This window comes from Tauraco erythrolophus, chromosome 6 (genome assembly GCF_009769465.1).
Source record: "Tauraco erythrolophus isolate bTauEry1 chromosome 6, bTauEry1.pri, whole genome shotgun sequence".
Lineage (NCBI taxonomy): Eukaryota > Metazoa > Chordata > Aves > Musophagiformes > Musophagidae > Tauraco > Tauraco erythrolophus.
In genome coordinates this window covers 29,052,272-29,187,714 of record NC_141470.1, presented here as the reverse complement: position 1 = coordinate 29,187,714, position 135,443 = coordinate 29,052,272, and the positions used below count along the sequence as shown (strand labels likewise).

The window sequence follows — 135,443 nt, the reverse complement described above, 5'->3', positions numbered from 1 at the left end:
ACCACTAGGATGGGTGGATGCCTTTTCGGTTAGGTGCCTGCCATCCCTCGCACAGGGCCCTGCTCTCTTTCCCCTGGGCAAGTGCTTGCTGGCCAGAAAAGAGCTCAAGCTGAGACCTGAGAGGAGCTTGCAGTGCAGAAAGCACCAACACCCTCCTTAGAGCTGCTGCTTGGGCAGAGCTACTCCGGCCCTTTGGCTCGTGATGCTCACAGCTTGTCTGAAGAGCAGAGCTGAACAAATAATTAATTGCTTGATTTAGTGCCCAAAATGAAAAGCTGGAGGAAAAAAAAAAACAACACAGCTGAGTTTGAGAAACCCTTTATCTTTTCTTTTAAATATAACGCAGCTCAATTTCAAACAAAACAATGCAAAATGAGACTTTTTGCTTGGAAAACAAAGCATTTTGTTCTTGTCCAAAACTTGTCATGAAGTAGCAAATAGCTCTGAGCTGTCTGGAAACTGCAGTTTTCAATCAATAACTATTCAGGCAAAACCACTTACCCAGCTCTGCCGGTGACAATGTACGGCAGGCAACCTGGGGGCCTGGCTCAGAGCCATGCCCCTGGCACCTTCCCAGAGGCAGCGGGGAGGATGATGTCTGTGCCTCTTGTGGACTTTTCCAGGCAGAGTGCCGGTCTGAGGTTGTCCGAGCCCTTTTGCCTCCTTTTTTGCTGTAATTAACCTAATTAATTTTGCATGAAATGGTACAGACTCCACAAACATGTGAAGGGGTTAGGTCTGGTCGGATGTGCTGGGATATGGTCTACTTTGTCCCACCAGGGAGCAGCTCCTGGTGCAGGTGGTTCAAGAGCATTTCAGGGGAGCAGCGAAATTTGGGGGGGTGGGTCAGAGGGCAGGAAATCTCCTGTCTGTCCTTACCCATGGACATTACTAGCTGGAAACTCTGGCAACTTAACACATCACTAGTTCACAGGGTGAAGTTCTCACCGCTTTGCTCTATGGGGCATGACGCCTGCAGGGTGCTCCAGCTGTGCCAATGGAAGAGCTGGAGCTGGCAGAGGGCTTGCTGCAGACTTGCTTGGATTGAAGCAGGAGCTCCTGGCTACTGACCCTGCTGTTGCCTCTCAGCTCTGACGCCAGGAACTGCCGTCTGCCACAAGCCTGCGGCAGCGGAAGCATCAGGAAATGGCACGAGTGAACAGGTATTGACCCCTGGAGCATATCCGGAGACTGGGACATGGTGAACCTAATGGATTCAGAGCTGGCCCTTAGCTGCAGCACAGACATCAGCAAAAAATGCAGATATTAGAAACCTAATCCCAGCAGAGGGAAGGGAGCTGGAGATCAGCCCAAATGCTGCTCCTCTTCTGTTTCAAGAAGCAGGCAAGGTCTTCCTCCCCCGTGTACTGCTCCTGCACAGTGCCCAGGCTTGGTCCCTCCTGTGCCTAGCTGTGCTGGCCAGGGGGGCACGTGAAAGAGATTTGATCCAGGACTCTGTAGCCTCTGTGTTAGTGTCAGAGGAGTTGTCCTGAGTCAGGCTTATGCTCCATCAGGCCCAGAAACAGTCTAGTCAGTGGCAATACTTTACCTGCCAGGGATCCTCCCGGCATCAAACAACTTGTAGTCCAGGGAGGTAAAGCTGGAAGCAGTGTATTGAACAGGTATCTCCTTCATGAGCTTGTTGGGAGTCTCAGCAGCATGTGGCAGGGTTTCATGGGGGGCAGGAAGCACTGGGGACACCTCCAGGTGCCAGGTTGGAGCGAGGCTGGTGTACTCCAGCAGGCTGTGTGGAAGCAGGGGCTTGGTGGGAAAACTGTGACCATTATGAACATGAGCGGTGCTCCCTTGCTCTGAGCCTGGCACTGTGGGCAGAGGGCTGGCTGAGTGTGGAGGAAAGGTGGTCTGCACCAGAGCTATGCCGAGGCGGTTGGACAGCCTTGGGTGAGGGGCTTCCTGCTGGCAGGGAGTGACTTGGTCCCTGAGAGGTGATGCTTACTTCTAGCACGGAGTAAGTCTCACCCAGTGGTGGTGGCATGTCTGGGTGCGTGTCCTGGGCAGTGTGTTTGCTGTGCTGCAGCTCTGCTCATACACAAGCTTTCAGGATCTCTCCTGCTGGTCCTCTGCTGCAGTGAGGGACAAATGCAGCACATGCAGAGGAGTGCAAGCCAGCACCCTGCTTTCTGCTGCCCTGGTGTCCCCACAGACGTGGTTGAAGACTATTGCCAGCTGGATCCTTCCAGCTTCTTCTTGGGCCTAACAGGAGTGATAGCACTTGGGGACTGCGCTGCTGGCTGGGTGGCCCCTCTTGCCTTGCCTGAGAGCTGTGGCAAAATGCAGCTGCCCAACTTGTAAACGTTGCAGGATGTCTGGTAGACTTCAGCCTCCTACGCAACGCTTCCATGCTCTGCTGTGGCATCGGACTCCCCACGCGTGCCCTGCACAGCCCTCTGTCCAGCTGGGGCTCTGCCGGGCAGCTGAATCCAGTGCCTGGCTGGGAACAGGGAGGCTGGCTGCAGTGCCGCTCTGTGGAAGCGGACTGTGTCTAGCAGCGCCTTGTGATCAGAGTCCCTGCCAAGAGGAGTTTCTCCCTGATGCATTCCTGGGGTTTCAGACATGGAGAGGTAAGCAGTGAGGTGTGTTCCTGTGTTGGACCCAGCCTGAACTTGCCTGTTTCCTCAGGAAACAAGGAAACAGCCTGGTGACGAAAGTCCCTGCTTCAGGCAAGCTCAGAGCTTCGACTAACACCCTTCAGAGACTGCTAGCTCGTCTCCTCCAAGTGCTATGCTTCTGTCAGAGAAGAGAAGATGGCTTTTTAGTGTGACCTTGGCAGAATAAAAAGCCGAACTCTTAGAGCAGCGGAATTGTGTGTGGTGATAATCTTAATGGGCCTGAGGAGAGCTTGATCCACGAGAATGAGCCATAACTGAGGCACAGGTGACTGCTGTCCCAGGAAGATCTTCACCTTTCTGGGATTTTCTCTGCAGCTTGGTGGTGTTGGGGCCAGTGGGAAGGTAGGAACACTTTCTTCTTTACATCTCACATGCTGGTATCCGACTCAGTGGCTGCTGCTCAATCCCATTTCTAGAATATAGTGGCTGTTTTGCTACAGGTTGCTCTTTCCAGGGCAATATGAAGGTGAAATTCTCACTTAAATTTCACTTATCATGAGACTGGAGAGGGAGGGATGGCGCAGTAATCCGGAGCATGGGGTTTTAATCCTGCTCTCCTGGCCAAATTCCATTCCGCCTCTGTAAATTCCTGCAGCTGCCCCGCTCTGCGCCGCCTGTGTGGTATTGCTGGCTGGTGCAGCCCCCCTCAAGTGACTGTTTCAGCCATGGGGAGGGGCGCAGGGAGGTGACCCCGAATTGTAAGGCGCTTTGTCAGATGGGTGCTGCGGTACGTGCTTTAAAGGTGACCTGCTGAACGAGGTACCAGCCTATCCCCTCCCGTCTCTATGTAAGAGCAAAAGAGATTGTCCCCACTTGCCTCGGTTCAAAGTGTGGTGCCTTTTCTCAGTTGCCAGTCTGGCTGCATAGCTTGCACCGTGGCTGCCGGGCCCTTTCTCACCTCCTGCGAGCCTGGGGAGCTGCCGTGTTGTGCTCCTGCTGAGGCAGTCTTAGCAGGTCAGCTAAACTGCTGCTGTTCTCCCAGCTCCAAAAATGCGACCTAGGAGAAGGGCTTGCAGTTTCCATCCCCCATAGCTAGGTAAGACAACAGGCAGTGTGGCTCCACAAAATCACTCCTCTCCTGGCTGGGGACAGCCAGGCCACCTCTTCCAGTGTAATGCCTGGAGGGATGCAGTAGGGGATGAGCAAACCTGGGGCTGACCCAGTGCTGCTCACTGCTGCTGTCCTGTGACCTGCAGATGGTCTCGCTGTGCCCCAGCATCCCCTCTGCAGGTGCACATTAGCTTTAGGAGAGACAACAGGCTAAGATGCTCACTTTGAGGTTGGCCTTGCTGCTACATGCAGTGCTGTGGGAAAACAGGGCTGCTCCCTGCTGTGCTTGTGGGGCTGGGGGAAGCACGCTGCTGTGATGGGAAAGCTCCCTCTGCCAGCTCTCCCTAAACATTAACTGCTCACCTGATAGTCACTGAGCCAGGAGAGCGAAGGCCAGTTGGGCTGAGCCATGCACCTACAAAAAGAGGGGATTTGGGAGGAGCGGGTTGCCAGAACATGAGCAGCTCTTGAGGGAAACCTGGAGCACGCAAGGTGGGTGCACTGTCCTGGGAACGAAGGCTGCTTATGCATGGAGAGGTGGCTGGTGGGAGGGCAGGCAGCCTTGGGCTCCTGCCCACGCCTAAGAGTTTGATGTGAGTGTGCACCCAGTGTTTGTGCAGCTGCCCAGCTCTGCTGGCTTGGCACTCCTCATCCCCTGGCTTTTGCCCTGCCATCGCTGGAGACAGGGGTGTCCAAGCATGAGGCGAGACTGGGGTCCTGCCTGCCCCTTCCCAGTGTCTGCCATCAGCCTCTCCCAGCAAGAGAGAAACCCAGGTGCCTCTTTCTGTCTTGTTTGCCATGTCCTGATAGTTGCCGAAGCAGGAGCCGCCCTGCTTCTAGGGAGAGGATATCCTGCTGTGAACAGCATTTCTGCCCCACACCCTTGCGCTGGGGTCGGAAACCAGCAGTATTGGGAAACCTCTCATCTTACTGCTGGCTGTGCTTGTCTGATGCGAGCAAGGAGACTGCGGAGGGAGGGCGGAGAGGCCGAGTGCCATGGCTGCAGGGACGGGTAGTGCCACTACGGCTGCCGGTACCTGCTGTGCCCCTTGCCTGGGAGCTGCTTCCAGCCTTGCCCTCCGCTTGCTGTGCCTTTGACGTTTCATGGGGGAGAAGAGGCTGTGTAGCTGCCTTCCTGCTTGCCATCTCCTTCCCACCACCATAAACATCCTAAAACGCCTCTGCCTCACCTGTGCTCCCCCAGCAGCCTACCTGCTCCTGCCCCGGCTGGTGAGTGCCTGGCTGGGTCTCACTGTGCTGGGCCCTCATTTGCAGGAACGAGCAAGATAGGGAGGCTGGGAAAGGAGTGCAGAGAGGCGGTGGTGGTCTGCTGGAGCAGGAGATGGTTTTCTCCCACGGAGCAGTGCTGTTCGCAGGAGGCTGTGGGAGGTCTGGGCTTCTCCCAGGAGTGTGGGTAAGCCCTGTGCGGCTGCTGTCTCCGATGTCTCAGCTTGTTACATGGTGGATACCATGGAACAGGAACAGGACAGTCCTGGAGGCTGATCTCCATGTATCCCTGGGCCAGGGGAGGGAGCAAAAGGAGGGCTCCTGCTCTGGGGAGCTGCTGGTTTAGAGGAGCAGGGGAGCGGGCCGGGGGTTTCCCTTTCCCTGCCAGGGCAGGGCTGGGTGGAAAGGTGCTATTGAGGAGCAACTGCCTGTTGTAACCAGGGCTGTGCAAGGGCAAGCAAGAGCAGGAGTTAAATGTGTCTCCCGGGGCAGTGATTTCTGCGCTGCCTGGGTGGAGACCCAGCCTGCCCCGGGGCTCGGGGGCTGCCTTTGCAGGCGCTTCTCAGTCTTTGCAAGGCAGGCTGGGGCTTGCTGCTGCAGCTTGCCCTTGAGTTACGGGGTGGGGGGGGCCATCTGCGTTTCATCTAAATTGCTGCGCAGACAGTTCGCATCCTAATCCCTCCGCCTGCTGCCGGTGGCGGGCTGCCTCCTCCCACCACACCCTGCCTTCTCCGGGCATCCTCCAGCAGGCTCCTTCCAAGGCTAAGGGGGGCAGGCAGGAGGGTAGGGAGGCTCCTCTTCCTGCTCTGGCCCCGGGCAGGAGCCTGCTGCCTTTCCCCAGCCCTGGGGCCAGGCACGGGAGAGCTGCAGGTAGAGCCCGGCTCTGCATAGTTGACATTCCCAGCCCCAGCCTCCCGATCCTCCTGTTCCATCCAGCTCCCTCCTGGTGTGCTGGGCAGGTCTGGGGGACGCTGCACTCTTTGGGAGCCCTGCTCTTTGGTAGCAAGCCTGGGCAATCGGGGGACAGCTCTTTTTTCCCTTTTCAAACCTACAGTGGCGTTTGCATCCTGTCCAGGTGAGGGTCTAGTGCTCAGGTGGCAGATGATACCTCTTCTTTCTGGGTAGCAAGGACTGCACCCCACCTTTGCCACGTGAGCATCCCAGGCTTGCCATGCAGCCCCTCTCTGCTAGCCAAGGGGAGATGGGGTGGGCTCTGTCACCTTCCAAAGCCCTCCCCGAGTATCTCCCAGGACAAAGCCTCCTGCACCTGCCCTGGGAATGGAGGCGGCAGGTGCTGGGTAGGGGGTAAATAATCCTGATGCTTCCTTTATCTCAGAGAAGGAGGGATATTTGAGGCCTGGGAGCAGGAAGGGGGCTGGAGGGAGGGTGGATTCCTCCCGACTTACTTTGGGCAACTCCGTGCCCCTGGCGCTGGGGGCTCTTGAGTAGAAAGCAAATTTAATCTCTTGTTTTGTTTGTTCTTTCTTCCTCCAAGAGGGGGGCCAGCGCGGGGCGTGCGGGGGGGAGCCGGGGTTGAGAGCGGGGAGGAGGGGGGGGAAGTGTCAGATCTGAAAGGGAGGAGTAAAGAGAGGACGGGGAACGGCAGATCCGGGAGGGAGCAGCAGCAGCGGGCTGCCAGCCGGCTGGGGAGGTGTCCAGGGAGGAGGAGAAGGGGAAAGGCAGGTAAGGAAACCACTTCCTGGGGGGCAGGCGAGTGGTCAGGTGAGGAGGGAGAGAAGGTATGGCGGCGGAGGGGGGGATAGATGGAGTCCTTGGGTGCCTCCGGGAGGGTCTTTGGCAACTGGCCTGCTGCTGGTCCTGTCCTCCAAAATTGCTGTCCCAGTAGCATGCTCACATGCAGGCTGGGGACAGGGTGCTGTTTCCTGTGGTGAGACTGCCCCAGAGGGGCTATGGGGGCAAACGGGAGGGGGGCTGCTCTGTACCACCACCTTCTCTCTCCTTCGTTCGTGCTAAAGTCCTTTTCCTGTTCCTTGGCTTCCCAGACAGCTCGGTGCCGGCTGACCTCCCTCATCTCGCTTTGCCCCTCTTTCTTGTGCCACGAGTTCAACACACAATTTGGGGGATGCCCAGGCCAGGCAGGAGGGGTGGAGATCGGCTTGTGGGACTGGAGACAGGCTGGCAGCAGCAGCAGAGACCTTGCCAAGTCCAGCACGGCTCATAGCTGTGGCAGGGAGAAGGGGTGCCTGGGCCTCGTGTGCTCCATCCATCAGCTCCTTCTTCCCCACCATGCCTGTGCTTGGCCTGGGGAAGAAGGAGCTTGGCCTTGGCTCCTTGCAGGGAGCTGTAGTGCTGGCGGCACCCTTTCTCTGCCAAAAAAAGGGGTGCAGCCCTCAGGTGCTATACGTGCTGCCACGGGGGCTCGGCTGCATCCCCCAGTGGAATGGGGTGGCCATGCTCACTCCCGCTGGCCTTGCCCCAGCCCTTGCAGAGCCTGTTGCTGCGTATCCCTTACTTCTGCCGAGCTCGCCATACGCCTTCAGCAGGCGATTCCTACCGCGGACAGGCGTTCGCGCCCCAGCCTAGGGGGCTGCTCACGGTGGTGTCCTCCCGGGCTGCCTCTGTCAGCCCCCGAGCGCTGTTGGCCCCATGGGCATCTGCACATCAATGGGCTCCAGCGGCGTGTGTGCAGGGGGGAGCAGACCCTAATCCGGCCCATTCATCCCCACGGCAGCTTTTGTTGAGCCTCCAGATGTTGTGCCGAGGGCAGGGGCTCAGTCTGAAGCCGCGGCAGGCAGGCAGGGGCGCGGAGCGAGGCCGGCCGCGCGGGGGGAGGTCAGTGTTCCCTTTTTTTTTGGGGGGGTCTTTGTCTGCCCTGGGCGCCTGCCTTTTTGGGATCTCGGGGCAGGGCTCTCTGGAGACGGGCTTTCTGTGCCCGTGGCGGGCCTGGGCGCAGGGGCGAGGCAGGGAGCGTGTTGCTCTGCCCGGTGGGGGTGTGGTGTGGGGGGGTCTCGCCGCCGCCGAGGACCGAAAGCGGCGCAGCAGGCGTGGGCAGAGCTGCCGCGGGGGGTCCCCGCCGAGCCCCCGTGAGCCAGCGGTGTCGGGAAGTGAGTTTCACCGGAGCGTTTGGAATTTTTCCACCAAACTTCGTAGCTGTGAGCGGAGAGGGAGGCGGCTGGCCCGCGGCAGGGCTGGGTACTGGAGTTCCCCCCGAGCCCACCGGCGGGGAGGGCCGGGAAAGCGCCGGGGCCCGCCGCGTCCTTGAGGCCGCCTCTCGAGAGCGGTCCCGGCCCCTTCGGCCTGCGGAGGCGGTGGGGGAGGGACCTGCGCTCCCTCTCAAGGGCAGGCTCCATTAACCACCCCATGACCGGCCACCCGGCTCGGGGAGGACCGCTCCAGCATGGCCTCTCCCCTCCACGGGAGCCCTTCGTTTTTTCCCCTTGGCGTGTGGAATGGCAAGGAGCAAGGAACAGAGCTGGAGTGAAATGGCTTGAAGGGCTCCTTCTCTCCCTTCCCTCATGTTTGAGGGCCCCCTCAAGCGTGGCCATGGCAGGGTGGTGGGCGAGGCCATGCAAGGGTCCAGATGCCCCAGCATGGGCAGGAGGGTGCCGACTGGGAGAGGCTGTCGCTGGAGAAGTGAAGGGCATCTGTCTTGCCACCGCACTCGCCCAGGCAGCGTCCTGGAGGGAGCAGGAGACAGGGAACGTCCTGGTGTGGGCTCCAGGGCTGCTGGTGACACCGCCCTCTCCACTCCCCTGTCTCTCGCAGGCTCTAGGATGCTGGGGCCAGCTGGGCTGGGGCTGCCCACCTGATCCTCGCTGCCCCCGTCCTGCCGGCACACTATGTTGCGCTCCTGGCGCGTGAAGCTGAAGCTGCTGCTTGCCACGGTGACCCTGGCCGTCCTCCTCTCCTGGCTCTATCTCTTCGTGGGCAGCCTAGAATGTGAGTGGGTCCTCCTCCTTGGATCAGGAGACGGTGCACAACAGAGGGTGGACAGGGGAGGCCAAGGCCTTGTGGTTGCTCTGTGGCCATGCAAGTCGCCACAGGTGTATCTGAGCTCTGCATTTCCAGGCGCATCCCTGGGGCTCAGGGAAGCAGAGCTGTGACATTGGCCAGGCACACGTGGGGTGTGCCGGACCTCTCAGTTGGGGCTCTGCCCCACCATCCACACTCAGTCCCTCCCGGCTGAGCTCTGCCTTGCTGTGCCCATCACATACCCCATGTCTCCTCTGCAGATGGCCGCTTCCTCCTGCTGCCGCCCTGCCTGGGTGAGCAGCCGAGCCGGGACGTGGAGCGGGAGGCGCTGGCCTCGCGGGTGCGCAGGGTGGAGGAGGAGAACCAGCAGCTCCGCATGCAGCTCGGCCAGGTGCAGGCAGAGGGCAGCGACGGCAGCCCGCCATGGGGGACCTCCACCGAGGATGGGGACACCCCCAGGAGCAAGAGGAGCAATCGCACGGCCTGCCCCAAGCAGCGGACGGTGCACAAGTGTGAGGTGGGTGATGGCACTGGCACGGTGGCTGGATAGGGGATGTCAGATGGGAGGCTGGGACCTTGACTGAGCATGGATGTATGTGCACCCCGCCTGGCACTGCTCACCCCATGCTCTGGCCATGCTGGGGCCTCATCCTGGCTCTCCATGGTGCTCAGTGGGCCAAAGCCAGTGGGTGAGGGTGATTTGCTTCTCCAGAGAGGGAGGCCACGCAGGAGGAGTAGCAGCCAGACTCCTCATCCCTGCTTCTGAGCCGGGGGACTCCCACCTGCCCCGGGCCTCCTTCCCCAGGGGAAGGACTGGATCATAGAGTCTGTCCCCATAGCACGGCTGGGGAGGAGCTGACAGGGCTCTGAGCAGGGTCCAGTCTTAAAAAGGTGCCGTTTGTCTCTGGGCAGCTCCTGCACGTTGCGATTGTGTGTGCCGGGCACAACGCAAGCCGGGATGTGGTCACCCTGGTGAAATCTATCCTCTTCCACAGGTAATGGGGAGGTCCTGTGCCAGTGGTCTGCTGGTTTGGGTTTCCCAGATGAGCTGCTGTGGGGGGGCAGTGCTGTTGGGCAGGGGCTCTAGGGCCTCTCTCTACCTGCTGTGCCACTGCTGAGACTCAGAGGGCGAGAGGGGCATTTGTTTCCCCAAGGTGACTGGTTTGTCTCCATCTGCCCCTTTGGCTGGCATCTGTTCCCTGGCAGGGGTGGGAGGGATGGGGACCATGTTCTCTTCCTCCTACTATAGTGCTGAGTGCTGCTGCACTTGCCCTTGACAGGAAAAACCCTCTCCACTTTCACTTCATCACGGACTCGGTGGCCCACCAGATCCTCCAGACTCTCTTCCAGTCCTGGATGGTGCCCTCCGTCCACGTCAGCTTCTACAATGCTGATGACTTGAAGGCAAGCACTTGCCCCCTCCCTTTACCCTGTCCTAATCCGGTGCTTGGAGGGCCAAGGGGAGCAGCAGAAAGGGGCGAAAGTTAACTCTTCCTGCTGGTCCCTCGCTCACCTGCTCCCCTTTCTGTTGCTGGTCTAGATGAGAAAGGGGGCACAGGGCTGGTGCTGGAGAGGTGGGGAAGCCCCTTAGGGTAGCATTGCCTCTGTGGCGGAGCTGGGTCCCCCACTGAGCGCTGAAACACTGGGGTTCAAGTAGGGGTTCTTGTGGCTGGAGAAAGAGCCAGGCCAGGGTGAGAGGGAAGGAGAAGGGAATGCAGCCAGCAAGTGCCAGAAGGGCCTGGGGAGGGAGGTGTGTGGCTGCAGGTGGTGCAGCTGGAGGAGATGCTCCAGGCTCGACTGGCTCCACAGCTTTGTTGTGCCTCTCTGCACGGGGTGGCCGTCCTGCCCGGGCAGGGGAAGGGTATGGCTGTGCCCAGCCCCTGAGGCCGTGTCGCCTTGCAGCTGGAGGTGTCGTGGATCCCCAACAAGCACTACTCTGGCATCTATGGGCTGATGAAGCTGACGCTTACCAAGGCACTGCCCTCCAACCTCTCCAAGGTCATCGTCTTGGACACTGACATCACCTTCGCCACTGACATCGCTGAGCTCTGGGCTGTCTTCGGGAAGTTTTCTGGTGAGGACAAGGTGCCTCTGGGGCCCGCCAGAGCCCTGGCAGGGTGCTGGGTGCTGTGAGCCCACTGTCCTGGCAGGATGGCAGTCCCCGTCTGCCGCAACACCAGCACAGTGGGTTTGCTTGGGCCCTCTGAACCTGCAGCAAGACGGGCTGAATCCACATCCCTCTCTTTCCTCAGACAAGCAGGTGATTGGACTGGTGGAGAACCAAAGTGACTGGTATTTGGGCAACCTCTGGAAAAACCACAAACCGTGGCCTGCCCTGGGACGTGGCTTCAACACGGGTGAGTGTGGGCTGCTGGGGTGGTCGATGCAGCCTGATGGTGTGTCCAGCTGAGGCGACACTTGGCACAGGGAGGTTGGGGAAGGCTGAAGTGAGGCGGGAGAGTGTGGTGGGCATGAGGGGGCTGCTACAGGGTCTCAGAGTCGTGCGGGTGGACGCAGAGAAGCAGCATGTCACCAGGGCCAGAGGTGTGCAGGCTGCCATGCTCCAGCTCTGTCCTGGCTGGGTGGTCCCTCAGTGACCCACTGCCCTCCTCCCTGGACCCAGGAGTGATCCTGCTCCTGCTGGACCGCCTGCGTCGCCTGGGCTGGGAGCAGATGTGGCGGCTGACGGCGGAACGAGAGCTTATGAGCATGCTCTCCACCTCGCTGGCTGATCAGGTAACGGTCCCTCCTCTGAGGCGGTCAACCCCGCTGCATTCCCATAGCACTGCTGGCGTAGGGCGGCCATGCTGTCTTCCTCATCCACCTGTGCACTGCACTTACCTTTCTCTATCCTAGGACATCTTTAATGCGGTGATCAAGCAGAACCCAGCCCTGGTGTACCGGCTCCCCTGCTTCTGGAATGTGCAGCTCTCCGATCACACCCGCTCGGAGCAGTGCTACACCGAGGTCTCGGATCTCAAGGTCGGTGGGTTTGCTGCCTTTCGAGACTGGAGAGGGCCTGAAGGACAGTGCATGCACTGGAGGTCCAGGGGAGTTGGCATGGGATGTGGGGGCTCGGGGAGTGCTGGATGCTGCTGACCTCTGCGGGGTGACACACCACTGCCCTCAGGTGATCCACTGGAACTCACCCAAGAAGCTGCGGGTGAAGAACAAGCACGTGGAGTTCTTCCGCAACCTCTACCTGACCTTCCTGGAGTACGACGGGAACCTGCTGCGCAGGGAGCTTTTTGGCTGTGCCAGCCTCCCTAGCCCCCCCAGCAACCAGGTGAGGGAGACTGCGACTCTGCCTCCGACCCCCGAGCGTGGGGTGGGCAGAGACGCCACGCAGCCGCCCCGGCTCACCCTGGGGCTCCTGCTCACCCTCACGTTTACGGCCCTGCAGCTGCAGCAGGCACTGGAGGAGTTGGACGAGGACGATCCCTGCTACGATTTCCGCCGGCAGCACCTCACGCAGCACCGCGTCCACCTGTTCTTCCTGCAGTACGAGTTCCTGGCCCTTCCCAACCCTACCGACGTCACCCTTGTGGCCCAGCTCTCCATGGACAGGTACTTGCCAGTGGGGCTGGTGGGCGGTCAGGTGTCTCCCTCTGCTGCCTTTGGGGTGGCTCCAGAGCTCTGGAGCTACCAGGGATCTCTAACATGGGTTCCTCATCCTCATGCTAGCAATTTGTGTTGAGGAGCAATGCCCTGAGCTGGGAGCAGCAGTTCTTCCTACTCCCCCGTGAACTGGGCTCGGCTGGCATGAGGCTTATTGCCAGGCACCCATGTCTGAGTTTGGCCACGCCGCCGCGGGGCAGGACTGTGGCCCACGCGGTGCCATCTGCTCCGCAGGTTACAGATGTTGGAGGCCATCTGCAAGCACTGGACCGGCCCCATCAGCCTGGCGCTGTACATGTCGGACGCGGAGGCCCAGCAGTTCCTGCGCTACGCCCAGGCCTCGGAAGTGCTGAGCGCCCGCCGCAATGTCGCCTACCACATCGTCTACAAGGAGGGGCAGTTCTACCCCATCAACCTCCTGCGCAACGTGGCCTTGGCCAACACGCAGACGCCATACGTCTTTCTGACGGACATTGACTTCCTGCCTATGTATGGCCTCTATGATTACCTCAGGTAAGGCTTTCTCCAGCTGGCTCTTGCTCAGCCTACTCGCTCCTCACGCACCAGGATTTGCAGGAATCGCCCTGGGCAGCAGTTATTGACATGCAGAAACTCTTTGCCTTGGGATCCTGTCCTTGCTTTTGTTAGACGCCGGTGGATGAGGAAGTAGCCATGGCTGTGAGAGGTGCCCCATTCCTCCTGCCCCTGCGTGGCACCACTACAAGTGTCCAGACTCATTAATACCCTTCTGAAGTGGTGGGCAGGCTGGAGGGGCTGAGGAAGGGGACTGTGGCCATGGCTCACAGCCAGGGAGACCTCACACTCTTCCTACCACCATAGGAACTCCATCCAGCAGCTGGAGCTGCCGCAGAGGAAGGCAGCTCTCATCGTGCCGGCATTTGAGACCCTGCACTACCGCTTGACCTTCCCCAAATCCAAAGCAGAGCTGCTGTCCATGCTGGACATGGGCTCCCTCTACACCTTCAGGTAGGGACTGGAGCTGCTCTACTGTCCAATGGGGCTGTCACGCCCAGCAGAGCCAGTTTTGTACCCATGTGCCTTGAGGCCGTGGGGCAGCCGCTCAGGGGATACTCTGTCTGCCTGTCTCGGGAAGCTGCCAGTTTTCCCCGGTCTCTCATTTCCATCTCTCCCTGCAGGTACCATGTGTGGCCAAAAGGCCATGCCCCAACTGACTATGCCAAGTGGCGGACGGCCACCGTGCCATACCGCGTTGCATGGCAGCCAGACTTCGAGCCTTACGTTGTAGTGAGGCAAGACTGCCCCAAGTATGACCAGAGGTTCGTGGGCTTCGGCTGGAACAAGGTGTCCCACATCATGGAGCTGGATGCGCAGGTGGGTGAGGGGTTGCTCCTGGCACCATGGAGGTGCAGGGTGTTGGGGGGTGTTGGCCGGGTAGTGACGTGTTGGTACCACCAAACTGATGCTGACAGCAAGGGCTGCTGCTCTGTCCCCAGGAATATGAGCTGCTGGTTCTGCCCAACGCCTTCATGATCCACATGCCCCATGCCCCCAGCTTCGACATCTCCAAGTTTCGCCTGAGTGCGGGGTACCGGGGCTGCCTCCAGACGCTGCGGGAGGAGTTCCACCAGGACCTGTCACGGCGGTACGGGGCTGCCGCACTCAAATACCTCACCGCCGAGAGGAGCCTGTGATGCCTGGGGACAGTGGGTGCGGGGTGCTAGCAGCACACCGGAGAAGGGAGAGCACAGGGCTGCCCTCCTGCCCTGGCCCACTGCTGCAGCCTGGCTGGAGGGAACCGAGCCGGCAGCACAGCCTCTCCGCCCAGCGATGGGATGCCCATAGTTAACATGGAAGGTGACAGCTATGAGAACAGGCAGTGCCTGCAGGTCAAGCTGCTGCAGCACAGCCAAGGGTTTTTCAGAGCAGCAGCCTCCCTGTGTTACAGGGGAACCTCCTCATGCAGGGGCCAGGGGGATGGGTCTCCTCCCTCCTCTGTTTTAGCAGATTTGGGTTCTCAACTTTCGTTAGCTCACCTCACTGAGAGGCCTGGGGGCTGCTACCTTACCCTGCTCCACCTCTGCTCTGTCATCCCAGGTCCCAATCCTCTGCACCCCTCCGGGGCTTTGGTGAGAGGGAGACAAGGATGTGGAGCATCCTTTTGCATCCTCTGTGGAGCCAGGCTCCGAGAAAGCCTCCCAACACCCTGGGAGGTGAGGCCAGGGAGTACCAGGAGTGATGGAGACCTGGTTCAAGCCCAGGCAGAGGCTGGCTGGTTAGCAGGGTGAAATGTTGTTACTCCCATCCATATGGATGCAAAGTCTCCAGTGGGATTGGCCCACTACTAGTGTTGTGGGAGTCACCCAGAGGGGGACGAGGCTGGATGCTGTCCGGAGCAGTTGGATGCTGTTCGGGCCTGCCCCTTCTGGCTGGAAGCAGCCGTGCCATGTTGGTGACAGGCCCCATCCTAGGGCTGGCGGTGCCCCACAGGGCAGTGCTGCAAACCATGCCTGGCAGCCATCGCCATGGGCAGAGCAGCAGCTTCGTGGGCCAGCACATGCTTGGAGAAGTTCCTGGCAGGGGACCACCACCCTTTGCCTCCCCAGCTCGGGCAGCGAAGATGTTGCCATCAACAGTCAGGGATGTGGTTGACACTGGACGAGATCATAGCTGAGCGCTGTGGCGGGATCCCAGTGCTGGGAGCAGCTTGGCCGGGCACTGTTCCACTGCTATCACACACTGGAGCACAGAGGATGCATTGCTTTCCTCAACGCTATTTAAATTATTTAATACTTTTCTCATCAGAATTAAATGATTAGGGTGTCTTGGGTTTTTTGTTTTGTTCTGATTTTTGGTTGGTTTTTTTTTTTTTAATCCTTTCTTCGTCTGCAAAGATTTTGCTGGTGGCCCTGGAGGTTCTCCAGGCCAGTTGCTGCTGCAGTCTCTGCTGTCCTCTCCTTAGCGTTACTCTGGGCTGCAAGAGCCAGCTCTGTGCAGGTGTCGGGATTTCCGTCCATAGTGGGAGCAGCCAGGAGGAGCCATACAAAGCACGGGGTATGGAAAGGGCACAAGCGCCTCTTGCTTATTCTCTCTTTTTAATTTAATTTTTAAATTAAAGCTTTTTTATTCTTTTTCACATCCTTGTTAGAACTGCCTGGTTATTAATTTTTTTCCTGCCATGAGCCTGCACGTGCTCCCTGGAGGGAAATCAGCAGGAAGGGAGCAACGCAGAGGGAGCCTGAGCCTCTGCTGGGTAAACGCATCGCTGGGCTTCCTCTGCCTGGCATGTTGGAAGCCTTTTCACTTTCTGGCCAGCACAGTGGGAGGGTTGGGGAGCAGGGAGCAACGGCAGGTGAAAGAAACGCCCGTGTCACCAAGTGGCAGGCATGCCGGTGCCCTGCCAGCTGACTGCAGTGGGATCAAGTCCACCAGTTCCCTGCACCACAGCGGGGCTGGCAGCCTGGGTGGCACAGCCAGCGCCCTTTAAACGGAGTCTGGGGCTTCACGGCTTAGGCACGTAGTCAGTTTAATCACACCCAAGAGATGTGTGTTCCTCTGGCAGTGCTGCGGCTCGTCCCTGAGCATGTCAAGCTGGCTGCTGTGCTGGGACCCGCAGGACCTTCCCCTTGCCTGCCAAGGACAAGTGCCCAGCTCAGGCCACGACACAGGCAGCGGGACAGACTGGGGCTGCCCTCCTGAATGGCCTTGGCTTTACAAAACTGTTGGAAACAAAAACTGGCTCTTAAGCCATACGAGCCGCCAGCCTCCCATCTGCAGGGGGGGAGGACAGGGTTGGTACACCAGGAGCAAGTTGTTGAGGCTTTATTTGGGAAAGGGCTGGAAAGACAGTGCTGATCACTGGGCGCAGCTCCACCCCACCAGTCTCTAGCAGACAGCTTTTGTTTAACACACCCAAAGCTCACTGGTATCGCTCTGCTTCTGCATTAAGTGACAACACAGGTTTAGATCAGATCTAGACAGTAGTTTAGCCTGTTCTCTGCCAGAGACTTGATGGTGGAGCAGTGCCAGAACGCAGCAGGTGTCTTCTGGGCATTTCTTTGATGGTTCGATGGCTACAGAAATGCTGGCTCTGCAGTTTTTTCAGCAGGTGTACTGCTACGCCTATAGCAGGAGGACTGCGTGCCATCATTTTCAGACAATCCTTCCCAGCCTGGCCCAGTCCTTAGCCCAAAACTTGCCTACAAGGGTTTAGGTACCTGGAGTAGTAAGCCCAGCTCAGGTTTGGTCTCCATGTGCCCTCTGCCAGGAGGCTGCAGCTGGAGGCAACCAGAGTCAGAGCCCACAGAGATTTTCTTAGCCGAGCACAAGCCCTTTTGAGCTAAAATTCATTTCCACTAATGCAGCACCCTTCTCCCTTGCCAAGAAAGCAAGCCTCAAGCCAGAGCGCGCCGCAGGCACTGTGCAGAGCCACGCTCAGAAACCCCTCCCGCAGCTGGGGACTTTCCACGGGCGCTGTGGCATCCCCTATGCCTGTGGGACCCGCTGACCCCATCTGGTACATACAGCTAAGGAGACGAGAGATTTTATTGTGTTTTATTTAGTAAAATGTTAAAATAAATAAATACAAATTGATCAGATGCTCTGTACCCCCTCCCCCCCACCCCAACTTTTAATTTGCTAAAATCTAAACACATTTGTACCAAAACTGAAACCACAAGGGACTTGAAGGCAGCAAAGAGACTGCAGATACTATGAGCATCAGGCTAAAAAAATAGAGATATTTAAAAAACCCAAACCAGCTCACGAGTCGGTGTTCTCATGATGTGATTCTGTGACAACAGAGCGGTACTGGTCAGAAAGGGCATTTTACACCAGGGCCTGCAAGGACGGGAGGTTGGTGGGGAGAGGGGCAGCACAGGTGGCCCTGGCTTACAGAGGGCAGAGCCGTGGCTTCAACGTGCAGAAACCCAGCCGGGAGAGAAGCTGCCACTGGCCCCTTGCAGCTCCGGGCCCATGGCCCTGGAGGGCTGCTCCGCCAGAACCGGGGGCTGTTTCACCAAAAGCACCTGATGACAGTCGGGCAGGCTGGGGGGGACCGGGGCTTGGACACGGCGCCCTTCAGCCTCAGCTCCTGGTCCAAGCCCAAGCCAGGACTCCCGTTTTACATCTTGGTCTCGGGTGAAACGCTGTGGGGGTGAGGGGATGGGACAAAGCATGGCGCATAGGCGGGGTGGTGGTATCAACAAGTCTACTGAGATGGTGCCAGCATGATGGTGGGAACGTGAAGCTGTGATCGAGGCCTGAGTATTTTCTCTATACAAGCAGAGCTGCCTTCACAACCCGCCCGCCCTTGGCTGTGGATGACGCGGTGGGTGTTTGCAGATTAGAGCCAGTCAGCCCCCAAAAGATGAAGTACTGCATGAGAAGCCACCCAGCACTGCACCAGGCAAGCTGCAGCTCACCACCCTTCTCTGCACCACGGGCTCCTCTGCTGGTAACACTGCAAAGTTCTTTCCTTCCTCTGCAGGAGCCTGGACAGGTTGGCACTAGCTGTCTTCCTCCCAGTTACCTTGCTTCATCTTTGCTTAGCGTAGTCTGCACCAGCACCCCTGTGCTTTGCCTCTGTGGGACTATGAGAGGTGGCCAAGGCACCTCTGCCAGTCTCAGGGGATGCTGGGGGGGACCTGCAGCTGTAACTGGAGCGAAGCAGCCCGTGGAGCACAACCACCCGTTGGCTCTGGTCGCGTGGGGCTGCCGAGAAGCTGCCCAAGCCCCAGGGGCTTATGCGGTAGCAAAAACTCTCCATAAGGAGGGTCTTGGCCGCCTGTCACATACGGCATCAGGAATGACTTGTGGACAACGTACCTTCTGGAAGGGAGAGCTGACAGGTATGACGCTATTTCTGGCTCTAGAGTCAATCACTGTTTTGATGCCAGTGATAATTAAAGAAACACATGAGACTATGATTAGGAATTACACATTAGCCCAGAACAAGCAGAAACACGCAGCCTCCTGCCGCACCCAGCACGAAGCGCGACTGTACCTCTTCTTTCAACAGCGCCTGCTCCCAGTGCCCGCAGCCCAAGGAAAACAGCTCTGGTGGTGTCGCAACCGCCGGTACCTGCTTTATGGAGGGGAATGCCAGGCAAGGAGGGATTCTTCCTTTCTTTTTTGAATCACTGTCCTCCCCACCTCAATTTTGGCATGCCTCACCTGAGAGGCCAAGATCTGGATGAGGAGTGAGGGGAGCCCCTGCCCTTGCTTGCACAGGCACAGTGTCTTCCCAGGTATCAACTCTCAGCGCTGGGGATCCAAAATCAAGGGTGGCCACTGAGCAGAGCCCCGGGAGCTGGCCTCTGCCAGTGCTGGACCTGTGTAAGCCGCTGCCTCCCTTCCCTGCCTGAGCTACACTCCCAAGGCCATTCTGGTTGCCACTAAGAAAAGTGCTTTCTTGAAGCTCAAAGGCAACAACACTTCATTTCTTTTCCAACACCACAGATAAAAGGCGGCAGGCAACAAAAGAGCAGGAATTGGTCAAGGACTACATTTTCCAGTGTAAATTTAGGAAGAAGAAAAAGACACAGTGGTGAAAAGTCTGCTGAGTGCCAGCAGACCGATATTGCTCGCTGCTCACTGCTCCTGCCTTTCTGTGCCACCTCTCCACTGAGGACAGACGGAGCCAAACTTACAAGGCTTTCAAGTTCCCTAGGTGCTCCCGATAGTAAACATGCCCTTAAGCACTTCTTCCTTCCTAGATGTGGACTGGGCTGAGTTTCTCTGTCTGAAGCATTTGACACCTGCTTGGATACTACAGAGTGAAGAACAGAGAGAGCGAGCTTACTACCCTCCTAACACACTAGAGCAGGGACAGCCGTTCCCCCAGGAGGGTGCCCCAGGGGCTGCTGCTCAACACAGCCTTGACGCAGGCCCTCAGCACAGCTCTCCAGGCTCAGCTCCCGAAGGGTTACGTTAAACTTACCACATGCCCCTGTCTAGCTGCTCTGGTGAACTACATTTTTACACGGTGTCCCTAAACAAAACAGATCCTAAGAAGAAAACAGGGAGGTGTGGCTGCACAGAGAGGTTTTGGCACAGAACCGCCAGACGTGATGGCCCAAAGAACAGGAACCTTGCACAGATACTCCAAGAGACAGCTGAGAAGCACCTGACTCACAGGTCCTGCCCAGCATCTTCCCTTCTGCTCACTCAGGACCTGGGACTCTGGAAGCTGACGCTGGTTTCAACTAGGCTGATCTTGACACTCAAACTAGGAAAGCTCAGCCACAAGGGTGAGCTGAACTTGTGGCTAGTTCTGGGAATATTTCTAGCCAGGGACATTTTTAATTGATTCAGTCCAGATTGGAGCAGGCTGTGGCTATCCCAAGGTCTGCTTGATCTGCCTTGTCCCACGTTGCACAGAAGTCAAACAAGGCTCTGGTCAGGAGGGGATCACTTGGCAGCAGAAGCAGAGCTAGGGGTGACTTAGTGCCCACTTCCTTCCCTATCTGCAGCCGAGCAGCTCTTTCTCTCGCCACACTTGGTCCTTTTGGAATAACAGATCAACCCAAGTCAGAAATCGAGGTAGGATAAAGAGCCTTTTTGTTCTATTCTTTCCATTGTAATTTCAAACCCTGTAACTGCAGGGATACCTGTATCCTCACAACAGAGCTCTATTTCACTCCTGGATTTTTCCTACCCTCATGGTCCCTCCTTCTCATCTCTTTCCATTTCTTCCCTCTGCTCCGCTTTACCCCACGTAATCTCCCTTTCTTTTGCTCCTCCTGCTTCCCTTCTTCCTTTCCCCCATCTCCAGCCCTGTACCCCTTCTCACTGCCCTTGCTTCTCAAAAGAGGCTTCTGTCCTTTTCTTTGTCCCTGCAGCACCCACCTCTGGCCAGAGCAGATGAGAAGCCCGACTGCTCTCATGTGGCAGGCTCCAGTGCAGCACAGCAATTTTCACAGCACCAACGCTCCTGGTGAGCCTGTTTTCCATTCACTACTCAGGTAGTTTAGTAATACTGACAGGGGATACAGGCAGACCCTCACACAGGTAAGGCCTTGCTTTTCTGAAACAAGCCCACACCTAAAACTAACCTCTAGGAGAGGTGTTTGTCTTTTCATGGGTCTATAATCACCAAGCTTACCAGGGCAGGGTATAAATAATTTTCTTTATTGGCAAGGTTCAACTATGTGCTCAGCCTATAGAAGACACAAAGATGCAGAAAGTTCTTGTCCCAGACAAAAGACAAACATGGGGGAAACGGGAGCTAAAGGTAAAGGACAGAGAGAGTCGTATTTTTCAAGTATTACTTTCCATTCTGTAGGTGTTACAAACAGGACTGAGGCTTAGAGAAGGCTCTGAGAAAGATGGCAATGACCTGGAGACAAGATGTTCACAGCTCTTGTGTGCTCCTGATCCCACCTGATTTTTAGGGCATTTCCTGGTCCAGGTCTGACCACTGAAAACAAGAATCCAGCAGCGTGTTGCTGCGAGGCTTACTCGCATGTCCTCAGAGACCAATACCTAGCTGGCTGTTGAATGGGTTCTTTGAAGACCTTTTCCTTCTGAACGCCAGAAACTACAGAATCCACATAGTTCTTGGGAATGGCCTTTGCTGAGGTAGTTTGTTGGCCAGGCAAGCCCAAGTGCCAAATGAATGAGCTGCACAATAAAACATTTTCCTCTTTCTCCAGGTTCCTGACTCTTCTGAAGAGTTTCTACACGCTCGTCAGAGAACTCTCTGCAGTAACCCAGCAAGGCTGAACATGCCCTGGATCTTCAGAATCCCAAAGGAGGACAAATGGAAGTGAAGAAGGGTCAAAACGGTTCTGAAAAGACACAACGAATTCTGCCCAAAGGAACATGGTCCACAAGGCAGTGTAGTATCGATATTTCAGTGGTTATCTGAGCAGCCCACTGAGAGGGGCCCTCAGGAAAAGACCATATTTTGGTTTGATATCTGAACATGATATTTTAAAAACATGTTTCATTAAAAAACATGTATTCATCAGTAGTGCTTAAGAAGCAAAGAGGGCAGGGTGCAACCCAGCTGGGGAAAAAAAGGAAGAGAAACATGTGCACTGCAAATTCACAAATATTTTCCACTATATCCACATGGGAAGGAAATTTCAGAGTTTACTCCCTGTACTGTGGGTTGCCACAGCTTGGTGGGGCTAAGAGGGAGATTTCACTCTGGGTCCTCCTGAATGCTGATCATGCTGCTTTTCAGGGCTGTCTCTGCAACAGTAGAGGGAAGAAGATGATTTGAAGTCAAGGAGGTCAGAATTAGGGTTCAGATTTCTAGACAGTTGGAATATAAATGTGCTTCCTTAAGCCTGATCAGCTAGGAAGGATAAAATACAATTTTTTTTTTTTTTTTACCAAAAAGCAAAACCGATAGATGTGCCCATAAAATAAATCATCACCGCTTTAATTTCTACGTTAGTGGCTTTTAACTCATATTGCCACCGACAGAAACTTGCTTGCAACAAAGTTCTTGTTTTGTTCATGCAAACAATTAGTTCATCCTACCAACATGGTAACTCTTGGCTAATTATGTTCTCAAAGAACCACCCATGCCACTCACCCTGCCTGCCAATCATTCCTAGAAGTATTGCCTTTACGTTTTGTACAACACTAAAACCACTGCTGGCTCTGAATTAAGATAACAAGAATACTAATGATAATACTAATTCTTCTAGCCAGGTCAGATGCTCGCTTTCCCACTCTGACCACAACACACCCTTCCAGCTGTTTGAAGAACAGATTGCAAGGAGAAGGGAAAAAACTATTTCTGCAGTGCTTACTCTGTTTCTGAGCAGAACAGCAGGGTGACTTTTTAAAGCCCTCAGCACTGGGCTGAGCGCCAGAACCATCTCCGATATGAGCTTCCTCTGTGGTCTCATCTCCTCCTTTATAGCAGATTTAAAAGCCACTTATTTCCCACCAATGACAAGCAATGACACAAGAATTAGTTAGTATCTTGACGGTGGTTTGGAAATACGAAACGCCAGTCATTATGACAGCTTCTCAAACAGCGGAAGTTCTAGTACAAACTCACTCCATCTCAAATATTACATGAGAAAAAACCCACCCTAACCAATCCAAACCCAGAAGACAAGTCTTGAGCTTTAAGCTGTCAAATAGTTTCTCCCTTTAAATTTCTCCCTTGATTGGAACCTCTTAGAGTGGCTAGAAAAAAAAAACAACACATTTTCCTCTGCGTTTAGCTAATGCCAATTCCCCTTCCACCCTATTGTTGCTAATTGGGCAGAGATAACCCCAATTCACTTGTGTCTCTGTAGCACCATCATTGCCAGTGTCAGTGCAGCCCTGGGAATGCTCCTTGCCTATTGATGGATACTGCTGCAGAGCCAGGAAGGAAAGCATCCAAACGGGATGAGCGAGAGAGAGAGAGAAAACTACCTAGCAGCATCGAAAAGTCTTAAGTCGAGATCATTTCTCTGCCAGGTAATGATTATCTAAAAGCGTCCTTTTACAGTCTGGAACACAAATGCTCTAACAAATGGGACATAAAAGTCTGCACTTATCTACTCGGATTCTGGAGACAAGCAGATGCCTCAGAAAAGCAGTAATGGCTGTTTTAACATCTCCTGTCTGGTTAACTGCGCTCAAATTTAAATACGGCTACCAGTGAATTTCACTTCCATCCCCTCCTGAACTGGCCAAGAAAACAGAGGACTCTCAAGTCTTCAGGCATAGCTTGCTACCCCCAAAGAGCGCAGTGCTTCCAAGAGAGCTCAGAAAATAACATCAAAAATTAAGAAGAGGAGAACCGTGAAGACTCAGCACACCTATCCCTAGGGACTGTCTCTTACCAGGAACGTACTCGATGCTTCAGAAAATGATGTTAAGAATTACTCAAGTGGCCAACTAGAGAACATCCTGGCCAAAAAGGCAATTTCTCCTGAGTAGCTGGCTGTTAGCTGCTAGCTCATATTCTTAAGAAAGAGGCTCATGTTCAGTTTGGTTTCTCCCGTCATCCCTTGAAGTACATAGTCCTTTGTTTAAATGCAGTGGCTTCCTGGCCCAGTGCTGCCCTATGGTAACAACCCCCACTGGTAACTGGGTTGATGCAAGGACATTTTTAGTTTGATCAGTTTTGACGTCATCCGCCCAGCTGTTTCCCTGCCTCTTCTACTAACTTATCCTTGCAGCTCTGCTAGTTCCAGAACAGAACTCAAACATCAAAAGACAGAGTCGAGGTTATCACAGGTTCAGCTAAGAAGTGCACGTAAGAGTCACTTTCCCAACTACAGACAAATGTGAGAACTCGGCATATCAGTTCTGAGCTCAGAGCTGAAAATAGTGCACGCTCCTATAGAAGGAACAGAAGTCCTTAAAGGGCAGAAGGGCAACCTAAAGGAGAGGGAAAATAACAGCTCCAAGAATCCCGCAGAAGCATACTTGGCTGTGGCAGCAAAGAGACTCTCTCAGGCTACGTAGCGTCTGGAGTATTCACTTCTTCTTGCTCAGAAATGCATCCTTGAAATCCATAGCTTTCCTCTCTTCCACTACAAACAGCTGAGCAGGTCTGCCTTGCCACCCAACGCATGCTCTCAAGAGCACCACACCAGGGACTCTGCCTCACTTTGTGTGTGTAGTGGCTCAACTCTGCTCCCATTGGAAGTAAAGGGAGTTTTCCCAGTACTTCCAGTGGAAACAGGGTTTGCCCAAATGTGTATACGCAGTAATGAAACGAGGCGGCTCTGGGACACAACCCTAAGTGGCCAGAATCAGCACCCTGAACTGAGACAGACCCCACAGTAACAGGAAGCAAAGGCGAGCTTTGCTATCTCGAGTGAAAAGATTGTACAAAAGAGGTGAACTTCTTAAACAAGAGGATGCAACAGAAGGCAATTTCAGTCCAACCAACTCACTGCCTTTCACTCTCAAACTCTAATCAGTCCATATCACAAAACTATAAAGCCTTAAACAAGCACGCTGCCAACTGCTTTCCTCTGGGTTACAAACACATGAAAGAACCGGGGAGCTACGTAACAGCAGAGACAAGCCTGGCAGATCCTCCAGGTGGGGTGAGATCCAGCACTGTAGGATTTGATTCTCTTTAGAGTTTAGCCAGTAACATGTATGGTATAATCTATGGAAACTGTCCCATTGGATTTTAAAACACAAACACAGCAGAATGTCATCGTAAATAAGCAAAGTCTGTGTTAAAAAATTCTAAGTACACAGCGTTTTCTCCAGTTCTGACACCTTTTTAATAGAAATCACTTGTTTAGGAAACAAATAGCACTTTTGTAATTTTTTTTACAATGTTTCTTACCTTGATCTTATTTTAAGTAACACTAGGAAGACCTCAATATCTTTTATTTTCCTTTTTAATTTAAAAAAGTTGTTTTTTTTTTCCCCCAGATACAAAGATTTTGCCCTTGCATAAAAAAACAGTGCCCAAAACGATGACACAAGGACTCACAAAGACTCACTGTATCTCACTGACACTATTACTTCTAATCTATACCATGCAAGGTCCCATCTACCTCTTTAATTAGACTGTCAGCCTGAAAAACAGCTTTTCTATTCCTTATTTAGTTCTTGTTACCAAAAGAAGAGAAAGGAAGTGAAAGAAAAGGACATTTCTCTGTTCAGTTCACACATCTGGGTCATGTGCTACTTTGTTCAGGATACCTTTGTTGTTTATAAATATAGAAAAGGGCTGGAATCTCATTTTCAAGTAATCGATGCGCATTTTCTCTTGGGACACCTCCGTCCACTGCTCCAAGCTGAACCTGGATTCTGGCCCTCTGCTTTCCCATTCCCAACACAGGCTTTCTGGATGAGTGTGAGGACCCAAACCAATTCTGCAAAGCGTGTCTGTTGTTTAATGTGAAGAAACAGGATTAACCCAAAGCTGTTGGGACAGTAGATCCTCAGCCTGTACATGTGCTGGTTACTCAGTGAAAAGTCCGTCTCCTTTCCTTTTGTACATCTCCTGTCTAAACAATAGTAAATACTGCTTATTTGATAGACTTGTCCCTTCTGGGCACTGGGATTTGATAATTTATATTTCTGTTTTTTTGGTTTAATAGTACTGAGAGTTTAGAAACAGGAAAAGCCCACAGGCTCTTTGGACTTGTTTTTGTTTTCCCCTAGCTAAACAAACTGTTCTGCAAATAAGGATTTGAAACCTGCTCTCCTCCCTCATCCCTGCTCCTCACCCCAAACAAAAATAAAACAAACCTATAGTGGCTGTGGAGGCTGCTGCAGGCACACACTGGTGTAAAATATAGAGAGAGTAAATATATTATTTCACTTGGCATGGTGCTGGCAAAGAACCCCCAGCTGGCACTATTCATGTAACATGATCCAAACTTTGCATGTACACACAGAATAAGAAGGATCAATTGGCAAACTCCGGTGCCGCCTGGCACAAGCATCTTCACGCTCTCTCTGGAACCAAAGAACTAAAGAATTCTGCACTTTCCAGAAGAAATCCGGTTTTGCTTTTCTAGAGTTTCGTTATTTTGCTCTTCCTCCTCGCCGCCACCTCCCTTGGCTCCTTCTTAACTTCACTGTGTTATTTAGTCTCATCTCCCTTGTTACAGTTCACCACGCAGCTCTGGGAAGGGGAGGTGGCTAAGGTGGAGGTGGCAGCATTAGTATTGTTAGTGGAGTCCATGCCATTGGAGATGGCTACTGAATTGACCTCAGAGTTTATGGGTTTTGAAAGGTCGATGCCTTGGATGAGGCGGATCAGCTGTTTTACCTTCTCCAAGGAGCTGTGCATCTCCTTCTGTTTTGCAAGGATGGTATTCTTCATTTCCATGCATTTCTGCAGCAAAACAGAAAAGCAGTAATAAGTTCAAGCTTATGAAAGAAAGAAGGTAAGAGAAAGAGTATGATGTTCACAGATCTAAATGCAAGTACGTAGAAAAGACTGCAGCTACAATTTCACTTTCCCAGCCTAGAAGAAAGAGTCTCAGGGTTGTGTTCACAGGAGAATTCGTATTTGCAGGTTGAGGAATTAAATTGCCAGTACGTAGCTGTCACCTGATATGGTCCCCTTTCATCCCGAGTGTTTTGAAAATCCACACAGACAGCTCCATCCTTTTGTGTTCCATTTGAAGGGAAACTTCCAAGTGTATGTTATTATTTTTCTATTAGTATTGCATTGCTGAAATTTCCTATGCTCAGATCTGCAAACTCAGGCATCCTACTGCAGCTGACTGCTGACAGTGTGCGTGCATGCTGCTAATGGGATACAGCCTTTGCTTTTTCATACATTTTAGCAGGAACATCACTTCCTCCTCTCAATAAATAAAGGGGCACTTGAAAAGAAAAACAAGCCCTTCCTCACTTGAAAATCTTATTTTGCGGCCACTTCTTTCTCTTCAAAGTGTTAGTAACCTAGCTAGCTCATCAGTTAAGAGCTGGGGTAAGATAACTTCAAAAAGAGCCCACAAGTGATGTTTCAGGAGAGAAAAACTGCTTATATCTATATTTGAAACTCTCAAAAAGAAGGAGATGGTAGACATGTCTGCAGCATTCGAGTTCCTACATGAAGATGGCAACTTTCCTACATTTTTTAAACCTTTTATCCACGCTGATTTCCGGACACTGTTGGTTTCAGCTTTACTGTTTTCACACCAGTCTGTGGCATCATAAGCCCACAAAATTTAGACCTAATGTGTCTTTTTTGGACAGTTCCAATGAAAGTATAAACAATGACTTGATCATAGAAAATTAAACATTCTCCTTATCTACTGTCAGTCCCTCATGTTAAGGGCTTGCATCTGCCTGAGTACATCACTGAGGAACAGTGTTAGTGCCCTAGTGCTGGCTCAGGTTATACCCAGCTACTGCTAACCAGAAGATGACAGCCTCCAGAACTGCTAACCAGAACCTCTCACCACCTGTTTGCTCACCATTGTTTTCTTTGTATCATCAGAATTTAGGGGTCTTTACACATGAGCCACTTACGTTTGTTCTAACAGGGAAAGACAGGCAGACTAGAAAGTCCATCTGTATTTGAAAAGAAAAGCCTTCCTTATGTATCCAGCCTTACAGATGCTGCCACATAAGAGATTTGAGTATTTTTCCTTCTGTGATACTGGCTAGGGCTATGCCAAGTCAGGGGCTCAAAATTTACACGGGCAACCCAAGATCCTGATCCTATTAAAGTGAGAAGAGAGAGCAAATTAATATGTGTGCTCTGATTACTGTGATAACCTAAGGTGGAAACCACAGCTTCTGCTTAGAAGTAAGCCATCGTCCAATTAATATTATACAGAGGCATGCGCTGTGTCCAGCTGCTGACTGCCAAGGCAACATGTCAAGAGCCCGAGAGTCAGTCATGAGTAAATAGTCATTTTTGTATTAGGAAGGTCTGGAAAGTGCACCAAGACTGTAACTCTTATTACACACCGAGGTCCAATCATTCTTATTTAAGTGAGCCACTGGAGAATTTGAATTAATCTACTGCCCACGGACTGTCACCTGCTGATATTACAGGTCACTGTATGTCTACAATATATGGTCAGTATGGATCATGTGTAAGTGACTCAATGTAAGTATATGTTGCCTGTATTTCATTCCTGCTCCCTAAAGTCCTAAAAAGCAAAGGAAAGCGTTCACTTAGTTCTCAGCAAATCCAGTGGAACACAGGTCTAGTAACAGACTCGCTCTACAGTTTGCAGTCTGGCACAAGAACACAGGTGCAGAGTGATTTGGGAGGGCAATGCTCACCGTTATGGAATTGCTGAGCTGTTTGACCTTCTGCTCTAGTTGTTCTCTTTCCTGTTTAAATCTGAACTCCATTTAAGTAGTTTCTGTTTTTCCTCTTCTTTTGCTGCAAAACAGAATATTAATCAGAATATTTGAAATGTTACCATTGCAACAGTGGATAGAGGCTCTGAACTGCTTCACGTGAAGAGGGTAATTGAGTTCAAAGTCAATTCAACAGCTTGTGCACTACATCACACCCAAAACTTCACATAAGCATCACAGAAGACTTAATGAATATTTAGACTGCTATTTTCACTTCACTAGTGATTAAGGTTCTTCCCCTTTTAATTTCCTTTTGTAAAGGTAGTACCATTCTATCCCATTCACAAAATAACATCTTCCATTATTAAAAGTGAAACAAAACTGTTGTTCTCCGTTTTCTTACCTGCTTTATATGCAATATACGAATGAACAATTGCTAAAGTTCCTGGCCATGGGATTGCTTCTTCCTTCTTTAGCATCTGAAAGAAAAGTGTTTATAGAGATTTAGCTGGTACACTGTCTACCTCTAAGAAAGCAAAAAGGAGAGAGGGAAAGACTGAGGTGGTTCTTTTATGTCTATCATTAGTCTCAGCCCTGTTAACATGAAGCTTCGCAGCCCTGTTCTGATATTTAACAGAGGAAACTATTCACAACTGTATTGTGGCTCCCAGAAAGGAAGGCCTGTTTCTTACAAATATCAGCATTTTCTCAAATTCCCTCCATAGCCACAAATAAAGCCTACTAATGAAACCGAACAACTTAAAAGAGGAATGAAAAGATAATATATCTGAACTCAAACTTGCCAGCAGACATAAACATTATTTCATGGTTCAGGCAAATTGCTGATCTTAGTTGTTCTGAGAGAAAAGTTTTCATGGCACAGAACAGTCTCCACATGATACATTTAAACACCACACTTCCTGGCTAGTAAAACATGAAAACATCGTATCTCCCCTTCTTATCAGAATCATCTTAGTAGAGTTGTCAAACCCTCTTTATGAGGGTAAGCACCTTTTATATCTTTCAGATCCTTCCTACGTATTCCTTCCTAACAAACTTTATTTTGAGAGGAAAGACATATATTTTTAATAAGTGAATCAGAGAGGTGTCTCAGAAGGTAGAGGACTCAGTCACATTATAGTGAAATAACTCAGATCTCCATCCCTCAATTTTGTGGGAACCTATCACAGAAATACGAAGATGAGGGATAAGGTGAGAGTAGGCAAGAGCAGGAACAGGGAAGAGGTAACACTCCCTCCTCTCTCTTGTAACTACTGACCAAATCATTTGAGTTTTGCATTTTCGTTCTTCTTCTGAACAGCATACCATACGCCAGGCTGTTTTCTTACGTTACCATCTAGCTAACCAAAGGTCACGTGAGCGACCAAGCAATATGCTACATCAGACAGAATGCTAACATCTTCAGGCTGCTGATTAACAGAAGGGGTTAGGAATACAATACTTTACTTATTTGTCCTGTAATCTCAATGCAATTATAAACAAAATATTAAAATATCATCTGTTCATTTCAATTGTGTACTTTCAGAAAGGGATCTGGAAGGAAGAACCACCTAACTGTTCACCTATCCTCATTATACTGATGCTGGATGATATTATTAAAGAGATCACTGAAGACAACCTCTCTGATGTTTGATTTATATGAGCAAACAGAGGCTTATGTTTGCTCTATCTATTGAGGTAGGCTTCTGCAAATGTTTTATTTATTTGTCCAGAAGAACATACTAATAACTTTTGAAGAAACAATGAGCCTAAGACAAACAAAAATTTATATGGGTCATAGAGAACCTTTCCCAAAAGTTTGTGTGCTTTGACCCAGAAAAAGAGTAAAAACACAGGGGTAGCAGGTAAAGACCCTGAATCTGGGAGCAAGACCTAACAGTTTTGTATTTGCATGCATTCCAACAGAGATAATTTGATCAAATTCACGCAAGCCTTATTACAGGTCAAATAGATTTGTTCAGTGTCAGGCTGTCTTGATCCAAGTAAGCCAAGTGATCTGGTTGTGTTCTTTAAAATGGGAAAAACCTCTATAGTGCATTGTATATAACTCTCCCTGTTTGTCAAACAATACCTGGTCTTGACATTTGGGACAGATCCACATGCCCTTGGGAATAGTTTTCAGAGGCGGGTCCAGACAGTCCAGGTGATAAACACGTGAACATGTGTCACACATCAGCAACTGCCCACTTTTTCTGCAAACACTGCAAAAATCCTCATGGATATCGCCCTGTAAAATTGAGGGGAAGGGGTATGGGTGAGAGAAAGAGAGAGAAGGCAAGAAGTGAACTTTGACCTTTGACATCTACATCCTAGTTGAATGCAAAGTTTACAGCACAAACTATTTCTAAGGCTATATTACAAATAGCCAAGCCCTTTTTAGGATGTGAAACAGAAAAACCAGGCGGGATGTCAGAAACACTGACATCTGTCCTCCCAAACACTCCCTCTGTCCTCCCATGGCAAAATATTACAGCAAACACATATTACCACAGCTTCTCTTAACAACTGCTACCCCGTAGCCTGTCTTCTTTAAGATTCCCCTTTACCCTGCTCTTTTTTTACCTAAAGTGATGAGCTACCCACTTTCTTAACCCTTCCCATTTCTGGATGTAAGCACAACTCTACTTCAGGAATGCTGATGAGGCTGTCTCTTGCCTGTAATAGTATGTAAGAAACCCCAACCGAGTGACTTAAAAGAACACTGTCAAATATTTAGGTCACCTTTAAAAATTAAACTGGAAGGAAAAGGTGTTGTGCTTGTAAATGAAAAAGAACAAAATGAATTATGTTCTTTCTACTTCACTTAGGTTACCTCAAATTGCTCGAAAAAGCTGTGACTCAAGATTTTCTCATTCTCTATAGATAGTGGTTTATGTTTCATCACTAACAGAGGCTGAGAGCCAGGATGAAGGAAGGGAGATTTTCTAACTAAGTTTTTTTTAACGAAAGCATGGAGAACGCTACTGGCAGTGTCTCTTACAAAAACTAGGTTTAGTTCCTACTGCATCACCATCAAGGAGAATTTTTTTCTACAGCCATTAACTCCCCAGAAAGGTAGATTTGATTTTTGTCACTTTTTCTTCTCTGTCTCTCTTCTCTTGTTACTCCCACCTCATGCCCTCTCCGCTCACTGCCTGTGGCCTGTCCTGGCAACTCGACATATTCAAGGCCCCACTCGGAGTGTGACATATCCGCTTCTCACTGACTGCGGTCAAAGTTTCACACACACCAGATCTGCAAGACCATGATCTTAAGATGTGTGTGTTGAGTCAAACTGCACATATACACTCCGCGTTGGAAATCTCAACGTGTGCAAGGTTTCATTTTGACCCGTACAGTCTTTCACATGCGTGAATAAGGTCTGTCATCTTGGAGGGACAGGAGGCTTGGCCGTGCACTCACACAGTAAGCTGCCAGGCAAGAAAAATGCCTCTAATCTCTACTATGGATAAAATATTAAACATATTAGAAGAATGACACACAAGCAATCTGCTCAGGTTTCTGCTCCCCATCTCTATTGCTGATGAGGCCCTCCTTCAAAGGGAAGGCTGTTCTTCTCTTAGTTCCCAAGGTTAGCACTGATGTCATGTTTTGTAAAGGATCAACCTTCAGTGAATTTTCAGTGCCATGTTTTAGTTCTGTAACTCCCAGGGATCATTAAGAGCTGGATTATGGTATTATTTCATCCTTTAACACCAAAGAGTTCCTCGGTGTTAAGTGAAGAATTAAATGAGTGACATTTCATGCCTCTTGTGAAGTGATCTGTGTAACCAGGCTGGGAAGAACTTCTTTTCCTCTATCATGCATTCTGCATGTACAAGGAAAAGAAGGCGGGCAGGAGACATCATGAAAGTTAAAACAAAATCCTCTGCAACCTAAGGAAAAATTTAGGAGGAAAATTCTCATATTTTAGAAGAAAATTCTCATTGTAGAGAATTACATGTGTTAAGATGCTTTGTTTGCCACAGACTACATGATGGCACTTGGTAACTGGCTCAGGTGCAAAATTATTGGTGTGTTGAAAACCAGACCTGTTTTGTCTAATATCCTGCAGAAAGAGAACTACACGAGACACATGCAGTTGCTTCTTGAGGGGGAGACATTCAGAAATTTAGACTCAGAACCTTCTAAATTCAACTGAACGCTGCAAAATCTCAAGTGACACAGCAGATCAGTGTGCAGCACAGCTGAACACGCCGAGAGGACAACACACATGCATAAAATCCACGGTCTTATTTTTGGTAATGCCAAACTCAGTGCACTGCCTTAGAATTAGTAACCGGCCTTACCAAAACCCCAGCCACTGTTTGCTTCCAAAGAAAAGCCCCAGGTTTTATGGGCAGTTAATAAATATATGCATACAGGAGGGCTGGATTTGATGTTGTGACATGTACCCCATTAATCTTGGCTTCTGACCAGCTCTGTGAAGGCTACAGGCGGCCAACTTAGGCTAATGCAGAGCTCACTGAGGCTGCTCTAACACATGTTACAGGCCGAAGAGACTGAAGAGTAATTTCAGAACAGGGACCATAAAAGGTGATTTAACATCACTTTTTGCTCTACTTCCTCTGCACCAAGAGACCAGGAAAATAAATGAAAGCTCTTTCGACAGCTAACAGTATTCTTTATTTTTATAAAGTGTCTAGAGCAGCAGGGCCTGGCTTTAGGCAATAGAACTGAATAATACAGTATCAAATCAGAGGTATATGTAGTTTGCGTGTTTGAACATGTAATATATATACTTATATGTACTTTTCCCTGGAATAACATAGGAAAACTAAACATTCTGCAACAGAAATTGCTCATGACCATATAAATAAAGATGATTATAATGTGTGATGTAAGTGAATTAACTTATCAGAAGCAGTAATAATCCTGGCATTTCCTAACTTTTAGGGGCTTGACTTTGCAATCTGAATGTTCTCTAATGCTCCTCTCAATTGAAATGTTGTTTTGATATTAAAAGTTTACTAATAAAAAAGCATTCTGTGACCACAGACTTGAACCATCACTAGAATAGAGATTTTTGCACTATTCTTACGGCTGAGTAATTGTCTGTCAAAGGCAATTGCTATCTTCCAGGTGAATATGACACTACTGTGTGAGGGGGAATCACACATAACCAAGTGTGATTCACACAGCCAATTGCCAAATAGAAAAAAGAAAAGTTTTTCTTTTTCTGCATTACTTCCTTCCTTTTCCCAAGATCTATTCCTACTTTCTACCCCTCCATTCTTATCACCAATCCCCTCTCGAGTTCCTGCTTCATCCTCCCTTCAAAATTTATCCCTGTCATTCAGAGAAGGACAGCTCAGGAGAAAGGCAAAGTGGTCGTTCTGAGTCATGGTGCTTGGTGTCAAGTACTTGGCCTGACTTGTAATTTTCATAGGTTGGCTAAAGACAAAGATTACTCAAGTGCTAAATATCAAATTTCCATTCTAAAGCCTATAGGAATTAGACTTTCTCAGCAAATTAATGCCCAAATATTTTAAAGATGGGCAAAACTGCAGTTTTCTTCTGTATCTATCTGAGGAACTGCTCAATTGTTTTAACTGAGACTTCTGAAATAGCTTTTTACTTAGGCATGCACTTGTCATGTTTTAAGTTAATTAAGTTTAAATTTAAAGTCCCCAAAAGCTGGAGGCTGTAACTACAGAAAACATTTTCTGTCCTATCTAGAATAAAGAGACCTTTCTATACTCACATCATCTGCTAACAATGTAGACACCCTCTCCAACATGACAGGGACTGGCCTCACTGCCAAAAGAAGTGATCCTGCCTTCTCTACACTCATTTCGGTCCCTTGCATGAGGCTGGCACAAGAACGTGTATGTCTATAAAATAACCAGGGCACAATCTTGGCTAAGACTAACAATTTTTAGCAATGCCAGTTCTCTTACGCAGATCACAATGTGGCCTCAGATATATCTGTGCTGAAACAACATAGAAGGCATTTAAGGGATGAGAAAAGACTGCTGGTGACAGGCAGGACAATTCTTTTCAGGTCATAAACTGCGGCATAAGCATTTCAGTGTATACTGTATTCTACATCTAATTAAGCCGCAAGCTCCTTAAATGCAAAAGATCTAATTTTCTTCTTTGTCTTCACCTCCAGCATGACTCGTACTGCTGGTGTTTAAATTATAGTACTTTTTCAGCATTATATAGCACTTTTCCAGCCAAGGATGCTAAAGGTTTTTACAAGTATTGCTAAGTTCTTAAAACTCTGATGGGAAAAGGAAGCATCATGCCAAATGTATAAATGGGGGAAACCGAATCACAAAAAAGGGATGTGACTGCACAAGCTTATACAGCAATTTTATGAGAACATATTAACAGCAGACTACCTTCCAGCTCACGATGGCAATGGGAAACCATTCCTCTCTTTATGATTTAGCAAGTAAGAACGTAACGACAGTAGAATACATCTCATATTTACTTCCTTTCCAGTATTTTGCTGTCTCTGAAGGTTCAAATTTTGTTTAACAGTCTATCTTTAATTGAAAAAATATTTTTATGAGCACTTTGAAATATATTTTCTGTTTTTATATGTATTTTATTTTATATGGAATTCAATACCAAATATTTCTGAAAAGTCTACCAAATTGGCCCGACTGACAGCGAATATGCATTGAATGGGACTTTGGGGTATAATTCCCTCAAAAAATTAAACCCATAAAAATGTTAGCGCTGTTGCATATGTATAAACTAAATGACTTGTCTGGAAACATCTTAAAGGAGATTTATATATGATTCTAAAGGGGAAAGAGTGCTACTGTGCGATATTGCAATATGGTCAGGTGAGAAAGAATGTTAATTACCTGCTGTGCAATTTTTCACTGTCTCCTTTAAAATACTTCTATTTTCATTAATTAATGAATATTAAAGCAATTCAGAACCTAGGCCTAAATACTATCCAAGTTCAGAAAATTCAGGGCGTTCAGAACTAGATTTGAACGCTACAGAAATTCACTATTCTTGATTTAGCTTGCTGTCACCAGGCACTGCAGGAAACAGGGCAACAACTCATTCTACTGTTTTGAGAGCTCTTACACAGTGGGAAAAGACTTGCCAGTATACACACACAAGTCAGAGATGGAGAAGACCCCCACTACACTACCCACTCCTTCTCTTGGGGCCAATGTAAAAAATGTGCTCTCCAGCATGCTGGATGGTTGTTCGCATTGCTTACTTTTAAGAGTCCCCAGAGACGGAGCTGCCCCACCTTCTCCCTGAGAGGCTGTTCCATTCATTTGACTGTCAGGAAAGTGTTTTTACAGTCAAGCACTATTCTGCTTTCAAAAGCGACTATATAAAATGGAACCTTTTAATTTCATATACATATCCCCCTGGATATCAGAATTGCATCTATTTATTTCAGTGACTCAGACACACTTCTTCTATTTCTACTCTTGTTACCTCTGCAGGACAAACACAGTTCGGAGGCAAGAAGTCGGCTTCTATTCTCTACTGTATGTGGCCAGTAGAGTTAGTCTCTCAGTCGATGTACTCAAAGCGGTACAACTGCATGCATGAAAATAAAGCAGCCCAACTCTTCCTTCAAGGTCATTTCAAATGGTTGGGCCTCAATTATATGTGAAGAAATGTGGGGTTTTTTTTTCAAAAAAAAGAACGGGGGAAAGAAAAAAAGAGACTGCTCTGACTCAGATTGCAGGAGATTGCATCACTGGTATGATGAAATAAGCAAGTACCTGTTTATTTTTAAACTGTGCCCAGTAAGTACTAGTCATTAGAACGCAAGCACTTTACTGGAAGTACGCTACAACTCCTCAGAATTTTTGTCCAATGAATTGTTTCACCCGTACTGAACAGTGACAGTACACTTTCAAACAAACCAGAGTGCACAGTCCCTTCAGTATGTCATTTTGGATCTACATAGCGACTCAGTTCATCTCTTCCTACACTATTTACCTTTCAAAGTTCATGCATGACCTTTAATTTTTTTCATCATGTTTTTGCAAGAAATAGAAATAATGAAATAACTGGATAGTTTCCAGCAACTTAAAAAACATTGTGCTTTGAGTAGCAAATCTTATCTTTGAATTAACTCAAAATAAGGACACCTGGTTCTTCATAAATTAGAACAAAATGACCAGATTTCACTCGACAGATTTTGTGATCTGACCACAGAGGCGATGTATTTAGCTACGCCAGTATACCAAAACTGCCGTAACCAGTGCTGTGAACACTGCTCCTGGCCGTCCTGGGTGATCCAAGTGGTTCTCCTCCTTCTCTCATCACAGAAATACCCCAACTTTTTGTTATTATCGTCTGTAAGTAATACTTTTCATTCTCTCCTTCCTCCTTTTTCATGGATGACAGACTCAATTCAGTCAGACAAGATCTCAGACACTGCACAAAGGAAATGAGCTCATCTTGCATGCCTGGTGCCTCCCAATGTTTCAATCCACTGAAGGAGTTATAAATAAAATCTCTACAGGATAAGAACATAGGTGCAGGAGGAAAAAGGAAGAGTGTTAAAAGAACATTGGACCGTTTCACTGCATTGAATCAGGACCAATGATGAGTGAGACTAAAGAAACAAAATTTGCAACGATTTTTCTTGTGGCTATTTCTCTGGATCTTTCTAAAAGTAATTCCCTCCCCAAAAGTTACTTACGTCTGTGGAGCTGGGGCTAGGCAGGGACACAGGCTGAACAGCTGCGGGAAAAGTAAATGTGGTCTCTGTCTTTTCATTTTCGGGGGACTCAGGATAACTGGACAGAGGGGATGTGGGGGTCAAAGCCCCGAATCCCAGCACCGTGTTGTATTTAGGTGGACGACCTACATATTAACAACAGGGAACACAAAAAAAAAAAAAAAAAAAAAGGAAAAATGATCTTACATACCTTTGGCCAGTGGTCCTCATTGGCTAGCATGAAAAAGGAAATGATGTAGCACAGAGAGGAAGTTAATATAAAAGTTACAAGTAAAGGACAGAAGCAAAGATTTAAACATTTTTTAGAAATCTTTAAGTAGAATCTTGCAAGGAAAGAACATTTAAAAGACGTATTTCAGAAGGAAATAGAAATAAGCTCTGTAGAGGGTCAAAGAGTCACTCCCCACAGTGTGGGGACACTCGCCACTGCTAGAAATGACGCCATTCAGTTTTAGGGAAAACATGTTGGCATCAAAGCTAGAGAGACACTACAATAACTACTATTAAATCCTTTCTACCGTTATCCCACACCTCCCTATCTCTCTAGTGCCAGCATAAATCTACACAAAGGTTAAGTCCTTTATCAGAGGCCAACACTCACCAACCCCCTCCTTTTCTTCCCCTTTTTTTAAACCCACTCACCCACAGATCAGCACTTTCTACCCTACTGGTACGTTTTTTAAATTAGGCTATCTCAAGAACAGGTCTTGTTGTCTGACCCATAACACCAGCACTACCAGTTGTAACCTACCACTGGTCTTCCACTGTAACCCTCCCCAAATTCTGTATTCTTTCTTAGACTCTCTCAGTCCAGAACGTTTGATTATGCATAGCTCCTGTATGTTCCTTTAGACTAGCAGAAGTGCAAAACGTGTTCGTAATAATTTTGAGAAAATCACGTATGAAAAGCAAGACAGCAAAAAAAATAGTATGTAGCCATCATTTCTGCCTCCCTTCTCCAGGGTAATTTATGGCTATATAAACATAAAGGAGTTAGGATCTAGGAATAATTCCCTAGATCTTATGTTTACAAATTGTCAGACTATACCTATTAACATGCCAAACCTAGCATTTAAGATCTGGACATGTTCCAGAACTAAGTATGTCCTTGGAAACGAATATCTGATAGTGATGTCCACTGCTGAAATTTCTGACACGCTCAGCATCATCTAGAATTAAACTAAAGCTCTCAAGGGCACATGCTTGCATAAGCTTTTCACCTAATATATTGCTATACTAAATCACAAAACAAATTTATACATCCAAATCTTCTGTCAACTGAAAATGTGTGCTACTCATTTGGTGCTGATGCAAGGTACAGGCTAACAACAGGGTGTGAGAAAAAAAAGTATAACAGCAGCCAGTGCACAAAAACAGGCTAAGAGAGCATCAAGTACAAAAGCATGCAATCGTTTTCATTGGTACAGTAATTGTTCACGATGAGTTATAAAACAGAATTAAGAAATCATTACTAGAAGAAGGAACATTTACCTATCCGCAGAGTAAATGCAAAATTCTCTATAAAATCTACATAATATAATTAAAAAAAAATTTAATGTTATTAGAGGATGGCAGTAGAGACTGATGTCTTTTATTTAGAAACAGCATAGCTGCAGAAGTGTCAGCTTTGCCACATCGCCCGCTGGACTGAAGAGGTATATCAAGGAGAGCACATACCAAATGAATATTTGACCATGCAGCCAAAATCCAAAGATAATGGAACTGGTCAGCGCTAGGTAGGACTGTGTGGTTTTTAATCTGATTGATTAATTTTTTTTTAGACAGCAAACTCAGGAGTAGAGAAGGTATTACGAGTCTTTAAGGACTGCAGAAAATCATCAAAAATCGGGGAAACACGGTCATATATGCGTGGCTGATGACATGCACAAAAAATGGTATCACATTCTCTCCTATGCTGTTCTGACTTCTCTGTTTCACCATAATCTAAGTCTAATCTACATTTCACCTGTTCTACAGAAGGATTTCTGCTGAATAATATTGCATACCTATATGAAAGATCATCTCTCATTTTAGGACAAGTGGCACTCTGGCTGCAGAAAAATGCTCAGTATGAGCACGATAGCCTTTCTTGCTCAAGATAAATTCTTTTGAAGGATCCATCTCTACTCCCAGGGGAGAACAAGGCTTTTCGCACACTAAGTTTCCTCTCCTTTTTCCATAACCACCTTCTTCTTGACAGTAACAATAAAATTTAGATATTAACAAAAGGATCTTGACAGCAGCTTTATACCACTAAACGATGTTCAAACATCTCACCTTTCACTTTGCTCTATCTATCGTATTTTACTACTTTTTTTGGAGAGTGAAACTGAAATGAAACATTGAGCTGCCTCATAAAATCTGCTATGCAAATCCCTAGAAGTCATGATCTTTGTCTAGCATGGAAATTTACGGGACAAATGAAGTCGTGTAGAGTTTTTCTTTGTTTTGCTCTTCCAATCAACAAGGGGACTGCAAATGCAAGATGGAAGAAAAGGCATACAGCAGAGAGACAGGTCTAAGTATACCTCACCTCTTTTACGCGTCCCGGGATGCATTGTGCTGTTCAGGTATGTGACTGCGCTCTTCTTGCGCTGCAGAGAAGAATATAACAATTTTTGTTGGCTAACATTTTTGGCAACAACTATATGCAATAGCTGAAGAGCAGCACAGTAGTACTAAGCAAGGTTCCTGGCTGTTTCTGCTTTCCTGCGCAGCTTCAGTAAGGTTAGCCTTTTCACACTAATTCTGATGTCTGGACTGCTTCAGGCTGATATGTGAGCTGACCTAATAGTAAGACTAACACACGCTGCCATTTAACGTCAGCTTTACACAGGAGAAGGCAGAAAAAGATGGAAGTATTAGAAAAACATCCCAATGTATTTGCTATTTAAAAATCTGAGGGTCATATCATTGCAATGGCCTTTTGAATTATAAATGATAACTTGCCTGTCTAGTTAGAACTGAGATAGCTTAGAAGGCAGCAACATGGCCGAAAGACACACAAGCTCAGAAAGAAAATGTCAGCTTCCCCCAGCAAAATCTTAATACCTCAGGCTCAAAAACAGCTCCACTGTAGACTGGATTTGCTGTTGTTCTTCTTTTCCGCTCTTGTCGCTTACTTTGGATTTCTTGTAAAACAAAGCATTCAGGTTAGAAGACAATTCAGAAATTATTATACAAAGTCCTCAGAATTCAGTTTGCACGTGAGGAGAGCTGTGAAGGTTTCTACAGAACACCAATCATGCTGAATATAGGCAACTTTGCTATACTTCTCGTTTCTGAAGGTTTGAAAACTAAGAGCTGCCAAGATTACATATACAGTGCTGAACTAACTAGTGAAATGACTGCCATCTTCTCACCAAGTACTCCACGAGAAAGATATTTTAAACTCATGGTCAGTGTAATCGGGATCTAAAACGAAAAGCCTCTGGTAGCCTTGTTGACACTTAAGAATAAATACAGTACAGAAATACAGTACAGAAATATGCAAGCCACTGAAACGTTAGGTTGTATTTCACTGTATAGGATTAAGGAGCTTAAATTATAAACCCAATTATAATCCATTAACTCATTCACTACAGATTACAGTCCTACGTAATAATGAAATAAATGAAAAATCCAGATGTGAGTTACAGTAAAATTATCCATGGTTTAACTTAGCAGATACAGGCGTTGTACAGAAAGCAATGGAATTGTCACAAATTTCTTTCCTACATGAGAGCACACACTTTCTTCTCAGCCAATGATCTCAGCTGCATGAGCAACTGCTTTGTTTCAATGTAATAAGAGGAATAAAAAAGTATGCACAACAAACAAAGTTAGATCAAGAGTACAGACGTCTTGAATGTACTTTTGTGCAAGAAAATACTGCATTTAATACAGAAATATTTTGGCCCTATATTTCCAATTCAGAACGGCCATGAAACAGGGAGTCCAAGAACCAGCTTAAGACATTTGTCCTACCTTCCAGATGGTCGTGAGTAACTAGTCCCAGAGACACCATGAAGGCAAGTTTCTGTGAGGGGAAAGGAAAAAAGATCAATACAAGTCGAACCATTAGGATGAGCTATGTCACTTAGGCCCTTTACAGTCAGTTGATAAGTAACTAAGCAACAAAAATGTTGTTAGTAATACTTTGCTTCTATAAATCACTTTTCATTCATATATGTCAATCTGCTTTACAGAGGGATAGGTAGGTCCCATCTTCTACATGGGAACCTAGGCTGAGATACAGGGAAATGCCAATTGCTCATGATCACAAAGTTGGCAAAGCTGCAAACAAGAAAGCAGTTTCTTTACTTCCAGTCCAGCACTGAACCGACTATGTGATTGGCTCTTAGTAAATACCAACACAGTTCAATTGCCAGTGAAATATTGCTAGCTGAAGATCATTCTCCACATATTGCGAACTACAAGGGGCAACTCTGGTTTGCATTTCCTGTTTGAGAAGGGCTATGGCTTTCTTAAAGGATTCTAATTTTAATGCAGAAAGTGCACAGACATGTGAAAATCAGAATTTGTACTGACAACAGTTAATGCTCACACAGTAGTCAGTCTGAATCCACCTACAAAAACAAATGTAGTAGAGCATTTAGCTGCAATCAGTTTCAAAGCTCTGCATGGCAGAGAGGCTTTAAGAAATAGCCATTCTGGTCACTCTTTCTCCCCAAAAGCAACTGGACCTAAACTGGAATAAAACCTGGGCAGAATGTGAACATACATGACTCTTTCCATCCTGCTTACCAGTGCAGAAATATCTTATAAAGCAAAATACATTTCTCGAGCATTAAAAATAACTCCAGAAGACAAAAATCTCAAACAAATGGAAATCAACACTGTAATCTAAGCCTCCTGGTTGAAGGAAGTATCAGAGGGAAATTATGATCTTCTGACTTGCAAAAGACTCGGAAGTCAAACACATTCCAGGACTGAAAAATGCAATGCATTATATTTATTGAGATTTCTTACTCTGTAGCCTTATCAACTACTGCTGTCCAACAGGAATGTATGGAATGTTAAAGTTAAAGAGTCTTGAGGGAGTAGAGGGGGAAAAATGTTTTCTGAAGGACAGAGCGTTTCTTTTTTTTCTTCAAAGAAAGCTCTGGGTGTTCTGATACCTGTGGATTTTCTTCTCGTTTTGGCTTCGGTGCAGCAGGTGGAGTAACTGTACGAGTTTCTATTTGCTTCTCTTCTGCTTCCACATGTGGTTTAATAGTCTGAAAAGAAATGGTGTTTCTCTCATTCAGTGGTAACAATCACTTTTTTTACTTTGACTAATAAAGCAAAACAAATACTTCCGTAGATATAGGAGAAAAACAGTTTAGAGCCGCCAGTGTACTAACAAAGACGTAATTGAGGAACCTGACCTGAGACGAATGTTAAATAAAGCATTTTCCTTTAACAAAGGATGAAGCAGCCTTACCACCATTCCCTTAACCCACGCAGCCATGCAAGCAATAAAAGTAATCTTAAGAGTTAACTCCATTACAGAAATCACTGTACAATATGGGAAAACGAACAGGCACTTTAAGAAAAAGCATCCCAGGGAAGACTTTCAGGTAGAAACCATTCTGCATGGCACCTGCATTTTGTACTTCTCACTCCTCAGTCTTCATATTTCATAGAATTATAAATGGCTCAAAACTGTCTCTCCTAGGATCTCAGATGTTTCTGAAGCTTTTTTTTCTGAAGTCAAAACCTTCTGCAATCATATCACAAACCCTGCATGACAATCCTCAACTCATGACACAGCTCTTGAGGCTACAAACTGAATGAGGTAAGCTATAGAGAGACAAAGTTTTCCCTTTTGTGACATAGAGAAAATAGTCAGGAGAATTCATGTATTATTAAACCACCACCATTCTTCTGTATGTTTTTCAACAGATGAATTGCCAGTAAATATTCAAAGAGCAAACGAATACGGCTGACATCAAAAGGAATAGGCATCAAAAGCACGGTGTTGTAGAAGTACGACTTCAAATCATATGGAAAGGGCACGCATTGCTAAACAACTTGTGGAACAGCCTTGAGGTAACACAAGAACCTACTCATGAGAATTCATAAGCAGAACTAAGCATGAGCATATCTTTCATGCACATGATTTTCACCGTCTCCATAGGTGACTTCAAAAGCAGAAGGTAACTTCAAAACACATTAGTCCATGAAAGAGTTATAAATTAAATATATACTACTATTATTTATATAATTTACAGAAATATTATATGTTATGATAGTGTATTATATAGTATACAATGTTATACTAACATATAACATATGAAAGAGTTAAAAGTGAAACAGAAGATTGCTTTGCTTGAACTGAATGGCAAGGATCCTCAGTTGCAATCCACACTGACTAAAGTCATGTTTTATTTTATAGAAGTCTTTTCTGGCAAGAGACTTCAAAACTAAACACCTAGAATTCTCTGTTTCTGAGGGTCTCCTTTCCACCCAATCAATCCAATTTAGTCACAGGAAACTATCAGTCTTCAGAAGCTGAGCGAGACTATTTTGCTTCTGATCACAAGACTGCAAGATCAAGGAAGAAATGGCTACATTTATAGTATTAAATACCTCTATGATTTTGCATAATTTTTGCCTTTCATGTAGCCACCCTTTGAAAAACAGAAACACAGAAAATATTTTTCCAGTGTTTCTTAAAGGTTTGATATGAACACGAACTTCAGTTTGTACTTCATCTCCAGGATCCCAGTACAGCCTTGCAATGTAGCTAGCTTATAAACTACTGAAGTTAAGACAGTAGGGGGAGCACAGAAACACTGAAGCATGAGGAAAAGATTCCAACAGGCTGTATTAAAGAAAATGGTAACTTCTGCCCCAAGAGCTGCAAGTCATTACATAATTTGTACTGGTTTTGGAACACGAGTATCTCCAGTACCCACTGAAAACTTCTCCACGTTTGTCATCCTCTCCAAACGGGCACAGTAAAGTAATAAAGCCAGTACGTTGCATTAGTAGACACTTTCTTAGCTGTACCTGTTTTTCAATGTTTGGTTTGCTGATCTGTACGGTCTGAGGTCCAGCGAGCCTGGTACCCGGTGCTGCTATCACGATGCTGGTGAGCTGTGCCATAGGGAAAGTTTTGGCTATGGTTGCTGTCTGCCCGTTAACTACGCGAACCGGATGTATGGAGTTCTGAGAGTTGGGTAAAGAGGTGGGTGTGAACTTTGTTGTCAACATCACAGGTCTCTGAATAAGCTGAGGAGCTGCAAGCATTGGAGGAGGTGCTGGGGCAATAGGAATGTTATTTTGGGCGACTGGTTTAGGTCGAACCTACAAAAAAAGAGAAAAAAGGAAAAAAAAGAGAGCGATTTGTCTATCAGTATTTCAGATGAACTTCCTTTACTAAGTCTTTCAATTCAGTCTGTATAATCTGCAGAAGGTTGCTTGATTTTTTATAGAATGTAATTTTTAGCATAGTGTCCTAAGTATGCTACAAGAAGGAAAAGCCACATTTTCAAACCGACTTGCATAAGACCCATCCGTAACATTTGCATATGTAGTCACGGTCCCTGAAACGGCATTTGGATGCACAGACACTTCTATGGCATGCTTATCGCCAAGTGCCTTATCTGTGTCTAAATCAACATATTGGTTTTGCAAGCCAAAAAAATCGTGTAACATTTACTGGCACAGCTGAGGCTCTCACGTTAAAAGTGTGTGTCAGGGCTTTCTGCTGAGCCTCTAAGAAATCATGAACAGTTTGTTGTGCCCTGAAATAAATAACCAAAATTTTCAGCAGATCCCTCTTACCTTTGTTAACCCTATGTATTATTTAAACATCTACACAACCGATCTTCCTAAGCAAAAAAATTGTCAAGATTACACATTAACCCCTCATTGAAAGTGCTAAAGGCAACAGGTAAATGCAGTCACTACTCTTCTTTCACAGGAAAGAAAAGGGCCACAAGAATCTTCCAAACCTCCACCACCAATACTTGCTTATTTCTTGCCCACTGTTAAGTTTGTATTTATCACATCATTACACACTACAGAAGTAGAATACATTACTCTGAAAACAAAGTATTTTTCCTTATTTAATTTCTATTGTCCCATCCACCTTTAATACTCCATAATGCATTTTATCATGGAAAACTAGTTCACATTCCAACAGATCTCACTATCCCTAACTTAATCAGATACCAGCCTATACTTTCCTTTTTTCTTTTACAAAAGATTTGGACTTTTATTCACAGTGCCACGTATTTCTCACAAATGAAATAGTTCCTCCAGATGTTTTTTAAAATGAAGAAGCAATCTGTGTCTTTCCCAAACGATGGAAAAAAAGTAAACCACAAGTTTTACTGCTCAGCTGCAAACAGAGGTCACTCTGTTGCAATACAGAGATTCTTAGGAACAATCTAGAGGCATCTCATTTTTCCTTTTTTGCCCATGAACGGCAAACGATGAGAGCAATTTAAGGCCTCAGGTGATGCTTTGATTTTGCTGACAGCTGTCCTGTGGGTTCATTTCATTTGATGCAAATAGGATCATATATGATCATCTTATGTGAATTTCGTAACCACACACTCATGCAGGTTGGGAGGCAGCTCAGGAGGTCTCTAATCTGACCTCCTGCTCAGAGCAAGGCCAACACTAATTGCAGACCACGCTGCTCAGGGCTTTGTCCAGATAGGTCTTGGAAGCCTCCAAGGAGAGAGCTTCCACAAAGTCTCTGGGAAGCCTTTTCCACTCCTAATTGTCCTCAAAGAAAGGTTTCCTTATACGCAGTCTAAACCTTCCCTGTTCCAATTTATGATCATTGTCTATAATTCTCCTGCCAAGCACCTATGTCTCCATCTTCTTGTTAGTTTCCATGTTGATTTTGGAAATAAAGCTACTGCTAGGGTTCTCCCAAAACCTCTTCTCCAAACTGAACAAGCCCAGATACCTCAGCATCCCCTTCCAGGTTATATATTCCTGCCCCCCAGCTATCTTAGGGCCTTCCTCCCCTGGATTCATTCAAATTTATCACATTGTTTCTGGTACAAGGGGGTCCAAAACTGCATGCTGTATAGCAGATCCAGTTTTATGATAGCTGAGAAAAGGTGGCCTTAACCTACTGGCTGTGGTCCTGTTGGTACAGCCCAATGTGCAGCTAGGCTTCCTTGCTGCCAGGGCACACTGCTAGTGTAGCTACTGTCAGCCAAGACCCTTCAGGCAGTGCTGCTCCTCAGCCATCCAGTCCCCAGCCTGTACCAATGCAGGAGGTTAGTTCATCCCAGGTGCAAGACTTTGCCTTTTTCATTGCTGAAGCTCAAGAGATCCCTGCTGGCCCACTCCTCTATCCAATCTAGGGCCCTCTGAATTGGGCAACAGGTAAATGCAGTCACTACTCTTCTTTCACAGGAAAGAAAAGGGCCACAAGAGTATTGACTGCACAGCCCTCAAGAGTATTGACTGCACCTGCAAATCTGGTGTCATCTGCAAACCTGTTGAGGATGAATTTTCTTCTCCACCAGGTCACTAATAAAGACTGACAAAAACAACGTTCATAGAAAGTATCTCCTATCTATGCTATAATAAAGTTCCTTCTTCTATTGCTTGTTCTCTGTACACTCACCTGTGGAAGAAAATTTGGACGCGGAGTAAGTCTGGGAGGAGGGATGAACTGCGGCACTTTTATGGGCTGAGGTGTAGCCTGAACCTGCTATAAGAACATAAGAGAGCTCAGTAAGACAAAAAAAGCTTTGAAGTTGCTCACCAAAATCAACATCCTGAATGTATTTTCAGACCTGATGTTCCTAGTTTTCTACTCTGTAAATATTTTTTCACAGTAACAGGCTCGCTATTAGAAATTTATTAGACAGAGCTAATCTTACTTTCCAGTTCCTACACACCTTGCTTCATAAATTAGAGGTATTTTTCCTTTTAGTTCACCTGTACTAACTGATGTGCTCTGCAATCTAAAACCATTTCATTTGAAGATGATGAAAACTCCTATTTGTTTCAATAGTTAAAAATTGGCTTTACAACAGAGAGAAAATACTAACAGACTTCGATGTCCAGCTATACAAACCATTGCCCTGTCATACTGAATGGCATACAGAAGAATGAAAGAGCATCTCATGCAAATAGAAAAGATCTGGAAGTTACAACTCTTTTAGCAGTATTAATGACACTACAAGGGGCTCTAAATACATAACTTGAAATTTTCAGAAGTAGGCCATTCATTTGAAACAATTAAGATCTGATTTTAAGGCGTCCTAAGTACTTCCCTGTCTAAACTGAAATCAGTTGGATGGAGCTGCCACATGACTAACCTCTGAATAGCACTACTAGCCACCCTAAGTTGAATACTCAGTGAGATTCTCTGAAATTAACGTCCATGCTAGTTTCCACCCTTCTCTACTTCTATCCACCCACATAAGATTGCAATTTACTCCAAAAAGGTCTTGTATTGATTAATTAATGCTTTGGAAAATATTCTGAGATATTTGATGAAATTTGCTACAGAAACGTAAATCATGGATGATTATTAAAACAGAATCACCACCCAAACTTAAGTTATTCAGCAAAGAAATGAAGCACAGACACAATGGACAAATGAGTGGTGCAAGGGATGACACATGGGAAAAGAGAACAGCAGAAAAAACTCCACTCAAATAGTGTTTCTCTATTCTGATTGCAAATACATGCCTCATTAGGAAGCAAAATTACTTCCATTTGCATTATTAAACTGTATTTTTAAATGAAGATAAATGGGATTTCTGTTTAGTGAAGCCTTAACCTTTACTCCAGAAGTAAAATTTCCCTGTCCTGATGCTACACAATGCGTGGTTTCCAGACCAAGAAGCCTATATAACCCAATTCTAAAATGTTACTTCTGTTTTATCTAAGTGGCTAATCATTCTGGAAAAGACTCTGTGATGTAATCAAAGCACTTTCAAAATATATACTTTAGGAAACAGGATGTGTATATGTGTATGAAAAAGTGTTGAGTGAAGACATGGTAGTGGGCAGAGTTAAGTGATGTATCTAACACCAGAGACTTTATCACGCAAAGGGAACGAGAGAGATTGACTCAAATGAATCTAAGACAGAAACTGATCAAATGAAGAAAGTCTGACATCTCCTTCACCAAAGAAAAGAGAGGAATTCTGCAGAACATAGTCACACAGATTAGGTAGGGGCAAAACAATCGCTCCTTCCCCATGACTATCAATTACTAAGGGGAAACTTTACACAGAGGTGACAATAGCACCGACTTAATTCTATAAAGCAAACCAGTAATAACGACCCATGTAGAGAGTAAATGCTTTTCTCCAAGACTATAATTTTAACAACATCAACTAACGAAGACATGTCCCTACTATTCTCTTTTCTACGCAAAAACCTGACTATTTCTAACGGCCCTCTTATAAACTAAACCCATGCATATCTGCAGGCCAAACACGTGAAACGCTTACCAAAGTTACTGTGTTTTTTGCCACTATTTGGACTGCCTCAGCTCCTGGCCCAGTGACCTTATTTGTTGTCTGGAGGTTGACTGGTGCATTCTGCGCATCAGTGCTGAGGACTGCTTTCTGATTGTTGTTGATAGCAGTAACCATGGCAATGGTAGGTCTCTGACCCACAACAGAGGCAGGCATGGTCGCAGTTGCTGCTTTCAAGACGAGAGGTAGTGTCTTAGTGGTGATCATAGAAGCTGTAGTTACAGTTTTCTAAGGGAAACAGAAAATACACTGTAAGAGACAGAGACACTTCATATCAGACAGGACGTGGGTTGGTTAGTCAGAAACAATAGACAGTAAAAGAAAGAAAAGGCAGCACTGAGTCTGTCTATCTGCTGTTCACACAAGCACTTTATCTTACACCTCTGAAAACTGAATAGCCAGCAAGGATTCTCATTTGGAGCATCTGTCGGGTCTGTTTTAATCATCAGCAGCATTACAGATTGATTCAAAACAAATTCCCGAGAAAATGATAATCAAGTGTTAGTAGCGGCATACACATTTTTTGATCTTTTAGTTTCATATTACTTCCGCACGTGTACTGTCAATACCAAACCTACAAGGTGGAGGTTTATGAACGATACCAGCAAACTAGCTTCTCACAAATTAAAACTCAAATTTTCAAATGGAAACTTTATTTACAGATCTCCTCACAATCAGAGGAAGAGGGAAAAAAACATTTGTAAATTGATTTCTTTTAAGAATAAACAATTTTTTGATTTTTGGTACCTCAAAATTCAGTTTTAGCCATACATACAGTTATTCAGCCCTTAACTTTCTTTCCTAAGAATATCAGTAGGGTTACCCTGAAGTCATAAGAGTTGGCTGTTAGTCTGCACAGCTGCAAGTAATTAAGTTTAACTTCTGTGGAATGGGGTGGTTTTGGAACATATGTGTGATGCCATGATAGTCTTGGCCTGTTTTAAAGAGAGTGGTTTTGAATCACTTAATGCCAGCATTTATCTGAAATGCCTGAACACACTATGCTCACAAATTCCAAAGTTAAAACAATAATAATCTCATAGCTTTGTTTTTAAATGTACTGTCTTCTAAGACGTTAAGGGAAATGGATAATTACGAATCTCATTCAAAAAGCAACAAGGCAAGAGACTCTCCATATAAAACCAGAACACAACGTACACAGAAAACTCATGACAAGTGACACTCAACAGAATGGCAAGTGAGCTTATTTCTTTCCTCTTTTGTGCAAAAAATCCATTGTACCAATGGCATTGCATCTTCAAAACAGTTATTGGCATGATCAAATGCTCTTGGTATGAAATAACCACCATTCCCTCCTGATGTCTAGCACTAGGCTCTACAACAGGAAAAAACGGAGAACCAGGAATCAGGCAGTCTTTTCCATGTTCTGAACAGGCCTCATTTAGACTGCTTGATTTTAATCACACAAGACCTTTCTCTTCTTTCTAATAAAATAGTATACATATATTTCCAGTTGGATTCCTCACTATTTTCACCAATGCTATTTCCTTAAACAAAAACACAGTTTACCTTCACACCTCTGCTTTGAGAATGCTTAAACTATATCACCTAACTCTTAATTACACACAAGTGTGAAAAAAATCACTGTACAACACCAAATCAAAGATAATTCATGCTTCAATTTTATACATTCATACAAAATCCAGACATAATTAATTTTTTGTTCTTACAACATGAGTAATTCCCTTAACTTTTTATCTGAGATTCAAGAGCTTCTTTTTGACTTCTGCTGCATCTTCTCCAAAGCAAGAGGCTCCATTCCCCTAATGCAGTGACATTATTCAAGCTTTCCCAACAAGATGCAAACATGGTATCATTTTCACGGGCATTACATTCATCCATAAACATTTTAAATAAAAGTGTAATCAGTCATGTAATACAAGACTGTGACTCTTTTAAGGGGTTCTAGCAAGTCTGTAAGTACTAAGAGTATAGTTTCAGTCAGCAGATCACAGAGCTTGAATATCCCTGTTACTTCGCTGAGCATTAATTACCTTCATTATTCTAAACAATTTTCAACGCATGAATTCACATCGAAGTGGCATTCATAGTAAGTCTGCATTATTTCACATAACAAGATTGCAATAATATGACCTTTTAGCAGGCTTGCTGCTTTATGAAAATTTAAAAAGCCCTTCTTACTGGACTATATTAAGTATATTAAAATGTCACTATTTAGGCAGCATATATACCTTGATTCCTAAATTGAATTACTCTGAAAATAACCATTGAAAGCATTCTCTTTACTGACATAGCCTTGAAAGATGTATTATTTACAAAAGTAGGACCAAAAAGCTTTCTAGAGAGACAAAATATTCAACTTTTCTTTGCTGAAAGAGATTGAGGGGCAACAGGACAAAGGTACAACCTTAGATGCAAAATGCGTATAGAAGCAAGCGAGGCTACTACAGAATTACATCAATATAAATAAAAATAGAAAAGTGTTAAGGATAAAAGCTGGCTTATTTATTCAAATAAGAGGACAACCTGCCTTTCAGTTTGTAATTATTTTCCAAGTACAACCGTATCAACGACAGTCAAAAGGGTGTAGCAGTTTTTTGACTGTTTCACTAGAGGGCTCTTTAACTTTGAACAAAACCTCAATTTTTGCAACCCAAGAGATGACCTGGAAGTTAATGCAGGAATGCAAAGTGCGGAATACAGAGAAACGCAAGAAACTGCTTTTGCAGTCATGTTTCCTGACTCGAAACCAGAGATCAGTGATACAGCAAAGAGTGATTCATGGTTTGCATGTAAATAGTTCAGGACACAGTAATATTTACTACTTTGTTCTGTTTTAGCTTTGATATTGATGTTGCTGCTCAGAAATATATTTTCCTTACTTAAGTTTGCTTCATTTCTTCAATATTCTTTTCTCAAAAATACAATTACCTAAGCCTCACAAATACATTTTTAAAGTGCACCCAAAACAACTTGCTGAGTCAAGGAAAGAACTAACAGCCCAACCATTTCTCCCTCCACTATTTCCAGGAAAGAGAAGACAAGAACCACAATCAGTCAAAGCTACGGTTGTGATTCACTGCAATGTGCATAAGGTAGATTTCATGGGTGAATTCTGCCATCTGCCTACCCAGGTCAAGGTGAGCTGCTGAGATTGCATCAACAGGAAGAAAGACCTCACATACACTTTTTTTTTTCCCCCACAAAACAACTCCCTGTGCTTTGTTACTGTTTTATTAGCACATTTTGGGGATTCTAAATATTTGAACAGGAGAGACTTTGAATCAACTGGAACTCCACTCTCAGAAAAAGCAGACCACTTTCTCTGGTGAGTTTTGGGATTACGTCTCTAGTCCTATACTGTATTGAAATTCAGTGCACCTTCCCAATAAAGGCACTACTTTCTAAAATTCAGACTTTGCAACTACCATTGTAAACGTTTAGAATAATCCTTGAAGATTCAGGTAAGTATAATTTGATACGAGTTACATCTGTTTAAAAAGAGCCAAGCAGAAAGGAGAGGGAACTGTTTTATGTTTTGTTCACAGATACAGTGAGCACTCTGTTAGTCTTTTAAAAATAAATTATTTTAATCATACACCTCATACGGTGCATGTAAAGTCTTTACTGTTTCTTGAGACCTACTGGGTATGGACAATCATATATGCACTTTAGGGAAAGATAGGTTAATTTGTTAAACTTTTGTTTTTAAGAAAGGTGATACTGCCACCATTCTTTTCTGTGAGGTTACAATCTGACTTTTAAACACTACTTTTTTTTTTTTTTTTTACTCAGATGGGAGGCTACTGCTGAAAGAAAAAACCCTCAAGACCCACATGTGCATATGCATAGAAGGAGAAATTAATATTGGTACACTAACAGGTGTAAATGAAAGTTTGTCATTTTTCTCTCTGCACCTTCCTTTGGGTTGTTTGGTGTTTTGTTTTTTTCAGTGAACTCCATGTTCAGCAAGGAAAAGAATTATTGCAGAGATTTTTACCTGTGATCCAATCACGTTTGGAGAGGGTGCGGTGGACTGCTGCTGCTGTTGATGGTGGTGTTGCTGTAGCTGTTGTAGTGGTTGCGGCTGTGGTGTCTGTAGTTTGTTTTCTGACTGTGCCAATGGCTGTATTTGAAACTTACTGTCTGGCTGTTCCTGCTTCACTATCAAATTCTTTCGAAGCTGTTCCACCACTCTTTTCTACAGGATACACAAAAACATAAACAGGAATTATGACTTTTTTTAGCTGCACATTTTAGAGAAGATAATAACACCTAAAGTTACATTTATTTAATGTAAATGAAGAACCGATCAGAACCTTAGTGGGATTTCTCTTTTTGGAATTTTAAATATTGGTGTTATCTAATGGGCAGAGTGTCAAAATAGGCCACAGAGGAGTGCTGCTGCCCAACAGCATGACCTTGCTGTCCTTGCAGAAACCCATCCCCCCAAAATTCAGCATATTCACAAACCACTTCAAGATCTCATTAACCTATATTCACTTGAGACTTGTTAGCATTCAGATTCCAAAGTTTCTGTCTCCTTCAAACACACACCATTCCTACACAGTGATGAAAAAGGACTTCAGGTTGAAGCCTGAAGGCTGACTTCAAGACAATGGAGATGTCGTTTTGTACCAGGCATCAAAACTGAGTGGAGAGACAGCCAGTTTGAGGGCAAAGCGGGGAATAGGAAGGGCATGGATGTGTGGTCATTCTGTTCAATATTATTGTTAGCTGAAAGCAAATCAGATAGGGCTATCTACATGGGAAGGAAACCACACAGATTTATTTCTTGCAGCTTAAAGGCTTCCTATTTCACTGTAGCTTCCATGAAGGTTTGAAAATACAAGTTTCTTCTCCTGGTAGCTATTGTGTATCTTTTGATGGTAACTCAACAGATCTAGGAGCAAACCAGGTGACCCGCAGGATAAGATACTATGTTGCGACACAGGTAATAAAGGCTCACAATTTATGTTTCTGTTACACTTTAGCTTAACAAGGGTGAAAACATCATGAGTCTTTCACATTTTGTGGGCATGACAGAAAACGGGCATTTTTTCCTACAGTCCAACCACTCAAATTAGGGCAACTTCAAAAATATTTAGATATATACTTAGGACCCCTTGATCTAGAGCATACACATACTCCAAAACAGTTCTATGATAAGGGTGGCTTTGGAGGAGGACAGCAAGGTCAACAGACATGGTGAGGGCTCGACTGAGAAAGCTCCAGTGGAAACAGAAACGGTCAGAAAACCTCTACCAGAGCCAGGTGCTGACAGAGTGGGCTGCCTGAAGCACCTTTCCTTACACAGAAAGGAAAAGAAAAAAAACCCCATTCAATCAAATATTTTGATTTCAGTTTTGAAGCATTAGTATTAAGACACAGTACAAAACAGAGATGGAACACACACACAAAAAAACCAAAATCCAGCTATTTACAAGCAGCTGAAACATTTTTTTCCCCTCAAATTTCTTTCACACAGGATAATGAAATTCTGAGCTAACAAAGTATCTGTTGTCTGCATCATTCCTGATGATATACTTTAGACTTTCGATTCTGAGTATCTTGCTTGTAAGTTAAAACTGTGCTATGCCTCACACATTGGATGTGTACCTGTAGCCCAGAAGATAACAAAAGGCACAGGGTCCTAAATTGGCAGATTCGAGAACTGGAACTTTAAAAAGCCAAATAAACCACATAATCAACAACAACAAAAAAAAACACCACCCCTGTTTCATAAGGTTGAAATGTGTGAGCTCACATTACCAAGCTTTTTGCAAAAGACTGAATTCGGCACGTCAAGAGGTGTACAGAAGGACTGCCTGACTTCTACAAAACCTCCAGCCCTGATGGCAAGAGAAAACACAGGCCCAATCTCACCAAAAATTCAGGGAGTTGGTTACGGATGGCAGCATGAAGGAACTATTTTACGCTGCATCCAGAAAAGTGCTAAAAGCTGTCAAAGCCAAAAAGCTGTAAATTGTTTGTTCCCTTCTACAACAAGGAGAAAATAATAGGAGCGTAGAAGGCGTTTTTCTAATTCAGATATTTTTCACAATTTTGAATGGCCTGTGTCTATCTGCTCAATCGTATATGTAATAACTGAACAATCATTTAAAACTGCTTTCTGAAAAGATCAACCACGTTAACATGCAAACCAAAGTGCCGTGTCAGCAAGCAGATAGAAGAGCTGAAAAAACATTTTCAGAGAGTAACCTGAGGGGGAGGAGAGGAGAATGGAGTAAAGTAGGAGAGGAAATAATGCAACATGCCTATGGAATACCTGCCAAAAAATGGACTGCACGTACACTGCACAGGAGGCTAAAGAATTACTGTACCCGGCATGAACAGGAAGGGAGTTTTTGTCTTCCACAGCTGCCTGTATGAAATTCAGTGATAACGGTGCTCTTCTACCGATTCCCTAACTGGAGGAAACCAGCAGCAATGGCTCGAAAATTCATTTCCATCTTGTTCTTTACAACAGGAGGAACATTAGTGAAAGGATTTTTAAAAAAAAATAAAAAGAGAGAGTGAGGAGAGGGAGAGGCAGGCTGGAGGACTCCTCTGCCATACTGCTACAGCAGGGTGAGAGCCAGCGAGGACGGGAGCAGGAGCGAGGTGAGTCACATCGCATTCATACACCGCCTGTTCCACCCCCGGGCCCGAACCACGGCATGCAGAGCTGGTGAAAAACAGGACTGAAGCACAACTTTTATTAGTGCCTTGTGCAAAAACTGAGGCTCAGCATATTTGGCACAAGATGGATAACGTGAGTGGAAAAAACGCCGTTGCTCTGGAAGTCTACACGAGCCTGTTAGAGGCTGCTGAGAGCTGCCTGGCAGCAGCATATCCTGCCATCCATATCCATTATGCAGATATTAAATTGGAAGAAACATCTAATGCTTTTAAGATTCAGAGAGTAAAACTGAAGTTTGCAGTGCGTGCCAATTGCTTACGCAGTTTACTAAGCTGCTTCAACCAACTGTCAGTAAAAATACCACGCTGAAACGACAGAAATCGTTTTACTATCTGCAAGACGGTTGAGGTTATGTTTGTTAGTAGTTATCAAGAGGGAGACTCTGAACGACATACTCCGAAGTTACTTAGCTCAATTAGCAAAACCAGACGAGACTCTCACGGTTGCACCTACACAGGAACTAAGAGTAGATCTACACCCATTTTCAGCACTACCCTCTGCCACGTCCTCCTCTGCATGGTCTCAACCCACACGGTGGGCCTGACACCGTACGGCTCCTCCACGGCGTCCTGCTGAATCCAGCACGTGTCTGTTGGCAGCAATGTCAGCAGAGCCTCGTTTCGTAGGGGATTAAACACGAGGGCAGTATGAAAGAAACTCTTGTCTACGGTCAGACCCAGTACTTCATTCAAACTATTTTAAAATTGTTCTTGAATTACTTGACTGTTCTTGATCAATTTTGAAGGTGGTTTGTGCTGCAGAAAGTACAATTTGTACGACTGAAATTTGCCAATGCTGGTATAAAATACTAGCTATGTGCCTCAGAGGATGACTGCCAGTGAGACTGAGGTTATCCAAAAGTACCGCAGAACTCTTAAGAAACATTCCTAATTCTTTAAATGTAATCATTGCCATGTTTTCTTCCCACTCTTATTTAAGAATATTTAATTTAATTAAATTCTTACTGACAAATTCAAAATCTTAAATTGAGATTAATTCAGTCAGGAACACATCATCTTAAACACAACCTAATCGTTTTCTGCATGCCAGAAAGCTCGAACCCTCCCCATATTCTTAAAATAGCCTTTTTTCCTGCAACATTACAAATGTATGAAAAGCATTTCTTTCAAGCTTACTGAATTTTCCTCAAAGTCGAATGACAATCCTCTCCTTACATCCAGAACATGAAAGAAATTAATAATCACATCCTTTCTTCCAAACTGTATTCTACCCAGAAAGTAACTTCTAGCCCTCTGCAAGGGTTACCATTAGACTACTTCAAAATCCATCTGTCAAACAGTGCTCCGTAAGCACACTACATCATCTCACAGCTCTTGCTGTCTTGACATCTTTATCACTAATCTCATCAAGAACCATTCACACCACTGAGTTCACAGAGCCCTACACATCTCATATGACCCTTTCTTAAAGGTAATAATTGTAATCAATATTGTGACATTTAGCAATACCACTTTCTCATTCGTGCCGCAGGCCAGATCCTAACACAGCATTAGAAGATTATTTTAGTTTGATTAAGCAGAAAATCTGCCTTTACGTCTTGTTCGCCATATATCTGTGCCAAAAGGTGCTCATATAAAAAACTATCATGAATATGTTACTATAAGATAAGGAAAGTCCTTGGAGCAAAGTTAAAGCTTAGTAAGGTTTAAGTATAACATTATTAGCTAAGCATTATTCCCATGTCAACCAACCAATCAATCAATCAATAAGAAAGTAGTTCTCTGAATACAGCAACTTTTTAAAATACTAGATCCCTTGTTACATATTTGGTGACACATTTTTTCTTCGTCCAGGAAACACATTCAGAAAAGCATACATACGTAAAAAGGAGAGTCTGTTTTCAAACTTCAAAAATCTGTACAAATTAAAATATAAAAATCTTCTACAAATGAGAGAGAAAAGTAAAGTACTAAACAACTTTGCAATGCATACCTATTATATCACAAAACCAAAGCTGATGTGGTTTGAATTGCTCAACTGACTCCAAGTGACCTGCTTTCCTGCTCCACCAGTTCCAGGAAGTCAGCTATTAGGGACCCTCTGTGTCCTCGTTTCGACTGGGATAGAGTTAGTTTTTCTTTTCAGCAGCTACAAGAGCTCTGTGTTTTGGATTTCACATGAGATTTGTTATGAGGAGAATATCGATGGTGCACTGATGTTCATAGTTTGCACTGAGACAGCAAGGACCTTTCAGCTTGCCGTGTTTTTGCCAGTGTCCAGGAACACAACAGGCTGGGGAGGAGCATGGCTGAGACAAAGGACCCACAACTTCTAGCTTATGATTTGAGTTTAGATTTAGGATTGAGGGCCAAATTGGCCAATGGAATATTCCATATCATGCAATGTCATGCCTGGTATATAGATGACTAGGAAGTTGGGAGGGTCTCCTTCTCTTCTGTGGGACTCAGTCTCTTGGTTTAGCCTAGCCGGCAACTAAACACCACGCAGCTGCTCATTCACTCTCCCCCACCCCCGGGGAATGGGGAAGAGAATTAAAGGGGAACAGGGAAGGAGACTCATAGGTTGAGATAAGAACAATTAAATAATATAAAACTAAAATACAAATACTTGAGAAAAGATGGTGGGAAGGTAGGGGAAGGGCTCTTTACATTAGTGTTGGGTGATAGAACAAGAGGAAATGGGTATAAGCTTAGTCAGGGGGGATTCAGGTTGGATGTTAGGAAGTATTTCTTCTCTGAAAGGGTTGTCAGCCACTGGAATAGGCTGCCCAGGGAGGTGGCTGAGTCCCCATCCCTGGATGTGTTTAAGAATAGGGTCGATGAACTGCTTAGGGATATGGTTTAATGGGGATTATGGATGGTTGGACTCGATGATCTCTAAGGTCTTTTCCAACCTAGAAATCTATGAATCTATAAAATTAATAATGATAAAATAATAATATATTGATATATATTTATAATGATACATACAAACAAGTGATGCACAGTGTAATTGTTCACCACGTGGTGACAAATGCCTGTTCCATCCCAGCAAGTCCCGACACATACTGCCCTGGTTTCGACTGGGACAGAATTAGTTTTTCTTTTTAGCAGCTAGAAGAGCTCTGTGTTTTGGATTTAGTATGGGATTTGTTATGGGAAGAATGCTGATAGCGCACTGTTACCTGTTCCCTCCAATGACCAAGAAATGTTCTCTGGGATATAAAAGTTGCCAACTGCTGCAAATGAAACAGTAAGAGAAAAGTACTGATTTCAAGTAAGTTCTAACTTGAGAGTGGGGAGAATGGAAGGAATTTCACTGCTCTGCAATCTTTCTTTCCAGCCTCCCTCCCCTCTCCTTGCCAGCCCCATCCCCTGCCACTACCCAAAGAGACGTGAAATACTGACAAAACAGAAATATACCCAAACTTAGTGGTGGAAAGAAGCGAAAAGATTTTGGAGCCCTGGCACAGCTAGTCTTTAACTTGCAAAGAGGGGGCATTTTGGGAGTGGAATTTGGAGTGGAAAGATTACAAGCAAGGAGAATAATTGTACAGTCATCTACTGCTTTAAGATAGTATCTAAAAATTAAAATAGTGAAATCCAATTATAGAAATTGATGACGCAATCTACATCAGTGAAAGAAAAAACCTGTTGTACAAAACAACTTGAATTTAATTCCATTGAAAGACTGATCAAAGAAATATTTTCACAGAAATCATTCTTATCACAGAAATATTTTCAGCTATTTCTGTGGTTATCCTGTATTTTTATAGAATTTTGCACTTCTGGCTGTGCTTCACTCATATCCAGACCTTTTTATCAACAACAACAAAAAAATAAACCAACTAAACTAGAAAGAATTTTATGCCAAGAAAAAAGCGTGGTACAATTTCCTACTTCTTAAAGGTGATCAAACTGGCACCTATATCTTCCAGTTAGAAAAGACTCTCTTGGGGCAGGGGTGCTTGTGTGCTGAATAGGAATGTAGCAGTGGGACTGGGAGACCACCTCCTCCTCATACTTGAATGCCTTACGGGGCACGATCACTGAAATGTGCACTATTTCTTTTTACAGTTTAAAAACCTAATTATTTTTTTAAGCTTTTGTTAAATACATAGATATCGTAACCATACCCAGTCAATAGTTGCATTGCCAACACTCCAGTAACTGTCCCAAAGAGCACATGCTGCGTTCAGCCTACAGAAAACACGGCTAAAAGCTGCACAAAGATACAAGGTCATCTTCTGCCTGTCTAGAAGCATTTGAGGAACATCTTAGGGGAACTGAATGCTTCTCCTCCCTCCGCCATGATGGTCCTATGGGATAAACTCAGCAATACACTTACGGTACTGATTAGCACTAGTGATAGACCAAGAGTACAATTAATTTTGGTAAGTCCTAAATTCATAAGCTTGCTTTGTGGTCTTAGTATCTTTAATATAATTACTGACTATGGCATAGGGTACCTTGTGTAAAATGGGATTTAAATAAACCTTCATTCTGTAAAAATCTACTTTAACATTTTGTCGGATAAATGCTGTTATATAGCATTGGCATGATGTGAAAAGTACTTTTGTCATTAAAAAAAGTTATTACACTCCATCATATTTTTAACTATTTAAAAAAAATTCTACAGGTGTGATTCTAAAACAAATACACAGTTCACACATGAACACACCTACTTTGAAAAAGAATGTGGGATTTTTCCTTTATGACAGAGAACCACTACTTGAAGTTGCTAAAAATCATTCAGAAGTGAATGATGCAAGTTCTGAAAATAATGTTCATTCCTTCATTCTTAATGGTGGAGAATGCTTATCATTTTTATTTTATTTAAAAATATAGCTAGAATTATAAATTAAAATGACCAAAAATAGCTGCTGTGCCATTCTGCTTTATGTGACTTCTTGATTGCTTTATTTTCATTACCGTGTCTTTTGCCATTTGCAGCACCACAAGACCAATTAATTTTTGGAAGGGAATGTTGTACCGTGAAATGCCTTATGCATCACTGTCTTCTCATTTTAGAATTTTTACTCTTGCACAAGTAGAGAACAGAGACTGAACTAGGAGGAGCAGCACACATACAACGTTTTCCTGCAGCTTATTCATTAAATAAATGTAGTATCTACCTTCTTACCCAGTACTTACGTTAACAGAAAGAAACTTGCAAGAACAGCTACAATAATTAAACAATGAAGCAATTAATGAATGGAGAATTAAGTGTATGACAACCGGCAAAACAGAGCAGGAAAAACAGTTAAGTGCAGTACTTCGAATGTAATTAAGAAGGAATGGACTGACAGGAATTAATTTTTTTTTTTTTTAAATTTGACAAGGTTTGTTTTGGTTTATTTTTTTCTGCTTCCCAGAAATACTTCTGAGCGCAAATACAAACTGGTAAAAGGATGTGGGGATCACCTCAACATGAAAAGGCTGAAGAAATGAAAAAATTAAACTGCTGACTACCACGGAAAAGGTGTTCATTTTTATTTTATCTTGCCCATCTCCAAATTGTACTAGCTCCATTTGTCTGTTTCAGAAAAAAAAAAAAAATCTCCTTAGGGAAAAAAAAGCCACCTGGATTGTGCAGAAATGAAACAAGGGATCTTTTGTACTTCAACATAAAGTATGCTTCTATGATCTCTGACTGAACCCAGTTTTCCAGAAGCGTATAATGTGGTCTTGTAAAATCTGTCATGGACCGAAGCTTGGGATATAAAATCTCAGCACAAAACCCACTGTGAATTATTATTCCTACGCAGGAGAACACACCGGAACAACCACCCCCATGGGAAAGCCATTTGCATCCATACACGGTAGCCAGTTGTCTAAGCTAAACACCTCTGCCAGGGAAGTCCTGCTGCTTCTCTTCTCTTACCTCTGATTTACCTCATAATGTGACATCCTTTAAACTGAATTTCTCTGAATTAAGCAAGCACAGTAGAGCAATTAAAATCTGTAAACTTACTTCATGTTTTATAAATGATCAACCTAAATAAAAGTCTACTTTCTAATCTGGTAACTCCTCATATTTTTGAACAACTCAAGTGGAAAGGACAGTCATCAAGTAATTTTACAGCGTACTACTGCACAGTAACGCAGTCCCTTGAATAAAAATGAATCAGCTTCAGCAGGATTCTTGTGCATCCTACAGCTATTCCGACGACTGAGTCACACCTCCTCTCCTCCTCATGAAAGGAAACACACACCGTTAATGCTCATGCGCTTTCACATGATCGGAAGTATCAAGCAAGATGACTAGTTTTATTTCACCACAGAATGCAAACTTGTTCTTTTGTGAACAGAAAGATCTGGATGCTCAAACTATATCGCACAACCACCTGTCGACTACTCTGATGTTGTTAACAGCGTCTAATATTTAATTTCCACAGTTGCTTTACAAACATCACAAACTAACAGCAGTAGACAGGCTTTTTCCCTATGTTGTCAACCAAATACTGTTTAATGCCAATTAAATTAAAATCCATCACTAACAACATCACATTGTGATTCACTGTTGATTTCTACTCACAGGCAGAATGAGTTATCAGAGCAAAAAGTCATAGTTCCACCTAACTCAAATGAGAGATTTTCTCTTCTTTCTACTCACTTAAACAGTATATCAAATACAGATATCCTGTCCAGCTAAATATACCTGCTGTACTATTCTCTTCAGTTAACCAAAACAAAGAAAAATGCCTGTTTCACAGAGAAGACATCAAATTAAATGACTGCAGAAGACCCAAATTGCTGGTCTTCAACTGTATCAAGGTTTGTGGATCAGTCAACAGTGACTCTCTGAAAAACAAAGCAATGAGTCTTTCTTAGCCTCCCGATCTAAACGGCAAGGGGAGGGGGACTTTGTCCCTCTCCTTATTTATCTCAGCGCAAAAATAATTTCAGTAAGTAAGGCTAAAATTACTCAACAATCAAAGATTTGGTGAACTTCCATCTCTCTTAAAAACAGCCAAGAACAGGAATTTTGCCAAAAGAATGGAAAGCTACCTTTTTCACAAGGGATGCGGAGCTACTGGAGACAGTTCAAAGGAAAACCACAAACGTAATCAAGGACCCAACAAACAACGCTGTGTAACGTGAGGCTTACCGGGGCTCAGAAAATCCAGTTTATTGAGAGGTGACTTCTCACTGAGCATAGATATTTATACATGGAAAAGAAATCTGATGATGAGAGGGTTTTTAGTTTCTCTGAGAAATGTAAAATGATGATTCTGTAGCTGCAAGTTGCAGGTAGACAAGTTCAACCTTGAAATACGATGCAGAGAGGGTAAAGTGCTGGAATAGTCAAATACCAGAGGTAATGGCCTACCATGGTTTGAAATCTTTAGGACAAGGTTATACAGCTTTCTAAAGGCAATGCTTAATCTAAGTTTTGGAGGAGATTGTATAGCACACGTGACGCAGAGGACCATGGCTCATTGCCATCCCTTACCAGGGATCATGCAAATGCCAGCACTGTTCCCAGCACGCTTCTCCAGCACTGAAACTCCACATAAAGACAGCCTTAGTCTTCAGAGTATGAACATGTCCAGAGGCACAAAACCCAGACATACTCAAGGTTGTTTCTTCACCTTCCTCTGAAACACAAGATATTGGCCGCACCTAGAGCAAGGAAGCTAAGCAAAGCAAGCTTATCTTTTTCCTTTGATGCCTTCTATTGCATGCCTTCCTTACATATTTAAATTCTTATTGATTTTAGACTTGGAATGGGAGAAAATTTCCCCAGGTCTGATTTGCTGGAATGTTGTTTTTTTCCTTCCACTGCAATGCAGGATGTGTACTGCCTGCTAGGATTAGCTGGGCAAATTTCCCCTAATCAACCTGCTGACATTGCAAGGGTCTCCAGAATAAGTGGCAGCCCAATCCACCACCCGTTTCTAGAACACAAAAATTAAGTCTCTTGATGACCAAACTGTCCTAGCCTCCATGAAAGAGGGAGCTATAACAGGCTGCCCAGAGAGGTTGTGGAGTCTCCTTCTCTGGAGGTGTTCAAAACCCGCCTGGACGCGTTCTTGTGTGATCTGATCTAGGTGGTCCTGCTCAGGCAGGGGGATTGGACTAGATGATCCTTTGAGGTCCCTTCCAATCCCTAACATTCTGCGATCCTGTGAAGACGTCACATAGCAGTATCAGAGTAGAATATAATGGCCTCTAACATGCAGGAGGTTAAGTTGGTTAACCTCCTTGTCCTTTTTGGATTTGATGTGTGGCATCTTCCTTCTACTTCCTAGATGCAGTTTCACAACTAAAGTTTATTGGTTTTCTTTTAAAAGAAAAAAAAAATCTGCACGCTAGATGAAAGATTAAAAAACATTTTATGAACATGATAGTTTTCAACAGATGTACATAGCACCTAACTTAATTAACAGGATCAGGCATTAGTATCTAATTCAAATTATGTATGCAATCTCAAATTTCAGTTAGTTCCCGGAATGTAAATCCCAGTAGTTGTTCTTGCTCCTGCCAGAACTCTTCCCTATGAAAGTTTAATCCCTTGCAATCAAAATGCCTTAGGAAGGTGCCATCACTTCATCCAGCGAGGTAACAGTAACACGATGCACAGACACGAAGAAGCCATGCATGGAACATAAAGATCTTTCTGGCTTTGATGGACACCTCACAGGAGAATGCATTTGAGACCTGTTGTATCAATATGGACAACATCCAGCACGAAAAAAAAGTACTAACAGAGACCACATAAAGGAATGTAAACATTCCTATCCATAAGTTCATACTACTTCTTCACAGTGTGCTTGCTTGTTTGACAGTTATACTGTCATAATTTTAGACTGTTAAACCTCTGCTCTAGGGTTTATAAAAGATCAGAGCACTTGTCACTCTCGGTGCAGGTAGAGTGAGATAGAGTGGTTGAGCAGTTCATTTTTCTTTCTAATTACACTCCATTAACCTTCCACATGAGAGCTCCCCTGTGCTTTCATACCAGCAGCACCAACTGGCTGTGTCTGATAAGGCTCAGCAGAGTCTGCAAGACCAGCACGTGTAACTAAAGGAACACTTGGGCACTGCAGACTTAGCAGAAGCTGGGCTGAAGCTCTGTTACTAAGCCACAGTCATATTCAGCTAAATTATACACAGATGGACACCAGCCTCACCCTACCCACTTCCCTCACAACTCTACTCTTCAAACTTCATAGATACATGATCTAGCATTTGAAAGCCGCATGCAGAACTAGGGAATTATTCGCTACAGGGAACTGAATAGTTACTATGCTTTTACCTCACTGTAGAGACCTGCCAAGAGAAACGCATTTAGAGCATTAAAGCATGCAGGGCAACAGAAAAGAAGTTGTTGTTACATTATAATTAGATCATGTGAGTGTATGCAACCAGAGTACAGAGAAGGAAAACTACTTTTGAAATTTAAATCTTTTTTTTTTTAACACACTTTCAGTATCTGGGGTTGTTTGTTGTATGTTCTGAAGACCACGCTGTTAAAAAACAGCATTATATTTATCTATAACCTTCTCAACAGTGACCACATAAATGACAGGCTTTTCTAAAAAGAGAGACTTCTTCGATTAATAATGTATTCTATGGGAGTTTTAAACTCAGTGCCAGGAAAGCTATTTTCCATGTGCACAAAGGTAGATTAGCATTTGTGTATACTGAGCAGCAATGTCGGCACATGCTTACACAGATAAAAGGAAACAAATTTTGAAGGAGGGATTGTGAACAATCTGGAACAGAATCGAAATTACTTAAAAAATAAACACTACGAAATCTGCACTTTCAAATGACAAAATTTTATACTATCCCTTGGAATTTTTAACTGTTTCAGATGTCTTCACAACATAAAAGCTGTATATGAAAGGGGCCTATACGAGCAAGTGATGGTGATATTCTTTTTGCTATTACCTCCACTATCCTTTTCCATCTCTATCCTGTTTAACATATACTCGCATCTGTATGCATCGCCATAAATAAATATAACTTACTTCTCTTCTATGGTAAATTTCCCAATCTTCAGATAATATTTTGAAATTATCTGCTATTTTCTAAGTCTTGGTAACTTTGAAGTATCTGAAACAAAATCTGATTGTGCTGCAAGCCAAGCTATGAATCCAGCACTGTCCCTGTTCAGAATGGTACAGGAATCTTTTTTCCAGTGTTCTGGTAAATGTTGTCAAAGATTCCTTCCAGTAAAAAGAAAACAGAGGTGGCCTGTGTCATATAACAGAAAGGTAAACATTGCTACTGAACCCACCTAAAACACCCTGAAAAGACTTGGTTTTCAGAGTGATCATTAAAGGCTGTTAACATCAGACCCATTTTCTATGTCTAAGTAATTTTCTAATAGATTTTGGACCTCCTTTCCCAAATTTTCTTAAATTTAATCTAAAGATGCCAATTCAGTCTTTAACGCAATTTAACTTGCGGCATCTAAGCCTGTAATACATGACATAAATTCAGAACTTGTGGATGTGACCAAACACAGTGATTCCGAAACTGTCAAGCTGCTGAGGTTGCCTCAGGAAAGCTGAGCAGTCGGAGGACAGTTAGTTCTTTCCTCTAAGACAGGCTCGCTCAAAGTACAAACACAAGTACCTTTGTAACAATAATTTCTTGGATAAACAATGAACGCTGTTGTTGGGATGCATTTGATGCCAACTAAGATGCAACATGAATTTTCTCAGAAGTAATTTCTCTACTTAAGATGATGTTTGCTCTCAAACCTAACAGACTTGAAACAAACATGATTAGGACATTGAATAAAATTATCTAAAGCATCCATATCTCTTGTTTTGTAAAAATGTAGTGCTTCAACGCTGTAATGCAATGAAATCTTGTTTGAACTGGGATAAAAATTTGTCAGGACAGTCAAGATAGTACTGTGAAGGAAAGCAGAACCACATTTTTTGGTCACGCTTAGCTCTTACTCCCGTAAAAAGAATTTTGAATTTATGATACGAATTGTATTTAATGCCTCTATAACTTGCTCTCTCGTCTTTTTTGGACTATGTACTAGAATCATGACTGAAAGCTCCAAAATTCCTGGCTGTAAGCACCAAGTGTTGAAACTGCTTTCAGAATAAAGTATTGCAGAGGTGCTTCTGCTTCCTTGAGCAGCGAGTCATCGCTACAAACACCATTTGGAATACTGTTTTCTGACAAGTGGGTCAAGCTCACCTCTGAAGAATGCAATATTGCAGCTGATGGGACCTTTTTTAACTCATCACCTGAGAAATGTGCCTTTTCAGAACTTTTTGCTAATGTCTGTTCTTTTCCCAACACATCTTAGAAAATATTTCAGAAGGAAATATTTTGCTCAACAGTGGCACATTATTCTCTTTTTACAGAAGACCTTTCAAAAATACTGCAAGTACTTTCCTTTTTTATTACGTCAATGAAGAAGATCTCTTGAGGGTTTTGGGGGGCCATGAGGTGGGTGAGCAGATCTTTTAACTAACACATACAGAAATATGCAGTCTGGTGAAGGACCCCTCAAGCAGAATTGCTGAGGCTTTTTATACTGTTGTTGTAATAATCCTTGAAGACTGAGGACTGTTGATATCAATAATACAAACGCGAGAACCCCATTTTAAATGGTGGGAAAAGAGTCCTAGTGCAACTGGCTAAAACTCTCTGTATTTTGTAGTTTTTTTTGGGGGGAGTATTTTTGTTAATAGCATTTTGTTCAAATTTTAAAGACAGATTGTCAATGCTACAGATATAAAATGTACTCTGAAGAAGCCTGTGATGAATTTCTATAATTCTCCAAGGAGTTCTCTGTCAATGAGCAGCAAGAAATAGAAAATAAAACTCTCTTGTAATTCCTCTTTATGCAATACTAAATATATATAATGTGTGGTTTTAGGGAGAGACCAAGATTTCTTCTTTGCCTCTGCAGGCCCAAATTAGATTAAAATGGTAAACAAACTTTTTCTGTAAAAAAGAATTAATGGATACTACTGTATATTTTCATCATATAATGAAGTGTAAATTCTTTTTTGAGATCATATGCTTCACTTGCTACTTATTGCAGAGAACATGCAATATATTGCCAGATGAACCTGTTTCATGTGACAAACTGGTCTGACCAGCTAAACCTGCACTCAGAGGTATCAGACAGCCTTAGTGAAACTCAGAAGTATTATTTCATTGGCCCTCACTCAGAGTTTCTTACGTGACAATTCAGCTGTGAATATGTTTAGAAGCATTAGCTCAGAATGCACGGACTTCTAAAAACAGCATCAGCGGGTCGCTTTCAGGTATCTCTAAAGACACCTATCACACTGGTCTCTAAGAGCTGTAAATCACAAAACAGGAGTTTTCCTCCCCATGGTTTTGCACTGATGGATTTTTTTTTTTTTTTTTTTTTAAGGAAACACATGTTGCGCTGTTGAGAAAGGCTGAAAGATTACAGAAACCTAGCAACTGAAACACAGGCTGTTAGAGCAAGCCATCTTGCTTTGTGTCCTCAGGTCTGGTAACTTTACTCATAGTAGGATCTCAAGCTCTGTTATGAACCTAGAGAACTACCTTAAAGCTGTGCTGTCTTTGCAACCAGAGCCTAATTAAAATTTCATACACATCATGCCTTTTTAAATTCCAGCCCATAAAAATAAATGCTCACATAACCCTCTTTCTCAGATAACCTCCACAAAATGAGAAGCAGAAGGAGAGCTTCAACCTTAGGGAGCAGGTTTTGTGGGCTCTGAGGTAGGGCAGCCATTAGAGGGAAGAAGCAGCTGAGATAACATTTTCCCTCATATTATCTCTGAGTAAACCAAACTGATGCTAAAATGCAGGGGTGGTTTGGGGAAAAAAGCTTCAGGGTTTCTTTCTGTTTTCTACCAAATAAAACAGGGCACATATTCAAGAAAATACAGCACATTTATTTGATTATTTTGATAAAACTATCCTCTATTGTATGTAATCTCGAGTTGGGCAGGATGTAAGCAAAGGAAAGAGGCTTCTAAAAGATCTATACTATACAACCACACACTTCTATCAGTAAATACATGCAAGGGCATGTAAGTAACTAGTGATATAACTTTAAAAAAAGAAGTGATATAACTTTTAAAAAAACTGCGATCGAAGGCTGAGAAAATATTAAGCAACTGTAACAAAAATGTCAAGGTGTCGGAGAAGTAAAAAACCCCAGAATGTAAAGATTTTAATGTGCAAACAGAAATACTTGACTTTGCACCCCATAGGCAATGTTCATTATGACCAGAGTAGGATTTTCATGGTAGTTGTTTGGAGGATCATATAAATATGCTCGCGTCAAAACCACACTTAATCCAAAACATGTTTGTCAGTCTGCATAGGAAGACGGTCAAGCTGTCATTGATGGCGAGGAAACTCAGAAAAATAGAAAAACCAAGTTCCAAAAAAAAATAAAAATCAGGTAACACAGAAAGGAGTAAGAAGAAACAGGTTTGCACAAGCAAAGGGCACTCACAAACAATATAAAGCTGAACCAAAAAGTAGTGAAGTCTGACCAGCAAAAATTAGTTCTCTCTCACCAGCCAGCAAGGCTTGCAGGAGAAAGCACTACATTTTACCAGACTGACTTGGGAAAAAGGGCACATTTCTGGTCACACAAGCCCCTTCTAAAGTCCCTTCTCGATGACACATCAGGCCTCTGCCCAGAGGGATGTCCGAGGTGACACAAGCAGTGCAGGGCATATTTTGAGATTTTTTTCCAGGTATTAGAAATAACTATCTCACTGAAGAAAGTAACTCCATACTTCATACAGACATATGCAAAAACTGACCAGTAAACCATGCTAGATTTAACCCCACAGACCCACATTCTTAATTGTTTTTCCCTCTTCCCCGCTGGTAGGTTGCACAATTAGCTTGTATGCTCTACAGGCCAAAAACCTGAATCTTCTGAAATATTTAACACATACTAGTACTATGCAAATAGCAATAATAATTCAGTGGCCTTTTCCTACTCTGCATTTCAAATGTATTTATCATGAGCTAGACAAATAATGCAGGATTGTAGCATTCTGCCTCCACATTCCTCATCTTCCTCTTCCAGTTTACCAGAGCGGTGACGAAAGAGGAGTTTTTGCTCCAAGCCTTTAACACTTTCAGCACAGATTCTCACCCTGCGTAGCTCTTCGAACCGGAGGACCCATCTTTTGCACAGGAGCGGAAACTGATTTCCTTAATTAATTTAAAGAAGATCAGAAGGCTGCCCAGTGACCCACATTGCTGGAGAAACCGCACCAGCAGCAGAGGCTATAGAGGCAGCTGCTTTTAGGCCAGCAACAGCATGCTCAGCATGAACAGACTGTACTAAGATTTTTCTCCCACACACAAAACCAAACTGTTCCTGTGCCCCCTTTGTGCTGACGGAGCCTGTCTCTCAGTTGATGAGCAAGTCTCGCTATTTAGAAAACAATTTCTCAACCTATTTTGGAAATTCACGATCATGTACAATTGGCTGCGTTGGTTAGTATTCAGCGGTGATTTCAAAGGTCCTTTGTCCTGGGGAGGAGATACGACCATTCACCACCACGCCGGCAGAACTGCTGAGTACACAACTAGACCCTACGTGGGGGAAGGGAAACAGTGTACGATTTTGCAACTGTATCTGTTAAACCATATAGTTTTGAAGAACGGTCAGTTGGCATTTCTTCTGTTTTGCAAGTGAAAACTTTGAACACATTTGCCAGAATTATGTGGCTGATTTTTCTTGTAAGAGGATAGAGGATCAGTGCAGAGAAACGTTAAGTCACACGAATGTGCCACATAATTGGTTCTTTCAGCCCCTTGCAGTGCGAATGATTTGCAGTAACACGCTCCGCACCTCCTTACTAGTCAGCAGCCCAATCCAAGACAAATACATCAAGAAAAGATAGAGGGGGGGGAAAAAGCTGTGGATAAGATTAACCACATGAGCCTGGCTTTTTCATGACGCTCACATTTTTTCTATTACCCAGCTGCTGCCAGATATTCAAGACAAAACAGGGTGTACTATAACAACTGTTACAACAGTCCACGAGAGCATAAAACCAGTAAGAAACCTTCCTGTTTGGCTCTTCCCAGGGCTCTCACTTGTACCAGAAAAACGTCACTTTGATGCCCTGTTTGCATTCCATTTCCAACAACAAGGAGGAGGATGGAGGTCTCTGGTTTCTATGACAACCCAGATGGGCCACAATACAAGATACTTACAAATGTTCAACCGCGGGGATGCCAGATCAAATTAAGCTAGAGTTTACACTACTTCACAGAAACTAAAACGAAAGAAAAAACCCAAACAAAACATGAATGTCAAAGGAAGGATGACATTTCCTCAGCACATTCCAAAAGATTTCTGAAAGTAGATGATAAAGAAAGGAGGGATTTTTCTCCACAAAAATAAATAATAATGTCAACACAAACAAACCAAACCCCTCATTTACATGAGTAAATGTTTTCATTAAAACTCGACTACTGGAAAATTACCATCAGACATTAAAAGCAAAAAACAGGTCCCCAAAATAACATGATTTTATTAATTTACTTAACTCATTATAAACTGGCAAATGTGTCATCCCACTGTTTTGTATGGCTTGTTTAACACCGCGAGTTATATTTTGCGATATGGTTTGGTTTTCCATTGTTTAGTCCTGATCTGGTCTTCTATGACTTTTTGGAAAAGACACTCAGATGTAGAAAATACTCCATATTCTACCCGAAGAAATGAAATTAGGAATAGTGAGACAGTTTTACTAACACTAAGAAACTGCAAAAACATTTAATGTGTGTTCTTAGTAACGTAACTGGTCAGTTTTTAAAAAGGTGGAGTGACCTTACTTCTCAAAGGCACTGACTCACCGTGCTGGGAAGGCAGGTAACTGTAACAGGCAAGGCAGTTTAGGCAACATGAGTAAAACACCTTATGAAGGTGATGAAACACCTGTATAAGCTTTTTGTAAGCTTTTCAGATGTGACATACATAGATGTGGTTCTCAAAACAAATCGAGTTAAAGAATTTCTTAATAAATGTGTATTTTAAGGCACATTATTTTGCAAATGTGGGGTTTTTAAATCTTCTGATACAATCTAGGTATTGTCTTCCTTTTTAGTCACTGTTCTATTTCAAGTTACTCTCCTTTTCTTCTTTCAACTCAATCACAAGGTAGTTAATAGCCTTCATTAAATATGTGATAGCCAGCAAGGCTCACAGTAAGACAGATAACCGTGGACTTCTAGAAGCTTATGTTCCCTGGGGAGAGGAGAGGCAGAAGAGGAGAGAAAGGCTTAACAGCTGTTCCTAGTCAAAATAATCCAAAATTAGAGGGACTGTAACATTTAAAATTGGAACAGAGAGCCTTAAAATCTGGGTCTGGGCAGATATCTTTAAACACTTTATTAAAAACTGCAGACACTCGCTCTTCATAAATCATTCCCCTTTGCAGCACATTAACCAGTACTATTTACACAAGGACTTGTCAGCCTGCCTTGGAAGTGCCACCTCATCACCCAGGAGCACCCGGCGCCGCCGACTGAGAACAACTACCCTCACACTGGTGGGCTGTGCCTCCTGCTGGTGCCTGAGCCTTTTCCCCTATTTAACATACCAGCTAGGACCTGGGGACGACGGACTTAAGGGAACGTGCTTGAGGTGGGGGGACAATGGCACTGTGACATCCTGGTTAGCACCTGCCTGTCATCCGCTCCTCATCACTCCTCTTTCCTCTTTCAATCCAAGACCTCCTGTTCAAAGACATCTCCCCTGCGAACATCAGAGCCGGATGCTGTGAGGGCTCTTGCTGTTGCTGACGGGAGCACAGCTGGCACGTGGCACAGCAGGCCAAGGCTGAACAAAAGCTGCCTGCTCTGCCACGTTCCCTCGCCCTGTGCGATGGCGAGCGGAGCCAGGGAGACATGCTGCGGTGATGATATCAGCACTTGAGGCAGAGTGATCTGGAGATTTGCAAGGAGCTCCTGCAGAACATGGAGCAGAAGGACTGAAGTACCTCAGTACTGAGAGGTGAAGAGCTGAGAGCTGAAGTTATACATCTGTAATAAAAATTAAAATACCTGATGACTCTGCTCAGCAGTGGGAATTAACTGGAAGTGACGAATTAGGATGGAGAAGTGTGACTAAGGACACAGCTGGGCATGATTAGCTTTAAACTTGGACCATGCTGCTTAAACAGGCTGTACAGCTGAGGCTGTGTAGTCACATCATGTAACTGTTGCCTGTGCTTCACAAATAAAGCAGAAGACAAGGAGTGGCCTAATGAAAAAGAGAACCTGCAACGTGCTACTGCTTAACTACAATGGTAACAGTTTAATGGAAGAACAGAAGGAACTGGAATTAACAGCAGGAAGGAGCTGTAAGTTGGAAGGGTTGATAGTGTGGCAATGAAGAAGTTGCTTGACGTCACACAGTTAAAGGTACTCTAATCACAACTTGATGCAAGTATCAAGAGACTGGGACAAATAACCAGGCCAGTGGATTCCCCTCACAGTCCCTATCGCCAATCACGTTACCCTAGACATTTTAAAGCATGAACTTTCACTCTGCACTGATACAGCACGGAAGGAAGCTGTACTTGCAAACTGCACAGCACTCACTCTTCTATCAGGTCGTTCAACTATCAATTTCATGCAAGCACAACAGCATAACTGCTTACAGATCCTTATAACAAATTCTTTCTTAAAAAAAAAAAAAGAACATGGACAAACACCAAAGTTTTAAGGAAATTCAGCAACAAAAATCTTATTAACAAGGCGTTAATAAGTATAATAATAATCAAATTAACAAGGAGTTATAGCTGCCTGGTGCTCTATCAAACTCTGTGAAACCCAAGTACCTGAAACTAAGACAGTGTTCAGGGTACACATCCACGCATGTTAATTTTGTCGTCTTGGGATCCTCATGCTCTGGATATCACCAACCCTAAATGCATGGTACATTACTATTATTTTTTTTTTAGAAGTAGCGAGGAATGTATTTGCAGTCTTCCAGTACCTTAGCTAACCATAGCACAGATACTTTCAGAAAAGCCATCTACACTTCATACCTAGGATGGTATTCAACTCTTCTAATACTGTAATTAAAAATTAAATCATCCTTTGCCTCCATGTATAGTCAACAGAAACAGACAGATGATTGAATAAGTAACGCTTGGCATGCGCTCTGTCTTCACAAATTCTGGACAGTTTAGGCTACTTTTTACACAGCTGAAATTAGAAAACCTGAGCTAACTCCCTAGACAGAACATCTCTCCTTCAACTCCGGAGACCCCTCTTTTATTGCCCCAGTACTTGTATGCATATACTGCTGTTTGATGTTGTAACTGAATCTGTCCATCATTAAAAACAGTAACCACACTCATCCTCCACTTTGTTTTTGACAGCAGCGCAGCAATCACTTACAGATGCATATCCTGATGCTAACACAGGCAATACAATGCAGCACCTCTGCCCTTGCTGACATTCACTCTGCTTCACAAATACCACCCACCTCTTCCTCTCCGACTGACGGTTTTCAATTAAAACTCTGAGTGGTTGTTCTCAGCGTGTTTGTAGATTGAAATGTGCTTTTTCCGTTTTGCAACTAGAAAAGGCTTGTGTTCCTGACTGGATGTCATTTCTCTGAATCAAAATATTACCACTTCCTACAAACTTCGCCATAGTGAAATGATTCACAGCAGATCTCCCTGGGTATATACGCATCCTGCTTGTTTGGTTATGAACACGATGGAGAAACGAAGGGGTTATCCCATAAAGCATCTAGGAGATCCCCTTAAAACAGCTCTGCCAAATGATCCAGCTAAATATTTTCTACTTTGAATACTGTTTTGACTGACTTCAGGTTATAACTGAAGTATTTGCAAATAATTCCTACAGACTAGCTCCAGCATCAAAGGAGCCCTAACATTGAGTTTTGCTGAAGTTAACTTTCTGCAAGGGCCCAAAATAGTATTGAGAGGCTCATGTTAAAATTTCTAACACTGTTCATATTTTTAATGTACGCATCGTAACATACTGAGTTTCCGCCAGAATTGACACACTTAGGAGACGAAATCAAAAAAGCAGATAATCTCTCATGGATTATTAAAGCCCATGAGACTCGAGAACTACAAGGATCACCAGATTTACAGCTTTTCCATCTTCTTGGCTTTATGATTATACTGAAATACAGAAAATCACCTGCACAAGAAACTAAAGCAGAATGTTTTTTAGCAGTGGATAAATGATAATTTCAGAACTTAAACAGTATAATCAGTATTGAAGATGCACAAACAACAAAGTAAATAAGACCTCTGTTACATTCACATCCAATAAAAACATATGAAATACATAAAACTTTGTGGAACGGAATAGGACGAAGCAGATGAAAACCAGATAACTTACCTGCATCTAAAAGGCTTTTCACAAACAGTGAAAAACCAAAGATATTAAAATTTATAGAACAAAAAAACAGTTAAAAGTAAGCTTTTACATGCCCAAACATTTAAGTGGTTGCATTTGTAAAATGTATACTTCTTTTGGACTTGACATTTTTTAAAGGTATCAAATCGATGTTCGTGTTTCCCGTTATGTGAAGTCTTGACAACATTGAGCAAAGAAGTATTTTTCTAAGACAGCTGAATACTTTTGCTGCTGTATTTTGTTCGAAACCCAATCACAGTACCAAACATTTCTGCCTATTGTTTTCTGCTTTTGTACTTTTTTTTCCTCAAATCTACTCAGTTATACCATGTGCACACAGGAAAAACATATGTTCTCCAAAACTTTCCTCCACAAATGTTTCTGTAATAATTTTCAATTAATTAAGGTCGGAACGGTCTTTAAAAGTAAGAAAGCTGAACGCTAACAATCTGTCAGTGCAAAACAAGCACTAAAGATAAGCTCATGCTGTTCAAAGTACTGGCTGTTCCACGCATCTGGAAGAATTTGCACTCATCAAGTGTGCTTGCACGATCAGACTAAAAATTACTTTAACAGAACATGCAAGTTGTTTCACTAGCAGGAGCTCTGACATCCTCAAGAACTGATCTTCCAAGAAATGACCTACTTGCTGCACATAAATAGGTATTTCACATTACCCCTCCCTCCCCCCCCCCCCAAAAAAAAAAGACCCAAAAAACTTGAAAAAACTTTTTCATTCTTTAAAATGAGCTGAAACTGCTACAAAACGAATGACCCCCAAAACAAAACCTCACAAATTTATCTCCCTTATACAGAAGTAAAAATACTGGACAGTGAAAACCAAAACAAAACAAATAAGAAGTATCTCCACTTCACTTTTCTAGTGGCCAAACCACCAAAACGGCTAACAAATCATTTAGTTGTTAATTCAGTTATTATAAAACTTTCTTTTTTTTTTTTTTTCTTGGGAGCTAGTGAGAAAACGCCTGTTTCAACAGCGGACGGCTACATCCCGCCTCCGCGTTCTGAAACGATAACAACTCGGAGAGATGAGAAGCTCAGCAATTACATAAACCACTAAAAAACCCCCTGACGCCCTTGCAAGCGCTCACACACGCTACGAGTTACGTCCGGCTGCTCCCGTTCGCGTGTTAACACAAGGCGGAGGACGCAGAAATCCACCTTTTTCTCCCAGCGGAAGGCAGCCGGGCCCGCCGCTCGCCCGCCCGCGGCTCCGGTGTCACGGCGCGGCGGGACGCGCTCCGGGCTCCCGGAGCGCGTCCCGCCGCGCCGGGAGGGAACGGCCGCCATCTAGCGGGGCAGCCGGGCAGGGGGACCGCTCGCTCCTCGGTCTCCCGGTTGGGATCCCGTTAGGCAGCAGCGGAGCTGAAGACGGAGCGATATGAAAAGACCCCCACGCCGCGGTCATAAGCGAAATGCTGAGAATTTTTTTCCCGATCTTCAAAAACCATCTGAATCGGTGCGGAGTGGAACTGAGGTGGCACAGTCAGGCTCTGAAGGTTTCATTCGCGTTGATCTCCGGATGAAGTTGTTCCCAGGCTCAACTCCACAGTTAGCACTAAACTCCTCATGCACGGCATTATTTACTCTTAAAGCACGTATTTGTAAAAGCTCCAGCTGAAGACCAACCAGGACTTCAGAGACTTACATCACCAACCCCTCTCCAGCTGCTGTGCACTGCTCTGGTGGCTGAAGGCGCCTGGAAAGCCAGCAGGAACAGCAGTCCAGGTGCTCCATGAAGGCAGGGGTCCCTCCCCAGATGTGGCATGGCTGGCTGTCATGGTTTGATGTGAAGGGGGGGGGTGGTTCTGGTGGCAGGAGAGGGGTTTTGCTCCCTGCGACCTCCCCGGTTTTGGAACCGGGTTAGGCTTAGTTCTGGCCACCAGATCAGACTGCCATCCCCCTTGGGGTTGAGCCAATAGGGCGCCTCTGCGAATTGCCCTATTTAAGTCAGGACAAAGGGACCGGAAAAGGTGCTTCGCCCAGGATCGAGCAGAGAAGGGAGGAAGGCACTGCCGCCCCCGCTCCCTGGCTCCCGGCCGGGCAGCTGCCTGCGTCAGGCCGGCACCGCCCACGGAGAATGGCGGTGGCGGAGCCAGCTGGGGAACTCGGGGGCACCCCACTCCCAGGGTGCCCACTGGGCTGAGTTCACCTGGAGAGGACTGAGATCTGAGAGAAACAGCCGCATCGACAGCAGGTCAGTGAGGATGGAGCGGGAGGAGGTGTGCCGGAGCCGAGTTTCCCCTGCGGCTGATGGTGAGATAGCAGGTGGCCCCCCTGCAACCAGGGCAGCCTCGGTGGAGCAGCGACCCACTCGCAGCCCGTGGGGAGAAGATGCCTGAGCCTGAGGATGGTCGTGTTGGGGTGCACGACAAGGCAGAGAGGCATCTGGAGTCTGCGTGACGACCCACACCGGAGTGAGTGGCTACAGCTCCCTAAGTACCCGAGACTGTGGTAAAGCCCACACCGGAGCAATCTGTGGGGAAGGATTGTTTCCAGTGGGCTGGACTCATGCTGGAGAAGTTTGTGGATTTTTCCTCGTGGGTAGGGGATCCATTGGAGCAGGGGAAAAGGGTGTAAGGACTCCTTCTCCTTTAAGAAAGAAGCAGCAGTAACAGCACGGAATGAACTGACCTGCACTCCCCCAGTCCCTGCCCCCTGTGCTGCTGGGGGGAGGAGGTAGAGCCGGGAGGAAAAGGAAAGGGGAGGGGGGGAAGGTGTCGGTTTTAAGATCTGGTTTTGTTTCTTTCTGTCCCCTCGAGTAATCGTTTTTTTTTTTTGTTTCCCTTTGTCCTTCTAAGTAATCATTAATAAACTCTTTTGCTTTGAGAAAGCCCTGTCTGTTTTGCCCAGGACCATGGTTGGTGGGTGCTCCCTCTGTTCTTTTCTCAGCCCTCAGTCCCTTTGTTTTTTTTCCTCTCCTCTCTACTTTACTGGAGAAGGAGAGACTGTGTGAGTTTTAGTTGCTGGATCAGCCTAAAACCACGACACTGGCACACAAGCCCAGGCACTACTGGCTGCCAGGCACAACCAAACCAGAACTTTACACCCACTCTCAGACTTAACTGTCCTCGTGGCCGATGGAGCTACAGCCAAGCAGATGTCCGGCAAAAGGCTTTCAGGCTCCTCTAACTTTACAGCAAAAACTAGTCTAGTTTCATCTGTCCTCAAATAAGAACATCATGATCAAGACACACACACAAACACACATACACATAAGGAATGTGAGTAAGATAATATTACAAGAAATCTGGTTCTGCATTTCTGTGAGTTACGACAGGGTACGATTTAAACGCGCTCCACATTACACACAAAGTCCAAGATGCCGGAAAACAAATACTAATTCCCACGAGCTCACAACAGCAATCTATCCAGCTACATCCATGCACGCAAAAACGTTATCCCGTTTAAGACCAGCAGATACCCGTACTGCTGGCCTGGCAGCCAGGCCCCTAACAAGCACGGTTCAGAGATGTGTACCAGTATCAGCTGTCCAACAGGCATTCCAGACCTCCCAAGCATTGCAGATTTCAATGTTTCAGAGCTTGAGTGAATCAATCTCTTCGATACACATCTCTGCTAAGCAGAAGTTGAGAAAAAGGGTGTTCTACAAAATACAGCCTTAAGGAAAGTGCAGGGAAGTATAAGGCAAGGAACACCCACTGCTATTCATGGTTTTGTTCAGTTCTACCATTTTATTATCGAACCTGGCCAGAAACCATTCAACCTGTAAGGGTGACAAATTATTTCTTTTGCCTTATAAATGAATTAGCATAGAGTGCACAAGGGTCTTTCTGCAATATCAGACATGAAACACAGTCCTAATACAAAAGAAAAAAGACTCACCCAGTCCAGCCTTTAAAGATGACGCATCAAATCCATGTATTTGACTACCCTGCATAAAACCACAGCTCTGATCAGGTGCCTCTCCTCAAAATAGGAAGAGGTTCAACAAAATCCAATGCATGTTCAAATGCTGCTTTAAAAATATCTGTGTTTTTGGCAAACCACAAACAAATTGCTTTTGTTACTTCTCCCACTATCCCGTTAACTCAGTCAAGAGAGAGCCGTGCTGAGAGCTAATGGAAGGTCCTTGTATATCAATCCTTCTTGTAATCGACTTGCATGAGGGCTGAAAGTAGCATATTTATTATGGTAACCAATAGCAAAATACGTTTTTTTCTCTAGTTTTCTTTCATAACTATCTATCTGATTTAATTCACATGAATATTTTCTTCAAAAAATAATCATTGACAAAAATACCATGACTGAAATTACAAGGACAACAGAAGACAGGTGTTGGAAATTTCAGTCGCTTCTCATGTGTTTTGATTATGTCCCACACACCGTATGTCACAGCGTGTGTGGAGGCTGAGGCGCACCGCCCTCCACTGTCCCAGCAGCTCTCCAGGAGCAGAAGCCCGGATAGGTCAGCAGAAACTCCAGCATTGTATAGAACAAGAACGCATTTTTCTCAACTTGATAGATCTGAGGTGAATCTTCAGCTCCCAAACTTCATAAAGAACCAGTTAAAGGTATCCACACACTCTGAAAATGATCCTTCTTTCCTCTCTCTTGACATTGTTGCACTGTCTTCAGAAAAACAAAACCCTGTCTGTTCAATTGTTTAATACACTAAGACTTAATTTTAACTAGGTCTTCTGGCTGTTTACACTAAGAAGAAAAAACAAGCCTTTAACAGTGGGAAGAGCTGAGCTAAACTGATACCGGTGAATACAAAAAGATTGGAAACATTAAACTTTTTTCTTCAATTTGGGTCTGAACACTTAAGGAGGAATATGCTACAAGAAATTCTAGATAAAATTAGTTGTGAAAAGGAAGTTTAAATAAGGAAAGTGCAAGAATGAACTTCGCTAAAAATGACATCGTAGTAATTAAAAAAAAATGTATCAGAACAGGTGGAATCAAACAGAAATTAACAATTTTTCTGTCTCATCTCTAGTCAGGAGCATCTCTCTGCTTAAAACAGAAACACTTTTTAAAGAAAGTGCGGAAACAGAAAGAACAGAGGTTTTAAAAATGAGAATGCCAGATGTTGAACATAACACTCTGCTAAATTGTTTTCCTGGATACTGCTGGAAATCACTGACTGAAGAACCTTACTCCAGCAATCTTGTTTCAGGAAACTACCGTTTTTGTTCCAGCGCATTACTGACTTTCTGAGGTGTTATTAATAATTAAACTTTTCTTTTAAAATTATTCATTAATATTAACTTTGTCTGAAATCTTCCTGGAAGCTAATACTTTTAAAGGAAATAAAACAGTAAAAACACACTAACCACAACAGTTCAATAACATAAAGCATTTAATTTGAGAAAGGAAGTTACTTCTTGTAAATTCACTTTCCACAACTCATACTCAGTAAGACAGTAAGAATACTGTACAGAAGACGTTTTCAGCCTTCACTTATTACACCTATGAGAAACCGAAATGCAATGGCCATTTACCAACCCAAGCTCCTCCTTTGCATTTGATTTCTCTAAACTGATAGAAGGTAAAGCACGATAAGAAAATAAAATACTGGAGGTGAAACCATCATATATAAGCCTCAGAAGAGAAGCCTAGTACACTGGCCAAGTCTGTTTGACACCACTTGCATATGAAATGTGAGGAATATCCATTGGGACTGAATTGGATCCCAACAAGTTGTCTTACGGGAAAAGCCACTTCTCTAGCTCCCAGAGCTACCAAGTTACAAGTTATTTCATTCTTACTTCTTTAATCTTTTTTCCTACTGGCTAGAGCATTACTGCTCCACAATGTGGAACCAAACGCATCACCCTGGCTGCATACATGCAGGCTCATATGACCACGGTGGGCCACCTCCGTACCTTAACGCAGTGCTTAGGGAGAGCTAACACAAAAGAAAGATTTACAACACCTAGAGCCCCATTAATCCACTACTGCCTAGAGGAAATCCTAAAGAGAAAGAATGCCTGAAATCCCATCTCTTCTGCACACTTAGGCATCTACCCGCATTACTCTGGCAGTGCTTGGCTGCACATGTCCTTGTGGTTGGAGTACTTGCCCAGAAAGTGACAGATGACATTCATTTCCTCTTTCAGCTCAAGATAAAGCAAAAGTACATCTCTTTCCCAAGAGCTTTCCAACTGCCTGGTAGCATGTGAAGTTGGGCCAGGGACACTTCTTATCTCCCCTTCTTAGCCACAATGTAGAAAAGAACCCAAGATTCCCAGGGATGGAGTGAGAAAGGAAGAAGGAGAAAAAAGAAGAGGGATTTCCCCTGAGAAAGAATGCTGGTCCTCACACCAGCATCTGTTCAATTTTGCACTTGAAACCACTAGATACCATACATATGAAGTATCTCCATATAGTCTGCCTTATTGGGACCCCTCTCTCTTCCACTCCACTGCAAACAAACTATAAAATTCTATCTTCTACAATCATCCAGTCACTGTTACGTCTCCTTCCCCCGGAGTGAACAAAGCTCTGCAAGACATCCCTGGGGCATACTGCTACCCAGATTCTACCAAAGATCACACGTCAAGGACTTCTGCCACATTTCGGTTTAGTGGGAGGACTGTGTCTTGAGCCTCTACCTGGAAAAGCTACATGTTACCTACAGGTTCTATCTGCTCCATTAGCAGAACCAATTAAGTCAATATTATTCCTAGGTCTTGTTTGGATTCATTTATTAACTTCTGTATCAAATATTTCTGGCGTGTTTATTTTACTTTCCTCTTGAAACACTGTGTACAAAGTAATGAAAAAAATGCGTACAGAGCGTACTGAGGAGAACTGGGTTCTCCTCTAACCACTCAGAAATTCTGGTCTGCAAAACCCACTCTCTACAAACTACAAGCAGAAGAAGACTGTGTTGCAATATGCGCAGCATTAAATTGTTTAAAGCTGTTCAAGTAAGACTCACAGCCTTTTTTCTTAAAAACATTTTCTACCCTCAGTTGCCTCAGAAAAACAAAAATGAGGTTGTTATTTGGATGTAACTATACCCTAATTCTACAAATATTTCTCCCCCTGTTTCTTAAGAAGAGGAAAAAATGCTACAAAAGATTGACAGCTTCCAGCAAATAAGCACTGTCAGATGAGTCCAACAGGCCTTCTCATTTGCATTTTGCCTGTAACAGAGTCACTGAGCACTCGCACGTAACACACGCCACTAACTGCTGTTTCCCCCGCTTCAAAAATCTTCTCTCCAAACGGAGAAACCTAAAGTGTAAGCAGTAAGCTTTAAGGAGAAGCTACTGGTAAAATTATGAGGCCTGTCTGTACAGGGTGGCTGACTAGCAGGTCACAGCGACTTCCTCTGCGATTCAAGCTGAGGAGCACCAGCTGCTGTCCCTTCTCAGTCTCTACAAAACTCCTGAAATGTCTATCATGTTCATTAATATTTTTTAAACCTCTTCTAAAAGTAGCTTGTCAAGATCGTTTTCACGTTAAAGTGAACTCCAGTATCAGGTCCATACAGCACAGCATACAGAATCCATACAAAACTCCCAAACACTTATGTGGACTAGGAAAAATCCAAATGCTGCCTTTATAATAAATTTATCACACGTTTTGGATTCTAAAACACACTGTAATACCACACAGAACTGTAACCTCAAGGATTCAACTGTATCATCAACTCGGCCAATGCTGTCACCAACTGGAACAGATTTACCTGGGTGTGACTGCTGCCAGCTGAGGCTAGAAAGAGTAAAAACTGTATCACTAGTTTTGGTTGCAGCAGAAATGACAATAGTTTCCCAAACAACGATAACAAATGTTTGTGTACCTACGTAGATGCTCTGTGTAACTTCAGGCAGTCAATGTGAAAGCAATAGGAACAGCAACCGAAGGCATGACGGCAGGATCACGTAACGCCTTCCTTTTCTTCATCTCTAAGAACCTGCAGGTGTCCAAGCCTGCTCCTCACAGACATGGAAAATTACAGTAACATAGCTCAGCACAGGGCACTGGCAAAAGTCACAAGACTTGTCGCGACAACTGCAAAACTAACGTATATCACATGGATCTGTAGCTAAAGTTTATCTTCACTGTGACAAGATCGCAGTTAAAGCTACTAAAGAACAGGGAGACTAAGCAGCAATTCAAAACTAGGCTTTTAGAAATACACAGAGGCCAGTATCACCTATTTGAAAGTCAGTTCCTAGAGGGAAATAATGATGTTTTGAAAGTCGAGGCCTATCAATGGGCATTGAGACATTTTCTGAGTTTGACATGGGATACATCAACACGATACTATTTTTTTAAATACCTGTTTTCAAAGTTCTTCACATCAGTTATGTCCCTGATGATTAGAAATTAATATATTTTCTTTGTGTGTACACTATGAGATACACATTATGTTGTCCAAGGGCCTGCAATCTCTTGTTTTAATTAGTTGGCTTTTGCTTTAACTTCTTGAATACACAGACAAAAGCTACTTCTCATGTTTTCTAAAGTCTTCTAAAGCATTTCTGGGGTGTCAGCATTCTCAGTTGCCACTAGAAGCTCTTTCTGATGAGCTCAGGACTTCAGCTTCAAATCAAGTTACATCAAAATGACATCAGCTGAATATGAATCAGGGTAGCATGCACAAACAGGTGTGACAAAACCATGCTGTGACTAAAATGTGAAATTCTAATTCATATCAAGCCCCTAAAAGAGTCTTCATTTAAATTCATCCATTAAAAAAGGCATAAAAACCTATGGAACACATTGAAATGATGGAATCGTTCACTACCAAAGACGTGCGCTGTAGAATCATCCTCTTGCAAAATCAAACAGCAAAATGTAAACTATCGGGTTAGTGTAATTCAAATATGGAGAATTACACACTCACTTCTGGATGCCGATGGCAAGGCTGTGGTTACATGCTACTGTTATACACTACTACACTACCAATAAATTCAACCTTTCTGGAGGCTACTCATTTCTTCGGCCCTGCTGGTCCAGCTGTGGCTGGAATAAAACACACATGTGGCACACGGAAGGAAAGGAGGTAATCTAAGGACCAGCAGAATAGTAATGAGAAACTGCCACCTACATCACGACGTGGCAGCAGAAGCAAGATGATGTTGACCTTTGTTTCTAACATACCTCTCTCTCTCCAGGTATTCAGATAAAGAAGCGAACATCCACTAGTGATATTATAAACAAAACCGATCATATGGATATAAAGAGAAGGACTCAGACAATGCTGTTGCCCTCTGTGACTCCTAGATACAAATATCTATAGGTATCCCTACATTATCAGGTGAGTTAAATCAATTAAAATCTAAGGGTACATTTTTATCCATTAGGATGCACAGTGAAGTTAGTGAGCTTTGGTTTTGATTTTTCCTTTGAACGGGAAAATCTTAATTCAAACAGCTGGGTTTTAATCTTTTCTGAGTTTGTATTCAACTTGTTGAAACAAAGCTGTTTCTCACTGGCAGTGAATCTGTAAAACAATGTAACAAAAACCGTCTCTAAAATTTTTACCTGTTTTTGCTAACCAGAAAGTAGTTCAGATCAATATAACTTTGAAGTAAAAATAAAGCTGAACATACATTCACTCAAATTATTCACATATAGATGACTATGTTCAAAAACTATTATTTCATGTCACTAGATTTTTATTCTTTTAATCTCTTACTATAATTTGTGGCAAGAATGTCAATATTGTACCAGAACACTACACATTTTAAAGAGGATCAGTAAAAATATATTGCATGTGTTGTGCATCTGAGGGGAACGGAAGTTTATCAAGGCATGATTTGCATTAAAAACAGATGTATTAAACAGAGAAGGGCCATCTGAAAAGGCAAAATTGAACTGTTTTTAGTGAACATGTCCTTCAAGATTTTAGAATTAAGAGATCTTGTCCTTCTTCAGCTGCTTTTTACTTACAGATTAAGAGAGAAAAGTTTCTCCGTCATTGTTTTTCAGCTCTTTATGAAGCAATTACAAAACTAAATTAAGTAAATATGCATAAATGAGGAAATATGCTCTTCACCTGCAAAAGGGACTACTACTGTCATAATTCAATTTAACACATACACACTATTTCCAGCAGTGTACCAAGTGATTTCCATGAGGTGGTTCATCTGAGTTCTTTAAGATGTTAGAAACAACCTCATATTGTTTAATATTATCTTTATTAAAATCAGATTTATTCAAATTGCAAATCAATGTCATACCCTGTTTCAATATTTTTAAGTAGGTACATTTTAAAATAAAAGGAGGAATTTAAATTAACAATCTTTTTTTCTTCTTTTTAAACTATCAGCTGCTAACTACTCATCATTGAACATTACACATTTACCTATAGGATGAACCATGGAAATACCTAATAAAGCACAGTAATACTGCTGGCAATAGTCAGGCCTCTATATAATGTTTACAAGCATAATTAATCTTCACAATAACCTTGTAATGTTAGTAGGGAGTAAAGTATTCATTATTCTTTAACTTCACATATGGGAAAACCGAAACAGAGAGATTAATTTAAAAACAAAAATGCAAGTGTAGGTCCCCCAAATGTAAAGTCAAGGCCTAAGCAAAAAAAGACTCATTTTAAAGGCACTAAAATCAATAAAAGCAGATGGGGCTCTGAGCTTGTGAAAACAAGTTTCCTCCAGGAGTATAACATTAGACATTTGACAGTCTAGGCTAACATTTTTATTATAGTTTATTTTTTAAATTTCGTTACATTATTTTCCATAATTAGTGAAATGGGTGTTCAGTTCTGTAGCAAGATTTGCCAGGTTCTGCTAGAGCTTCTAGCCCATGATCTTACCTACCTTTTTATAATAATTAATTTCAAATAAAAATGCATGTTAGTTCTTCTGATATACAGACAGAGAGGCCTTTATTTAAGACTACGAAGAACAAAGAATCATACACTGAGTCAATGCCACCTTCGTCAGAATTAGGGTAACCAAGTGCCAGCCTGGGCCCACTTTTGCTTTGGTTTTAACACAAAGCAGGAAAAATGCAGCTCCAAACTTACGTGGAGAGGACACCTCCCTGCATGGATTTCTATCGTACAGAAGCAGAAAGACTACCATTGCCGCCTTTGGCTATTCTGATCATTCACCACAGGAAAATGGACTGTATATACTAAGCCATATCAGTTGAAGGTAAATAACTTCCTAACAGGACATTCTTGCTCATAATTTGGCTTCACTTCCATAGACGGCACAGCATTTTTTCCAATACAATTCTTAACCAGTGAACAACCTTTTCTCTCACCTGACATTACACATGCATTTTGATTTTTTGAACAAAACCTGATACTGCTTTGGGTCAGCACTTTCACTGAGACTTTCACTTATTCCCTCCCCCACCCTCCCCCCCCACCTCCCCCCCCCCCGCAAACAAAAAGTTCATTAAAATAATTACAAAAGAAACACTTCTCTGTGGCTGTTGACTGGGGAGTGGTGGAAGGAAATATATTTCGACATGGAGCTGACATATGTGAGCACACGCAAATGAAAAGTACGTGTACTCGCCCAGAGCTGGTCTGGTCTTTGTTCCTGGGCTGGAACGGATTGCTGCCAGGGACGTAAAATCCAACGAGAAATGACGGTGCAGTAGCAGAAAGACGACACAAGGTGGTGGTCACTGAAGCACGGAGGAAAGGAAAGGAAAGGGAGCGGAAAGCCTGACTGGGGAAGGCCATGAAATGGGGATGTTGGCTCCAATTGTGGTATCTGACTGTCGGGCAGGGGATGCTCTAATGGAAAGCACTCCCTTTGAATCTAGGCCAAAAACTTAAAAGCATCACCACAGCTGCCTGTGCTGTGTTACTTTAGGTTTCAAAAAGGGAGGAAAAAAAAAATCCCGAACTACCCCGGCTCGGTTCATAAGCTCCGTCAGTTTCTCTGATTATGTTTGGAAGCTCCTACAGACACACAACATAGATAACTGAACATATACACTCAAACATGTATGAATACTGCCCAGAGAGGAACCCTTTGGAAACAGGCAGCTGTTGTACACCTGGAATTCCAAACACTAACCACTACCTGAAAACTTCAGAAAAATGATGTGGGTCAAGAGGTTTTACAAATAAAAGCAGGGAAACTAACCCCCCCATACTCACCAGAAAGCCTTTTACCAAACGAAAAAGACTCAGAGAAAGCATAAAACAAGCAAAGAAAAAAACCATACAGAATAGGAAGCAAAAAAAGTAAGAAATAAACCAATTTCATCAGTGGTGTGATTGAAGAGGTTATTAGAGGCAAACATGTATCCTTCAAAACAGGGAAATTCACCCCTAGCAAACCTATAGCAGGAAGTATCAATTATGACAGGTGAAATGAAAGATGGAAATAAGGAGACACGAGAGGAAATGTGAACAGCAAACAACAGAGCTGTAACAGCAATACCAAGGCCTTCTTGAAATGCATCAAAGCAGGAAGCCACCAGTCTGCTGGGCTGATGAAGAATCAACGGACAGTTAAGGTCAAAAACTTGCAGAGAAAACAAAATCATGTCTTTGTATCAGGTCGACTTCACAGAAGATGAGTATATTCCTATAACTTTACTTTTCATGTATCTTGATATGATAACTGAGATGCCAAAGAGAGGAGGTTGGAATCAAGATAATAAAATCATAGGAGAAATAGTCACTGAGAATATATATAAAACATCTTGAAAGTATGAAGGAATTTAATACAAAGGACTTCAGCAACCGACAGAAACAGGCATTTTATATACAACAGCATATTAAAATGTAAACGCTATAACTAAATTGCAAAATGCAATATAATTTAAAAATGCAAAAAGAAATTCTAGAAATCACAGCTGAACCAGCTTTACTTCAATGTAAGGCACTTTGAATGCTCACCCACAGACAAACCAGTCAGAAATGACATAGCAAAATCAATCGATAAATATATTTGAAATAAAACCTGGAATGTTTCTTTTGGAATCTTGGTTTTACACAATGTGAAAAATTATTTTTAAAAAAGCAAAGCAAAGATGCAGTTCCCAAATGATACGGCACTATATAAATTAGCAGTGGGCCTAGGATCTTGAATATGTACTTTCCCTAATTCTGTTCTCAAAAACAACCAAAATATAATTAATTCAGTAATAGACAACACAAATAAATAAAATGCTTAGAAAGATTTTCATGTGAGAATAAAAAATAGGCTTATATAATTGATTCAGATGAAGTGAGTGAATAAACGCTACAGAAAAAACAAACTCCTCTTAGTCCTTTTAAAAATTAAAGAGCAAAGGAATATTAAAAAAATTGAAAGCAAACAATTTCAATTGGAAATAAATGAATTTTGTTTCATAACTTTTAGAACCCACAGCCACAAGATAGCATGGTGAAGATCTTACATTCATATTTATTTAGGCAATGACATCATTATGTAAAGAAAAGACTCCTCCTACGCCTTTATTTACCCTTTTCTCCCTCAAAACACAGAAAAACTAATTTTTCTTAACGTTTAAGGTACCAAATCAATTACAATCACACAGCACATTTTGATAAAGAAGGAAAGTTAACTACATTATCTCAATACGTAAAAATACTTCACCTATCTCCTTGTCAGGAATACTCCAAACAGCCGATCAGGTCAAATTGTAATACAATACTCTGCACTGCTTAGTTGTGCACCAGCCCGGTTAGAATAACCTTACCATAAACCAATTTCTAATGTAAAAATTTAAGATGTTTTTTAAGGTTTCTGCAGCTTGCCAGAGTTACAGGGTAAAGGAGCTGAGGATACTGGAGAAGGTGGGAGGCTGGAGGGAACTGACCTTTATATGAAATCAAATCAATTGGTAAAACTCCTGCATCTGAGTGGTGAAATAAGTCACTTAGGCTCTATGCCCTCGCGTGTTACGTAGACATCTAGCCAGAAATCACCTCCAAGCGGAATGAATGCCTGCCTTTATAATTCCTCCATGCGACTTACGAGCAGAATTGCTCATATATTTAAAAAAGGTAATTTTAAGATAGTACCACTGCATGTGTTTAAAATGTCAATTAAAAAAGAGGGGGAAAAAAGCAAAACATGAAACAGGCTGGTAACTGTTACAGACTTATTTTCATACACAGCCAAGATTAGTGAGACACTCAATCTCACCTGACGCTATCATTTCACACGGCATTCAGGACGTGTAAACAAGCCCTACCACCTTAACGTGTTTGATTCATGCAAAATTCAGTAACAAAATAGAGTTTCCTGACATGAAAGTACTACACCATTCAAAACTATTTAAAATACTGAAGATTTTGTTTGGTCCATTTATTTAATTTCTTCAGAATGTGAAAAACACTCATTGCCTTAAAAAAATAAAATGCTTAGTGTGCATATATACAAACAATCATCACTGGTATCTGGTGTGTTACAGCCAAGCACAGCAATCTAGCTACCAGCCTGCCCGATTATAAATAGGCTGCCAATCCCAGCAGCAGTGGCAGCAGCAGCTGTCTCTCATCATTCTGCTTTCCCCCTCCATTTCTATTAGATTTCTAACACGATATAGTGATTTCTGCATATTTTCTCCACGCTCTGTAATAGGTGTGACAGGCACAGCACAACTATATTTGTTTTTAAGACTATTCACAACGAACGCAATTCTATACTAACCCGTTACCGTTTACCTGACTTATGTACGCGTACAGACTAACCGGCCTGCACACTTTGCACTGTCTGTTAGAAACTAAACGTTTAGTATTATAATTCAGCTGTCTTTAGAAAAAACAACAAAACTGCTTGTCCTACTAGACACTGGTGGGAAATAATATATGCACCTGAACACTGAAGTCTGCAGCAACAACCACAAGACGGTCCAGTCTGTGCCTCTATCACGCAAGCAACACAAACCACCCAACTCGTTGAGGTACTTACTCAAATACCAACATAATGAAATGCACGCTCAGAAGCCTACCAGCTCATTTTTAAGCTACCTACAAACTGAAATTCAAAATCATAATTAAAACTAACTTATTTCTGATGTTATGAACGGAAATACCATAAAAATACTTAATCATAACTAATATTCTGGAATGATTACATAAAGGCTGACTCTCAGAGTACAATTCTTACTACAAAAACTAAGTGATCTCTGGTTTTGTATTTGCAACACATTAAGTCTTGACACTGCTCCCACTTGAACACTTCTACTTTCTGTCCTCAAAGTATTTTTTCTTGACCACAGGCAAATTACTTTGGCAGGTAAGCATTAGTTTTATCTGATCCTGTTGGCAAAACTGTATGTTCACATACCATTATATCAGACTATATCCTTACAAGCAGTAGCGGTATTTTTAAGATAAAGTACACAAGTGAAAATGTTCTTGAAGGGCTGTTAGTGGTTGTAAAGATTCAAGTAATTAAGAATTCATTCACAGTTCTCCTACACGCTCCTCAGCCGAAAAGTTCCAAGTCCAGTTAGTTTAGTGGCTATTTCCAGCAAAGGCGCATCATTTCATTTCAGTACACACGTATTTTATTACACAGCTCGTATTTGAGAATTTTCAGTGGGATCAATTAAAGTCTACTTTTCCTACTGCATACTTCCTCTAAAATACTGAAATCAACACGTACAATGTACCTACTGCTGGTTGAAGTAAAGTTCCCGAAAACTGGAAGCAGATGCTCTCAGCAAAAGACATCGAGCTATAGAACACTGACACCGATCAGGGTTAATCTTATGTCTTCCTTCTTCTAGAGCAACACAAGACAGATCTGTTTGCTTCAGATTTTTTCAGACAGGATCCTATACCTAGAGCCAAAACAGTGTTGTACAAATAAAAAAAAAAACAAACAACAAAACCCACTCCAAAACCCAAGACCCAACTACCTGCACTCTTAATACAGTGCTAGCAAGATCATGCTGAGCTAAAGTTTTCAGCACATGCCTAAATTCTACCGTGACTGCAGTATCAATATTGGTGACACAGACACGTAAAAAAATAAAACGCAGAGCTTTTCACTTGTCCTTCAAGTTTTGTCAGTATTAGCACCCACAGATTCCTGTTCCTGCCCAGGCACTTACTGATACCGCACATCATACAGAAATTCATTAGTAATCTTAGCGAGCACAATGCAAGTTCTGAAGTTATACCTGTTTAAACCTGTTGTACAGCACTGATACACAAACAACATACTAGTTGCTTTCCAGACAGCTTGGGCTCCAGATACCATGTTGTAAGTCTGGCTACAACCCTTTTAGAAGTGACTCTTCCCCACTGCTACTCCTACGTTCTACTCCTTTGCAGAGCAAAACTTGAGGCTGCTTTGCCCCAGGTTTGGTCACTATCAGCTTGTAAAACACTTGAAGTATTTGATTAGCTGAGGCGTAGAACACTTAACTGCTGCTGGTAATGTCTTAAATTATTCCAGACATTTTCGTATCTGTCTAGGCACTTAGAGGGAGTTGGTAATATGAGCAGCGTACAGTTTATAGATACAGCAACGGAAGTTACAGAGAGAGGAATAATAAACAGGAAAGATTATGTTTTAAAAATAAAATCCAACTCAGCTCTGTAAAAGCAGCAGAGGAGAAGCGTATTTTTAAGTAGGACTTAAACGTGGACAAGCTAAGCACTCTACAGATGAGTCTTGGGAGGTCATAGGATGCATAGATGGTAACATGGAAGATGACATGGAAGCAACTGCTCAAGAAGTGACAGATGGATGTGTGGGAACATTAAAGAAGTGGAGCGGGTGGGGGAGAGACAGGAAACTCAACGAGGGAGCATAAGTAAGGAAGGGCAGAATTATATAGAACTTTGAAAGTACTGAAAGGAGCCCAAATCTGATGCAAATATGGGTGGGGAATACAAAAATAAGAGTGACAATTAAAACAGCAAGCAGGAAGGATTATTTTAACAGCTACATGTTAGGAAGTGAAAGAAGTCTCTATTCCTTCTGTCATAATAGACGTGTCTAGAACAGAGCTGAAGATAGTGCAGTGGTTGAGACATGGCATGAAATAAGGCTTGCCCACTGGGACACAAAAAAACCCCAAACATGTCTTAAGATGCTAAGAAAGCAAGCACCAGATTTATAGCTGACATAGGTGAATACAACCAATGGAATGAACATACTAAAAAAAAAAAAAAAAAAAAGCTAAAATTTGCACACCTGAATAACATAGGAATTGAAGACTATTGTTGGTAGCAGAAAAAGACGGAAAACTAAGAATCTGGGACAGAAATAGGACAACGGATGAAACTTTGGCCCTACTGAAATAAATAGCAAAATGTAAGCCAGCTTCATTGGTATCTGGATCTCGCAAAAAGAGATCGTTTTTGGCCATTTTTCAGCTGATGACATGATATCTGAGAAACACTGTATGAATGACCGCCTCATACTGGAAAATGGACCTGGAGATATCATGGAGAAGCAGAATAAAACGTGGTTTCTGAACACATTCATGTTAGTAAGATCTCATGAAATAACAGGGAGATTTGAGAGGTTATGAAAGGAGCTAAATTTTTTTTCTGCTTTCCATCAGCTGGATACCAAATCTCAGGCAATTTTCATTGTTTACATTCTAATTTAAAGAAGGATTACTCAGTTTGAATTAAGCCATGTTACCAATGTTTAGAAACAAACAGGACTGCACTTGTATCAGTCCAATAAAAGACCAGAATATGAACACTGAAAAATTTTGCAAATGGTCTGCTCTATATTCCATTCCAAAGAACTTTAGAAATTGGCTATAGTTTTATGCTCCATTACATCTGCTGCAATCTTTAAAAAATAATTTGAAAATTAAAGAAAGAAAAATTTTCCACAGTGGTCCAAACGACCACAAAGTCTGTTTTCCATTTGCAGAAGGTGAGTAGGCACTTCAAAGTCTGCACCTTCACAAAAGTCAGCAAGTGCTAATTTTGGAGATTTATTTCATGGTTCCTCTCAAATATTAAATGGACAAAGCCAGGCTGACTACAAATAAAACATAATTGAGAGAGAACTAAGATCTACAAAAAGCAAGATTAACAACTCGTCCCACAATTTAAAAAAAACCCAACATCTTTAAAAGCAGTTTTGTTTGGACAGCAATACCTATATTTGCAATACATATATTAAAATCAATAAAAACCTGACCAGAAACATAGACTATCTTTACACAACTGGGATAAAAGACAAAAGTTGGCAAAAAATACAGCAAATAATGTTATTTCATAAATTGCCTGGTTTCACCACTCTTAGGGCTGTTGTTAGTGGTGTATTTCAGGGACTTTCCTTTTACTTTCTCTTTTATATATGGACTAAATCCCTGAGCTACTCGTTTGCTTCTCATTCCCAACATTCTAAGACAATTTCTCACCAATTCAGAGGGTATTGACCCCAAAGAGCACTTTTGCGCTGCACCTACTGACCTATTATTTTTCCGAATTTAGTTTAAGGAAGATAAATCAGTCAACAGAACAGAAGATAACTCTGTCCCTCAACCACACCTGTTCACAGTTGGACATATTGCTGTAAATAATAACTTATTAGCATGAGTTTGAAATACGATACAGGACCGAACTGGTGTAGCCTAAGCATGCAATATATTCCTTCCCTCTACTGACAGGGCAGTAACTTGCAACAGAGAAATACACTGGCTACCTTAAGGCAGAGCTCTACCTGTAGAGCTGCCACTCTTCTTTCTTTTTCTGTCCTTCTGACACAAAATGATGAGAGCATCCTCTCACTAGCAAATAACTGAAATCATAGAATGGTTTGGGTTGGAGGGGACCTTAAAGATCATCTAGTTCCAACCCCCCCTGCCATGGGCAGGGACACCTTCCACTACATCAGGTTGCTCAAAGCCTCATCCAATCTGGCCTTGAACACTTCCAGGGATGAGGCATCCACAACTTCCCTGGGTAATCTGTTCCAGTGCCTCACCACCCTCAGAGTGAAGAATTTCTTCCTTCTATCTAATCTAAATCTCCCCTCTTTCAGTTTAAAGCATTACCCCTTGTCCTATCACTACATACTTTTGTAAAAAGTCCCTCTCCAGCTTTCTTGTAGGTCCCCTTCAGGTACTGGAAGACTGGTATAAGATCTCCCCTGAGCCTTCTCTTCTCCAGAAGAAATCTATTACTAAATTTCCATTTTCTTCAAAGAGTTTCTCTCGAAGTAAAGGAAAACAAATATTCAAGAGAAACAAACAAAAAATAAAGAACTACTGGAGGATATAAAAATCTGGGTTTTTTTCTGAAGGAGCCCAAAACTTTCTAAAAAAGATTAAGTAAATATGTCAGAGTGAAGACTATCAGGAGTAGATTTGACTATTTTTTTTTTCTCTTCCACACTTTATTTCATAGCAAAATGAAGCATGAAAGTATGTTCCAGATTCTCATGTGAAATTACTGAACACTAAGACACTAAGGTGTTTATATTTGTAGGCTGGTGTACACAGACGGTTGTGCCACCAGCACGCATCTAGATGGTGTCCAGACACTATGGCGTTATACCAAACCAATGGTATTGCGACAGAATTTTCCCTTCCCTATGTACGAGCAACCAAAGTAGGTTATAACACTATTTTGTCCCTATTGCATATGAGGCATTTTAATACTTCAAAGCACCACACAAACATTAACAAATTGATCTGGAGAGTCTTTTATATGTTATTCTACAGAAGTAAATTCTACAAAGTAGAAATTCTACATTCTACAACTCTACATGTTGGAACAATTTTTGTGCTTTCATTTCATGCACTGGGGAATAAAATCTTCATTTATGTGACTTCCAGCATAATTACTTCTGAATGAATTAGTTAAAGTGAATAGGAAAACAGCAGAACAAAGCAAATTATGTCCGTACCACAATACATTGCTTTTTCCCATTTGCAGCCTTCTTCACATGGCTGTGAATGAGTCCTCTTCTCTGTGTGTGTGGGCTGTCAAGGTATCTAAGTTTCAGCTGAATACATCTACAGACAAACACTGCCAGGTAATTCCTCAGTTTTGATGTAGCATTACATGCACATAATGAAAACTGCCAAAAGATTCATTTTTAAAGAAAATGACCCACTTTCAAAAATCAGCAGTTTTTTGTTCCAGGTGAAATATGAATATTTATATCTAAAAGTGATGACGCCAGAAGCAAACATTCCAAACAGGATTACCGGTGTGAGCATTTCACTTTGGCATCCTGAAGGACAATCCTCTAATAATTTTCCTAGCCCTCAGAATTATAAATTGTAGATAGGGTGGCTACGTGTGAGGAAAACAATGAAAAAATAATTTGTTTTAGAACCTTAAAATGTGCATTTAATGATTTATATCAGGCCACTTAATAACTGAACTTGCAGTAAATCAAGAGAACTGGGCGAGTTTGGGTTTGTGGTTAATAGCTTTAGATCTGTTTCTATCTTTGCCATATGTTAACAAGGCCTTCTCATTTGGCACTATGATTCAGACCAGGAAAATCTTATTGTGATGACACACACTGAAACCCAGTTCAAACCCACAATCAGTTGCTCGAGGACAGCTTGATTCTGACAACTCTTAATACAGCATAGTTGAAAATAAGCTGAGAAACATTACATCCTACCCAAATCTGCACAAAACCCCTTACATCAAGATATTATTTCCATCTAGATTATGCCTTCTTTAAATTCAACAGAAAGTAAAACTGTTGCTAGTCTTTGATCAGCCTTCTTTGAACTGATCATCCTGCTGCAAGGAGCTTCAACTAAGCTGAAAAACCCCCCGTTTAATACCAAGACATGTTTGTTTGCGAAGTGTGTATACAATTAGGTTAGAATTGTTTTTAACCATTTTTGTGGGAAGAGGAGCAGGGGTCCTGCAGAAGTTCTTTTTCTTCACTCTCTTAAATATGCTATTTAAGCAATGCCACTCCACAGCACTTGCACAGACATTACCGCCTAATGAAAAAGCTTTTATTGCCTTGTGCATGTTTTCCCTTGGAAGACCAGAATATATCTGATTTTTTTTCCACATACAGGGAGGATTTAAAAAACATAATTCTAAAAAAGCCATCTTTTGAGAAATTAGAAGACATACTGGGGTAATCTTTATACACAGCTACAGTCTATATGGACAGCAGGGTGCTTCCGTGTCCATGCCCATGTGTGTAGTATCAGATTGCTTATATCTAACAATAATGTAGCTCTTTGCATAATCTAGGTAGTTTGTAAACAGAAATTAATGTATCTTCAGTTACTTAGTCACTTGATGAAATACTCTGAGCCATGTTTAATTGATCAGGGATCTGGCACAGAGAAGCAAAAGACTTTTGTGAGTACATTCAGTGAACGACAGGAAAGTAGGAATTAGAATTCACAGCAGTTCCTAACTTCCAGACTATTTTTTTTCACCTACATGCTGAACAGAACGTGCTACAAAAGTGTTGTGTGAAGAGAGAATATGGTGAAATAGTAATGGGGAAATACAGACAATAAACAATTTTTTTTTTCTCTCTTTTGATAAAATTCACGATGAAGATGACCAAATCTGTAGTCACTCCTTGCTTTCACGTGTACTCTCTCAGTTCCTCCTCCCAAGCAACTGAAAATCATCCTGTGAGCAGCTGGGATGCTTTAGGGTGAACAACAGAAATCAGTGTATCATAGGTGTAATAAAATTTTAAACCAGCATTTTTGGGACTCTAGTTAAATGGAAAGTCCACTATTTCCCTTTGTATTTTTATCATTTCAATAGCACTAGAAATCAAACTTTCAGACCTGAGTATCCCTGCTCTGAACACTGTCCACATTACAGAGCATCCATATGCCCTCTCTACACAGCCATAAGTGCACTCATATGTCCTCTTTCACAGCATCTGGGAGAATACCTCCTGGCTCTTTTCACTGAAACTCTTTTGATTCCTTCTCAGTTAACTGTGCAAAATCTGGAAGCATTTGCAGTGGGATAAAGAAGTGTGTAAGTTACAGGAAAACACTGGAGATCTTACGTTATTTAGTATGCATCCTTAACTACAGACTGGCATCTGACAGCTCACAGTTAAGCAAAATTCACATTTGAATCCGTATCTCCAGTGAGCAACCTAGTCAAGAATTAAATCACATCACATAGGACATATATGCAAGAACTGTAATAGGATCCAGAAGAAACTTTTAAGTTCAAGGGCCAACCCACATTTAGGTCACAAGCCTTGCTACAGCAGGACAGTCCCTATAGCCAAAGGTACACAAAGGAACTGATACAATCAGCAGACACGTCTGCCCAGTACAAATGATCAGGTATCCCACTCTAGACCCAAAAGAGACCAAAGTGGAAGTTTTTGGTGGGAGTTTGAAGCAAGGCTAAAACTCACACCTCAAGCTGGACATCAGAAGGGCTTTAATTTCTACGCCACCACATCCTTGAAGGCGAGATAAGCAACTTGCATGTGATCACTGCAGCTTGCTAGAATGACTGGCATCCAGATCCAAGCTGACGGGTGAGCAGGGAGGCTCTATTGCCACATTCCAGTGACTATCTTCTCATAGGTAACAAACTGCCCACAATTTGCTGATAGGATTTCAGGTCCTAGCACAGGTTGCTTTTGTGTTGTATGCATTAGGTGGCGTGTCTTTCCCTGGTTTAGAACTTACCTACTCTTCCAGGCACACGATGGAAAGAACTCACAAAAAGCCATTATAAAACTATCACAGTGCAATGACTACAATGCTACTGCGAAGCAGTTGATTAAAAGGGTAAGTGTAAAAAGACACTGTCCATGCTTAACACAGACTCCCAGCTGCAGCAGCGAAGATGAGCTTCAAATCACACCAAACTCAGTGAAAGTTTGGTGTGTGCATTTGTATAGAAGTCTGTACAGAAATAGGAGTGTGAAACTACTGAGAATGGTCCGGGTTAATTATGCAATAAAAAATACACACCAACGGAACAATTTTACTACTTTTTCATTAAACTTCACAGGCACCTTTGCTATTGTGAAGTTTTACTGATTTTCCAGTGTTTGCTTTAGGAAACTCTAGTGTCTTGTTTTAGGATTGCATGCATCTGATTTTAAGAGAACAAGTCCAGTCCTTTAACAGTTACTCATATGAGGTTATAGAGTTACTCGAGAGTTTTCAAACACTTGAAATACTGAAGAACATTCCTAGGTTATTGATGTTATCATCTATTATTGTTTATTCCTAAAGTAACACCTTGAAAACTGACTACTTGTTATCGTTTAATGGTAAGTTGTGCCTGTCTGTAGTTACCTGTTGTAACTGAAATCCCCGATTTTTACAGGCTTTAGCTAGCAGTCAGTATGACAGATTATGAAGGCACGTGCGACCCCATCACCTTTCTCTGTGTTTCTTGGAGGTTTTCCCTCTCTCTGCGTACGCCTGCATGGCAGCATATGTTCTTCAATCATTCCACACACATCATTGAACAGAAAGAGCACATATCTAGGCTCACAGCAGAGGGGTTAGTTAACTGTACAAGGGACAGAACTAGCTCTAGAGCTATCTTTTACCTGTATACAGAGAATAAACAGAGCAGACACTCAAGAGAAAATGCAGTAAGTTTTGCACTCCTCACTTCTTCATAAAAAGATACTAATTAAAAATAAAATAAAATAAAATAAAATACAAGTTTAGCAGCAGCTCTAGACTAGACTTAACTAAGAAACATCTCACCTCTAACACTGACACTAGAACACTCAGTTTAAGACTCTTTTCAGACTGGAAGAAAACCTTGCAGATAGACAAATGAAAACACTTATCTCCTTGTCATAGCACCTGCTCAGATCTACTGCAGTTAATAATGGTTGTACGCACAAGAGAAAAGCCCTGGTTGCTTACTTTCACATTAAGAGTTAGCAGACAACACAGTGACAAAAACAGTTTGCATACAGCACCACTTCTCTTGGTGTTAGTGCCAGCAGAGCTGCAGCAATGTTGAGGCCCTGTTAGAGTTTTAGAAAAAAAAAAATCAGCATTTTCAAAACATCTTCCTAAAATGCTGCAATGGAGGGAGTTTTCCAGACCAGGAAAATAAATTGTCAAGTACATGAGTGAATATATTAAGACTGATGGCACACACCTTGAGTTCAGACAGGGATACTAAGTAACACAAATGGGAAAACAACTGTTACACTTCTATTCAAACAATGCAAGTCCAGACCAACAATCCCTTCTGGGAGGCTGGTAACACTCTGTATTCATGAAGTACATATGTGCTTTGAGCAGGAGGTTGGACTAGACGACCTCTGGAGCTCCCTTTGCACCTATCATTTTGCATTTACCATACCCCATCAGAACATCAATTACAAAAATAAAACTTGCATTATATGCTATTGAGTGTACCCCATGCCTGAATTTCTCCATCTTTTTCACCTTCCTGTGTCATAAAAATCTTATTTCTTATCACTGAGGCATAACTGTCTTCGGAGAAGTATCCTGTAGGAGTTTGTTTGTGCCTCTAGAGTTGAACTATGTGCTTTATTAACAGAGCACTTTGAGGGGATAGGAATACAACAAATGTAAGCTAGGGTCAAAGGATGCTTCCTACTTCCTCCATGTAAAGAAGCCTATCTCTGCCTACTGTCAGTGAGTGTCTCCGAGTTTCTCAATCTTTACTGTGAGGATCTAGGCTGACAACAGGAGGAGACACTTTTCTTGGTGTTTTGTTTCTTTTTTTTTGTTTGTTTGGTTTTTTTTCATTGCATTGGTTGTAGCAGCTTGGTGGGGGAGGACAGAGTTTCTTGTTTGTTTTTAAGCTTCATTATGTTGGTTTTTGCCATTTACAATTCCTTTCTGGCTGACCTGGCTGCTGGTTTGTCCAGGAAAAACCTGACTGCATTCGCACACCAGTGAAAAAATTATCAAACATGTTGAAATTTCACAGATGTCATTCCTCTCAGACACCCTTACCCATCACCATACTACCATATAAAGCAATTGTGATGGGGGAATTGCAGGGGGCAGAGAAGCAGAAGAAGCAGAGACTGCCCTGCTTGGAAAAAGCAGAAAACCTCTTACAAGTGCCTGTCCGAAATGGTAAATTCTATGTATTTTTTTTTTTAAATCCACACCTGTGACCAACTAAATCAGAACGTCCATATTCTTATGCTTTAGCATTGAGTTTGTTAACGCATTTTAAATGACCAAGTGATAAATGTCTCCATCAAGAATAACTACTATGTACTGATCCAAAATAAAGATGTCCTACAGCATTAGCATGAAGTTATTATCCTCTAAAATTCTTGATTCTGAAAGTGATTTTGTGTAAGTCATACTGCTAGCTTTCTGTTACAGACTCAGCTACACTTTGAAACGACTGCAGAAAAGTTGTCTTCCTTAGTAGCTCAATCCCTACATACATTTAACACATACAAAAAAACCCCAAATAATCAAAAAATCCAAGCAAACAATTTTATTGCTTCTATTTATGTTGAATAAACTCTGCAGAACTCAGAAGGAAAAAACCCACTTGTTTCTATTCCAATTCATGCATAAAAGACAATCCAACACTTTTTAACCAAGTTCTAAGCACAGGACAAATTCTCACTGTAGCTATGCCTATGTAAGACCACTGAAAACAAAAGCAGCTGTGGAAAATTCACATCCTTTTCGGTAGAAATTAGGTATTTCCTCCATTTACATAATTGAGCAGGAGTGAGGATACCTACAGTAGACTATCATTTGGGTCTGATTTTCTGTTGTCCATGACTAGTTTTATTCAAAGCCAGAGATTAACACATAAAGGCTTTGACTGTATGAGATTTCAAAGACCTTGTTGCTTTCTGCTTGGACCTAGTGTGTATATAATCTATATTGAAACACTCAAGACTTGCAATTTGAATTTAAAAGTTCTGTTTCCAATCAATTTAGTTTGAAATTTGCTAAACAAAAAATCATAATGCCTTGGAACTCAGGTTGCACTTTGTTGTCAAACAGCTTCCAAAAAGCCTTCTCAAGTATTCCTCCTATGTACAATTCAAGTTATACAAATTCAGTTCTTCAAAGAACACTCAAGAACCTTTTACATTTCTGTTTGCGCTTCATCTTCATACTTCTTGTGTTAGGTTACACTGAAAATAATGTCAATGGTGACAAACAAAATGCAAAGCTTGAACAGAAATTTTCCATGTGCAACTGTAACAATCTCCATCCTCTATACTTAAATCTCAGCCATTCAGGTCTACCGTCATGTGTTATGTCTGCTTCATGCTTAGGGCTACTGTGTGGATTAGCTATTCCAGTGGTAAAAGCAAGAGAGAGACAGCCAGCCTTCCTTTCTGCCATTCAGGAGCTGCAGGTACATTTACCGTAACTGTACCCCTGAAAAAAAGAGACTACCAAGCCACTGATTGAGTTCAAAGCTGTTTCACTCTTCCTTTGTTCCAGCTCTTCCTTTCTGCCACTTCCCTTATGCCAAAAGCTGCGTTCATTCAACTGCATGTGAGCCAGTGAGCAAACTGGATCATGCTCAAACACTAGCACAACTCACAGAGTCAGTCTTCACCCAGACAGCTTTCTGACTCCAGTTACTGCACAGCAACATGGCACAAGAGTGGGGCAGAAATCAGAAGGCAGACCAGGCAGGAAGGCAGGTCACTACTTCCACAGCAGCAGTCTAATTTGAAGCTTAATCAAAGCGGCCATACAATCACAAACTACAAAACCACAAGGTATGGTATCCTGACTCAGTTTTGCCTCTGAAACATAATGAATTTGGTGCCTTGGAAGTACAGCGCTGGAACCACTGGTTCCAGAGGAAGACAAAGCAAAGAAGTGCAGCCTGACTTTCCTCAATCCTGCGCAGTGCTTCAGTAATTCCAGATAATGATACTACCGAGTGTTATCATCAGCCAACCACAGGATGTTCTTAAGTAGATATTTCTTCAGCATCCTGCTTACGGTCTTTCAAAGACCATTAGGAAAATACAAAGAAAACAGCAGTTTTTAAAAAGCAGGTTTGGGGCATATTTTTAGTACAAGATGTAAAAACGCAGGTACTTCTCTAGTTGGAGTTACCAAAGGCTTATTGCAAAAATAAAAGGTTTTTTTTACCTTTTAAAATGGACAACAGACAGAGATTAACTCTACCAATTGATGTGTGGCATATAATTTATTAAATGATTTAATGAAGTGGGCTCAGCCCTACAAACGAAAAGACTTCAAAACAACATGTAAGACAGGTAAGGTAATGGAATGCACTGGGGCGGGGGGAGGGTGCTGACTTTTAAAGATACTTTCTTATTAACTTGTTGGACAGCGTCCCTTAAAAGCAGGTACGAAAGCAGTAATGGACACCGGGTAAAACTGAGCAGATCAAGATTAGATGGGCAAACAGGACTGCAACTGTCCTGAAGAGTTTAAAGTGCCTTTGGGTGCAACTGCTCTTATAATCTGAATCCATGCATTAGAAGCAATCTCTTCTCTTAGGATCAATAAACATCTTATGTCATGACTTCTTCAATATGGGAGAGTAAGCTACAGTCAGAGACAGAAACGCTGCCTCTTCCCCCTCCCCCAGCAAGGCAGATCAAAGACCACCCAAGAATGGGCCAAGCTCCTACCAAGTCTTCAAACAGTACTCCATACTTCAAACACGTACTCCATACCCAAACTCACCAAGAAAAAAATACACCAGTAGCACAACATCAACCGTAGTGCAAGCTTTCTTCTCAGAACCAGCTGCTAACAGGGCTTCCCCCAGGGCCCCTGCAGTCCTGCTTTCCTCTTACTTTTGGTTCGGACACACTCCTGTCACCATTCTGGTCCAAGTTACTTGCATTCATCTTTCAGCCTGACATGGCAGTAACGATCCCAGGTCATAGTGAAGACTTTTATCAAGTGAGTCCAAGATTATTACAGCACCCGGTATTTCCGCATGGCCTTAGAATTTGATGCTGTTATTAGACCCTGTTAGAGGAAAATTTAATTTTATAGGAATTTACGCAACTAATTTTCAAAATATTAGGTGGGGAGGGAGGGGGCAAGGGTTCTGTTTTCACAGATTTACTGACTATCCCAGCCAGTCCAAAAGAGCACAGACACTCTACCCTGTAGGATGTAGGAACAATTGTCATAAAAAAAATGAAACAACAAGAAAATACCACCCACTCCTCTGCATGCCTCAGACTGGGGTCAAATTTAAGTCTACAACCCATTTCTCCCCTCATACAGAAGTTTATGATTCTACGATGTGATCAATCAGTCAAAGCTTGTCTTTTCAAGGAACAGACTTCAACTCAGGAGGTCTTAGAATATTTAATATGGTTTGAGACATGTAACTAAACACAGAGAAACCTTGGGTACCGTAAGTGATAGAATGAACTTTTTGTCTCAGCATTTTCTAGCCTTAATCAGCATATTGCATGAGCAGATCATTAATATTTTAGAGGCAAATAAAGGATGTAATGAAATTTTGGAGACATCTGACCCACTAAAATATTTTTGAAAGCTAAGGCTCAAAATGACTGTATGTGTGTCAGTTCGCTGGGTCTCCTGCTAACTCAGGAGAGGTCAGAAGGGAAGCTAACTATCTGCTAAATGCCATAATTCACATACTGTTTAAAAAACCCACTCCTGAATAGAGAAATTATATATACTTTAAAAGCTCGCAAAACAGCCACCATTCAAAGATATGAATAAGCAAACTATGAAGGTGAAGGAGAGGAGATTTTATCACCTGCAAGGCTTTGAATGATCAGCAATTTTCATTCAAGCAACTTTTGAATAATTTGGAACCCACACAGATTACTCTGAGAAGTACATCAAGTTTAATTCCACATAGCTAAGTCCAAAAGATGTAAAACCCATTATGAAATGATGGAATAAAAAGCATTTACATCACTTAAGACAGCAGAAAGAGATAAGCAGCACAGACAAAGAGGAAAGGGCAAAACCAGTTTATTTATCCTTTACCTTCTACAAGTGCTACATAGATTACTTAGTATGCACTGTACACTAGCACCAGTGCTTGGAGCTCATGCCTGGTTATCAGAGAGGATGTACAAGCCTAATAAATAGTAACTCTTGTTCTGAAGGAGTTTAGTTTAAAAGTAACATTTATATTCAAAACTAAAAAGCGGAATAAAAGTAACGCAGTATTTTAAGTTCTAAACTCTCTTTTTGAACACGAGGACAATAACTATCTCTTACCATTCAAGCATAAACCCCAGCAGATCACACGTGGAGTCAAACCTAGCACTGCCATATCTGCAGTCCAAGGTGATATTATCACATAAAAATAATCAGGTACATTGTATTAGTGTCCCACATAGAGCCACATTCCTGCCACTGCACGGCTGTCCTACTTCACACTTTGATTATTGCCCGTGTTCTTGTCAGAAAAATTAAGGTTTAGGGATATAGAAGCTGACACATTGTTATATTACCATAATGCACCTTCTTAATGCAGAGGATAAAAGTGATGCATTTGGCATTTACTACAAAACCAAACAGATAACTAAACTATCGTCTGTGTTTTTACCTGGTTTATCTAGGAAAAATGCATTGTAGAGCATCAGTAAGGTAAACCTAGCTAGCACAGCTGTTCCTAAAAACGTCTGACTGTTTATTTCCTCTCTTTTAAGTGCTTTAGCTTTACAACTGATGTTACATCTAGCAACTTTTGGTGACCTCAGAAAAAATATTCCACTTGTGGATCAGTCCAGTTCGCAAGCTAGCTCGCCCGACAGACCATTTTGCTTGTCTGCAGTTGGTGCATCTACTTGACTTCTTGCAGTGCTCAGAGACATCTGCATTCTATGTGTCAATTTCTATGAGTTCCTGAAGAATTTTCTCTTCATAGTTCTCCATGTAAGTAGGATTTAAAGGTCTTCAGATTACTAAACTAAGAAGAATAATAGAGACAAGGCTAAAAATTAAAATGGTTTCACGTTTTAACTGGACTGTAGCTATAGGATTCCTTCGATTTTAAAATCTGAATTGACACTTGCTAAAAGTCTGACCCAATGCTCCTGTTAACAGGAGATGCGCATAGCTCTAATCTCCAGGGTGTAGAGAATATTTAAGTATCCAAAGTCTTCTACAAATTTGTAATAGCTCCTAAAGACACAACTTTGTATCATAGCTAAAAGTCCTCTCGAAAAGATCTTTCCATTAACAGATCAAAATTGAATTTGTAGTATCTGCATTTTTCATCTATCGGTATTGTATTTTGCTCAAAAATTAAGACCTTTGCAGAAATTTCCATCTTGACTATTGAAACTCTGTCAAACAAAAACTACACAACTACTTGAATGCATTTAAAAGATTTCTCCCAAATTACAAATCTCTTGCCAGTTCTCCATAAAAACTGTTATAAACTCCAAATCTATTTTATGATAGTCTTGTCTAAGTGAATATTTAAAGGAAATTAACATACGCTAAGTTACACTTAAAGACAAAATATTTAAAATCATTTATTTCTGTATCTATACATATAAGTTACTCATTTGCTTTTTAAAAAGCAGCCCAGTGTCTGATTAAAATGAATCTTCTCCACTTAAGCACTGTATTGTGCACCAAAATCTTTTACACAATAACTGCTGAAGTTCCTAAAGCTATGTTAAAAGCAGACCTACAAGAAATTTTTGTCCCAAACGACAGTACCTTGAGATCAAGGTAACCAAACAAAAGAGTAGAAGTTCAAAAGAAGGGAATAATATTCAGTTCTCTAAACAATAGCAGAATTATTTGACACTTACACAATATCCAGCTACCCTATAGAGGACCATTTTCTCCATAAGGTATTAAAGCACCAGCCCTGGTCTGGTAGCAGAAGAAATTATAGCATTTAGATAGAGCAAGATTTTGCTGCTTTTCATCCATTTGAAGTGCACAATTTCGATGCACTAAAGCATCCCAATAACTCATTTCTGAAGAGTCTCACTGTATGGAAGAAACACCTACCAAACCAGCCTTCAAGGGCAGCATTCCTGCATATTACAGAAGTCAAGATGTTGAGAAAGCAGTTCCTGCATGGCTTGTAGAACTGAATCTTAGACAGTCAGTAAGTCATTCTCATTTGGAAAAAAAAAAAAAGAAATTGAAAATCTTCTGATTCCAAGTTTCAAACAGAAAACACAGTACCTTTAGGCCACACAATTTTAACTGCCCAGTGGACAAACATTAGGAGCTTCATGTTCTGGGCCGCTGTAAAACTGCTTCCCCCAAATGATTCACTCACAGAATGGGATATTTCTGTTTCTTGAGATATATGACAAAATTTAGAATGAGTTGGAGAATTTGAGAAAGTAGTTTTGCCCGAGTTGATTGCTGAAGCATTTGTTACCAGCCCAAAAGGTGTGTGTGGAGCTTTTGATGCTAGAAAGTTGCTGACAATCAGGCACTTCCACACCGCTCTGGGCTGGCCGCAACTCTAAAGGACAAAGCATGAAGAGAGCGTATGGATATGGAGCAAGACTCCACAGGCTTAAATACTGCCAAGTATTCCAATTTTCAGAAGACTAAAATAAAAGGATAGCCACTCGCTGTTCTGCAAGACATTAAGCAGCTCTAAAGCATATGTCACAAAAATTCACACCATGTATTAGAGTTCCTATGTAATTTGTCTCTGCTTATTAAAGGAAAAAATAATGTAACCAAGTTCTGCCTTCTATAAACAGTATAAACACGATCACTGAGGTTTTACTTAGTGGATAAGGAAAAGGTTGGCTCATTTCTCCTTGCTACATAGGGCAGCCTGGGTGCAACTCTTACTTACTAAGGTCATTCATTTACTATGACGCGCTGCCAACATTTTACTGAGGAAATCTTAAGAAAGAAAGAAAAAAAAAGAATCACAACTACTAAACTGTTTCTAACCATCCTAACTAAAACTAACTGTTTCTTTGCCATCCAGAGGGACCTCGACAGGCTGGAGAGGTGGGCCCGTACCAACCTCATGAAGTTTAACCAGGCCAAATGCAAGGTCCTACATCTGGGTCGTGGCAATCCCAGGCATAAATACAGACTGGGTGGTGAATGGATCGACAGCAGCCCTGAGGAGAAGGACTTGGGAGTACTGGTGGACGAGAAGCTCAATATGAGCCGGCAATGTGCTCTTGCGGCCCAGAAGGCCAACCGCGTCCTGGGCTGCATCAAGAGGAGCGTGGCCAGCAGGTCGAGGGAGGTGATTCTCCCCCTCTACTCTGCCCTCGTGAGACCTCACTTGGAGTACTGCGTCCAGTTCTGGAGTCCCCAACATAAGAAGGACATGGACCAGTTGGAGAGGGTCCAGAGGAGGGCCACGAAGATGATAAGAGGGCTGGAGCACCTTTCCTATGAGGACAGGCTGAAAGAGTTGGGGCTGTTCAGCCTGGAGAAGAGGAGGCTCCGGGGTGACCTTATAGCGGTCTTCCAGTACCTCAAGGGGGCCTACAGGAAAGATGGGGAGAGGCTGTTCAGGAGGGCCAGTTATGATAGGACAAGGGGTAACGGTTTTAAAATAGAGGGAGGTAGGTTCAGGTTGGATATTAGGAAAAAATTTTTTACCATGAGAGTGGTAGAACACTGGAACAGGTTGCCCAGAGAGGTGGTGGATGCTCCATCCCTGGAGACGTTCAAGGCCAGGTTGGACAAGGCCCTGAGCAACCTGATCTAGTTGGAGATATCCCTGTTCCTTGCAGGGGGGTTGGACTAGATGACCTTTGAAGGTCCCTTCCAGCCCTAACCATTCTATGATTCTATGATTCTATAACTCACCTCATCTAACCTTGAAGAGCGTTTATAGGACAAAGAAGAAATACTCATCACAACTCAAGGGCTTTCTCTGTGCTAACTTTCAAAAGTCTATGGTAAGATGACACTTAGAATTTCTTGCTATTAAAAAAAGAAAGCATAGAACAAAAATTCTTTTTCACAGAATATATCAGATAAATGTTGTAGGGAAAATAGGTAATGAACTAAGTAGTTCACTGACTATAGAAGACTTGTAGGAAGATTAGGTTTCACTTGAGTGAGGGGTGGTCCCTCACAAAGGCAACGCAGAACAGTAAGAATTAGGTTCCCTTGTCTGAATCACCTCTTGGAAAGTATTCTCTCTCTACCTCTCTATTGAATTCCATAGCAATTCAAACTTAATTCCAGCAAAATTTCCCTCAGAATTCTGCATTCACCACTGCCTAATTGTACCTGTTATACTATAAAAAGGGGGAGAAGTTGAGAAAGACACCTTGTGCATCAATACCAGTTTTGACAGGCTTAGCATGAAGGAGGAAGTAAGAAAAGCTCTGACAATAATAGACCTAATTAAAACAAAAAATACACCAAGAAAACCTACATGCTATCTGGCCTCCACCACCTATCTTCCCTAACAGTGAAGCTCCCTGTCAAGTGTCTCTGCTAAGTAGTTATTGCAACACAACAGCAGGGGAAAAGTTGCTCTAAAGAGATTATAGGCTTTTTGGAGTTTCTAAAAGTCAGAACATTTTAAAAGTTAACCCAGAAATGAGTACAATACTGAAAGAAACTGACTATATATAATGCCCACAAATAGTAGAATTCACATTGACTTGACCCCATTCGATGAAAATACTTTTAATTATTTTTATGGACAGAAAATGCATACCAGGTTATAATTTCAGTGACTACTGAAGTTTCCTGAGGATGAAGATGGCATTCTCTCCCTACAACAGTGCCAATATAGAAAAGAAAGCACAGAGATTTAGTGAAACCGCATCAAGGGCATTCTTCCCCTATTAGTCCTTAAGGTTTGTTCTCTCTTTTAAGCCCTTCAAGACCCACAATAAAATGAGAAAACAACCTCGCAGTGACTAGAGCAATGAGGGCAGATAACACTTATTCAAAAAGAAAAGTCAAACTCTAAAATAAACTTTTACGAAAATTGTATATGCATTTGGCCCTCTCATGCTTCCTTAGTATGTCTTCTCTCTAAATCACTTCCAGAAAGGCGTATCTCCTCTTTTTTCATCCAGTGTCCACCACAAAGGACCTTCAGTCCACCTGTAAAGGCCAGTACAATTAACAGAAACCAATTCCAAATTGGCACTACAGAAGCAACGTAATATGTCACATTCACCTCACTTTTTTTTTTTCAAAAATAAGCAGGAGGAGTTGAACTGAGTGGTTTCGCCATGCACTATGAGGGTGTAAAGCGTAACCCATATGTTGGAAAATACCACCTAATGCTGACTACCCCAATCACTCTGTTCTTGGCACAGTATCGTTAAATAAGATAAACTTTACTAATGAAATTTTTTATCCCACAGCTGTACTACATTCGTTAACTCACAGTGCAAAACAGCACAATGTCAGGAAGTGGCTTATTTTCAAATCAAGTAACAGGCAGCAGAAAACAAACAGCAAAGACAAGTTTTTGCCTATATTCTAAGCATTAGACACACTGCCTTTCTCTCTTCTCCTTTCCAAAATTCAACATGCTTTTCTGAAGAGCTTGGGACCAAACGCCTCCAATAGGAACTAAAAATCCAAAAGGCTCTGAAAAGCAGATCCCTGGATTTGATTCCCCTTCTAACACTGATATACTCAGAATAAATCAAAATACTGTTTCTGGGGCTGTGAGGTTGTTCCACTGAGTCATGCAGAACAGAGCAGAATAGGCTATTTTAATCTGTTTTCACTTACAAAAATTCATTAGTAGATTTAATCCCTTTTCCCAGCCTTCAACTAAGATGCCTCTAAGGGTGCTATACAAAACATCCTAAATCCCAGTCATCACAATCTGATGTTTCGCCTATCTCTCCTCCAAGTATAAAAAGGCAAAGGGAATAGTAGGCCTTGAAATAACTACTGATGTGTGAGGTTTTCCAGCAAGTCAAAACACGTAGGAGCACCTAATAACCAACCCTTGCCATCAGTAGGGGATTTTCAAGGAAATACCACAGTTTAACTGCCCATTTTCTATCTACAATGTTGATTTTCAAACAGAGCAGGCTATTTTGGAGTTATGCCCTGGCTTATAAGAAGATGAAAGATGTATCCAACTAGGCTCAATTAAAAAATTTCTCCAGCTGCATCCAAATCTGCCTTAAATACAGCATGAACTCAAAAATTAAAAGTTGAGCCAGAAAATCACCGCTAAAGGAAGCGCAGAAGGAGGAAGGTGTGGAAGGTTTTTCTTCTTTTTAACGATATCATGAAACAGTCACTTGCATTTCCTAAATTAACTTACTCTGGTGCTAACTTATATCAGATACGCAAAAATTAAAGTTCACAAACCAAGAGTAAGAAGTCTAGGTAGAGCTACATTAAGAGAAGAATAGGATATCCAAGTTTAGATGCCGGTATGTGTTTAATCATGATTTAAGCATCATGAAAGGTCTGAGAAAGCTTAGCAATATTTCAGTCATATACAAATGATAACATCAGTTTTGCAAAAGAATTTGGAGCAGAAGAGGCAGCAGGGAGAGATGCATGAACTCTGCCTATCTACAATCATCTGTACAACATTCAAAATTTGTTTCAGACAGTATATCTTGAGAATATGGAAGATGATAACTTAATGAGAAGTCATTATATTCATTTTCACACGATATTTGGATGCAGATTAAACAAATACCAAAGATTAAAATAGTAAGCGCACACAGATTTCTCAAACAAACATTCACCTTCTAATCAGATGCTGTTCACACTGATCAGAGGGTTTGAAAGGGTCTGACGATTAAGAGAGGCAGTTAACTTCTCTTGATATCCAGATAGACAGTATCTTTTTGAAAGGAAAAACGAGTGACTACTTCAAATGGTCTAAGAAAGGAATTTAAAAATCATCAATTATGGGAGGAGGCAAAGCTAAGTGTATCACTACAGGGTTCATTATTAAAACCAAACCCTGGCAAGGTACAAAATTGTTTTTCATATATTTTAAGACTGCTTTACAAACAGTTGGCATAAATGGATGCTTGCAGTTACATATAAATTAGCATATTTTTATCATTCATGCCATTTACTTAAGAAAGATAGGTGTTTAGTGATACATACAGTTCCAGATAAACAACTGGAACTGAAATTAAGCATCATCTGTCTCAAGTTATTAGTTCCTACACATTAATAAGGCATATTTGCACACTTTCTCCAATACTGACAGAATAATCAGCATTTTAATATGCCATTGATGGATCTTGGGGAAAGGAAGGATTAGAAACTCCAGACAAAACTGGCAGGAGTGAGAAGAGAGTGACTTCATTATTTATTTCCAGATTTTGAGCCCTAAAGTTCTCACGGTATTCATTAGGTGTATCTACAACGTCCAGGCATATCTTACCTACCTTCTTATGCAGAAGCATTTCAAAGTGTTCTGTCCTACCTGTTAACTGTACTCAGTTTCCTTCCTGCTTTCCAGCTTGCTGGTGCTTACTTTCCTCTCACCAAAACATAGTCTTTCATTTTTACAGAATACGATGGAACATGTTTCAAGTACAATTTTCTGATAACACGTTCAAAAAGCCTCCATAAAAATTCACCTTTACTATGGATGACAAGTGTTAACTAAGAACAGTCTCACAGGACGAATTTATTATGCACATTACCAATCTATTCATTACTCCTTTATGGTACCTGTAATAAATACAGCAACATTAATGCTTAAACCTATTCCTGACAGTTTTTGAAGACTTAAATAACAAATTCCTTTTGTCAGTCTAAACCACATGTTTACATTTATTCAACTACACAAAATCTTGGTTAAATTACACTACCATTCTTAAAATCCCTCACAAATTCCCTTTCTCATTACTTGCTATTTAGTGGCAAGGTTACAAGAAGTCTCACCCTGAACATACAGGATTTAGAATAATCTCAACTACCTAAATTTGATGTAAACTTTAAATACAAAAGTCACTAGATTTGCCTATTCATAATAATAGAGATAAGCTTGCTTCAATAGTGTGCGTTTTTTCTAATGATATTCTACAGTTTCAACTGTTCTTCACAGTAAAGTATGTTAAACTTTTTCCCTCATAAAAAAATAAAAACATAAGCATCCCTATGCTAACAACTATTTTTGAGTACTTTTTCCTACAAGTGTATACAGCTCTTCAGAACTCAGAGTAACAAAGGGATCCACTTTATTCTTTCCACGTCAAGAGCAAATGCATTAGAATAGAAGTCTAGTTTTCACAAGACTGTTTTCTTGAAGATTCAGTGAATTTCACTCCAACTACAGTAAGAGACATTTTCATTTTATTTTCACATATAGGAGTAAGAGCCATGCAATTTCTTATCATCATCACCTTTTTACCATCCGGTCAAAAGACTATTCCTGCAAACTATCTTCCACATTTAAGATAGAACGTTGCTCCAACTTTTCCAAGAAATTGTGTTGAGATCAGATGTAGAAATTCCTCTGTATTTGACATGATATTGGTAAAACGGATTCATTTGCTGCCCACTTCTTTCTTTACATTTCTTTTGTCAAATAAACATAACCTCTCCCTTGTCACTGAAAAAAAGTACTGTTATGATACATACTCAATGATGATATATCTGCAAGATATTATAATTTTTTTATTAACAATGGAGGAAAAGAAGCAGACAAAAGGTGTTACTTCAAGATTACATCCCTCCTGCTCCTTTATGTTAGCCCTGCTCTACCTCAGTCTTTCACTAGTGTCACTGGTAACACCCCATCTCACCAAAGTAAGAAAAGTACACACTGGTAAACTTCCTCATGGAAAAATTCAAGAATACATTTTTTATGGTTTTTATTGTAAAGAGTATACTTAACTCAGAAAAAAGCTGAGTGGTGATAGCAAATTGTGGTTAAGTGTCTACAAAACAGAATGCCAAAAGAAGACACTATCATAGACTACAAAGAGAAGGAAAGAGCGCTAAGACTGTTACTTTCTTACAAAGATGTTAAAACATAATTAAAAAACAAAAAGAGTGCTAGACAGTAACAGAATCTATTCATATTTACAACCCAAGCTTAGATTTGGCAATGTAACTGTCTCACAAAAAGTTACTCTTGACTTCTCTTTATTGAGGAGAGGGGTGGGGGAAGAAAGAGGAAACCAGTTTTAAAAGAAACGCATTCAGGGTCTTCAAACTGCAGCACTCGTGTTTATAGCCGAGGAGCAAGACTGACAAACTGAATTCACCTTATTGTCCCCAGATGATAAAAATAAGGTAAGTACAGCTTAGAACTCCATGGTAATAACAAAGACAGACTAGTAGAGGAAAATAATCATCTGAAGAATTCATGTTTACTGTCCTTTAAATGCAAATTATTTTCAAATCATTTTTTTCTCTTTTGGAAGTTTTTCTTCCATATAATAATGCAATCAGCATACACCGCTCCATCATCTCTCAGGTGAAACAAATCAAAGAATTTATTTTCACCTCTTTCACATTCAAAAAAAACCCTATATAAATACATGACATACCTTATGCTGTAAGAGTTTAACCCCGCATCAACTAACAAATTTCTGCAGTTTTAAGCCTACACACAGCACAGCCTACTTGCTTTCTTTTTGTACTCTGCCAGATTTCTTCAATTTCACAAACTTCTGAACAGAGCTGTCATTATTAATTCTCAGCAAGAAACCTAAGCCACTATGAATCACTGCAGCAACTGGCAGCGAGTGCCGGCACTACTCTCACAATGCTTCAGAAATGGAGAGAAGTCCTAAAGAAACTAAAAGCTTTTAGCTAACCTACCACTGACTTGGTTCTTCCACAAGTCTTCCTGCAACTTCATTAAATAAGAGAGCAAAGGAAAAGGGTCCATTAGGCTGACATAATATTGCAGAAGCTAGAAATACTTCAGTATTCTGCCTGTCTAACACTAGGGGCTCAGCTCCACACCATCAAACAGTGACAATTATGCCTCCTGTATATCCACAGTGGAGTTTGGCCCTCAGAGTGCATTCATTGGGCATCAGACATCAAGATTACTTGGCTCTGAACAAGAGTACCGATAACACACGTTGCACTCCTCCTTAAGAAATGCACTGCACGATGTAAAGCATTTATTTACCAAGCAAGACTGTGCATGTTTCTCCATGCTATACGAAAATTAAATTGTTGGATAATATTGTCCCCATAAAATAATTGATAATAATTATTTTTCCTAAAAAGAAATGAAAGTGAGAACAGAAAAAAGAAAAGGGCTTTGCTGTAGTCTCTAAAACGTGGCTCAACTCCACATTGCTAAGCCACAGATGTCTATACAACAGATTCCCACAAACAAGAGGGAGTGAACATTTCTTTGCATTGGGAAGTTGTGGTTTTTGGTTTTTTTCTAGAACTCAAATCTGCCATGATCACTGCATTTTAGCAGCCAGAGTACTTTAACACCACTATCATCTGGGACATTGGCAGCTCTGTGGTCTAGCGGTAGATATAACAAAATAGTTAAACTTCAACAATCATAGAGAAGTTCACTGCTCTACCGATAATCCAAACCATTAAAATACAAAGAAGGAAACTGGACTGTGACTTCATATTGACTGTATTCACCGTGTGGAGGAAAGACAGAAACTTATTTTTCAAAGTCTTCTGGAAAATCAGCCCATGTTGATCCCATGAACAAGAGCACTTTAGTACTCTGAGGTATAATTTTCAGCAGAAAATATACGGTTGTATTTCTGGTGATGCGTAATTTAAAATACATGTTAGTATAGACCATTCTGTAACATAACCTTAAAGAATTATGAATCCAAGTTTAAAACTTACAGTAAGATATACTTACTTCTTTCTTAACCTTCCACTCACCATCTCACTGCCTGTTGCTGCTGATCATGTGAACTGGCAGTCAATATCACTTGCTTCATGGCATCAAGGCAAGCTAATTTTGAAATTACCAAGGGCCTCCTGAGCTTACCAGAGAATTCTGAAGCTGCTTGCTGTGAGACATAGCCACATGCAGAGGCTCATGCTGGTTTTAGAGAATAAATTATCTTCAAGAGAGGCATGCCATCACATCAGCAAAACCTCGATTTCTGTTGAACTACTGTTCTCATTAAAAAAAATAATTTTCTTTATTATCCTTACATGTTCCTTCCTAAACTCACTGTTGCACTACTAAAACATACCCTAATTTTTTACTAAACAAAATTTATAGATAAACGTTAATCACTGGCTGCCCATTTCCTTAGAAAAGGTAATTCTCAAAACAGAACACGTGCACATAACTGAGAAACGGAGATATCTAGATCTGACATTGATGTATAACTATATTCTTACCTATGCACATGTTCTAAAATGTTTCCCCTCTTCAAAGATGTTATCTATTGACCTAATTTGGTTCTGTTATTGACACAATAGCAACACAATTAAGGGACTGCTTAAGTCAGTTTAGTTTTTCTGGGAGGTTGTGGTAGGAGATTTTTGTGGTGTTGCTGTTTTGTTGGGTTTTTTTTAAAAGAAAGAAAGCAAGACCAAGTTTTGTAGATCTGTGTTACTTATTTTTCTTCTAGTTACCCACAAGACACATCTTCAAGTTCCACAATCTTTCTATTAGGCATTCAGATGTAATTATTACTCATACTTTACACCTGTCTAAGACAATTCCTACCAAATGGCAAATATAAGACAATTGTGGTGTAATTTATCATGGTAAAAACATAAAAATTGTTTATTAGGTACCCATAACTGACATGAATATAGTTAGTCTAGACACAAAGAAAAATTCCAGCATACTCATCCAGATGCACAGTATGGACCAACTAAGACAAAATCTAAAGATCTGCCTAAACCAGAATGGTCTGGTTTAGAGTAAGTTTCAAGATAATAATAAAGGAAGTGACAATATTCATTCATTTTTCCCAGTTTCCTTAACATAAAACATTAGTTTCAACTCAAGAAAATTGCTGTAGCTTCCACTGATTACACTAGTTGCTTGTTTGACAGACTTGCAATAACTCATCCTATCTTTTGTTGAAAAACCAAATAAAAATCCCAAATGTCTAGTTGCCCACACTTATTTTTGCACTTAAAAATTTTGCAGCTCTCTTGAAAGCTGCAAAAAGACACATCTTTAGAACAGGGTGTTAAAAATATATGTTTCCCTACCTGTTTCTCACTCAGAGCTGTGATTTTGGCTTGAAGTTCATGAAGCTGTTTCTTCAAATCAGCATTCTGATTAGAAAGAAAAAATATCTGTGAGAAAGATATTCCATTCGTTAACATAGAGTAGTAGCAGGAAGGTGTTTTTTTGTTGTTTTGTTTGTTTTTGTTGTGTTTTGGTTTTTTTTTTTCATATTATACTACAAATACAGCACCTCTGGATGTACAGCCAATAAACTTCAAAAGGCTCAACAAAGCCTTAGTTCTTGTCACTGAGTGCAACAATAATCAGAGGACTTTTCTAGCACTCAGAGACAATCCAGTTTGGAATGAAGATTTCATTAGAACATCCATTAGTGCTTACTGCATTATAAAGCACGTTTGTACATTTCATCAAGCTTACAAATTAAACAAGAAATATTTGTTAATAAGTAACACAATAGCATCATACTGTATACAATAGTATGCTATGGCATGTTACCGAAAGCATTCTCACCTGTGCTACTTATGCAAAAACATTATCATACATTTGACTGTGTAGAGCATCAGCAAGCATATCTATTAAATCTTAATTGACGCACATGCCAAATGAAGGCACACATATCTAACTCTTCATTTCCATGTACGTTTATGCCTTAGACTGTATTTAAGAGAATTGCATTTGCCTTAGGACATCATTCATATCAGCACTTTTCTTACAATAGTACTTTCTTAAGTTTAAGATTTGAAAGCTATAAGGATCGCTATAAAGATGCAACACTATTTCTTTCCTACTAAAAATAAAATAATTTTTTTTTAAAAAGTCTGTCCTCAGTTTAAAGCCTGTGAAGCTCTGCAGAAAAGTGACAGGGAAGTGAGCATCCCTATATTTTTCTATTTTTCCACTTTTTTTGTTCTCTTTTATGCTGTAAACCGTTTACACTAGCTTATGCAGGTTTGCTGTGCTACACTGAAATATTAAAACATAGGAGTAATATCCATAGAACTTCATGGTCAGGACAGCTTCCCTATTTTTATATTCCTCCATATGATTTTGAAATGCATTACCATCTCAGCTTGTAGATAGTCTTCTCCAATATACATACAGTTCTAGCAAAACCAGATATTGACCAGTCATCCTTCCTTCTTCTAGATTCCACTTACTAATCTCAGATAAAAATGCATTAAGAGCATGGGAAGCAGGGACCAGATTTACTCTTCCTGGCTCCAGTAACTTTGCATGGCTGCTTGCAGCATGACCTGGCTTTCAGCAGATATGAGCTGAAAGCAAACTGCTCTGCAGGCTAATTGTTAGCAGGCATGCCCAGCAAGTAGGATTAGCAGATCTTACCCAAATCCATCAGAATAAGGAAGTTCTAAAAAGCAGATTTTCCAACATCACCCTACACCCTGCTCATCCCTCCCTGTAAAGGGGTCTAACTACCTGATTGTTACAAAAAGCTGTCTTCCCACTCCACTGAGCTTAGAAAAATACATGCTCAGAAAAATTACAGGGCATTTAGTACCGTATGGGGATGGAACCACTTAATAGTAAGCCTCAAGTGAGCTGCCTTTGTCCACTACTCAACATTTCAGACTGATTAGAGAACTCCACAGAACTCCCCATTCAGCACACTGAGTGCTTAACTGCTGTACAAGATAATCCAGTCTCCTTACACAGTCATTGGGAAAGGCATCGCTTCTCCTGACTACGCAAGAAGTCTAGTTATCCAACTTCAGTAGCTCTGAAACATCTCAAGGCCAAGCGCCCGCTCTTTGGACACTACAGTGCTGAAGTTGGATACTTAACACAGGTAATTTGAACACAGCCTTAAGCTACATTCTTTATTTGGACAAACTTTCTTGGACAGAATATGCTATCTCTGCTTGTACAACTGTGAACCTCCTGATACTCAAAGTAAAAAGTGAATTCTAGTAATGGCAGATTTTATAAAGAGCAACTTCCAGTAGAATGAGAAACTTACTGCATGTTTGAACTGCACCATAGCCCACAAGAGTTGCTTAATTTAAACTATTAAGAATATGAGGCAAAAGGCTTCATAAAGGCAAGAGTGTTGGGTTTGTTCTAAACTATCCAACAGTCATTGTTTAAAGACTTGCTCATAATAGTTTTCTTCTAAACACTGTGTTAGCAAGGAAGAACACAACCAAGATACATCTAAAATTCTCAAGCTTCATGCACTGTTATTTCCTCTATTTTTAAAAGTACCTAATGCAATATAAAAATAAACAGTTACCTGTGGATCTTGCTTCATTTGGGCAACCAATTTCTAGAAAGAAAAAAGATGCAACAATACAATGAGGATTTTCATTACGGATCTTGTTGAGCGCTTTAAAATTCAACATTTCTGAAGAACCTTTGTAAAAGCAAAACATTCAGTTTACAGCATTTCAATAGCAAGGCCTTGAATCCAGTATTATACAATTTCCAAACCCATTCTTATTAATATAGTAAAACAACCGCACTGAGCCACCACTTTCGCTCCTTTTCCTAAACAGCTCTTGAACAAGTGATGCCTTTTAAGGACAGTTTAAGCCAGCTGGGTAAAATAATCTAATAGTTGTGTCTCCTCTAGAACTGCTGCCTTCTTTGCTTGCAGTCACAAGGAAACACAAATCACCAATAACTGCTGCGGGCACAAAAGCTGTTTGTATATTCAAGAGCAGAATGTTTCAAGTACTAAGGGTCCGTCTGTGCGTTAGCTCGGCTGGTACCACATGGAAGGCTCATGTTCAGAAGTATCTTTGACACTTTTCTCCCTCAAAGAGAGATTGAGATCATTGCAGAAGAGATGCCCTCCACATCCAAGGAAAAGCAGACAGATGGTTACCATTCACTATTCTTCCTCCTTCACTTCCTTCAGGCAGCTGCAGGAGAACGCAGTCTATTGCTAAGCAAGCAAAAAGAGCCCAGAACGAAGAGGCAATGTACACTAAAAATTCCCAATTTCTTTTTGGTTACAGCCATGTTTATTCATCACGTTGCCATGTCCCTTCCACATATGCACAGAACAACATAAAGTCTTTACTTTCTTCCCCATTTGCTCATCAGAATTGGGAAAAGGAGTCAGAAGGACAAAGTAAGCAAGAAAAATACACGTTCCATTCCACCTGCATTGATACTGCTCAGAGAATTCAGACTTTGTCAACTGATTCTCTTTAAAAGTTTATTTAATTTCACATCCTAAAAAATGTATTCATAAACAAAAAAAAGCATAGCACAAAGATAATTCTGCATCAGACAACAGGTTTACCTGCTGCATTTTCTTTCTAGTACTATCCAATAGCAAACAGAGGCATCAGCATGATGTCTGTGCTGGACAAGCAAAAAGTGTTATCTCCCATCTTTCCGAGATTTACTTCTCTGATGTCTTCAAATATCAAGTCTTAGGTTTAATAGCTAGTAACACATTTTTCTTCCATTAATCTGCCTTAATTACTTTTTGAACTCAGGAAAACACTCAAGATTCTGTGACAGTAAGTTCCAAAGTTAAACTATAGGACTGTTACGTAAAAGGATCTCCTTTTTCTTTTGAATCTGCCTCCTGATAATGCAAACATAAGGGGCAAATAAGATTATGGAAAACCAGTCTTGACTCGAGTCAAGGAATTGGAAGTCGGACTTGATGATCCTTATGGGTCCCTTCCAACTCGAGATATTCTATGATTCTATGACTGTTTCTCTATTCATCAACTTCTTATATTTTTTTTTCCCCACACCACATATTCCCCCATCAGTCATCACTGCTTCAGATCGAAAGTCTCCTCATGCATGAATCATTCCGTTGCTTTGTTCACTCTCAGCACTCTTCCTCATACTTCCCTAGTTCATCTCTATCATGTGGAGACAAAGTTTAAAACTGCATGTGACATTCAAGTACTCTGTACCGCAGGAACTCCTTCTGCAGTGCTAATAGCTAATTCACAACCTGCTGTTGCAGATGTAAAACCGGGACCGTTTTTCCATAGTGCATCGCTGGGCATTTATCTACACTGAGTATTATTGTTTCCTCATGCCGCTACCCAGTGTCACTGGAGCTAAGGTGCTATGTTACCCTTTTGCTTACATGCTTAGCTTATTTTTCCTCGGTGCTTTCTGCCACATCAGAGTTTGACAAACAACAAATCTATTAGTTTTTATACAAAGCGCTTGTACAGACTCGGTCATAAGACAATACAGTCAGTGACTGTAAACCGATCATAAAGCATTGTTAAATTTATGGATCATGCAATACTGCATCGTCCAATCATAAGGAAAAAAAAAAACAAACCCACATTCTTTTGCACTGACCCCAAACGCAAGCTCAATTTAAGGTATTTTAAAACCTACTGATCTTTTTGCTATGAAATGAGAGAAGGAAAAGCATGTTTTAGGTTCTTTCCACACATCAGCTCGAGGAGTCATCCATGAAGCCCAATCCTTCTGTGAGAATAGCTAAATATAACTCCTTTAACACCTCTTGTGATCAAAACTATGAAGAGCAGACTGTTTCAAAATAACCTTAATTAAGTCAACACAGTAAGAGAATGCACTACTTAGATTTGCTGCATCTTTTCTTAGGACAAGCAATATAGCTTTGACATGGAAGATATTTGAATTATCAGGCTGTACTCTGATGCAGCAAGTGACCTGATCAGACTTCATTTATGAAGGGTTCTTTGATCAATGAAACAAAACAATAAAAGTAGTTTTTTCTGAACAACTAACCACCTCCTTTGAGTCCTTACTGGTAGTTTAAGATACATTTTGCCAAAGCAGCATCATGAAAGCTTCAGAGCTCTGGAGGTGAATGGAATAGGCAGGAAACAACGACCTATTTTACAAAGAAAAATACAGTCATACTGAGCATCACTTTCCACAGCTACGTAAGCAGTCACAGGTAACACGCTGCATCAGGAAGCTGGGAGGCTTTGCTCACAGCGCAGAGCTGAACTCTGTACACTCATTGTAGACACCTGTCCATCACTGACAAGAGGACAACAAACTATGACTGTAAGAGTGTTGGCAAGCTTTTTCAGAGAGTCATCAGAAAAAGAAATATTAAATAAGTAAAAGATGACAAGTTAGACAATTCTCCACAAATCCTGAGCGCTGCCAAAAGAAGGGATATATTGTATCTCTTTAAGTTACAAAATTCAAAGATACACCATACAGTTCAAGCATTTAATTTGAACGTGGTTTTTTTGGTGCCAAAACCAGTTTCATTTCTATGAGTGGCCATTTGACCAGCACAGCAGTAACTATTCATGCATGGTTCAAGAAAAGTTTACTGAAGCTCCCAACACGTTGCTGCAAGTGTTATTTTCCATTTAGACTTGTTCTTAGCTTTAATTATGAGAATATACAGTATATCTTGAAGAAAAAAAAACCTTCAGATATAACGGCATGTCTAGTTTCACCAACTAAACCTAAATTTAGTTGAAAGTTGATTTCAGTACAGAGTTCACTTTTAACAAGGACTGGGCAAAGCTAAGGCAAACAGAGTCAAAAGTTGTTAAAAAAAATTCTTTTTGTATATTTTCCAGTCTTCATCTCTGTTCATCATCATCATTATGAATTTACAGATTACTCAGAATTTGCAGTCTTATCATTTTTAGTTAGTTTAGGCATAATGGACATTAGAGATACACACAAGAGGTAAATGTTGCTAGACAAACACAAGTGTGACTAGTGTTCTGATCATCATACAGCAGATAATACTTGAAAAAAGCACTTAATGGCCTTAAACATTTTAAGGCTTGCAGCCAAATGCCATGAGAGTAACTTCTGAATTTCCTTACCCTGTGACAAAACTTCATTGAAGTTTTGAACACAAGGGCCTTGGAGTTTGAGGAGAGCAAAATACTTGTCTGTAGTCTGGAAATTAATATTTAGCTTTTTCAAATTTTTCTCTCTAGCTGAAAGTTGTTAAAGCAGATACAGCTTCATTTTACTAACCCACTCATTCAAGTTCTTGCACTATGCTCGTCATTGCAGCAACCAGTGAACAAGTCATCTAGAACACTTAAGTCATCAGGTAATTTGGAAACGTTTTCCAAATTTCATACGATGATTTACATTGATCAGTGTAACCCACCACATATTTCTTTTATCCATTGCGTAACAGTTGTGAGTTTCAGGTATCCAACAGAAATACTTGGAGAACTGTAAAATTAACACTTCAAGTTGGCAGCTACTCTGTGTTTATGGCTGTAACCCTTTTGTTTCAAGAATTAATACGCGTATGTCCTCTTCCATTTGCTAAATTAGATTTTAATAACAATAATAATAATTCTCATTTGTATTGTAATGGAATGACAAACTGCAACTCTACTGCCATATAGTATCGGACAGGCTATCAGTAAAAAGACCCAACATGTAAGAACTTCTGAGCCCAAGCACTACAACATTTGGTTAGCAAAACTATACAATTAGAAGGTACTAAAGTAGAAGACACTCTAGAAGAGAAGCAACAGATGAGACTATGCAGCACTATGCATATTTTGCTTGAAAGTTGCTCCACTGTATTCTTCCATTGCCAACTGAATACTGCAGTGGGCTTCAGAGCACTAGAGAAACCTTCCAGACAGAAGTTGCTGAACATCAAGTTTCCAGAATGTTTTTATTGCTGCTACAAAACATTAACAAAAAAATGCCCACCCACAGCCTGCTATGTAGATTTTTCCCATTTGCTAAAAAACAACAGGTGGTGGGGTCAAAACACAGAGTATAAAATTCTAAAGTAATTTCAGGCTTATAAAACAATTATTACTATAGCTGTAGTGCTATTACTTGATGCTACCATTAGTAGTAATACTATCAGCAATACTAATGCTGCTATTACTTAAAAGTATAAAGCAAGAAAGAATATAAATTACCTGGTGAACCTGAATTTCCACTTTCAGAGCCTCCTGTAGAGTCTGCAGCTCCATTCTCTACCTTCTCCACTTTCTCTAGAAGTGTCTTTGCTGATTCCAGTGCCTTTAGTTTCTGGTTACCTCTTTAACACCAGTGCTACAGAAAAATAAAGGTTTTGTTTTGGTTAGTGAAGGAGATAAGTCAATTTGCAAAAAGGAGACTGTAACAGAGCAGGAATTCAGTAGTGAACTATATTCAACTGTAGCTTTCTAGCCTAAACACAATCTTTTGAATACAACAAATCTACAGGCTGTACAAAATGCCTGCCTTGGAGTTGGTTAGTCAAATTTGTTACTTCCCACATATCCCAAAGTTGACATACTTGTCCCTTATCTTAGTTTGCAGGCAGCTATCTCCTACCAATATCCTATTGCAGTTACATATTAAATTAGAAAATTTAACTACTGAGAACATTCTAAAAATCTGTGTAGATGAGAAAATATTCCAGAGACTAAAATTCTGCAACCCAAACAGCAATAAATTGTTAAACACAATGTACTGCATTAACATACTTCCATGATACTATAAAGCTGTTCTTAGATGGGATGGTCTGCATGCAATTTGACAGAACAACATTAATATATTAATAACCCACTGCCTAAAGTTTGTGCTGAGTTAGTCATTTCAGCTGAAGCCTATTTTGAAGGCCTACAAGATTGATATAAAGCAGCATAAGACTTATTCAAAACCATTAATTTTGAAATCTTTTACTTCTACTGGAATTCTACTTGTAGAACACCAGTATGAGTTTACTATTTTCACTTGTACTACAAACAACTTAATCCTCCCAACTCTGACACAGAAAAGCATTATCAGCCATACTTCTAAAGGGCTTTAAAGTTGGACAAGAAATTTTTGTTCAGAAATATGGTGAAAGTATCAGCTTCCGAAATGGGATTAAGATTCCTGTCTCTATCCCATATGCTCAAATTACAATGCAACCTATGTAAAAACTGGATGAAAAAACATCTATAAATACATACACATAAAAGCCATTAAAAAGCATTATATAGCAATCTTTCCAGTCACTCTTCCATTCAGACACCACATATTAAAGAAATACTGAAGTGTTAAAATAGTTCCTATTTCTTTAGTTTTTTGCACCTTGCTCAAAATTACTGCACAGGTATCGTGGCCAACTCAGAGGCCTTCATAATGGGACATCATTGTTTTCAGAAGGATATTGACAGTTTAGATTAGACATGTGGGCTGTAAAAAGAGAGTAACTCCTGTCAGTTGGAGACTTTTATTTTAACATTGTCTCACTACAGTAAACTGAAGTGCTGGACAAGTTTGTGAGGTCCTGAAATTTGGGGGGGGGGAGTGTTGCTTTGTTTAAATTAATTATTTCTCTTTCCAAACAGAAATATATTTCAAAAAGCGAAGACTATAAAGGGGTTTTAAAAAGCATTATATTTAAAATCCTTTGTCAGTGCTGTCTGCTGTTAGCTTAGAGTTACTTATTTAAAAAACAAAGGCCTGATCAGATGTTCTAGTCAACACATGAAATGACCTTCTGCAAGGGCCTCTCCCACACGTGACACAGAGGAGCAAAAACAGCTGCCTTCGCAACACTACTCTCCATAAAATTGTAATTTGTATCAAGGGATACATGGAAATTACATATAGTTCCCTGTTCTATTACCGCAAACAGTAATGAGAAAACAGAATCCCGGATTATTACTTCCACTCACTGACAAGAACAACTATAGCCTGCATTAGGTCGCTACCATCGCAGTTTTAAAAGAAACCATGCTTCAGAAAACCACGTGGGAGACTGACTAATGAAAACTGGAACCCACTGCAGAGGCAAAAAGTCTTTCATAAGCCTCAGAAATTCGATTTTAGGGTAAAGATTCAGGCAGATACAGCCACAGTTTCTTTCTCAGTGCGTCTTCAGTGAATGAGCAGGCACTCATGATGAATAGGTTGTGTCACTCCATAACTACATATTAACTTTAAAGTTAACTGTCTTTTCTGCTGTTTTGCACTTATCTCAACTAGGAATGCAAACAATATCCATAATTTTAATACATGAGACTGTAAAGCCCAGTACTAGTTTATGGGAAAAATGACATGGTACTTCTGTGAAAAAAACTGTATAAAGATTGAGCAACTACTATTACTGCACAACTTAATTTGACATATAGAAATTGTAGTACTGATGGTTCATAAAAACTAATCCAATCTAATTTCACAGGTGCCTTGAACAGCTTGAAAGATTTTTCAAAACTAATTTTTAAAAGGTTTAAGAAAAAAGTGATAGTGCTTTGCCAAAGCAAGTGGTTGCTCAACCAAGTCATGTTTACAGGGGTGTAGAAATCAACAAGCATAATTCATGGCTGTATGGGGGAACACATATTGTGACACGCAAAAAAAACCAAAATGATCTAGCAACATACAAATCATTCAGTTCCATCCCAAAAATATTTGTTATGATCTCAGATTTTTCCTTCATTGTAATTAAAAAAAAATCAACAGATTTTAAGATTCCCTAAAATTTATTCCTTCTATATATAAATTTGAAATAGGTGCCATACTACAACATCCTGAAAAATTAATTTCAATTCCTAAGACTGATGCTTCCAAGAAAAGGCAAGCTAGATTAACAAACTTGACCTTTCTTCTTTTTTTTTTTTTTTTTTTGGGGGGGGGGGCGGGGCAAGGGGTAGGTTTTCTAGCCCTGGACTCTTTCTTCCTACTTCCTTTCCTTCAGCATTCCCATCATAGCCTCAGAGCAACTCACTTTGCAGTATCGTTTACTTTCAGTTACCTTCTGCCAGCAAAGTTACCCTGAAGCATGTTTTAAACATAGGAAACAACCTCCTCTTCAAAAACTAAGTGTCTGATACGTAAGGAAAAAGAAACTAACGTTGCTCCACCAGCAAAGGTCACACAGCAAAGAATGATCTTTTGCAATCACCTCTGCCAGCTACTGTATTTGTCAGCTAGCAGCACCAGTGTTCTCCTTAGTAAAAAAAAAGAACCAGGATAAGCAATTATGAGAACTTTGTTAAATTACAAAGAAGATACCATATATTTGGCATGGCATCCCAGCTGAGGCATGCATCACTGCTACTTTAAAGACAAAGAAACAGACAAAGGACAGTGACGAACTTATTATGAGGTCCTGAAGTGTTCTAAGTATTCAAATCACTGGTGGGGTGGGACAACACATTAAATAAGATGTTCATTCAAACATTTGGTCAAGTTGCTGGTTTCCAAATATGAAACATACACAATCGTTATTCAGCTGTACCCTTCTAGAACTGAAACACTCTACAACACACACTTCTAGCTTCCCTTCCCAAGCAAGAATAACTATCCAAAGTTATCCCTGTTCAAAATTCCCCTGAAGTATCTTAAACACTCATCCAATGTTAATCTAATGTAAAAAAAAAAAAAAAAAGGAAAAAGATACCATTCCTTATATCTAACAAATCCTAGACTGTATTTTCCTGTTTTATGTATAATAATGCCTAGAAATATCTAGGAGGGCAGCTGATTAAATATCACAAGTATTTCCTTTGAAAGCATGTACAGAACTACATAAGCAAGTGGTCACATTCATTTTCTGAGTGCAAAAATCTTCAGTATTTTTGAACTTTTATTCTTTTAGACTGAAATTCATGGGAAGATTTAAAACTTAAGCCCACTGGCATTATAAACTACCTAGAATACTACATCCGAAGATATATAAACCCATCCCTGGATTAATCATAAAATGAACTGCATCTCCACTTTTATAACAGCAGAATTATTTTAACTTAAAATTTTGTAGATGACTGAAATTGCATGGAGGGGTTGGTCCGCAAACATCCTTTATCACATTAGTTTTTAAAGGAAAACATGCAAATGCTTTGTTCAATGCTAGAATCAGTGATTTCCCAAAGGAAAGAAGAGAATTTTGGAGTATATACAGCTCTTGCACATCCCGACTTACTGCCAAGCCTCAGCCAGGAACAGTACTGAAAGGAGGAGGTAAATTTGCCATTCCTTGGATTGATTTCAACTATTGGAAGCATCACTCCTCCATTCAATCTCTTGCTGGCACATATTTGTTATAAATAATCCCTTATTTCTTATGTGGTTGCTTCAAGACTCAAAATTTCACACTCAGATAAGTACCTCAATTCACTGCAGTTAAGGTAGTAGATGTTTATATACTATATAAATATTCAGGGATTGAATGAAACCTTAAACTCTACAATAACCACGTAAGTGCATTAGAGCTTCTCTATTATTATCTCAATTAAATACAATCCACAGTAGAATCTCTAAAATATCTCAAAGCTCTTTAAACTATGGCTATTTTATAAACTACACTAGAAACACAGCTGACAAGGAGGGTGTGTGTATATGTCTATATACGTGTATAAAAACAAAGGCAGGATCCATATACAGGCCATTAATGCCTTTTGTGTCTATGGAAGGACTCTGAATAACTTAGAATTTCAGATTGAAGACTTTCTGCATTAAAAATCCCTTCAAATAAATTTGGTTTTCACATTACACAGAAAAAAGTTAACATTATTGTTTTTGAATAGATGAATTTAAACATCCACTGTACTTACAGACCCTTGGGCCCAAATCTCAGCCCTACTGTGATTTTATTTATAGGACTGGGGCTGCCATCAGTAACATTTACTTTTTAAGATTTAATTTCTGAATATAAGAATAGATAGGATTTCAGTTTCAGTAAACATCAAACTTTTCCAGGAAGGGATGCCAGCTCTTTGTATCATCTATTCTTAGGTAAACCATCTTAGCCCTGGGAAGTAGTACTTACCAGTTTCAAGAAAGTTACTTCCTTCAGCTCTCTACCTCCTCCTGCAAAAGAAAAACAAACAAGCAAAAGATAGTTACAAACAGCTTATCTACCATTTGAAACAGAAAAATTCAGAGATTTGGAAAATTGAGGTGGGAGTTGTTTGCATTTTGGGGAGGGGTTTGTTGTTTGGTTTTTTGGTTGGTTGGTTTGGGGGCATTTGGGTTTTGGCTTTTTTTTTTAATGCAGAAGCTAAGTATATAATATCACTTGTAAAGAAAAACTGTTTGACATGGCAGGGAAAGCCAAGGAGACCTACAATTTTAATCTGGATTAAAATACAAACTGTTACTGTCACTAGGGGAAAGAAGAGATTTCAAGTACAAGCTTTTCTAGTTCTGTGGAAGGCCCATGTCCCCCTCCCCTGGGGGAAATACGTCCTCTCCATCACATTTAATAACATCTAAATCTCAAGCCCTGTCAGTTGCCACAGCTAAATAGGACAAGGTTACCCACCCCAGACATTTGCCTACCACCTCTGCTAGAGGTTACACCAACACAACGAAGATGGCAGAGCAGGTGGTGTGTCAGCACGGTCACTAGAGCTCAAATCCCAGAGTACTAATGTAAACCAAAATCAATGGCAGTTTAAGCTAATATGCTAGGTCATGAACTGTGAAGGCTGAGAAGATGCATTGCCCATTACACTGCCTATGTCATGAGAAGAACAACATCTAGCAGCAGAGCAAAGTAGTGCCTCTTAAATCATCCTCATATGAATCATAAAAAACTTGTGAGTCACAGTCCTAAAGAGATAGCTAAAATATAAATGATAACAACTTATTTGCTCAATTACTTTGCCTGATGCTAAAAAAAGCCTCCAAAACACTCCAATTTTCTAGTAAAATACTAGAATATTAGCCTATTTTAAGCTTCAACTCCACAGCTAACACGGATCTTTGCAGATACGTCTCTATCCACACACAAGTCATCGAAGAGCTGAAGTTTAAGCCCCAGCCTTATAAATAGATACAGCAGCAGAAAGCCACGTAATCATCTCTCACCCAGTGGAGACCAGCACAAGTGGAGGAGTTTACATTTACTAACCAGCAGAACCAGGGTGCTGATGAACACCAAGAGCAGAAAAGAAGACAGGAAGCCTACTGCTGGTAGCGACTGTAAGTAGTGCTGCTCGCCTAGTCTCAAATTTTGTCGCGCATTATGAACAACAAAATGTTACAGAAGTTGTTAAATTAATTTCAGAGCAATTTCAGGTTAGTTCAAGTAACATTCAACTGCTAACACGGTAGGATATGAAGTGGGAAGGATGGACTGTTTTGAGGCTATATTCAAATTAAGTGTATTTGCTCTGGAAGCTACAGAATGTCAAATACCCTCATTGTCACAGGTGCTGAAAAGACAGGTATGATTCTCAAATTCTAGTTGTTTTTTCTTCGATATTAAAACCTTAGTTGTCACCTCCACCTCCCACTACCAATCAGTTATTTCACTGGTCCAAAAATGTATAGAGGAAGCTCTTTCACCATGCAAGCACTAACTGTCCCTCTTCAACAAGCAACTACAACTATACCTCCATGCTGTTAATAAAAAACAATTTAAAAAAAAAAATCTCACTGCTGTAGATGACTGACTCTGGAAAACTAAACAAGAGAGTCTGTACTACACATCTGCAAATACAGTCTTAGAAAAAAACAGTGTTTTTTATTTAAAAAAAAAACACATCTATTTACTTGTAGCACAAGTACATATGTAAACTGAAAACTGCTACTTAAAAATAACAGCATGATTAACCATTCCTTCCTTCCTTTTTTCCCCACTCCATAGAGACTCGCCTCCATAGGAGGAACCCAGCTTCATCAAGACTGAACTGTGCAGAAAAAAGCTGCACATTTACAAACCTTCAGATTGCATTTAACCCCTCTGAAGGGCTGCAACCCCAGGCTGAGAACCCAGGGGCTCCCAAGGACAAAGTCAGGAACACCAGTTCAATCGTGACTATCCAAGTGACTTGCTGTGTTGCCTTGGAGAAGTCAGGACCTAGACAGAGAATGGAAATATATTTGCATCTTCTTCTGTACATAATTTACTACAGGCTTTTTCTTAAGTGTTTAGAACAGGTTAATGTTTGAAAGTCAAGCCTTCAGAAATACAAAACACTAATTCTACCTTCATGCAAGTACAGTATTTTTACTGGCATCTCTGCCTCATTTAGGAGACAGCTTAAACAATGAAGTATCAGTCGAATAATTTCTTTTCCTTCTGAGTTATCAGTTTGTATGCTTTTTTAAAATTCAACACCTAAGCTCTACAGCAAATAAAGAATTGGTTCACTCGTAAGCAGCACGCTGAACAGAGCCGATGTTCCTCATACAGGCAAGTTTTCTTAGTGAAACCAGATACAGAAACGAAGACCAAACATCCAAGACTGGTAACTCCAAGCATCTTAAACAGACTTATGTTTTCCATTGCTCTTGACATTTTTATAGTAAAGAACAGTTTATGATCAACTAAATCTGTAACTTTGGTTCTTGACAACCCTCTGCATTTGTGGCTATGGGGAACCAGCCCAAAATAGTATTAATGAAAAAGTACCAGGTAAAATCTGCTCTATAGATGAAATGAGATTTTTTTTTCCTTGTTCACTGCAAGAGTACATTCACAAACTCACAATGCCTCTCACTGACTACAAAACACATTAAAAAGTTAAGATTAGACAGTTCACAATCACCCATATCAACAGAGAAGCCTGAAGAGTTCAGCATTTTGCAGGATTTCTTAAAAACTTCAGCAAGTAGAAATGTATCACAGAATCTCAGCTATTCATTTAACTGAGGTTGCCCTTTGAAGGCTCTAGAAACATGTGTTGTAAACTGTCCGAGGTATGAGTCTGCACAGATAACTCAGATTATTACAGAATATTCTGCAATATTTGGGGGTTTTTAAAACCCCAGCTCTGGGAGTCATATTTCTATATCCACCTCTGCTTTCTATTATGAACACTGCCTTCTTCACAAAACATACATATGATCAGAAGAAAAGCTTGAGCAATGCTTGCCTATGTTTACTACAAGCTAAAAACAAGAAGCAATTTAAATTAGCATTACACAAATAAAACAAAGTTTTAGATATATGTTTTTTCTTAGTGAGATTAACTGCTGAGAATCTGACATTAGTGTAGATTCCTTCCTAACAGGAAGGGTAGTTTGATATATAAACACACTTGAAGTAATAACACCTCACACGATTCCCTCCTACCCCCTCTCCCCCCAAAAAAAAGGCTCTTAACCTTTTCAACAATTCTAGACAATATGTGTAAGGAAAAACACACCACTATTACAAAAACAATCATATTCTGCAGATCAACTTTAAACTTTTTGGTGAAGCTTGTAAAGTTACTCATTTCATGGGACTGTTACGAAAACAAAGACCTCAAACACAAAACTCCTATGTTTAAGGTTGCCCCTGAGGATATCAGAAAAACTACAAATGGTGGTTAAACGTTTTCGCATACAGTGCCTGAAGGTTTAACACTATTTAAATACTAAGTATCTGAATATTAAGATGTTTGGTTACATCAATCAGATACTTAATACCTTTAAGTTATACAATAAAGCTTATGTTACTGTAACCAGAGACTCATTTGGAAAAAATGGGAGAAACTAGAAGTCATGTTTAGCCATTTTTACTTAGCATTTTTCCTAACTCTGGAAGCTAGCACATGTTTACTGTTAGACCATGTAACTTTAATCAGGACCTTTACATGTACATATCACATTATAATATTTAATTACGTAATATTTAATTTTGCCAATAGAACATTGGTCTTGTTCAGCACACAGGATGGACTCAGATGAAAAACGACTAATTGTTGTGCACAGGTAATTGTGAGCCTCACATTCTTTCAGATTTCAGAGCATTGCTTGACAATATTAAGGGTGAAGCATTAAATTTCGTATTTTGTTGGGGTGCAAAATTCACTGCACACAGAAGGAATTAACAGTTTTCTCTGGATCTCTGTCTTTAGATGTGAACTCCTCAATCAAAGCAACAGCTCTCCTTCCTATATTTGAAAGGCAACCTGTATATAGAGAGCACCCCATCAGTATCTTCCAGGAAAACAAGTTCTAACAGTTACTTTACTGTGATTTTCAAGTCAGAAATGAAAGAGCTCATATTCCTTAACAGGACAGGATTTCTGCAGTCTCAAAAAAATGACAGACCAAACACAGCCCAGACAGGGGGTATACAAGTGATTTCAAATTGCATTGTTACAAGGTTCACATTTCAATGACCACGTTAGCTGCGCTAGTGCTGTTTTTAATCGTGGAAGCAACAAGCTTCCCACGTGCCAGCACAGGGAATCTGATCTTGCCGTTGTGGTGCAGCGGGAGAACTTCCGGTCAGCCCCAGTAACGTCCACCAGGCAGGTGGTAAAGGGACCAGCTGGATTTCCCAAGATAAACAAGCCTGCACTGAAGTGTATTAGCCAGGCCTTTCAGTTTTCCCATCTGCACAACTCCTTTATAAATTCTCTTTCTCCTCCCTATCCCCACCCAATACTGGTAGATTACTCCCACTAAAATGGTCAGGAGCCTGGATTTTGCATTGATGCACACAGACAACCTATGGGATTCAAACTACAAGCTCCCATTCTGCTCCCGAGTTCCTTCTGCTGCTAAGATTAGCCATGAAACAGATGCAATTTGAAGTTTAAAACACCAGAAGTTGATTTGATTTGGGGATAGATTGCTTCACCTTCTCTAAAACAGTTTAGAAAACCATCAAACTAAGTTTAAATGGAAGCAGGAGACGGCATCATTTGTCTTCGCAGAAGCAGTACTATATTTAACATATAGAAAATGAGCTAAAAGACTCATCGGAGCTAAAAAGACCCATCGCAGCTAAAAAGACCATCTCCATTGTAAAGACAAAGCCACTTCACAACCTGATTTTAAAAACATCAACCAAAACTTGCCGTGGCAGTCAAACACGTGTAAGCGGATACAGGTTACTCTCTTAGCTCTGCTTGTCCTATGACTACACCTCTGATAGGCATTAGTAACTCTTCCCGAATGCAGTCTTTCCTAGTATCTAGGGGGTGGGGGATGAGATCATGCTCTCCAGCAAAATGAAAAACAACATTTGGCCTAGTGGAAAGTTAGCACGAGTATGTTTCAAAATCTCAGAATTGTCTCTCACCTGAGCAGGTTTAAGAGGCTTTGCACTTTTTACCCATGCACAAACCCCTCTTCTTTGTATAGTCTTAGTGTATTTCTTGAATCAGAGAAGCACATCCTAAAGCCACTTACATGTGAAAGGGAAAAAGTCTGCATAATTAAACTCGACAAGAATTAACCATTTAAGCCATCTTTAAATTAGAACACTCATCCTCCCACTTCTCACACACATATACCTTCCCACCTTCTAAAGGAAAATAAGAGTAAGATGCTGCCATTTAAAGCAAAACAAAAACAACTCACAACACATTAAAACTCCTTGCCTTTCCATTTCCTTCCATACAATAAATAAGGCATTCAGGGAAACAGTTGTTGTTTGGTTGTTTTTTTTTTTAAATAAAAACTAAACTAGAAGATTGCAGAAAGTCTGCCTCTCTAACTTATGACCATTAGTAGGCCTGGCAGTTCTTCCTGACTAGGCACCAAGGGCTCAAAGTATTCCCCTTCTAACATTCATAAAATAATCATCAGTACAATTCTGCTTTTTGTACCCATAAAGCAGTGTATGAGGATGTTTTACACCATTATTGCATTCAAAAGTTATAGCACTGCAGACAGAAAAATATGAACTAAGCCTCACTTATCTCAGAGAGTTACCATTCACCAGTTTTAGACAAACACAAAACCACCTTCTGTGCAGCGTGGCTAAATTCCTGCTCATTTAAAAAGCTGGATGACCTGAACTTATATTTTAGTGAATTACTTTGCTATTTAGAAGGACTGTTTATCTACACATACACTAAGAGGAAACTCCAGTCCTAATTAAGTCTCTAAGTTTATGCTTTACCAACAATGCAACAGCAAAGATTCATGTTTGAAGCAGGTAGCTAGGGGATTAAAATATTTACAAGAGGTAAAGATATAAATCAGTGGAAGGCAGAGTTTGGTGTTTGTTTCTAAAAATTTTTGCTGCATTCTGCCACATTCCATAAAGTTGCTGGAAACATGTTTTTTAGAAAACAAAGTTTATCAATTAAACTTCAAAAAATGTCAGTTAATCTATTAAGTCTTAGAACTGGATTTTTAAAAATTATTTTCAACTTATTTACAAAGTATACATAGAGCTAGGAGGGGAAAAAGATGGAAGGTCAATAGAAAACAGAAAGTTGTCCCCTCCTAGCTCTACTAGCCCACTGTTTTGTCTCAAAATTTGTAAGAAATTCAAAGTGAAGTTATTTCGAGGTTGGTGTTTTGGTGGTTTGTTTTCTTTTTAAATAACATCCCCAGAAAAATCAGTTCATTAAACGTCTACTGTTCTTAAGGCTTGTTGTAAATGTCTCATGCCAGTCATTAAGAAGTTTCTGCCTTCCTTTCATACTTGAGAGACAGAGGACTATTTGGGAAGAAGGAGAAGGAACTCTGAGGAGGAGAGAAGACTACTTCCTGGAAAGAACACACAGAGGAAATCCTAAGATGCAACTAAAGTTGCAAGGAAGAAAAAGATTTTTTAAAAACTTTACCTCAGTAATGATTAAAGTATTTTTTTCCCCTCAAATTCCATTAAGAATGGAGAGATCTCTGATTTCGTGTTTTATTCTTTTAAATACAAGGAGAAGTTTCATATTGAGCACCAAACTATTTTTCCTCTTCTAGCAATCCACTTTATCTTGGAAAGAACTGGCTCACGGGAACGATGCATTAGTGAGGCAAAAGTGCCTTAAGAGCTTTGGGAAGAGGTCCAGAGTACAAAAGGAGATGATCTGGGTAGCGCTGCAAGACTGCAGGAATGAAACGCAAAACTAGAGGTATCTCTATCACTAGAAGTGCTACTACACTTCTGATGGGAGAACTTCATGTATGCACACATCTCCTGCTTGTACAAACGATGCTTTGAATTTTATCCACCTACCAGAGATGTTCGAGGAAGAGGGGAAAAAAAAAAAGATAAAATAAAAATCAGAAAAGCAGCCAACGCCTCAACCACAACACAGTGACATTCAAGGACAACTACAGCCTTCCATTTCCACAGGAGAAATAAGTGCTATTAACTCAATCTGCCAGCAGAGGGAAATGCCAAACAAGTGAAAAAAAGTTAAGAGCGCAAAACAGTAAAGATGAGGAATAAAATACACAAAACAAAACAGTTCTCCCCACACACACACACACGTAACCTCAGCAGTTAAGGAAGAGAAAGATTCTGCTCCTGGAGAGGGGAGGCAGGATAAGGGATGTATATACGACTCAAAAAAATGGAGTATTTTGCTCATTCTTCCAGGCTTTGAAGAGGAAACAGTGAAAGTGCCAGTCCAAAACACAAGCATTTAAGAACATTACCAGCAAGTAAAACCAAGGTTTCAGTTTCGGTGTTAGCACAGACTGACTGCAAATCAATTAAAGTTTTCTTAAATCTAGCATTTCAATGAAGAGCAAAGTTTTGTGATCACACAACAGGGAGAACTAAGGTGAAAGAATATGAATTTTTAAAGGACTATTCAACATGAATGTATGAACTAATTTATTTAAAGTGAATATATTATTCTAGAAAAATCATTCTGCATTACAGAAGGCTTCCTATTACATTTATACAGAATCCCAAGAGCCTGGACTTTTTTTGCTGAAGAGAACTCAGAACAGCAGGGGTCCCATTAGATACCCTGTTTTTCCTTCTACCTTATAAATATTATCTGTACATCATTTCCATGGTTACAAAGTATAGTGAGAACTACTTAAAGGGAGTATCAGTTAAGGGAACAAATCTGTGTTAAACATATTTTGATGAAGGGCAACTTGCGTGCAACAGACAGGAAACAGACACAATTACACAATGCATTTGAAAATTAAGAAATAGAAAACCAAAACGTGAAAATCTGTTGAACAAAGAAACTTAACATGCATTTGCAATTAAAAAAAAAAAAAAAAGACATGCCCTGCAATCACAAGGACTTTTAGCTTAAAGCATCACAGGCTAAGAATCACAAGGAGCAACAGGGAGATTTGCAGTGACAAATTTAAGGAGATAAGCTACACAAGCTTCTACTGATGTTACCTCCCCACAAATACCAGACAGAAGCTAGGTACACGAGTAATAATAAGCAAATATTAAAAAATGCAAATGAATTGCGACTAGTGATTATATGGTGAGGCGCCTTACAACAACAGGTAGTCTTTTATACTTCTATATTTATAAAGCTCTTTCAAAATCAGATGCTGATTTCAGTATAGCTCTTCTCTTTGTGTGTCCATGAAATCCGCCAACTTAATGACAGTTCTTCAGGCATGTGCAAGGAAAGATTAGACTAGCAGTATATCGAGAGGTTTCAGTAAATCCCAGTTCTTCTCAGAGTTTATAGTTCTACCTCCAGTTT

The 135,443-nt window shown here is 41.8% G+C and overlaps 2 protein-coding genes across 2 annotated transcripts; one reads left to right on the top strand and one right to left on the bottom strand.

Annotated features, from left to right (window-relative positions):
• Window positions 1–8,707: 8,707 nt before the first annotated feature.
• On the top strand, window positions 8,708–15,506 carry LARGE2 (LARGE xylosyl- and glucuronyltransferase 2). Its single transcript, XM_086612897.1, has 14 exons — window positions 8,708–8,807; window positions 9,101–9,357; window positions 9,753–9,835; window positions 10,121–10,244; window positions 10,743–10,914; window positions 11,093–11,197; window positions 11,464–11,576; window positions 11,697–11,822; window positions 11,971–12,126; window positions 12,244–12,407; window positions 12,693–12,971; window positions 13,299–13,445; window positions 13,616–13,811; window positions 13,934–15,506. The coding sequence occupies exons 1-14, from the start codon at window positions 8,708–8,710 to the stop codon at window positions 14,129–14,131; spliced, it is 2,220 nt and encodes a 739-aa protein (XP_086469023.1). The 3' UTR covers window positions 14,132–15,506.
• Window positions 15,507–25,852: 10,346 nt separating this feature from the next.
• PHF21A (PHD finger protein 21A) lies at window positions 25,853–126,938 on the bottom strand. The gene is given in 18 exon segments (XM_086613091.1): window positions 25,853–26,211; window positions 28,125–28,183; window positions 28,186–28,227; window positions 28,549–28,624; window positions 30,238–30,393; window positions 36,808–36,971; window positions 39,380–39,440; window positions 39,898–39,977; window positions 40,813–40,864; window positions 41,967–42,065; window positions 43,843–44,139; window positions 46,430–46,513; window positions 48,276–48,530; window positions 52,285–52,485; window positions 115,221–115,286; window positions 117,452–117,484; window positions 122,073–122,208; window positions 126,902–126,938. Coding segments are annotated over 17 exon segments (2,034 nt in total). The 5' UTR covers window positions 122,127–122,208; window positions 126,902–126,938; the 3' UTR covers window positions 25,853–25,956.
• Window positions 126,939–135,443: the final 8,505 nt, after the last annotated feature.

Coding starts and splice junctions, on each gene's coding strand:
- LARGE2 (XM_086612897.1), top strand. CDS start 8,708: ATGTTGCGCTCCTGGCGCGTGAAGCTGAAGCTGCTGCTTGCCACGGTG. Junction 11,577..11,696: donor CCACCTCGCTGGCTGATCAG/GTAACGGTCCCT, acceptor TCTCTATCCTAG/GACATCTTTAATGCGGTGAT. Junction 12,127..12,243: donor CTAGCCCCCCCAGCAACCAG/GTGAGGGAGACT, acceptor ACGGCCCTGCAG/CTGCAGCAGGCACTGGAGGA.